The sequence below is a fragment of the Prinia subflava genome, chromosome 10, assembly GCF_021018805.1.
Source record: "Prinia subflava isolate CZ2003 ecotype Zambia chromosome 10, Cam_Psub_1.2, whole genome shotgun sequence".
In the NCBI taxonomy this organism is placed as follows: Eukaryota; Metazoa; Chordata; class Aves; order Passeriformes; family Cisticolidae; genus Prinia; species Prinia subflava.
Window position 1 is genome coordinate 25529376 of NC_086256.1, and position 144179 is coordinate 25673554.

Genomic DNA, 144179 nt, shown 5'->3' on the forward strand with positions numbered 1-144179 from the left:
GAAAGTAGCCCGAAGTAACAGAATCCCCCAGAACTCCTGAGACCATCATAAAGAGAAGAACCTCTGTGTTCTGGGACACATCAGATCAGGGAAAGTTGTCTGAAATTCATTCGTGTCTCTGCTGTGCTCCCACATTCTGTGTTTCATCTGCTAGGGAATCATGGAATCACAGAACCATCAAACATGGGAAACTCCTCTGAGACCATCCAGTCCAGCCATCAACCAGCACCAGCACTAACCCATGACCTCAAGGGCCACATTCACACATTTATCCTCAAGGGCCACATTCACACATTTTTTGAACACTTCCAGGGGTGCCATGGGTTGGATCAAAATGTTTTTTGGTCTTTCCCTGCTCAAACAACCAGTGCAAAAGACCTCAGGGTTGGAAGGGCCATTGGAGTCACTGACCTCATGGTGAGAAGGGAAGATTTATCTCCCTCCTATGGATCAAGGTTCTATATACATGTAACTGCACTCATCTCTTCTGTGATTTGTCTGGAATTCCTTCATCCCACTCCATCTTTCCACACTTCATCCTCTGGGTGTAGTGGAGGCAGTAATTTGGGTGTGGGTACAGTAACAATGTCTGTGTTTAGAGGCAGATGATGCATTAAAGTTTGGTCATAATGGCTTGTCTGCAGCAGTTCTGATAATCACAGTAATTGTGAAACACAAAGAATCACAGAATGCCAGAATGAGTTGGGATGGAAGGAACATTAAGGATCATCCTGATGCCTCAAGTTTTATTTTTCATGTTTTTCAGACTCTGTGCTGCCCAGGGTGCAGTTCTGAGCCTCACATTCAGCGCTGCTGAGCTCTCTGCACACAGCAGGGACACAAAACAAATCCTTCTCCTGCTCAACACCAAGGACAACTTTCAGGCCAAAAGCACAAACAAGGGTGGCTGAAGGGAGGAACAAGAAGGATGGGACCTCACAGCCTGGAGCTGGAATTGGACAATTAAACCCCAAAATGCAAATGGACCAAAACTTATCAAAGTGTGAGACCTCGTGACTGTTTGTCCATTCTGTGACCATTCTTAGCCCACCTTGGGTGTAGCCCTGGTCAGGCCCTGTCCTGCCCAAGGTGGGTCCTGGAGGCCTTTCAATAAATCCCTGCTTTATTCTCCAGCTCTGTGCAGTCTCTGTTCCAGGCCAGCCTTCCCACAGCATCAATCCTTTTCCACCCTCCCACCATGGGCAGGGACACCTTCCCCTAGCCCAGGTTGCTCAGAAACCATGTAAGTACAATGTACATCAGTGAGTAATTTATGCAGTTTAGGTTCATATTTTGCCATTTTTTTCCATCACCACTTCTCATGGCTGCTGGTGTCGTTGTTATTTTTTTGTTACATTTCAAAATTTTACTGATTATTATATCTTCCTCTTAATTATGAACATTAGTTAGTGTCATTAGTGCAGCAGCACTAACAGTCGCACAAGGTCAGTGCCAAGCTGTTATGTTGTTCTCTAAAAATAGTAATAACCAATTCACTGAAAACTCCAAGCAGAAAAGTCAGTGATATTATAGAGTAAAGGAATAAAATGACATTTATTTGAAGTTTTAACTGAATTTCTCCTTTCAGCTGCATCTCTCTCACACGTTGGGCTGGCATTTATTTGGTTGTTTGGCTATTTAATTTGCAGTGATATGAGAAACAAAACACACCTCAGACAGTGAGACAATGAAACTAAATTGGTGAGTGCTTGTACCTCACTGAATTGCCAAAGGATTAAGTTTTCATAACCTGACAGGCAGAAATACATTAATGTTATCAAAGCCTGTTTCTCAAATCTGAATGAGTGTAAAATTTTGGTATTTTTTTCTTCCAAAGCACCAAGGACTTCCAGTGAAATTAAGCACTTGAATTGGTCATAAACCTGTCCTGTTCTCTCACTGGGGAAGAGATGGTTTGGATTTGTACTGATGAGGAGAGACAGTACAGAACAATTCCCTCAGGGCTTTGGGATCCATCTCGTCAGGTTCCACAGATTTAAGGATGCTTGGGTTCCTCAGGTGCTCATGAACCTGATCTTTATTTACAGTGGGAGTGACCTTGATCCCCAAGCCCCCTTCCTGCTGTCCAGCCACTCCAGAGGCATGGAAACAGAGGTTGCCATTGAAGACTGGAACACAAAGGTTGTTGATCTCCTCAGCTCCTCTCCTCATCCATTTTTACCAGTTTCCCAGCCTTGTTTATCAAGGGGGGACACCTTCTTTGACCTTCCTTTCTGGGTACCAGGCCTGAATAAGACCTTCCTGTCACTCACTGTGTCCCTTGCCGGGTTCAGTTCCAGCTTTGCCTTCCTCAGCCCTTCCCTACACAACCAAATTTCATCCCTAGACTCTTCCCAGGTCATCTGCCCGTGTTCTCACTGCCTGTGCATCTGCTCCTGTCCCTTTGGTCTCACCAGCAGGTCCATCCTGGGCTCCTGCCCCATTTCTTGTTCCCACTGATCACTGACTCTGGCATTCCATGGAAGATTTCCCTAAAGACCTGCCAGCCCTGTCCCTGAGGACAGCTTCCCAGGGGATTACATTTACCATCTCACTGAAGAGCTGAACTTTGTTTTCCTAAAGTTCAGGGGCCTGACTTTAGTCCTCACCCGACCCCAGGAGTGTGAACTCCCCTGGTGCAGGGTGGCTGCAGCCCAGGCTGCCTGCAGGCTCCCTGGATTGATAATATTGAATTATTGACAATTCCAGTGCCCAGAGAGCTGTGCCACCCCGTGTGCAGAGCTCTGCAAGCAGGCAGGGAGCGAGTTAATTTAAAATACAGAGAGGAGTGTAAACACACCTGAGGTAGCACTGTGGTTTTAAACCAAGAAATAATTCTAATGCTTTAGAAACTTCCAGGGAGCTCTTAAATTGCACTGAGATAACTATATCTTTCTAAATTTTTGTAATTAGCTTTTTGATGGACCTTTTGTTGAAAAAAAAAATACAGCTAATTTAATTTTTTAGGTATGCACTCCAAATATTCTGAGACAAAACTGAAGTTAGAATCCTCCCACCATCAAGGCTGGAAGAGACTCTTCACTTCATCCAGCCCAGCCATCAATCCAGCACTGCCACTGTGGCCCCTAAATCACTGAACACATCATCCAGGTGCCTCTGAGTGAACCCTGTGGGCCCCCAGCTTTCCCAGGGGTGCATGCAAACTTACAGAAAATGTTTTTTTATTTAGAGCAAACACAGATGTTAAGCACCTTTTAAGAAAAGCTCTCTGTGTTTTCTAACAATACTGTTTAGAGCATTATCTCAGTCTAAGTTGCATGAGTAAAGGAAACCCTGAAAGGAGAAGAGGGTCAGCCTGGACACCTCTGATATTAATTTGCTGTTTAGTGATTACAGGCCTGTGCTAATCACTTTCATCCATTCTCACTACGTAAAGGAAAATGAAAAATAAAAGCACATATTACAAGTCATAAATTTCTGGATTTACACTTCAAAATGTGTCCAGTCTCATAATCCACTTCTAAAAACACATCAGGATCTGTGATCAGAGCTTTCAGAGCAGCCCTGCGTGGACTGAAAGTTCTGGGTTTGTTGAGCTGGGCGAATGGAGGCTGGGAGTGCATCATCTTTCACTGACTGAAGGGCTGAATTCCTTGGAGCACAACAAGTTAAGGGCTAAGTAAATAATCGATTAGCTGTCAGCCTTCCTGGCCATCCTCATGAAAGGGATTAGTGACAGCCAGGGGCCCAAGAAGTGAGTCATGCTTCTACAAATACCTTTTGAACCGGGACAAAAACCTCCCAGGGAACGCTTCTTCCATTTCAAAGCGGGGTTTAAGGCAGTGGTGGTGCAGGAAAGGCTGGCTCCCTTCTCTCCTGTGCCTCTCCTAATTAATCTTTCATCAATAAAGAAAGCAGACTCAAAAAAATTAGAGAGAGTATCAATATGTTTCTGTTACACTGATTAACAGAGACAAGGAAAGCAATTCCACAGATTTGGAAAGCAGGGTTCCATCTGGCTATGGAACCAATTATATTTGTGTTTAAACAAATGTGCCAGACAGAAGGAATGGAAACTCTCCACATCTTCCTGGCAGCAAGTAGAACTTGCTGAGAAGATTCTTATTGTTTGGTTTGTCTGATGATTTCTTTTATTAAATATTAGCTGTATCCAGAAAAAAACCAAAAAAACAACTTTGCACTTCAGGGCTGCACACATCAATCACCTAATCCAAGTTCACTTTTACACATTGTGCTTTTTGCCATGTCCAAAATCAGACATAATTTCTGTGTCTGCTGACAGCCTGCACCTTGTTCTTCCTTCACAACTCATTCCAGCTCCAGAACTCCTCCAGATCCCTCATCTGTTATTAGACTGTAAGTGAAATATCTGTGTTTCATAGGAAAAGACTTTGGTGTGGGTCATTTCCTAAAGTTTCACTTTCTGGGGACAGCCCTTTCAGTTTGAGTCCTCACAAAGAAAACAGTTCTTGTGGCCATTTGGAGGGAAATCTTATTCCACAAGCTGTCTGCAATTCCAATTATTGTGATTTAATTATGAACTCCCAAAGAGCTTTCTGGTAAGTATAAATTCAAGAGGCTCTTCTCATGAAGAAGTGTTTCTTCCAGCATCTTCAGGCACTGTTTGCTTGATAAACTATAAAATATTTTATAAAGTTAAAATATAAAATATTTTCTAAAATAACCATGTTTGTGTATTTCTTAAATCACTGCAATTTAAAAAGTTCACCCTGTGAACTTTTTTTCACACACCTGCTCTGGAAAGCACTATTTTCTGTGTCTCTAAGTAAAATTGCAAAATTTCTAACTTGTGGTGTCCATATGTTTTCCATGGAGTATATTTAAAGAATTTCTCACACAAAACAAACAGGAGTTGCATTAAATGAATGGTGAGAAAAAGCACTTAAATTCTTGGAATCTCTAAATTTTCTCAAACTTACAGCTATAAAACTGATTTTCACTCATGTTGTGAGCTGCAAACAGGGAACCCATAGGAACTTTTAAGATTATTATGAGACAGAGCCTTAACATGACCAGTAGAGCTTCTGGAATATTTATTGTACAACCCGGTTGATGCTCATTGCCAAAACTATTCCTGTCCTTCTGTCAGTGTTCTTCAGGAATAACAGACCCAGGTTGAGGCTTATTTTTCAAATCAGTACCTGTGTCATACAAATCAGTGGCATAAAAAATGAGGCCCTGTTTAAAACCAGTTTTGTTCAGTCCTTGTTGCACAAGCTGCTCACATTTGTAGTCAAGGAGGTGCTCAGTCCTTCATAATGACTGCTCACCTAAGTTCCTGTGCAACACCACAAATCATTACCTTCTGCATTTACATTATTGGAAAAGACAGAATGCAGCAATTTCCTTCCCTTTTTCTTTATTTCTATTTTTTTTTCCTTTGGGTAAAGTCTGTTCTCTAAGATTTGTAAAAAGCAGATGTGATCCTGCTTTAATGCATTCAGACTTCATTGCTTATTGAAATATTTGCATTACTTTGAATTTAGAAAATAAGCTTAAGCTGTTAATGGACTTTGAACAGAAAGATATAAAGAATCTCAGTCTTCACTGTTTCCTACTAATTACTAATTCTGCTTCCATAAGAAGTTTTAATGTTTCTGCCTAAAATTAACCGTGCATGCCTTTTAGAATGTGTATTTAAAAGACCTCCTGCTGCTGCGGGAGAATTTTATTTTGTAGAATTCTTGTAAACATAGAACATTTAACTTGTGCATCTGCTTTGGATAATGGAAAATCCCTGGTATATACAGACACAAGCGTGTACACACAGGCATAAATAAATATATATATATGTAAAATGTGTTGTCCACCTGCACAGAAAAGGGGTCCAACCCCTGCAAAATTGAAATACTAAAATAATTTCAAAGCATTTCGGATCACTTTACGAACAGCATTTTGCTTCTCCTTTTCTTAGCTTGCATATGAAGAAATTCTTTAGGTTACAGCCGAATGTCATTTAGGAAATGGGTTTGATGACTCATTTTCCAAGAAATACCAGACATCCACACTTCTGTCAGTAAACCTTTTCTCTTTGGACCAAACTGATTCTTCTTATCTAACCAATGGAATGTGGATTGATTTATGTATCCTGTTTGTACAATGAAAGGACTCCAGGCTGCACAGTAGATGGATGCAATGTGTATTTACTCATCCAGGGCAGATTTGGATGTAGCTTTTAGCTCAAGTATTTTAAAGAAATGTTCCTAAATATCTCAAACACCTATGAATATGCTGCCAGAAAGACCCCCCAAAATGCTGTTGGCTGCTCTTTTTGTCATCTGCCTTTACCACTTGCCTTGAGGCTTTGGATCTCACTGGTCATTGGCATTTGGGAAATCTTTAAATGGTGTTTATCAAAAAGAAAGTGCTCCAAAATCCCTGGGAATTATGGAGCAGCTTATGCCCAGTTAGCTTGGATGGAGCTCAAGCTATTTACTGAGGAATTGTGTATGATCCATGTGGATCCTCATGTTTCTGTGTGTTCTGGCACATAAGATCCTGTTGGGAAGTTTAGAGGGAGTTACAAGTTTCATCTCATCCAAAACCCCCTGTGCTCAATCTTATTCTGGGAGGTAGATTTCTTTCTTGTGTTTAGGTCAGGTATTACACAGGAAATTCCTCCCTGTGAGGGTGGGCAGGCCCTGGCACAGGGTGCCCAGAGAAGCTGTGGCTGCCCCTGGATCCCTGGAAGTGTCCAAGGCCAGGCTGGACAGGGCTTGGAGCAACCTGGGATAGTGGAAATGTCCCTGCCCATGGCAGGGGTGGCACTGGATGAGCCCTAAAATCCCTTTCAACCCAAATTGTCCCATGATTCTGTGACTGTGAGTGTAACCCCTAAACAACACAGGCTGCAGGGAGGCTTTCTGTGCAATTTTTTTAGCTGCATCATAATTAGCTTTTTCTGCAGAGTTGGAACAACTGCTTGGATACTCATTAATTTGTTAAATAACTTAATTGGGCCAGCAGCAAATTCGCAGCTTCACACACGGTGAGTTCCCTTTAGCTCTTAACATGATCCCTGCATGTGACACATTCCAGCAGTGCCATTGTGCCATCCATCTCTAGCACCCACTTCAGTTCTTGGTGAACTAATTTCAGTCACTGATCCAGAAGGCATCTACTCCAGGAAAACAAAGCAAAACAGGAACTTCATGCTGGTTTTTTTTTGATCTGTGTGAATGACTTTTAATTTGGATATAACAGAGCAGCAAGAGAATTTTATTTAATTAAAAAATAAGACTGATTTATGATCTTTCATTGCTACTTTCCTGATTTTTTTTTCCTTTTCTATTGTCACAATACAGAATTGCCTGATTTTAACTACATAAATACTGATAAACAATTTTGTCTATGAATATGTAGGAAAACCCATGAGATTCTTCTCAATGCATTATATTCAATGGGGTTCTGATATTTTCTTTTCTTTTACTAAAGCTGACAGTGTCTGTCAAATCAGAAGAGACAATAATTTCTCCTCTAACAGAAAAGTTGGTTAACAAAGACAAAATCCTACCAGGAAAAACCTCTCAGTGAAGCACATTTGTATAATGACCTAGCTGCTCATTTCTCATTATTTATGCAGCCTCCTTGTTTTCTAAAAGCCACATATGGATCATTTTCTTCTTTTTAATATCATATCTTTCTCCATTGTTCCTAGGAGGCATTTTAATGCAGATAATTGAATTTCAATTAATTCTACATATGCTGTTCCAGATTATAGTTGCTTACTACTGCTGACATGGACCTGTCATTACTCACACCCTGCCTCATATTCAGCTCTGTGTCACCATAAGCCTTGTGTGAACACATTCTGTTCATTACTCATAGGAACATATCCAGGACAGTGCTATAGAAAGTTCTGGATAAATAATAAATATATTTAATTATAATAAATAATAAAATATTTGGGAATATTGTGCTCTTTTATGAGCTTGTGCTGTTGTTTGACCAACAATAAAAATGATTTCAAAGAAAATGAAACCAGTGGTGGTACAGAGTTATTATATTAAATTTTGGGGTGCTTGTTTTTATTCTCAAACAATGAGGAATGGCTAAATAAAATGGAGATTCTGAGTGCTAGAGTTTCTGCTGCCAGCTTTGCTTTGGTTTAGTAATTGCCATGGACAAAGTCATGTTAAACTGAATTTTAAAACCAAGAAACTGTTGAATGCTCAGAGGATAAAACTGATAGAAACTTTGTGGACTGCTCACTGATGCTGTAAAATATCCTGGAAGGGAAGCTGAGGCAAGAAGTTGAATATTAATGGTAGAATCTACATCACACTAAACTGCATCTGGATCCTGTTGCCCTGGGGTTGAGAACTCCTTTTCCCACCACCATGCAGGGGAAAACCTTTCAGTAATTAAATGTTTACCTCACGTTGGCAGAGAGACCTTAAAGCACAAAGAAGTGGCAGTGAAGAAGAATCCACTTTCTCTGTCAGCTTAGATCTTGAAAATACTTTCCTTCCACACCTGCTTGAAAGGGAATTGTGTCTGTAAAAAGGAGCAGAGGTGGAATCTATTGAAATTCTATACAGTCAGAATTGAAATTCCAAAAGTAGGCTTGTAACAAAGGGCACTTCTTGTGAGAGGATTAAAAACTGAGAAAGCACTTTTGATATGATATTTCTGTTCAAAAATACCTATAGGTATTCTAAAGAAGACAAAATACATTAAGTTATTATTAGGATTACAATGACCAACTCGAAAATATGTCACTCATTTATCTTATGGAAAGAGAGATGGGAATGGACTGAGGTTCTCACATTTTCCTCAGGGATGCTGTGACTCTGTGCTTGCCTCTGTTCATTATGGCAGCTAATTAGCACAACCTACCTTGATTGGAAGGAATGAAAGCTTTTGTTGAAATACATTTATTCCACTCAGAACTAAAATTACACTGCATCAGAAAAAGGTGATTGCAACACTGAAATTCAAACACTTGCTGTCCATAAAATCCTCAGGGAGTGGTTTGGGATGGAAGAGACCTTAAAGCCCATCCAGTGCCACCCCCTGCCATGGGCAGGGACACCTTCCACTGTCCCAGGGTGCTCCACACCTCAACCAATTGCCTGGATCTTAAATGAGTTTATACTTCACTCCTGCCTTGCACTTAATGGAACAAAATAATTCTCAAACCATCCCAGGAAGCTCCAATATTCCAGTAGGGGTGTGCTAGAATGGATTACCCCATTTAGTCTGTTCAACTGGCAAAAGTGAGACACAGAACTTGCTCAATCATAAATTGGTAGCAATCATTAAAAAAAAATTTCTCACTTGTTTTTCTCTAAATCACAAACTAATACATTTCACTAAGATGTTCCCAGGAATATAGTAGTCCTCATACTAGAGGTAGAATATAATTTATCCTTTGTTCTTTCTTTGTAAAACCTCATTTTTTTTCCCTTTAAGGAGAGAAACAGTGTTTATTTAGGGAAATTCCTATGTAGGTACAAAATTCTATTTTCTCACTTTTAAACTGACTCAACCTCTGACTTTTTCATCTGAATTCCTGCATAATAAGTAGCTCTAAGAACTCTACCCAGTGGTTTTTAAAGTAAAGGGATTTGCATTTTTTCAGCTATATGAGGGAGAAATACTAAGAATGATAAACTGTGGTGAGGCAAGAGCAAGTCTGTAAGGAAAAAAAATTCCTCCTTCATTTAAAAGCTCCACTACACTGAAATTTCATTAGGTGAGCTATTCCAGGGGTAAAAAAACACTTGCCACAAAAAAATAAAATCCAACCAAAAAAACCCCATGCCCTCCATCCAACCAAAATCCTGTTTAGTCTTAATTTTAATTATTAAAATTCTTTTTTTCCCCATTTCATATCATTACCAGCAGCCTGCATTATCATACAGCTGTTCTAAGGAGAGAAAGGGAGCAACCTGCACAGCTCCTGCATCAGATGAGAAAGGAGTTAAGCTTGATGAATGCTGTTTATGTCTCACTAACAGCCCTAAAGGCATCTCATAATTTTGTGATAAGAAAATATTTCCCTGTCAAGAGCCATTAACATCTGTTTTTTTGAAAAGTTTAGTCATTACATGCTTTGCCTGACAGCTCAATGTAGTACAGCTTGATGGATAACTGAGTGAAAGGCTTGAAAGGTCTCCAAATGAAGTCAGTGTTCCAAATTTAATGAAAAATGCTGAAGTGCAATGCTGTTATAAACATAAACCATTTAATTGTAAACCAAAACAAGGCACTTTCCTGGTTGGGGTCATTTTAGTGATGTTTGAGAAACAAGGGGCTTGCAAGACCTCAACTCCTTTTCTGCATCTCTTTGTTAGGGTTGCTCCTTCCACCTCGTGAATTGCCAAGGTTTCAGCTGTTAGCTACAACCTTTGGAAATATCTATTGCAAAATTAATAGGATTCAAAAGCATTCATTGGAATAGAAAATTCCACTGTGGACTGAAATTTTACTTGTGGGGTTTGGTCCTTAATGAAGTTTGGAAGTGAATTATTTTTGCATGGCAAGAAAGAGGTTGAAGAACATATTCCTCCAAGGAATAATAGCTTGCAATTTTAGACACTGTAGAAAACTCTTTAGCAAATGGACTCAAGCCCCAGGATTTTTGCTGCATCCCAATCAAGTGTCTGTGCCCCAGGTCTGGCTTGGGGGAGCAGGGAGTGCAGGCTGAGCTCTGATGGAAGGCAGATGTGCAAGAGATGGATGTGAGGACAGATGACAGAGGAGAGCGAGAAATCCGTGGATATAAAGGGATAACATCAGAAAAGCCAGAGATCAGTTGCAGCTGAATTGTAAGGGCTCCAAGGGCAAGAAGAGCTGTTACTGCTCCACCATCAGCAGAAGAATGAACAAGGGAGATATTGGCTTGCTGGGAACAGGGAGGGTGATTCAGTGCCAGAAGGCAGGGATAATAAAGGCCTTCTAAGCTCTGGGGCTGGCTTCCAAGATCTCCCAGCCTTTTGTGCCTGGAGACAGAGTTTGGGAGGAGAGGAGCTTCCAGCAGTGGGACAGGAGGTGCTCAAGCAGGCATCTTTTCAGAAGCTCGAGGTGGGTTGCACTGAAGCACCAAGAGAAGGATGGCTGCTGTCATGGCAACTGCCATCACTCCTTGTCATCTCTCACAGGCTTTGCTTTGTTAACTGTCTTTATCTTAACTCAAGAGGGTTTTTCCCAAGTCTTATCCTACTCCCCCCATTCTGGTGTCTGATAAGGCATCAGTTGGTGTCCAGCAAGGGTCAAACCCAGCAGAGCCACGGAGCTGCTCCTGGGGTGGGCTGTGTGTCCCAGGAGAGCCTGAGGCAGCAGGGTTATTGTACCAGGAACAGGCAAAGCTCTGGAGATGGAGGAAAAAGAAACTGTACCTGTGGGAGGCTAATGAGAAAATAATTTTACTGAATGATTGATAATCAATCATGAATCAGTAGAAATTATTTTAAAAACCCCTCACTTTCTGTTAGCCCAGGTTGTTTCAACCCTGCCTCTTCGTGTGCTTATTTGTTTTCCTTTACTTAATCGCTTCATACATTCACTGCCTTCTGTTTGCTCATTTATTCAGCAAAGCTCATCTTTGAGCTTTGTTTCAGTGAAAATCACTCTGTTTCAGTGATTTTCAAGAGTCCTTTCACAGGACTTTTCTTCACAGGTACCCCAAGAGCAGAAAATTTTTGCTGAGTCAGAGTTGGGGGGGCACATTTCTAGAAATGGCTCTCTGTTACTTTATCTTTGTCAGAATTGGATTCAAGCAATTGCTAATGAACAGAATAGCAAATTCATCACACAGCAGAGTTTGTGGTGCAGGATTAAATTCCAAGAGGGACACCCAGGTGACAAGTGTACACAGTCATGGGGGATTTCTGCCCTTTCTTACACTTCCAGGGGGTTCAGGGCAACACCTTGGATTGCTTCTCGTTTGCTCAGCACTTTTGGTGGAGCCCAGCACAATAAGATTTCCCAGAGTGAGACTGTGGAGCACAATTGTTTTTACTTGCAGTGATTTGTAAGCCCAAAGACTCTATTTTATCAATGGCACAGGGTATTAATGGGATTTTAAGGTGCACCTCCTTCATATATCAAGGGGATAATAGAGTCACAAGCAGACTTACATGATAAATCATTACAGCTTTAGAGGAAAAGTTAATGCTTTTGTTCACAGAAATGTTAAAAGCTTTAGGAGGCAATATTTTAAACTGCTTAAAATGATAAATCAAAGCAGATTAGCTTTCCAGATAAATATGTATGTAGGTAAAACCCTCTGACACTGACTAGAGCCACATATATTGGCTATAACAGGCTGAAAAACATCCCTGTGAATCCATTAATTTTAATATTTTTGACAGAAATTCTACAAAAAGTCTTCCATATGTTCTGGATATCACGTGTTCCATACATAGAGCCACACAATATTTGAGACACTGCTTTTGGTTTGGTTTAGCTTATTAATAAAGCCCTAATTTATGTATTTTTGTTAACAATTTATTCCTTTACTCCTCAAAGTAAATTCCTTCTGGACAATGAGCATTCCTGTGGGTCTGCATGACTGGAAGATATCACGAATGTAGGGAATTTATTAATTTTCACAAACTACCTATTTGGCATTTTGAAGAATCTCTCTGCCATGCTCTTTTTGCAAGGTGTTTAGCAATTAAGAAGACCAGGGCAAACAAATAATAACTGACTGTAAGTCTGTCACAGGAGATTTTCAATGAGATAAGGAGAAAGAAAAATAATTTATTTTTTAAAGCACAAATTGTGAAGTGTAGCAAAAAGAGATAATGGTCTTCATCACAAGATCTCACAGAATATAAGAATTCAGCAACCTGACTATACAAATATATATGTAAAATGAAAATGTGCAATGGTTAATATAATAAAAAGACCCTTCTACAAAGCCACTAGTTAAATAACAAGTTGAGAAAGAGGAATGTTTTCTCCAGAGCAGACTGAAGTCCTAATTGCCTACCAGAATGGGTTTCCTCTCTCTTTCTAAAGAGGAATTGCTAATTGGAAAAATAAATCACCAAATCATCATCATAATAATCATTGAATAAGTAGCTAAATAAACAGAAAGTAGATTTCTTTGAGAAGATTCTTTTTGCAGAAGTTGCAGCTCATTTGTCTCAGTGTGAGAAGGGCATTATTATTGTATTAATATTGAAAGCTGTGGATGTGCAGACCAGTGGGGCATTTTCCTTGAGTATCACATGGATTGAAGCCTCAGCCCCAAATTTTTGCTTCCCTATTTTTGTTGTATGAAAATTTTCACTGCAATAATTTTCCCATTTTTCCATGTTAAATTTTCAATTGATCTTAGCCTGAGAGATCACATAGTAATTGAGGAACAGGAAATATTTATATTAAAGGAATGCAGGTTTTTTGAGTGAAAAAATAGGACAGCAGTCTTCACAAGGAAAAAGCAGACGACTTGGGAGATGTCTAGGTGCTGAGAAGAGTTTGACTTTCACTGGCATTGAGAATCTCCCCCAAAGACATCTTGTTCAGAAGTTTTAACAAATTGATTAGGTGGTTTAGGACTTGTAAAGCCTTACAATATCAAATATCAAAAATATTCTCTGTTCCATGCCATACATGTTCTGTTTCTGAAGTTCCAGATGCTCAGCTCCACAGGCTCAGCTGGAGTTTGTTGGGGATTAAGTTTCTTTTCTTTTGTTCCTTCTTACCTATAGAGTTTTGCCCATAAATTGCTAAGAAACACTGACTGCTGGACACTTATAGGTACTTAAGAAAACAAAGAAGTGGCCAAGCTCAGGGGGAAGGAGGGCATCTGATTGCATTTCTCTCAGGAGTTTCTCTCCGAAGGACAGAGATGCAGCACGACTTGGGCAGGTAAAGGAGGGCTGGGATTTGGGCAGGTAAAGGAAGACTGGGGCAGCTCTCTCACTCTAGGGCTTCAGAGGAGGATGGTCAGAGCTGCTGATGCTTGGGGAAAGGAGCTCACTGCCACTGCTCACCCAGCCCAGAGTTGCTGCTGCTGCTGCTGCTTCTTCTTCCTCGTCTTCTTCTTCTTCTTCTTCTTCTTCTTCTTCTTCTTCTTCTTCTTCTTCTTCGTCTTCTTCCTCGTCTTCTTCTTCTTCTTCTTCTTCTTCTTCTTCTTCTTCTTCTTCTTCTTCTTCATCTTCTTCTTCGTCTTCATCTTGTTCTTGTTCTTGTACTTCTTCTTCTTCTTTTCTTCTTCATCTTCTTTTGCTGTGGGGTGAGCCTCTGCTCATGAGATCAGCCACTGAACTGGGACCCTATTTACACCACCTCGCTAAAATAAAGGGATCTATCCCCATCTGCTCGGGTACCCGGGGTCCTGAGCTCGCCTCCCAGCCCTGCTCAGAGCCGGGCCGCCGATGTCCTGCCCCCGCTGCTTCTTCAGCACTGCTCTGAGCTTTCCCTGCACCATAGCCCCGCATTCCCTGCCTGCTGAGACGCCCTGCTGTCCCAGCTTGCTGTTTCGAGAGTCCTGCAGGGGAGGGGATCAGGGGATGGGCTGCCCCAGGTTTGTAACCAAAGCCTCTCCTCCCTCCCTCCCTCTCTTGGCCAAGAAGGCTGTGACCAAGGGGTTCCTGGTTCTGTTTGTTGTTAATTCCACAGTTATCATTGTTTGTTTACCTTGTCACACGTCCTGGTAAAGAGCTGTTATTCCTATCCTCATATCCTTGCCTGAGAGCCCCTTAATTTCAAAATTATAATAATTCAGAGGGAGGGGGCTTACACTTTCCATTCCTGCCCTCCCTAGCAGACACCTGTCTTTCAAACTGAGACAGGGTTCCTGTAGTTTAATGAGTCTCACTATTTTTGTGTTAAAATAATCAAAATGAAACACTTCAATCATGCACGGCACTACAGGAGGGTAATTGGACAAATCTGAAGCACTGAAAAGAAGCCTGACTCAACACCTATTTATTTACTTCAGTTCTTTATCACTGTTATAAATTACAATATATTCTTGGATTTCGCTTTCATGCATTAGCTTTGGCATTATTATTATTATTATTAATCACAAAGATTTTGATATGGTAGGATTTATATTTTCTTTTAACTGCTTTTTTGGTAGAGTACAAGCTGTCTGTTTATGTATGCACCATGTAGCTTCTATAAATAGTAGTGTGATAAATATATACGGTCTCTGAGGCTGTAGCATAATATCAAAATAGAGACTATGTGATGTTAAAATGCTTTTATGTAGCTAACTCAGAGAATGGCGAAGGTAATTAGGTGATTCCTCACATTTGTGGGTTATCCTGTCTGGATGATGAGACAACAGTGACAGAAACCAGAACTGCAAAAAGAAGAATTTATTGACTCTCCTTATCAGGGAGTGTAGAGGATGGAACCAGAAGAAATAAAATATATTGGTTTAATCTACAGGATGGCATGAAGAAAAGTCAAAGGTTAGAACCAAGCAAAAGAACATCTGAACTCAAAGGAATGTTTGATTAATATATAACTCTCATGAATATGCATGTAACCCATGGAGTGTAACAATATATAAGAACATGGTTTTAAGGTAAAGGTGTGGGTTTGCCATATTGCCAAACACCCCAGTGCTGGATATTGTCCCTTTTTATCCCTTATTAAATTTTTAATAATTCTAAAGAGTAAACTTTGGTTTTCATATCACCCAAGGCTAAATCAGACACCTTTATTTATATATTTATATATTTATTTATTGTGTGGAAAATAAGTGTAACCCACCTAATTTTTTAAGTGGAACAATCTGACAGTGATATTTGCTGACTTTCATGAATATACATGCATCAACAGGATATGTTTGGAGTAACTTGTCTATAATGGTAATGTATATTCTGATAACCAAAGCATATCTGAAAAAGACCCAAACCATTTACTTTGAAAATGGAATTTCATGAAAACCAAAAGTTTCTAGGACTAGGACTAAAAGGAACTAGGACTGCTTTAACAAATACAAAAGGAATATTTTAAAATGTGGTTTCCTTTGTTTCTTTGCATGACTTTGGCAATAAAAAATGTCTGATTTATCTTTCCTTTAGACTGTTAATCAGTATAAAAAGCTAGATTTTATTAGACTGATGGCAGATGATATATGGCACTATTAAATTTTGACATTTTTATATGCATAAAAATAATTTCTAAAAAAACTTTATATGTCTAAAAAACTTTATATGTACAAAAAATGATGTTTTAATGTGTACATGAAAACACTGAAATATTTGTAAAGCTCTATTTGTTATGTAATGAGGTTTTCACTGCTACTGCATCAATTCATACTACCCACTGAATTTTGAAAAAATTCAGATTTTGTTTTTCAGAAATCTTTAATTGCAGTGTTTCACATGGAATGAAATTTGTTTTCTAAATAGCTTTTTATACCTAATTTTTCGAGTCCCAAACATCTCTTCAACTTTCATCTTATTTTGTTGCCATACAAGTTTTGTTAGTTCGATTTTTCAGGATTGATTAAATCTCTGTCTTTGATTTCCTTTGTTTCAGCAGTGTAAGATCGTGATCATCCTCTCAGTTTGCTGTCATCTCTCCCTGAACACACACTCATTTCTCCAAGACAAAATACTACTATATTAAAAAAAATGAAAGGCTTATTCCACGTTTTCTCTCTTCTAAAGCTACAATTATTTCAATCATGGAAGAAAGTCAAAGCTGAGTATATTGACTCTGACACATTTCCATTGGTCTCCAACAACATTGGGATGGGTTTTTAATGTTTTTAATGTGCATTTTGGGTACCTTCTAAACCCCCACATTGCACCAGATTTGCAGCTCCTGTCTCTGCCTTGAATTCTGGGTTCAGGTCAGGGGAGCATCTCTTTTAAGCAAAAGGGAAAAGAAATATCCTTCTCTGGAATGTCTGGGATCTAATCCCCACTACCCTTTCTCCAGTTGGGATTGCCAGGATGTGAGGAACTTCCTGTGAATTCCCTTTAAAGGCAGGACGGGCACATTGGGCAGAATCAGACAATGTGAAGCTGCTTTGTTTTCACTTGGCTGAAACTGTCACCTGGCATAAAAGCAGGGAGAATTTCCAACCTTGCAGGAGCTCCATCTGCCTGGGTATTACATTCCTGACAATTACACATCAGGAAAAGATGACAGGTCGTGGGGAGAGGGTGAAAAGAAAATAACTCCTTTACAATTTTCAGGACTATCAGCAGAGGGCAAAGAATTCACCCTCCTCTTATTTTAAATTATAGTTTATTTTATGAATTCATTGTAGTGGGAGAAATCAAGAGGTTTATAGATATTGTTGATCACGACAATCAAAGCTTTGTTTCTTCCCACAAAGTGAAATGATTTAGATATGGAGGAAGAGTCTGTGCAATTCCAGTTTCCTGGGGAGAGAGTGGAAGAAGTTTTGCCTGTATTTTAGACACACTGAGACTTTGGGGTATTTGTCAGGACATCTCTCTGTAACTGCAGTTATTTTGGAAATCAAATCAATTCTACACACACACATCCATAAATTGAGTTATCTCTATTTTTAAAATTGGCTTTATGTCCAATAGCTTCACACAGAAATCAGAGCAGCAATGCAGAAAAAGATAATTAAAATGATTGTTTCATCAGAAGTTTTAGTGTGGAGAACACAGAACATCCTGAACCTACTGCAATCAACTATGACATCTAATTAAGAAATTGAAACAGCTGAATAAACTCATAATGTTCCTCATTATTGTTATAACTATTCCTCTCTACCCTTTCGAAAGATAGTTCCATGGATTCAGATCTAAGTCTAGTTGTGTTTAATCTTTTCTGATAATAAAACATCATCAGGTATTTTTGTGAGAAGTTTGACTTGTTTTTATAAAGAGGTTCCTAATTCTGAGTCCAAACCAATTTCTTTTCATGAAGTTGAAATTGTCCAGTGGCAGGACAAGGGACAACAGGCACAAGCAGCAACCCAGGAGTTTTTCATTCTGATTACAGGAGGTAGAGTTTAATTTATTTTGTGCCTCTTGGGAAAAAAGCAACCTGCCACTGTCCTCAGTCTGCCAAAACAGTGTTAAAACCAGGCCATAGGCTTGAAGTTAAGCTTGAACTAAATCCATGTGGGTCTGGGACGCTGTGCTGGTACAGCCTAAGTTGTGCTGTATTGTTTGGAAAAGGAAGGAAAGAAAATAAATAATCTGAGAATCCCAGGATGGTTTGGGTTGGGAGAGACCTCAAAGCCCATCTAATGTCAACCCCTGCCATGGGCAGGGACACCTTCCACTGCCCCAGGGTGCTCCAAGCCCCATCCAGCCTGGCCTTGGGCACTGCCAGGGATCCAGGGGCAGCCACAGCTTCTCTGGGCACCCTGTGCCAGGGCCTGCTCACCTTGCCAGGGAACAATTCCTTCCCAGTATCCCATCTAACCCTGCCCTGTGCAGCAGGAAGCCATTCCCTGTGTCCCATCACTCATTGTAATCAGTCTCTCTCCATGTTCCCTGTCGGCTCCTTCACATCCAGCACGGTCACAGTGAGGTCACCCTGAACCTTCTCCTCTCCAGGCTGAACAATCCAAGTTTTCTCAGCCTGTCCTCACAGCAGAGGTGCTTCATCTATCTAATGAACTATTTGATTTTGATAAAGTTTTATGTTATTTACAGGTTCTTAAAATCTTCCATTCCACTGGGGCTGCAAGACTTTTATTTAGGACATCGAAGCTTTTTCTAACATGAAGCAATATTTGTCTTAATTAAGGACCACATCAATCACAGTCAATTTTTCAACTTCTTGATCCTGTAAGTCATAATGCTTAATTTGCGGACTTCATTTTCTTAATGAGCTGCAGAGTGTGACTGCTATTTCATACTTTCATTCTTTCTTTTCCATCTTTACATGGTTTTGAGCCTTGTTTTAATTTATTTAAGCATTGGATAACATTGTCACCTCCATCTTCCTTCCTTTATAATGAATATAAAGATTTTCATATGCATTCTCTTTTAATTATTGCTTTCATCTGAACAAATCTCTACAAAATACCCAGCACTGATTAATTATTTTGTACTTATATTTCTGCTTTTTCTTTTTGGTTTTCAATGATTCATCACACTTCAAGGCAAATCACTGAAAAATTTCACTGTTTTTTGCAAGACCTTTTTTCAGATAAATTTATCATTAAAAATGTTTAATCAAAGGCTTAGGGTTTGCATTTTAGCTACTCATTTCCTTTTTCTCTCCTACAGCAGCATCTTTTGGAAACTTAAATGAGCCCTTACTCTGAGAGATTCTATAACTTTTTGTCTTGTGTAATAGCGTTAGATTTTGGAGAAAAGTTTCTATTACAGACAAACCATTTTGTTTATTTTACAGCACTTTGTTTGTTAAAATATGCACTTGATTCCTTCTTTCTAATATGAAAATAAATATAGGAGAGAAATTTAATCTCAGGAATTTTTAGAAGGGGTCTTTTGAGGCTCATGGCAAGAGGACCTAAATTGATAAAACCTCTCCCTGTATAACATTTTCATTGAGTGAATGGTCAGATCCAAAGCCCATTGAAATTAATCAGTTTCTAAATCCTGGCTTTTTCATTGATATAAATTCAGATTAGGGATTCCAAGCCTTTTTTTTTCTACAAATACAAACTTTTAGGTTTGAAAGGAGGAGTGCGTGGTGTCAGGTAAAAGTTATCACAGGTTTTGCCAGGGACACTGCAGAGCCAGGAGTGTGAGGGGATGGGCAGCTAAAGGCTGTCCTCAGTGAGCAGGGAAGGAAGGCTGGCAAATCTTCATGGGACAGACAAAGTTTTCTCCTCTCAGGATTTCTGGGAAGGGGCAAGAAGGAACAAAGCCCCTCAAAGAATTCCCAGAGCACTGCTGCCTTCTCAATGGCTTTGGGTGCTGGGGTCAGACATCTCAGGCTCAAGGGCTCACTGAGGAAGGGGCTGAAGGGAATATCTTCCCTCTTTCTTTCTTCCCAATTTGAGATTATCTCCTTTAAAAGATGATTCACTTTTAGATGGTTCTCAAGGCTTGGCTGCTCTTTCCCAGATCTGTAGTGCCCAATCCTGATGGGAATGAGTTTCCCAGCCCAGGGCAGCTGCACTAAGGAGCTCTTTGGCTCTTGGTCTGCTTTCTCTTAGCTGCTTCTATCTCCTTGGCATGCTTAAAAAGGAGCCTTTTCAAGGTTTTCAAGCAGTTCTCAAGGTTGCTTTTACAGTCTTAGGGTGGAACCACAGAATCATTGAGGTTGGAAAGGAACTTTGATCATCAAGTCCAGCCATCAAACAGCACCCTCACCATGTTCACCACTAACCCATGGTCCCAGGTGTCACATCCATGTGTTTTTTAACACTTCCAGGGATGGTGACTCTACCACCACCCTGGACAGCCTGTGTCAATGCTTTACAACCCCTCCTGTGAGGGATTTTTTTTTTCCTGATATCAAATCTAAACTTTCCCTGGTGCAGCTTGAGGCCACTTCCTCTTCTGTGTCATTTTTCTGAATGCAATCCCATAACTGCCCTGATTGTCATCCTGGGCTTCTGTTTTGACTCCATGCCTGTATTGTTGAGGTGTTTGCTGTTGTCCCCAGCGAAGTGCAGGTTGTTCCAAGAGATGTGACCAGAAGATCTCACACAACAAGTCAATAACAAACCCAAGAGGCCAGGACTGCATGGTGCACAGAGATAGTTGAGACAAGACCCAAGGCCATTTCCTGGAGGTGGCAATAATATATTTACTGAGACATTTAGTTAAAAAAAAAAAAAAAAACAACGTAGATTTTATCCCCTATTTATGTTGTATTTGTGTCCTGATGTTACTTCAGTAATTATTATTATGAGTTCATGTTTTAATCCCAATTTATCTGCTTTTATGCTTATGGTTGCAACCATTCTCTGCCTTGGAGGATCACAGACAGTTCCAGGCACCAGCTCCTCTTTTAGCTCTGAGGGGTGCCCTTATCTGCCCAGCCACTGTGGCTTGCCCCTGCTGTGATTCTCAGTTGTTTTCTTTAAAGCTGCAATGGAAAAGGGCAACATCCACTAATTCACTTAACTGTGTACGTCCTGGAGTTAGCCAGGAGCAGCAGCCTCGTACTCAAAAACCCACACAAAACAGCCCTCCTTCTGTTATTCATTCTTTTTTACCACATAGAGATGTGTAGAGCTCCGAATAAAAGGCACAATAATTATGTAAATAATGGAGATTTCCAACAGCAAAAGCTTTCGGTGTACTGCAATTTTTTTTTTTTTTTATTTTCCTTTTTCTATTGGGTTCCAGCAGTAGCGATTATGACAAAATACGCACTAAACAGAAAAAACAACCAACCCAAATTCCAAACTACCTATTTAACCATCTAGAGCTGAACAAAAGTATGTGTGAAATGCACTGATTAAAGAACTTCACACATACTTATCAAGAGTGCAGAAATGTGCTGCTGAGCACAGATGATGTGTTATTCCCCAAACAAGTAATTTCAAATGTGTGGTTGTTTTGTAATCTGCTTTGCTTTTTCCTCTGGAAGCAAATTGCCACCTATATTAAAGCACGGGAACAGTTTTCTGATTGAAAAAAAATAAAAATAACCACGGTGAATTTGAGATCCATTTATTTCTAAAAAACCTACACTGAGGCTCTTCTTTAAATAAAAGGTCAAAGATTAGGCTACTGAACTTCTGAGGCCCTGGGAGGAGCTTTCTTTCAATTTGCTTCAAGAAAACCTTTCAACATAGTTCCTTACTGAGTTTAAGGAAAATAATAACAGAGTTTCTGACTTTAAAGGAACTTTTATCTTTCTTGCCTTTAGGAGGTTGAGATATTATCTACTGTGAGTCTGAGGAGAGGCTTGGATAACTCCCCAATTACAGGTATTCACAGAGAGAATAACCAGCCTGGACCTGGCAAGAGAGGCTTCAGCTCCCAAATACCCTTGTAAAGATCAGCTTAGAAATTTTAAAAATAATTTTTTTTGACTTGCTGAACTGAACTGGGGTCTACCCTGACCTCCTGTTCTCCCATCAATCTCTCCTGGCAGTGTGCAGTGTGGGGGTGTCCCACTGGACCCCCAAAAGCTCTTTCTGCTGGGGTTCAGCCCTACAGCCCCGACCAAGGACCACCCAAAGCCCCCTTCACCCCTCAGTCCTTGGGGCTTTACATTTCCTAACCAGTGATCACACCAACCCAGAGCCTCACAGGGCTCTTCACTGGAGATTCCAGGAGCGCTGAATTTCCTGCTGCACCCACACCTGCAGAGAGCTCTGCAAGCAAAGGGCCACGGGGAGTTGAACAGATGCAGTGACAAAGAATTATGTGCTTAATCCTGCCTGTTCTGGAACCAAAACACAACTTTTTCTGGGAATGCTTCAAGATTTCGGACAATACATCCTCTCCGCAAGGAAATGTAATTTTAAAAAGTTACTTCTCAACTCTAGCAGTACAACAGCTCCTAATTTTGTAATAATTCCTCTAATTTCCGCTAGCAGTCAGACAAATATTTTAACTTGCTGCTATTTCAGACTTTTAAGTTCCATATTAATTTACAAGAAAGATTGTGTTGGGGAAAAAATGGGTTATGGTGATGTAGAAGCCCTAGCATTGGCAATGGTATTATCAAAGGAAAGTAATGAATGTAAGACATGTTGAACTGCCCCATTTCTCCCTGTAACTTTACACAAATAATGTTCAGTTTGGAATAAAAAATCCAAGCAATATTCAAAGGTGTCTTTACATTGAGCTGACATCAGCTATACCAGGAACTTTTCCTTTTCTTTATTCCATACTGAATATAGTAATATTAAATATAATGAAATGGAATAAAATAATACTGAATAAAATGATACTGAATAATTCCACACTGAAAATAGTAATATCTTGAATATAAAAACATATTGAATACAATAAACATAGATTTTGAAAGCTATAGTCTTAAGTGTTAAAATCCTATGATGCAGGATTTTAATAAACACTGTTTTTAAAGAAAAAAAAAAACAACTATGAAACAACAGGTTTTTCCTGTGCTTTAGGGATATCATTATGATCCAGCATCATGCTCCCAAGAACTCTAAAAGGCCCCTTTCAACTCAAACTAATTTATGATTCTATGGCGATCAAGGGAAAAACCTTTTGCACAAGCTGTGACTGCTTCACAAAACTCTTGTCCCACTTGAGTAGGATGACAGTGGTGAGAGGACCCTGCTACATGGCAAAACCAGATGAAAAGAGAAGGAATTGGCACATCTCCATTTGTCAATTATTTGATGTGTTATTTTTTGAAAGCATGTGGGAGAAGATGGGGACATTCAGTTTTGTTACTTAAGACTTGAGCGATGTACAAGTCATTAATCTCCTGAGCTTTGAGAGTTATGCATGGTCAGAGTAATAAAAGACAGGGATATTGGGCAGAGTTTCCAGGCTAGAAAAATCTCTTCTGGATGATTTTTAAGTTAATTTTGCTTTGAATACTGAAATAAAATGCAGCACTGCCATACTTCATAGAAGATGGATTGGTAGGACATGGCTGTTGGAGGAGGATTAGGAGGATTACTCGTTCCTTGGCAAGGGGTTAGAGAGCAAATAAAAAACTAATTAATGGGTATTAATTATCATGCTACATTCCAGTCAGTGGCTGCATTTACGGAAAATAATTTGTGCAGGTTTTTCAGGTATTTTGTACCAAACACATAGGGAAAAATGTGAAAAGTGTAAGATTCCAAGTGCATTAAAAATACATTCTCATCAGTGCAGGAGACTTACCGGAGGAGTTTTAAAGGCAATTAATTATGTTATACTTCAGCCGATACAAAACCAAAACTGTCTCACACACCCATGTTATTCATCTCAATTTCTAGACATACACAAACCCCACATTTTTAAAGTTCTTTTGTGAGTCCACAAAACTCATCTGACATCTCAAATGATTTCATTCTAAACCTTTCTTCAAGTTCTTTTTAAATATAAATACATGGATTCATTTTCACTCTCAGTTTGGTGGAAACTCACCTTCCTCAGGGTAAGCCTGTATTAATTGAATAGCTCTTGACATTTAGATATTTAAAGAAGGTTCTCTTTACCCTGTAGTAAAAAAGATAAATTTATGGAGTTGGAAAATATCTAAATTTTACTTCCTATTTTCTTTGCAGGCAGAAACTCAAGGAGCATGCACAAAAGACACACGTAATTCCTTAGCTTGTGGAAATAAAAGTAATCTCATTATGTGCTTATTGAGGTAAAGGAAATTAATACTAATCTCTCACTTTTGATTTAATCCTTCTAAAATAGAAATGTTTTCATTCAGGCAAAAAACCCCAAAACCACAGCAATCAAACTTTTTCAGTATTTCCTTTCAAAAATAATGTTTAGCTTCTCAGTCATCAGTGTGAGTCACCACAGCTTTTGAATCTTGTGAGTAGGTCTGTAATCGGAAAAGAACAGAGGCAAAGAGGTTTTTGGCCAAACTGAGGAACACTATGTGGCAAAATGTAGGGCTTAAATCTCTTTTCCTAGGCCAGATGAACATCCCAGGACAGGATAAACCATGGTCTTGCTTGTGGTGCAGGTGCAACACATTCCCAAAGCAGTCAGCAATCATTCCCCGGGGCTTGGAAACCAAACTGGATCAAACCCAGGGGGTTTGAAGAATGGAGAACCTTTGTGATGAGGGAACAAAGGAAGGGTTTGAGGGCAAGATTGGATGGGACTTGGAGGAACATGGAATAGTGGGAGAAGTCCATGTAAAAGGGATGGTTTAAGGTCCCTTCCAAGCCAAACCATTCTGGGATTCTGTGGTTAGTTCATTGGTCTTGACACCAGGTGAGTGGTTAAACTCTATTCTAACACCCCTAAAAAAACAGGTTCTTCCTATATTGAAAATAAAATAAAAAACTCTAATGGAATTTATGGCGCTATGCTGCAAGCTGGAAAACACCAAAAAATGTTCAGATGATTGAATAGATCAATCTTTTTCATTTAAATATTGGAAGTTGGGAAAGAAAGTTGTTAGTACTCTAACTGAAAGGGTCAGCCCTTCCAATGAATAAAATACTGAGAGTAATCCCATGTCTGATGACAGCCCAACACAAAATAATCACGTATTGAAAGTTTAGATCTAGATATTAAAATGAGTCATACATGAAAAAATCATCAGATTTTACACCTCAAGAGTTCCCTTACATTATTTTGTTTTTGTTCCTTTGAAGCTGAGGAAAACAGCTCCAAATACAAAGTGTTCCAGTGACCTTTTCCCATCTTTCCCCAAGTCAGGCTGTTTTGTTTTTCTAGGTTTGGGTGATTCTGGATGAACTCAGACTTCCCCACTCTTTCACCTGTATTTGGGAAAAAATACTAAAAGATTTTCATTGCGTCAGTTTGATAAAGGGCTACAAATACTATGGAAAAGGATGTTGCAGCAGTAGAACATTTATCTGAGGAAAAAAAAAAAAAAAGAAAGAAAAAGAAATGAAGAAAAAACCTCAGAAGAAATAGGAATATTTTTTGCTTCAGAAGATTATTCGTGCTGTGCTACACTAGAAAATCCTCCAGCCTTGTAAACATCGATTCAGGTCCCTCTCCTCCCTCCCTTTTCCTGAGCATCCTCAAGATTATGAGGAATCCTAAAGCTTTTGTAGCCACCTGAACAAGACAGCCAGGTAAATCCTATTGTCATGTACAGCTACAGGATCATTAGGGCTTATTTGTTCAGGTCCCAGTATCATCCTTGAAAACGAGTGTCATAATTGATAAAATTTCTCTCTAGGTCTTGTTCATCATAATTCCTCCTTTCAAACAAGAAGCAATATTGATTCCGAAGTAAAGAAATATATTAATAACTCTGAAAGGCTCAGATGGTGTATTATAGTATATATTACAGTATTTTTAGATTCATCGAAAAGGCTTTTTCTCCTTGCTGCTTTAGTGGTTGGCAGAGAGGATGCACAGCCAAGGAGCATTTCTGGCCAGCTGTGCCAGCTGTCACACAGCTTAATAAAAAGCACTCAGGAAGGAGCAGAAATGATATTAAATTGTTGCTCCGATGTAATGTGACTGCTAACTTGGATTGTGTGTCCAATTCACTCAATTTAATTTGCATTCTAATCTATTTTTGCTCTGAAAAACATTTAAGTACACTGATTGATGCTCTAAAGGAGAAAGTGCTCGAGCTTTCTGTGGATGTGCTGAGTTCCCGCTGTGAAAATTGGGCTGTGTTTTTACTGGAAAAGGTAAAAGTGGCAGAACCATGGTGATATATTTCCTTTTCCATAAACTCTTAATATTTGCTAGCATTTTTTTGTCATACATTGTTGACATGTGTCTCTGCTCCTGCAGAACACGGCAGAACAAATTATACACATACAAAACAGAGACTATATTTAGGGGAAAAACAGCTTTGTTTAGGTAATTGAAAATGAAATACATTTTAGCCCAGTGTTGTTGTTTAAATTTATGGGGGGTCCCCGGGGAGTGCCCCCCGGAGACCCCCGGGGTCTTTTGGGGTCGTGGTGTTCCCGGGCTTGCAGGCAAGGAGACTCAGATGCCGGTGGGATGCTGATGAGGTGAGGGTTTATTCACTGAGGGAGAGGGGAAGGGGAGGGGGGAGGGGGAAGGGGGGGAGAGGAGAGAGGAGCGTCCGGACGCCTCCAGGGGTAGAGGGGCAAGAGAGGGCAGAGCCTTCTGCCTTGGCATTCTTATCACAGAGGTTCAAAGGGGCGCGGTAACATTCTCCAGCCAATGAGGTTACAGATACAGGATACTGCAGGGAGGATACAGACTGGGGATAAACCATACATTTTCCAGGGGTGAGCCAGAGCAAACCATTTCCATAAAATGCAATCCCACAAGTCACCCTTTTTTTCTTTAAAATGTGAGAAGAGAAATCTGACATATGACAATTAACAATTTAAAAAATGAAACAGTAATTACAGTTTTGCAGCATGAAACCAAATACAATTGCAGTAAGGATTATGTTATACTGTGAACAGTTGATCTGACCTTGTAATTGCAGTAGACGGGTTATGTGAGTTTATATTGCAAGATTTGAAACAAGTTAACAAATCTGTTTGAGCCTTTACAGTGTGACTGGCCTAATAGTGTCTAGTCTTTTCCAACTGGCTTTTCAGACCACCACAGCCCCCAGCTTAGGCTGAGGCGCTGACTATGCTCCCACTCTAGGGACAGGAAAACACGTGGAGTTCCCTGGGCTCCACACATGGCCTCAGATTCTCACCCAACGATCTGAGCCAAATCACTCCTTTCACTTTCCAACTGGTTCAACCGCCTAACAAAAGACCCCCAGTTTTAGGTCATCAAAAGAAAAACAAAAGAAAAAAACTACAAAAACCGTCAAATACTTTCTCAGACACTCTATCAGGTTATCAATCACCCTCAGAACTAACTGAGGACAGTATAAACCCAAAAAGCATTATCGATTCAGTAGTCTACTACTGATTCGCGCTTTACAAGAAGACAATCTAAAAACTGCTTCCCTTGGATCCACACTTGTGACCTGAAAAGGCCTCTGCTTTCTAAATTAGAAAACAGGGGAATCTGCAATATGAACACACACAAAAGCTAGAAAGGCATGATTGTAAAAACTACTTCATGGGGATGGGAAGGAAATGGAGGGGTTTGGGACACCCTGCTGTTTGGCCAGAACAGCAAGGGACAGGGGCAGAAAAACAGGGAAAGGGAATCGAAGTAGCATTAACAATTATACAAGGCTGCAAAACTGGTATTACAAATTCACTTTAGCTTTGGGGTTTGGTTTCTTAGCGTTTACCTTGTGGGACTTGGAAAGCGGAAGATGGGACTGAGAGCACGTGGCCATGGTGGCCATGCGGTCACAGCGCAGCACGTGGTGTCAGCAAACCATTTCCATAAAATGCAATCCCACAGCCCAGTGCATGATATAGTTAAATAGCTTTTCTATTCCTTTTTAAAAGTTGTACTAAATCATTCTTGCTTGTCACCAAACCTTTACCTTTTTTTACCTTTGGTGGCAGAAGTACAACAAAGAAAATTAACTAACATTTCAGTATTTCTGCTTTGCTTTAAGTTTGGTTTGGTTCTCCAATCATTTAGTCCTTGTCTCAAATGTTTATTCTTTTTAAGGAGTTTTCATAGGCCTGACTTAGGGAGAGAAGTGTTGTAAGGGGAGAGTTTGAGGAGCTTGGGCTGTCATAAGTTAGAAGTGAGCACAGAGGAGCTGCTGTGTTACTTGACATAACAAGTACAGCGTGTTACAAATAAAGAATTAAATTATGTGGCCTGCATGGGCTCTTCTCTGTATTAAATTTGTGCCTAGCTAATGGTGAAAGGAGGGTGCAGCCAGGTGGGGTTTGGGCTCTATTTCCAAAAGCAAGGAATGGGACAGGAGGGAATGGCCTCAAGCTGTGCCAGGGAGGTTCAGGTTGGTCACCAGGAGGAATTTCCTCACAGAAAGGATGGTCAGGGATTGGAAGGGTTGCCCAGGGAGGTGGTGGTGTTCCCATCCCTGAAGGTCTCCTTCTTTATTTTTTTTGTGTAAGAACAGATACTAAAAAAAAAGGAGTGATAGTATAAAAATTTCCTAAATGAAACAGCTTTTTCCTCTGCACGGAGAAGACATTTTTTATTTTAAATTTTAATACAGCAACTTCATTTCTCACAGCATGTAGGGACCAATTATATTAATGGTATTTTCAGCTCAGACTGAGATGGTTTGGTCTATTAATGTTCATTGTCAGTGTCTTATCCAGAAGCAGTAGGATGAACTCTGCCTGCCACTAATGCTCCATTTCTGTCTCTTTGTGTGGTTATCTCTGCAGGAGAATGTGCTGGATGAGCCACTGAAAACAGATGTACAACACCAGATGAGAAAGTACTGCCTCGTGTTGGATTTCTGTGGGCAGCTGGTGTTATACCTTTTAACTGTCTCTTTATGTTTGCCAGAATAGCATAATAGTCAATTCTCTCCTCAATCACAAGCTGCTTGCTGTGGGTAAATAGGAAGGTGTTACATCTATTTGTCTCTCTGTAACAGAGCCTTTGAGGTTCATCCATTAGTTTCGCACTAATACAGATTAAAATCTACAGAAGTGAAGGAGAAAAACATCCAAACTAAGTTGTGTACAAATACCCAAAATAGCAAAATCTGAAGCAACAATTCCTGATGTACATGAAGCAGATTGCAGTTGTTGGTTGACTGTTCCTTTGTAGTTTGTTGTTTGTTTGTTTGTTTTAATTTAATTATTTTGTGTCTTTATCCTAGAGCACTCTTTCAGGGTCACTTTTCTTTGAAGACACCTTAATATTATGCACATAGATATAATCATGGAATCACAGAATGGTTTATTGCAAGGCACCCTAAAGATCAGCTGGTTCCAACCCCCTGGTTGATTCCTGAACCTTTCTTCATATCAAGTAGTATTTCATTCTTTATGTTACTCCATCAGCTAAGAGATCACAGGGGAAGACGTAATTCACCATTCCTGGGGAAATTGGAATTTGACCCTGAATAAAGGGTTACTCGCTGGGATTGAACTGAACAAAACTTGAACCATTGAACAGCCCCAAGCACAGAGAAATTCATGTTTTACCCTTGCCCTGAAACTGGCTCTCTGAAAATGTTGAGAGCTTACATTGCTGGGTGTTCCTTGGTGGAATAATGGCCTTAAGTGTCCTGTGCAGAAATACAGTCACAGGATCAGTAAGGCTGGAAAAGACCTTCAGGATCATCAGGTCCAATCCTTGCCTGAATCCCAGCATGTCCAGAAGAATGTCTTTTCCTCTCTGCTATTTTCTGCAGATTTTCTTTTGCTTCTTCTTCTCCTTGGGAGAGCCTCAGACACACCTTCCCCTTCCTACTCCTCACAAGAAAGTCAATAGGAGCTCTTGAAAAAGAAAGGAAGCTTGGGTGATGTCTTTGTCAATGCTGGGTAGGAAGAGGGTTGCATTGGTGATAAGAAGGTGCATCCCAAAAAAGGGAAATCCACTCTGGAAAGGACTCCAGGAGACAGGAGGGAGTTAGGATATGATTCAGAGGGAAATTTTGCTCCTGCCAAAGTCCTGATGACAACTCCTCTCCAACATCCCCTCCGAACTCCCCTCTTACCCAACTGGTGGCTGTGGGGTGATGGTTCCAGTGCCAGCCCATGGGACACAGAAAGGAAAACACACAATGACAGGAAAGTGCTGGAATTCATGCTAAGGGATGTCACAGGTGACCCAGTTGTACAAGAAGCAGCTAAGCCAAGTACCAGATGAAAAGTCACAGAATCACAGAAGGGTTTGGGTTGGAAGGGACCTTAAAAGTCATCTGGTTCTGACCCCTTGGGAAATATCCACTTTGGATAAAACACATCAAGCTCAGGAGATTTTGGAGCCCTAAATTAATGCTGGGTGTGCGATTGGTCAGGGTGTCTGATTTAAACTGATACTTGGACCCTTCCTGAGAGTTTTATCTGAGTTCCTGGTGATCATTTTTGTGCCTTTAAGGTGCCAGCAGGTGGCTTTAGTGGCAAGTGTGAGAAATGAGGAAAGCAGCAGCCACAAGGTCACTTCATTGTGGTTTCCTGTTTTGTGAGTTAGGAAACAAAGTGAAAAGTAATTTTTTAAAGCTTTTCAGGAACTTACAGGATTAATAGACTCCCTGAACAAGAATAATGCATTTTTAAACAGCATTCAATTGAATTGGCTTTGGGTTAGAAATACAAATATGTTTTGTGTAATTAAAATTTTCCCAAATATCTTTAATTGCTTTCTTTGATCTAAATAAATCAGTGTTTGTTTAAGTCATTCTACAGCTGGGGGAAACTATTAATTTTGCATTTCAGGTAATTAAAACTTGCTTATTTAAAACTATACTGATCTGACACAAATTAGTCTAAGGTAAAAACCTGTCAATAAACCAAAACACAGAAGAGTGTTTTATTCTTTGCTTAACTTAGATTTTAATGGGGTGCTTATTGCCAATACAAATTAAATAGAAAATGTACCTATTTCAGCAGAGAGGAAAATGGTGAAAACTATAGATGTGGATATATTTTCAATATTTTCAAGTGTTTCAGTAAAACTTTTGAGATGCATTATCTTTCTAACTAGTAGTATTAAAATAATTAAAAGTATAAGAAGAAGTGTAGTGCCATCTTTAATTTTCCTGAACTTGAAAAGTACAGATTTGCTTAATATCCTCATTATTTTTTTTAAATAGAAATTTTATGTACAAACAAGGACAAAAACCCCATGAACAATAATCTGTCTTTCAGGCAAAGCTTAATGGTCATTGAAGCCTTCTAGGAAATGTTCTCTGCAAATATGGGCAAATATTTCTGTGGCTGAAAGCAGAGGACATCTGGGCATCCCAGAGCCAGTCAAGGTCACCCCACCACCACAACCACTGCAAAGCAGAAATCAATATTCCAAAGGAGGGAAACTGTAGAAGCTATTTGGGCTTGTTAGCTGTTAAAAAAAAAAAAAAAAAAAAAAAAAAGTGAGAAATGTATAAAATACCTTTCTCTGTACCTTTCTCTGACATTGCATCATTTTCACATCGAATGAAGAACATTGTATTTGAGGATAAAATGTAAAAGTGGCAAAGACAATCAAAGTGAAATAGCACTTAGAGCTCTTACATAAATTTTATTGCTAGAAGGAGAAAGGCACCCGGGTTTTTAAATAATTGCAACTCCTTTGACAGTCCCTGATTGTTTCTGGAGAGTTTATAGGGGTTAAGAAGTGATCTGTCTTGCTTCCACAGCAAGTGCTTTGCAGCCATGAATGGGTTAGGTACTTTTTGTGATGGGTTTAGGCAGTTCCATGCATTTACTCTTTTTCTTTTGCTTTACTCACTGTTTTTAACTCTACTGACTTGAAAAGAAAAGGAATTGGATAAATAATAGGATTGCAAAATCCTGGAATGGTTTGGTTTGGAAGAAGCCTTAAGCCCATTCAATTCCACCCCCCTGCCATGGTCAGGGACACCTTCCACTATCCCAGGGTGCTCCCAGCCCTGTCCAACCTGGCCTCAGACACTGCCAGGGATGGGGAGTCCACAGCCTGGACAGATAAATTCCATAGTTTCCTGGTTTCCATAGTTTTGAAACATCATTTAAACAGTGGATTCTCACAGGTGACCATTGTTTACAGTGCTATTTACCCAGGTGTGCATAGATCATGTAATAGTCTGGTTTCTAAAATTCCACAGCGCAAGGACTGCACTCCAAATGCTTCACCCACCTTTGCTCGTTCAGGTAGACATTGTCTCTGCCCTGTACGAGAGATCCTGCTGGAAAGGGTGGTGTAACAACAACTCAGAAAACTTTTATATTACTGTAAATGAAAATTAATCTGTGTTGGAACCAGTTGTTTTTATGACTCCTTATACATTTTTTCACTTTCTTTTTTTTTTTTTTTATTGACACTGTAACCTTTGGACGAGAAGACTTTACTCTTCTTTATGATTTACTGGTTCCTTATAGCTTGGAGCAGGACTTGTTAACAGTGATGACTAAAAGCTTATTTTTCAAAAAACACTGGAATTTCCAACAGCTCCAGAGATGACCAAGTGCAAGGCTTTTAAAGTCTTTGGCATGAGAATAGAAACTTTGCACCACCATAAATTCAGATCCAGCCCCAGTCTCGCTGCCTCCAGAAAGAAGTGCAGGACTTGTCTGCACATTGTTGTTTTTGTAGTAGCAAAATGTGTGAATAATGGCTTGGCAGCACATCCTTGAGAGAAGCAACATAAATTATCTCCAAGAGAAATGAGATATTGGTACAATAATACAGGCTGGAGAATATAGAGAACTTTATGCAATTTGTTGGTGAGAAGACTCAGAAATGATGGATGTCCTGTAATTACTGAGCTGAATGCAAAATATATTTTGCAGGTGCACCCACTACTTAACTGATATCATTCCAAAATTTTGCTTAAAAGTTTGATCTAATGGTTTGATGACTCTCACCCTTGAAAGAACATTTGTTGTCAAAAATGCTCCTATTTTAACACTCACTTTGATGCTTATTTCATTGTAATTCTTCCCACTTATTATATTTGAGAGAATTGCTATAATGGAAGCATTGGAATTCCACAGATGATTTAATCAAAATATGTAAAATATTCACATGCTTTTATCCTGCAAGTGTTGTTACCAGGCATTTTATAGCTTTTTATCAGAAAATGCCTGGTGGTTTACCTACAAAATTTTGCATATTCAGGTTTTTTTTTCCACATCAGATGCTACTTTGAAAGCTACTTTGATCTCAGAATCCCAGGGTGGTTAAGGAAGTGGAACCTTAACAACCATTTATTTCCAATGCCCCTGCATGGGCAGGGCCAGCTTCCACCAAACTGAAAGGAAAGTAACACAGCAGAATGTCATGGATCATAGGAGAATTGAGGTTGGAAAAGATATCTGGAGATTTTCCTGTGCTGTTTCCTCCAAGTCATTTGCTGGACTAACCCTGTCTGTCTTATCCATCATCGGACGTGTCCTGGAGCTGTGTATCCCAGTGGTGTGTGATGTGGAAAGAGCACTTCCCTTCACTTTGGCACACAGACCTTTGCTCAGCTTTGGTGCTCACCAGGACCTCCAGGTCCCTCTCTGTGGCAAAGCTGCCTTCCAGCCATGCAGTGCCCAGAGGAGCATGGATTTGTTCCTCCCCACTGGAGGGACTTAGTGCTTCTCACTGTTGAATTTCATGAGATTTCTGTTGGAAATCCTGTAAAAATGAGGGGCTCATTTACTTTTTCCCAATAAAGAGGTCTGTAGCACAGTCACCACAACTGTGGAATCATGGATTCACAGGACAGCTTGGGTTGGAAAGGACCTTTAAAGCTCATCCTGTTCCACCCTTGCCACGGGCAGGGACACCTTCCAGTAGACCAGGCTTCTCCAAACCCCATCCAACCTGGCCTAGAACACTTAATATTGCCCATGTTGGTCTGTCCTCTGCTGGCTCTGAGCTGGTTCATTTCCCAGTTCCTAGTTTAAAGATCTCCTTTCCAGATGGGCTAACCTGGCAGAGGTATCTTTGTCCCACTTTGTCAGATGGTTCTTGTCTCTCATGCACTTGCCAGTCTTCAAAGATTCCTGTGTGACCACAGAAACCAAAACACTGCTTTCACCATCAATGATTTGACCTCCAGAGTTGTGCAGTCATCCTCAACACAACCCTTTTGGGATCAGGAGACCATCTGCTCCTGACCATCAGCAGATATCCAAATCAAGACAATTTCAGTGCAGTTGCAAATAAAACCTTTGGTTTAACATTTCTGAGACCTCTTTACCCACTTCTTTTTGGTTTTCCCAGACTACGCTGTGATTTAGACTTGTGTGTAGCAGACGGTGGAGGTTATGAAGTTCCATTATGTTAAAGGTCACAGAACTCCTCTGGGCATGGCTCAACTGGCATCACCCAGCTGAGGGATAGAGCTGTGCCAGCCAAAACCTTGAAAGTACTAAACTTTTAACCAAGAAATATTCTCTTATTTCACTGGATGAGCAGATGGATGTGAATCAGGAGGAAATATATGTGTGCAGAAAGATTAAGTATATTTCCTTAAGGAATGTCAGGGCTGTGTTAACAAACTTTAGAATGCATTGGAAGGATCTGCCAAGCTAAATCAATTTGAGGGGTTTTTTTTGAAAACAAAGGGTGAATATTTATGGGTATGTGTGGCTTCAGGAAAAAAGAAAAAAGAGGGGTAGATATATTAGGAACATGATAAATTTCAACCACTGTAACTTTAATTTTCACAACATAATTTTCTAAAACTATTAGGAGCATTATTTCCCGCTGGAGTTCAGCACAGTAACACCATGGCAGACTTAACACGTATGTATGGGCCACATTCCCACGAACTTCCAGCTGTGTTTCTGCTCATATAAAGTTTGCCCACATCTGCTATCAATTTTAATAGGTGATTTAATGCTTAGTTCTAGACTTAGGGTTTACAGTGGCACACAGCAGTAACATGTCTATCAAAGGAAATCTGAAATAAATAGTTCCATGCAATTATATTGTATTAAATATGACAATATTTATTCTGAAGAAGAAAGGTGATAACACATTGGAAAACTGCAATTTCCATGGACAGTTTCATTTTCTGGGTTTGTGTTTTATGGGGTCAATAACATAACATAAAATAGGTAATAACCTCCCAGTCTTAGAGGTGCCAATTTCTTCTGATCATTACCAAATTAATTAGATATCCCTCAGTTCTTGGCCTGGCCCATCAAGCTGTGTGTCCATGGAATAACTACCATGTGATGCAATTCAAAAATGGGTAAGATTAGGCTCAAGTATGATCCCTGACTCTGCAAAGTGTTTGGGAAGTCACCCTAACATGGAAATGGCCTTGAGAGGTGGAAACAAGTCTGCCTGTCTAATATCTGTGACTGCAGAGGTCAGGAACGGAGAGGGAGGATGTTCCTCATGTTTGCAAAGGACAATACCAACATATGTGATATTTCTCCTATTATTATGCTGACCTTGAGGAGTTTTCAACAGCAGAGCATTTCCACAAGGTTCGTGAGCCAGGCACGCGGACTAGATCTCTTCCAGGGGCGCCTTCCCGTGTCAGCAGTGCTGGGATTTTGTGGGAATGTGTAAGATATAAGCACACTTGGATTTGAGCAGTCGCATTAACATAGGCTATTTTGTACTTTTGCCTTTCCTTACTAATTTCTACCATTTTGTCTGACTTCTCACTCCACTGAGATAACCTCTCATGGGCTGCCTATCCCAAGAGTGATGTCATGCTCTCAAGTGATTTTGTCATGATCTCAAGAGTTTTGTCTTTGTTTTTCCGTGTATTATCCTCTAAAAGTACCCATAATGAATTTATAAAGTACTATCTTTGGGAGTGCTCAAGTGTGCTCTATTTTCAAAAGTGTTTCAGAAGCATTATTTTTAAGAAGTATTAGTCTTGAGACTGTAACAATAAGACCTTTTTCAGGCAAACGTATGAAAATTAAGGTCCTTCTAACATCTGTCTGTTTGAATACACAGGAGTAGATACAGCTGCTCTTCTCCAAGCAAGGAAAGCACTTGTAGTGCGAGCACTTCATGGAGTGAATGGAGAGGGAGTAAGTGTGATTAATAACCAACCACCGTTAATTAGCAGCCTTTCTCCTACTCTATGCCAGAGGGCCTGGGAGTATAAATGACTGACTCCCTACAGTGCCAGATAAACATAAGTTCATTATCCTTAATTTCAATTTCTTTTTACAATTTCCCTTTTGACGAGAAATGGGTATTTGAAATCTAAGACTTTTCAGGTTCATAGGTGTTTCCCCACTTGAGAATGTGGGCCAGCACAAGAGTGGGATTCTTGATGATTTAGCAAGATTCATGATCCTTTTAATTATTTTAACATTAATTCAACAATTTAATATTGACTTATTTAATAGGAGAATTCCCGACCATTTTCACACCCAGAGAAGTCTACTTAATGATGCCACAAAGAAACAAAAACTCCTAGAGCAAGCCAGAGACTGTTATATCATTAATGGATTGGTATGAGCTGGTATAACCTTCACGGAAGGCTTGGAAAAAGCAATCCCAGAGCCCCAGAGGGTCCAGGCCGGCCGTGGGGCCCTCAGGGCTCAGCCGGTGCCACCTCCCTGCTCCAGCAGGGCCATCCCGAGCACAGGGCACAGCAGAGTGTCCAGAGGGCTCTGCACCATCCCAGGCAGGAGCTGCACAGCCCCTGGGGCTCTGCCCAGCGCTGGCACTGCCCAGGGCACAGCCCTGCCCCTGCGCAGGGGAATTGCTGGGCTCAGGCCCTGCCCGGGGCTCTGGGGCCATTGCTGGGCCTGGAGCAGAGCCTGGGGCTGCTCTGCCCTCCCTGCGCACAGGGACACACAGGGACACACAGACAGACAGGGACACACACAGGGACAGACAGACAGACAGGGACAGACACAGGGACACACACAGGGACACACACAGGGACACACAGACAGACAGACAGACAGGGACAGACAGACAGACAGGGACAGACAGATAGACAGGGACACACACAGGGACACACACAGGGACACACAGACAGACAGACAGACAGGGACACACACAGGGACAGACAGACAGACAGGGACAGACAGACAGGGACAGACAGACAGGGACACACACAGGGACAGACAGACAGACAGGGACAGACAGACAGACACAGGGACAGACAGACAGACAGACAGACAGGGACACACACAGGGACAGACAGACAGACAGGGACAGACAGACAGGGACAGACAGACAGGGACACACACAGGGACAGACAGACAGACAGACAGGGACAGACAGACAGACAGACAGGGACACACACAGGGACAGACAGACAGACAGACAGGGACACACACAGGGACAGACAGACAGGGACAGGGACAGACAGACAGGGACACACACAGGGACAGACAGACAGACAGACAGACAGGGACAGACAGGGACAGACAGACAGACACAGGGACAGACAGACAGACAGAAAGACAGGGACACACACAGGGGCAGACAGACAGGGACACACACAGGGACAGACACAGGGACAGACAGGGACAGACAGACAGACAGGGACAGACAGGACAGACACAGGGACATCCAGGGACACCCAGGGCTGAGGGCTCCTCTCAGCTGGGGCTCCTCTCCAGGCTGAGCAGCCCCAGCTCCCTCAGCCTCTCCTGGGCACGGAGATGCTCCAGGCCCTTCCTCAGCTCCGGGAGCTCCTGTCCCTGCTGTGCTGAGGATCCAGGGCTGGACACAGCACCCCAGAGGTGCCCCCAGGGCTGGGCAGAGGGGCAGGAGCACCCCTGACCTGATGGGAATGCTGTCCCTAGGATCCCCTTGGACCAGTGTCCCCAGGATATTCTGCTGGTCAGGGCAGTTCATTGTCCAGCAGAACCCCCAGGTCCTTCTCCACAGAGCTGCTCCAGCACCAAATCTCTTCTCCATTGATTTTAAAGCAGTCGCTGAATGCTTGATCCATCTGCTTTGTGAATTCATGTAGTCTGGATTTTTCATTGGGTTTTTTGGAGGAGAGGGGGCACAGGGGACATGGAAATATGTCTGGATCTTTTGCAAACAGCATTTCAAAACCCACATAGTTTTTCTGGATATCATGTTTTAGCACTTTGCTGTAAATATTTAGTAAGAACTCAAACAAATCTTCATTAGGTTATAATGCTGCAGTTTCCAGGTGCAGACAGAACTTGCCATCAGCTTTCAGTGTGCTGAAAACTGCTCTGATCCTTGGTTACAATGATAAGCTGCTAATGCACTTCTGCACTTACAGGTCCCTGACTCCAGCCTGCATAATCTGAAATTTACATTAAACTTTCTCTAGGATACACATAAAAGGAAAATAATAAAATAATAATAATAATAATAATAATAAAAGTGTTTCTATTGGTTTGGGTTTATTTTCCAAATATTATGTCACATCTGGAAAACGTTTAGAGCTCTATTTTTTTATATGCGGTCCCAGGTAATGTGACATAACTTGGGCAATTTGGGCAAAGACAATACCAACTTCTTGAGAAGATTTAGAGTGACTTTCAACTTTTTGAAGATTATTAAGTTCATTGAAATGTATATTTTGATAGCTGAACAAAGCTATCAATAAGCACAGATAAAACAGAGCCATTAATTTCACATGGGAAAAGAGGGAGTTTATGTGAAATGTTTCAGCATTTCTAAATGAAACATCCTCTTTCATTTTAAAGTAGTGTTTTCATTTTTAATTGATTTTTAAGAAGTTAATTAGGTCTAAAATGAAATAAAGCATTTAATTACATGTCAAATTGAAAATATTTAGTTGATTAAAAATTTTCTTGGTCCAGAACTCTTCCAAGGATCTAATTTCTGAAACTAATTTTCTTCTTGTCATCTAATGTTGATCTGAATGTTCTTGTTCTACTTTTGAAAAACTCTGTAGGCATTTTGGAGGACAAACTTCCATGGTGAGGAGTGTGAGGTCTGGACACACTCTCAGGATTTTAATGCGCACAGGTTTTAATTTACTTTCCCAGTGGAGGGCACGACAGAACTTCAAAACACCTTAGGTGTAACCATCCATGTGAACTCAATATCTGAAGTGTTAAACATAAATATGCAGGTACACATCTCTCACAGGGGAGGAATTTTTCCTCTCCCTTTTTCTGCAGTCTTCTCCATTCCAAGCTATTCACAGGTCTGTGGATACACATTCTCTCTGGGCTTTCACGTCATGGGATGCCCCATAGGCTTCCCTTCAGGATTGGTTTAAACATGGTTTTTATGCAGATGTCTGTCTACCTCTTGGCAGACTCTGGTGGTCTCTCCCCATTTTACTCCAAACAACCAGGACATTATTTACCTTTACAGACGCACTGGGTTTTTCCCCATGCAGTTGCTCTGACACAGGCTGTGTGTCCCATCTTTATCCCAGGGAACAGGGACAGGAGGGGAGGGAATGACTCCTGAGGGGAGGCTCAGGTTGTACACCAGGAGGAATTTCTTCATGGAGAGGGTGGTCAGGCCTTGGCAGGGCTTCCCAGGGTGCAGAAAATAGATTTGTAGAGAATTCTCAAAGCCTGACAGAAGGCTCACATAATATGACTCAGTATGCAAACTGAGATAAGAAATGCTGACTTAGAAATGCCATGGAATAGGACAGACATTGAGAGAGAAATGGAACTGGAAACAAGTTTCAAAGGATGGCCTTGCAAATAAGTCTAGATATTTCAGAGAAATAAAACTATGAAAAGTGCATTGTAGTAAGACCCATGAGGAGTAATTTGAGATGATTTGCTTTAAAGCACTAACAGCATTTTGTGGTAAAAGCTAGGCCAAGAAACGCTTATAATGTATTGTAATTAAGAAACAGTTGGCTTCTGATTGTGATGGTGTGAATTGTAACATCTGTATTGTCTCACCCTTCACATGAGACTGAAAATGAAATAAAAGCTTTTAAAATGTCTCTCAGTTGCCCCATCTCTGGGTCAGAAAAAAAAATAATTCGACACTAGGGAGGTGTTGGGAGTCCCCACCCTGGAGATGCCCAAGGAAGGGCTGGAGGTGGCACTCAGAGCTCTGGGGTGGTGACACGGTGGGCATTGGGCACAGGGTGGAGCCGATGGCCTTGGAGGGCTACTCCAACGTCAGTGACTGTGGAATTGTCTGTAAAATGCACATTACATTATATGACCTCAGCTCATCTAGGGCTGTATCAAGGATGAGCCCCAAAACAAACAGCAAATCTTCATGTTCATTGAGATCAATTTACCCTAGAAATTTATTGGAAATGAACAGAGAATTTCATCACTTTATTTTACAAAATGGGTCTCCATAGCAAAATAGCAGGAGAAAAATCTTTGAAAAAAATCATTGCAACAGGACTTTAAAAAATACTTAGTGAATTCAATTGGATAGTTATGGTGCTGTTCCTAATGTTTGGTATTTGAGGGTTTATTTTCCTTCTATATTTTACAAGTTCTTCTGGGTAATAATCTCTAGCACTGCTGGACACATTAGTGCATTTAAAAGGCTCTAAGGAAAATACTGTTTAGGAAATATCTAGATATTTAAATATGATTATTAGGCATGAAACAGATAAGCATTGCATCAGTGATGACACATTTTGCAGCTCTTTTTAAATACTCATGGAAAAGAATTCATCTTGCCACGAGCTCTGAGCAGTTAAAACTGTTTCTAAGTAATGAATATATAAACATATGTCTGTATATATCTGTATATCTTCACTTTTCAGGGTGCAAATAGGGCTGTTTGGATTTGCTGTTAGAAATCTTGGGACTATTAGGGATGCAAATGTCAGAATCCTTGAAGGCAGAAGCTGTTTGGTTCTAAGTTAAAGTTTATTTCCATACTTCCAAGTTGGGAGTATAAATGTTGCAGTTATTTTTTAGTCACTTTTATATGTTCAGGATGCTAAATTCCCACAGATTTGGCATTTTTCCCTGGATTTTACTGCATAATGTATCTTTCCAATCTAACATTTGTCAGGAAGAGAAAATACTTTCATGCTAAGTTGGGTAATGTGCAAATCTCAAAATGAAGCCTCTTCATAAACTGAACCCTGCACTCCATATGGACATGTAAACTGACAAATGTGCTTTATGCAAAATTATGGAATGAATGGGAAAAACATGTAGAAAAATAATGAGATTAAGGCACAGAGTGAGTGGAGATTGGCCACAGTAGAAAGTCATCTTTGGATAGCTCCCCCCAAGCCATAGCTTAGAGGAAAATCATGGAAATAATCCATTATAACAGGCCTCTTCACATTATTTCAATCTAGCAAGTGGAAAACCTTGAAGCAGAGTTCTCATGTTCTCAGTCAACACCTCTCTGCTCAATTCAGTGGCCCTGCATCCTTTTTTATTACCCAATAATGTGGCTTTTTATTCGTAGAGAATACAAATTATATGTATATTCTTTCCTGCAAAGAACCTCAGCTGCACACACAATGCATACGCCGGTGACCTGGATGGAAAGGTTTAGAAATAATTGCAAATATTAACCTCCTTATTAGCTCCAGGATGGAGTGAAGGGCACAGCAGTAAGGCAAAGCTGGTGGTTGTTGCAGTTGGAGGTTAGGAGAGGTTTCCTCTGGGCTTTCTTCCTCCCAGTGTTTACTACAGAGTAAAATATTCATGAGTAGCAGGTGTAATGCATTAAATATGATGAGCCTGCAGTGCGAGAGTGCTCCTGTGGAAGGAGTTGGAAGTTGTCAGCACAGAGATGTGCTTGTCTAAGGAGATCTGGATGCAAGGATATGTGGATTGTAGGGACATCTGGTTTGGGCGAATTTCTGCTTAATGACATGGAATCACAGAATCTCCTGAGTGGGAAGGGGCTCCCGGGGATCCTCCAGTCCAACTCCTGGCCCAGCACAGACACCCCAAAAATCCCACCCTGTGCATCCCTGGGAGCATTGTCCAAACAATCCTGGAGCTCTGGCAGCCTTGGGGCTGTGCCCATTCCCTGGGGAGCCTGGGCAGTGCCCACCACCCTCTGGGGAAGAACCTTTTCCCAATATCCAGGAAAGCCTCCACCAACACATGAAAAACTACTCCAAGTTTTAAATATTTCTTGAGAGTTCACTCTCTGTTCATCTCTGTGTGATTCATCAGCAAACTCCCAATTGTACCAGCTGGCTGGACTAGTGGAGGAGAACCAGAATGTGGAAATACTCAAGTGTGGAGTTGAAGACTGGATGAAAAAGAGCCCAGTTTATAGATAATTAATGTTGGACAGGATCAAAGTCAATTCTAGAGGCTGAGGAACCTGTGGGCATGATCAGGGAAATGAATTCAGGCAGTGAGGGAGCACCAGGAGCAAAGCACAGCCCTGTCAGAGCCAGCCAGCTGTGCTTCTGTGTGTGCTGGGAAGGGCAGCTGGACTTCCAGGATCCTTGTGGGACTTTTCCAGTTCAGGATATTATACAAAGAGAAGGTGCTTGCCCAGAAAACTCTCCTCTGGGCACAGCACTGCTCACAGTAACCCTGCCCACACCCCAGCACTGGTCATGGTGCTGACTAATCTGGGAAGTGTCATCCAGCACATCTCTTTTTTCCAAGGGCTCCATTCCTTGTCATTTATGAGAAGTTTTAGAAATGCAACCACAGAAAACAAGCTGCTCAGTAACCAGATCTGGGAAGTGCAAGACAATGGATGTTTTGCAGCTGACTCTAAGTGTTATATTTAATGTTTAAACCCTTTTTCCTTTAGCTGTTCCTCCCCTCAGCCTACCAGACTCCTAATAATTGAAGCTTGGAGAAACCTGCAAAACAGCCCCAAGCTCCATTTAACACTTCTGTACTTTTTTCCTTATATCACAATAACATAGGGTTCATTAAACACCCCATGAATATCATTATTGAATTGCATCGGACACCTTGCCCTTGCCAAGGGCTATTCTTTTTATTAATGTGCCATTCCTTTTAGTTTGGGTGTTTTTTTCAAAATATGCTTTTATTTTTATTAAGCTTGCTGATAATGGCATATGTCTCAAGAATATTTTTGGACTGCTTCAGTATTTACCCCTGTCAATTCCTATTTGAATACATAGACAGTCCCAGTTTTCTAAGCCACTGGGTGCTGTGGAGAACTTGCTGAGAAAAATTATTTAAAAAGATAGAAAAAAGACAGAAAAAAGACACCTATATGTGGAACTTCTTGCATCTGGCTCCACATTCCTTGCTGGTGTTTGTGACACTATGAAATTTAGTGTAAGTGAGGGAAGAAAGAACTCTGGGGTTCTAGAAGAGAAAATGGTGCTCAGTAAGAGAGGCATTGCAGCAGTGTGGTATAAAAGTGATGGCACAAAGTACCACTGTTGTTCTTGTATTTGGGATGGCAGAAATAATGATATGACTCCAAATCTTCTTGGAGGGCATATAGCAACATTTCTTAAAAGGCACACCCTTTTTATACACTGTTCTGACACAACTAGCCATGATTGGTCATTCAAACCAACACATCTTTGTAAACACCTTTGCAAGTAAATTTGGAAAAACAGCAGGTGCAAAGATTAGAAATTGTATGGAATGTCTTCTCACAGAGCAAATGCCTGGGAAAGTCTATCTGACTTTCTCTTTTAACCAGGCTTTCAGCATCCACATATCACAAGTAATAAAGGAGTTTAGAATCAAAAAATCCTAGAATGGTTTGGGTTGGAAGGGAGCTTCAAAGTTCATCTAATCCATCCCTCTTGTCATGGGCAGGGCCGTCTATCACAGGATGAGGATGCTCAAAGCCTTTGGAGAGCTATTCCAGCTCTCTGATCATTTTTGTGGGCCTGCTCTGGACATGCTTTCGTAGCTCCACGTCCTTCCTGTGCCGGGGCACAGGGCTGGAGCAGCTCTGCAGGTCTCAGGGGTCTCACCTGAGTGGGGCAGAGGGTGAATCCCCTCTTTCCTGCTGCCCACACTGGGGGCTCAGCCCAGGGCAGGGGGGTTCTGAGCACTTTGCTGGGCCATGGCCACTTTTTCACCCCCCAACAGCCCCAGTCCTTCTCAGTACAGCTGCTCCCAATCCTGTCACCCCTCAGTCTTCACTGCCACTGCCCAGATGCAGGACCTTGCTCCTGACCTTCTGAACTCCATGAAGTTTGCATGGAGCCACTTCCCCGGATCCTGTCAGGGTCCCTCTGGATGTTATCCCTTCCATCTACTGTACACACTGCACCTCTCAGCTTGGTATGTTCTGCATTTGCTCAGTGTGTTATGAATAATCACATTTTTTAGTATTCTGACAGCATTGAAAACAAAAAAAAAAAAAAAAATGCACCAATAATGATTTAGTTCAGCCAAAATTTATTTCTATATCTCAGGAAATAAATGTTGAATATTTTTCATATAAATTCACTCTAACACGTACATCTGATGATTGTTTGCTTACTTTGGTTTTAAAGCAACCTGAATATTTTTCGGCCAATTTCAGGTGCAGTGTCCTAGTGTGACCAATCCTGTACACAGAGACCTTCATACAGAGAATGAAAAGAGCTGCTCAGGAGGTTTAATTCTTGGCATTGGTCAAAAATGTCCTGTTTCCACTGGAGTTCATTTGTTCTGTGTTTCCCAGTGCTCAGCTGTTGGTCAGAGTTCCCAACACCACCCACAGTGTTTCCTATTTGAAATATCTATATGCAGGTTTAGGGCATTTCTGATGTATTTAGAAGCACTTCCTTGATGCTTTGAAATATCACAGAACCCCAGAATGGTTTGGGTTGGGAGGGACCTTAAAGCCCATCCTTAAAGCCCATCCCACCCCATGCCACAGGCAGGGACACCTTTCACCAGCCCAGGTTCCTCCAAGTCCCGTCCAGCCTGGCCTGGAACAATCCCAGGGAAACCCAACCCATCCTGTGATTCCCTGACCCTGTAATTTGGTACATCATCCCTTCCAGATTATGCTGAAATTTATCCGTTTTTTCCTCTTCTGCAAACCATAGAAAACTTGAGAACAAACCAAAATGAATTAATTTAAAAATATACTCACAAAAAGCCTAGTTATTACAGTTTTGAACTTTGCCACTGATTACAGAATCATTTTGTGGTTAATTAAGGATAAATTGTAAACATTCTGGCAGCAACAGAAAATTATACAAAGGAGATTCAGTCACCCTCTCCCAATTTAGAAGGAAGAATAAAAGAACAAGGAAGCCTCTGGCATCTTCAGCAGATAATGGCAGACTTGATTAGCTCCAATTTCTTATTGAAAAGAACTCAGCTGGTAGAATTAAGTACATTTCATGTGTCTTAGGCAGATGTTCGTGGAAGTTTTTTAAAACAGATCCATAAGAGCACAAAAAATTATTCCAAACTGCAAAGCTCTTTTTTGTTTCTGTCCCTGATCCGTGCACGCACCTAAATCAGGGTTCAGATCTCAGCTTTGAGGGGAGAGTCAAAGAGATTGTACAACTCATTTTTCTTCACCCTGAGCCCTTGCAGCTTATGCTGGGCTATGGACATGCAAAGTAATAATTGATAAAATGAAAAAAAATCAGAATACTTATTTATTTAATTTAATTTTAATTTTAATTTTAATTTTAATTTTAATTTTAATTTTAATTTTAATTTTAATTTAAATTTTAATTTTAACTTTAATTTTAATTTTAACTTTGATTTTATCCTAAGTTTAATTTGAAAATTATTTTATTTTATTTTATTTTATTTATGCATTCAGTCTTATTAGGAGGAACTTTGGGTTCTCCCAGTTGCTGTTCCATGCATTTGTTACTGTGAGGCTGGGATTTTGTTCCAGCCTCCTGCTTCAGTGGGCCACGCTGCCTGTGTCAAGCAGCACAGCTAAAAGTCTATTACTAATGCTTCACTGGGGCTCTGTCATCTGTTAATGTTTAAAGGGTCCTGTAATTGTGAAACACTGTATAAAAAAATGACAAACCTGGTCTAGAATTAATTCTAAGCCTAGGCTTAATGTAGTCTAAGAAAAGCTCAGTGTAAATGTTATTTTGTTTTCATCTCCAGCACCTGCTTTGTGACCAATACTGTCCCATTCAATTTTTTTTTTCCATTTATCCCTCTTTCCTAAACTTCACCCAGGGATTAAGGGCAGTCTGGTGGACAGAGGTATTGCAGCAGCTTTTACAGTTTCTGTGGTGGATATCAATGATTTTGTGACCATTTTACTAGGTAGAATAATTTGAGGACATTTTTATAATTATCTTTTGTTTTTTCTTTAGAAGAAGGTAATATTTATTAAGAAAGTATTAGTCAAGACACTTATATATGTATACACATATATATACACATATATACATACATATATATACAAAAAATATAAGTTTATATTTTACATTGATATACACATTGACAGATGTAAAGTATAGGTGTAAATTTTATAGGTGGTTTGCTGCTCAGGGATAAGCTACTAAAGGCTTGCTCATCCTGATTTGGGAGGGGAAATTAGAGCAACAACAAAAAAGTAGATTCCATGAAAGTCAAGCAAAAGATGTGCAGAGAAAAATATGAGTTTTAAACATAAGATCACAAGCATGAGTGCCCCACTCCTCAAAGGACTGTCACGGCTGAGCAGTCTCCCACAATTTCAGTGACAGGAAAACTTATGTATTTATTAATTTATTTCTAAATATAATGCATAAATAAACAAGAAATAGCTATTTACAGGAAATTTTGATTAGGCAAAGGCTCTTCAGATCCAGGCAAACTCTTGTTGTGGGTGTACGTCCTTCATGTTGAACCACAGTCCAGCAAAGGAACAAGAACTTATTTGTATTGTGCCATGCAGTCTAATTCCAAGTGGAAGCCCAAACCTAAACGGAACCACTACACAAAAATTTCCATTGTGGGTTTCAGGAGCCTCCCTGGGTCACACAAGAGAACCAGGGTGGCTGTTGGACAGAACAAGTGGAATGTGCTCATCGTTTTTTGCTGTTAAAGAAGAGAAACAGGGCTTTGCTTCCTGACAGCTCCTGCTCCCTCTTCAATCCAAGGACTTTGATCAGCTCCAGGAACAAAGAACCTCACTGGACACTTGGAGATTTCTTTGTGAATTGACTTCTCTGATATTGACTCTGCTTTTTCTAAGTTTCAACATGAGAGGACAGAGAATTAGTTGCTGCAGGGATTCTTTTTTTTGTTGTTTGTTTTTGTTCTGCCTGTGTGAACATGAAAGAGCTTTGTTTGTGTCCACATTTGGAATTCTTATGTACTCCTTCATTCTTTGTTTAAAAAAAGAAACCAAAATAAAATATCTGAGGAGTTCACGCTCTTCTTTCTTTTCAGCTGAATATGCAAAACTTCCAGTGCCCATCTGAAAGGGTTGTGAAAGATGAAGCAGGGATGTATTGGGAAATTTTTGTTATTTTTAGTAAATAATCGTAGATCATAATAAGGGACGATCCATAGTTGTCTATGTTTATTAGGAAAATGCCAATTATTTAATTGGTTGTAGCTCTCCAAGCATTTTCTCTTCGTTCTTCTACACGCCCCTTGTACCTGTGTGAGTTTGTAAGTAAAGGTTGCCCTGATAAGTTATGTGATGCCAATTTAGACCATGGCCACTGAAACACATAATTATCCTCATTATCTTCTTTTAGTACCTGTGTTTTATCATGTGCCATACACTTTATTACCCAGCCTTTGGGGCTTAAGAGTCAGCTACATACTTCAGTGACCTGGAAGGACCCAAAAGAGAATAAATCAAAATAACCTCACCTCAAATAATATATCTTTTTATGAACATTCAAAAAAAAAAAAAAAAAAAAAGAATGCTGTATTTTTATTGACAGCCACACCCATACCACTATAAAGCATCTTTCTCTGCATTTATGTCAGTTTTAAATTCCATTTCATATTGTTAAATATTTGTCAGTGGTGGATCCTTGCAGTCATTTTAAAGCCAAGTGCTTTGCTTTGTTTGCCTTTGCAAAAGTCATCAGCTCTGTTTTGCTGTAGGTTTAACTATGCAACAAAATATATTTTAAAAAGGATTTTTACAATAGCAGTATCACTGTGTGTTGGGTCTATATGATGTTGCAGTTGACTTGTTTTTAACTTGAACCCTTTGAAATACAGAGCAATGTGTGTCAAAGAAAACTGAATGAGCAAGAGTGTTTGGGTAATCCACAGAATTTATTTATCCACGTTCAGCCAAGGAGACAGAATTTACTTAAATCAAAATGCATTTCCTGAGACTATTCATAAACTGGTTTTCCCTTTTGTTTTTCTTCTGTTCAAGCCCTCCCATTACACTTTTCAGGACTGGACAAGCTATCCACAATGGGATTAGGCCCCTACAGCCCCAGCTGAACAAAGCTGGCCACCTGGAGAACCTTGCCAATCATAAACAACATGGCAGATACAGGTTTTGGAATCAAATCAAATTGAATAGAACTGAATAATTCCAGATGGGAGGGACCAACAAAGATCATCTGTCCAAGTGCCTGAGCACTTCAGGACTGATCAAAAATAAGGATCACTAAGGCACTGTGTTAATGCCTCAATCACTGCCAGGCTTGGGGTATCCCCCACCTCCTGAGGAAATCTGTTTATGGCTTGACCACTCTCTTGGTACTTCCTAACATCCAGTCTGAATCTCCCCTGACACAGCTTCAGTCCTTCCCACTGCTCCTGGCACTGGGTCCCAGGAGAACAGAGACGTGTCCCTCTCCATGTCCCCTGAGGAAGATACAGACATCCATGATGTGACCCCTCACCCTCATTTTCTCCAAAGCAGACAAGAGTCCTCAACCACCTCTCACAGGCTGCACCTTCCACCCCTTCCTCCAGGCTTCTTGAGCCAGATGTGTCCCACATCTCCTCAACTCTTTGACATCTGTCCTTCAACCAGTTCCTCACTCTGTGCACAACGAACGTGCCCATCCCACAGCTGGACAACTTGGCCAGAGGGATGCTGTGAAGGACAGTATCAAAATCCTTACTAAGAACCAGGAAAACTACATCCAGAGTCGTTCCTTCAGGCATGGAGCTGTGACCTTATCACAGGAGGAGACCAGATCAATTGGGCAGGACCTGCCCTTTGGGAGCCCACGCTGATTGTACAATGGCCTTTCACTAGCAGCCAGTGTCATTCCCAGTATTTTTTCCAGGAGCTGAGTTAGACTCCTGCTGGATTCTACCCTTTTCTGACCCAGAGATGGGGCAACTGAGAGGTGTTTTAAAAACTTTTGTTCCATTTTCAGTCTCGTGAAGGGTGAGACAATACAGATGTTACAATTCACACCATCACAATCAGAAGCCAACTATTTCTTAATTACAATGCATTATAAGCATTTCTTGACCTATCAGCTTTTGCCACAAATGCTGCTAATGCTTCCAAGCCAATCATCTAAAATTACCCCTTGTGGGTTTTACTGCAATGTATCTTTCATAGTTCCATTTCTCCGAAGTATCTAGTCTTATTTGCAAGGCCATCCTTTGAAACTTGTTTCCAGTTCCATTTCTCTCTCAACAATGTCTGTCCTATTCCATGGCATTTCTAAGTCAGCACACTTTGTCTCAGAGTTTGCACAGATGCACTGTGTGAACCTTCTGTCAGGCTTTGAGAAGTCTCTACAAATCCATCTCCCAGAGACTCCCAGGTCTCCGTAGCACCCTGGGGTCTTCCTTCGTGTCCTTCTTGTAAATTGGAGGATTGGGATTGCTCAGCTCGGTCTCCTGGAGAAGAGAGTCTTTGGGGTGACCTCACTGTGGCCTTCCAGTGTCTGAAGGAGCCGACAAGAAAGAAGAAGAGACTCTTTACAAGGGCCCAGAGTGACAAGAAAAGGAGGAACAGCTTCCCTCTGCCAGAGGGCAGGGTTAGATGGGATAGTGGGAAGGAATTGTTCCCTGTGAGGGTGGGCAGGCCCTGGCACAGGGTGCCCAGAGAAGCTGTGGCTGCCCCTGGATCCCTGAAGTGTCCAAGGCCAGGCTGGACAGGGCTTGGAGCAACATGGGCTGGCTGGAAGGTGTCCACTTCCACTCTTCGCTATCCCTAATATCCCCACCTTGCTATACCAAGTGTTCCTTCCCTTTTTGTTTATTCTTTGCATCGGTTTATATATTATGGAATCCATACAATTCCACAAGATTTTATTGCCTATTATAGCTAGTTTTTAGGAGGGTGGAGGGGCAAAGAAAGATCAAAATACTCAACAGTAATAGAGGACTAAAAAAAACCCGCAAAAAACTAAACAAAATGTGCAGTTTTTAAATAAAAAATCTTCCAAAATACTGTCTGAAGTCATAAGACCTCTTAAAAACCCACAAAGACAAATCTATCTCACTTACTGACAACTCAGCTAAAATCCAATTTTCATTTATCTAGAGCTCTCCATGTAGTAGAGGGGACTAAGGGTTTATTTGCCAAGTGAATTCAATGGGTGAAGTAGAATATATGAGAAGCTTTGTTAAACGAGAACAAATATCTCTGTAATGCACTGCTGTGTTTTGGACAGGAGCACAGAGGAAGGGAAGGTCCCAGTCTGCCCTTTGAGCTCTCCAGGCTGAGAGGAATCACCTGACTGAACAGGAAGGGCACTCCTACCAGCTCTGAGCTTTTCCAAACTCTCTACAGCATTAGATTCCATAGAATGTTTCCACAGATATTTCTCCAGTTTCATTACGCAGCCTGAGAAAAAAGTTTTTTTCCCCTTACTGTATCTAAATGTGCTGCAATGATATTGCTAAATTACTACTCTTAGGTTTTATATTTTGACCTTTTTTCTTCTCCTACCACTGAATGTTTCACCCCAAGCACTTCTTTTCTAGATGAGGACCCTTCCATTGCTATGTTAAAGAATTAATTTGATCTCCATCACCCTCACAGCCCATCCTCATATCTCTTCTACTTATTTTATTTTATTTTCTGAGGTTGTAAAGCAGAGCTACATGTAACAGGCAAGAATTCTGATACTTGCTTGGTTTTTCACATACAGTTTGTTTTTGAGGGCTACAAACTGACTTACTCACTGAACAATATAAAGACAAAAACTTTGGACAATGAAAATCTCTGTTGTTACCTTAAACTAAAGAGCAGGCTCTGATTTCTGGCAGCAGCACCAGCTCTGGGCATCCTGCAGCACAGATTTATTTACGAGTGCAGATGGAAAGATGTATTTATGTAGTTAAGTGCTCATTACATACCAAGCAGCTGCTTAGGAGTGCCTGGGGTGAAAATGCTGATTGGGGGGCTAATAAATTATTCCAACTGAACTCTGAGCAGAGAGGTCTTTTCACCGGTGCAGATGACGTTGAGCATCTGTGTATCCTCCAGGAAGTGTTCCCGGCCCCCACTGGCCTCTGGGCAATGTTACACAAGAAAAACCCTGTGGGCAACATCCAGTTTTGCTCTCCTTGTTACCTTCAGTTTTAATTTTTCATTTTCTGTGGCTCCCAGCAATTCTGTTGTCTCTTGCATGTTCCTAGAGAGCAGAACAGGGAGGAGGAGCACACAGAGACAGACAGGGATTTTCTCACTCCGATTGCACATGCCATTTGCATGATTGTGCCTGGAAGGGATCAGATCACTTCTGCATTGATAAATCTGAAGTGGAGATCAGAACGGCTCCATCCGGGGACAGGCTGGCACTAAATGCTGATGCTTGTCAACACCACACAGTGCTGTGAGCCTGTCACATACCTGTTAATCTGTTTTACCTGCTGTGGCTGCACCAAATGACACAGGAAAGCTGCTGCTCCTCCTCAATGATAAAACTCAGGAAAAGCTGAGGGGAAAGCTCTTTTGCACAAGAGGTACTTAAATACCGTCTTAAGTTACAACTTGTGGTTTGTTTTTGTAGACAAGTATCTTGGTTTAAAAGAGAAGTGTCTTCCAAGGAAGGCAGGAACTTCCTTTGGAATGGAAAAAGTTTGAGCCCCTTCCCTCTGAATTATTATAACTTTGAAATTATGGGGGGTATAAGGAAAAGATATAGAAAAAGGAAGGCAGGAAGGCAGGAAGGCAGGCAGGCAGGAAGGAAGGAAGGAAGGAAGGAAGGAAGGAAGGAAGGAAGGAAGGAAGGAAGGAAGGCAGGAAGGAAGGAAGGCAGGAAGGAAGGCAGGAAGGCAGGAAGGCAGGAAGGAAGGAAGAAAGGAAGGCAGGAAGGCAGGAAGGAAGGAAGGAAGGCAGGAAGGAAGGAAGGAAGGAAGGAAGGCAGGAAGGAAGGCAGGAAGGCAGGAAGGAAGGAAGGAAGGAAGGAAGGAAGGAAGGAAGGAAGGAAGGAAGGAAGGAAGGAAGGAAGGAAGGAAGGAAGGAAGGAAGGAAGGAAGGAAGGCAGGAAGGAAGGAAGGCAGGAAGGAAGGAAGGAAGGAAGGAAGGAAGGAAGGAAGGAAGGAAGGAGCTGCCCCTCACCCCATGCAGAAACCCCAGCCTGGCTCTCATTAATCCCACTACTCACAGGGCTGGGGGGGCGAAGGAGGCAGTGACCAGCCCAGACACAAAAAAAAACCAAAAAACACCGCAACCAAAAATGGTATGGGATAAAAAAACCATCCCCAAGACAATCAGCTACTCCAAAGGGATGCTCCCCCTTCCTGGTGTACCTTGCAGCTCACACCTCCCCTACACAAAATGTGAAGGAAAAGTGTTTGATATCCTCTTGATTTCTCTCAGACATGTTGCTGACTTAGAATTTTTCTTCTATGACTCTTCAAGATCTAATAAATCTTTGAATTTTTTCCTCTTAGTATTTCCCTTTTTTTTTTAATTCCCTTTTCTCTCCTTTTATTTGTTTTTTCTGGTTTTGCTCATGTCTTTCCCAGCTAAGAAAACAAATTCTCCTTAAGCTTTCTACCTCAAGAAGCATTCACTAGATGCCTTTTCTCTATAGTAAGACTATATAGATGGAAAATGTATTTTTTTTATTCACCAGCCAGAAAAAAATAAGCAAGAGAGGCTGAAATGTATTTTTTCCTGATCAAATCCACCACATGAGCCTCACATCCTGGAAATGTCAATTAACAAACTTTATCTTGGCAGTATGAAGTCCCTAAATAGTGAGAGCAGTGTTGGGATGTTTTTTAGATGTTGCCAACATGCATATTCACACTTCAGCTCTGTTTCTGCTCCTATTACTATTGGGTTCTTGTTTTCTTTAAGTAAAATTAAAAATCTAGTTGAAAATCAATTTTTCTGTTTATTCACTCAATAGACAAGCTACAAAAGCAGATATTATAAAAAAAAACTTTGGAAAAAAAAGAAAACTTTGGAAAAAAAAACCCTCTCCAAATCAAATGCAAGAAAAACTATAAGTAGAAGTAATTATTCACATGTATGTTCAACCTGGAAGGCACTTTTGACTAAAAATTGGTCTGACACAAATTTGTTTTAAGGCTGTGATTGTAGGATTTGCCTCTTCCTGCTGAAAGAAACCTGGAGCATTTGGTAGAAAGGTTTGAATTAGCATCAATGCCATTTTCAGTTAACAAGACGTTCTCTCAGTTTCCAATAATTGGAAGCTCTCAGATTCCTTCAGTCCTGCCACTCTCTGTGACAGATTTAATCAGCCACTCAGAAAAAACCTCCCATTTTTTGTATAATAAGACATAAAGAAACTCTTTCAGTTGGTAAGTTAGGACTTCTGTGCTACATTTTCTATTTTTCACTCCATTTGTTTCACCTGGAATGCGGAACTGGCTGAGGTGGCTGGCCTCACCTGCAGGGATAGAGTTGCACTCTTAAATTGTACATACTCATTGCTTTGGTTGGTTGGGTTGGGGTTTATGTGCGTGACAGTAACTCTGCATGTTTCATTTATAATTTTATCACCTTTTCCTGTTTGAAATTGCCAGTGTTATGCTGAGAATGCAGAGAAACTGAGATGCCCAAATGCAGTTTTCCAAAGGCATCAACAGAAATGTTTCCACAGGGCCTTGCAACTATTAACAGAAATGAGTTGTGGTTTTTACAGAGTTATCAGCTTTCGTGATACTCACCAGGGGAGGTCTAGGTGGGACATCAGGGGGAATTTCTTCCTGGAAAGGGTGGTCAGGAAGTAGAAGGGGCTGCCCAGGGAGGTGGTGAAGTCCCCATCCCTGGAGGTGTCCAAGGAATAACTGGATGTGGCACTCAGTGCTCTGGGCTGGGGACAAGGTGGGGATTGGGCACAAGTTGGGCTCGATGCCCTTGGAGGCCTTTTCCACTCTCAATGATTCTCTGATTCTGCTTGCCTGCTCACCTGGTATTTTTGATAAAGCATAAAGATGAATTACAAAATTGAAGAGCTAAATGGAGAAGATAGGGATTGGCTGATGTCAGCTTCCAATCCAAGGAGAGGAAAGGACTACCTGGGTTTCCTCATAATTCTGTGATTGCAATTGGCAGCCAGAGCTAAGGAGAGATTATACACATGAGACAAGAGCATGTTTACACCATAAAATTATATAATACTCACAAAAAGGAGCAGCTAATAAAGAAAAAATCATGGAAGCAAAGAGAAGAAAATGCTATCACAAAATTTCAGTTTGAGTCACATCCAATGTTTTCTCACATCTGTCCATGACTCTGAAGATGTAATGGCACCGGGGTAGAGCCCAGATAGGGCTGAGAGCTGCTCAAAGTACTTGTGATCCACAAAGTTTAATCACATTGATATTTTTCTCACAGAATAGATTGTGCTGGTTTCAATGACCCCCTCCAGTTGTACTGGGAAAAGGTCAAAGCCCTCCTTTTGAAGAACATTCCAGGTTCTCTTTCTGTGTTATTTGGATCCCTTTTATTAGATTGTGTATGTTTATAATAACTCTACTTCTTGCTTTTAGAATCTGATAAAGCCTAGCAAAAATAGGTGCATCCAGTGAAACATTTCATGATCCCTCCAATGTCCTTCCGAAAGGATATCCATGTTTTATTGGTTCTTCTATTAGCTACCACTAGTGTTTGCAATAATATTATTGAGATTAAGATCTCTGCCTGCTAGAATACAGCTTGGAGGTAAATAGTTTATAATCCAAGTAAAATTTCTGTCCTTCTTGGGACAAAAAGGGGAAAATTTCATTAGCAAAGACTGAGGAACAGGTGGTTTGTGAGCAAGGCTGAAGTGCACACCCAGAGCCATGTGGATTTGCAAATCTTACCAGGAGAACACAAGGTATTTGTGTTCTCTCCTTTGGGAGATGGAGCTCTGATTTCCATCCCCATTCCTGCACACAGGCTGCAGGGATGCTGTGCCCCACACAGAGCTCTGCTGCTGCCACTGCTTTTGCAGAAAATCTTGGGGAATGGCAATCTGTTATTCTCAGGAATTTTTAGCAATTGTGTTGCGAATAGCAGGGCATAATTTCTTTTGTCATAAAACTTTCAAAAATGAATTTAATTTCAGGTCATGCAATAAACACCGAGTTTGCTCTATACTGATTTCAAAGCTTCAAGATTATCTATCAATTTTTCAGCAGGCACGAAATGAGTTTCAAAGTTTATGGGCTTTTGCTCACTTCCCTCCAACTTTACTAGGGACAAATATGTGATTTGGAGTGAAAATTACAATGGGATGTTTTTTCATCATCTCAGTCTTCAAATGAAAAGCAAATGTGGTTATTGCAGGTAATGTTACTGACTCAGGGAATAGTCACTGTGGGAACTGAAGCCAAAAAGGAGTCATAGTACCTCCCTATAAACCTTCCTGGCTAATTTGCGCATTGCTCCGGTCGCAGCACAGCTGTGTGGGAATTCTTGGCACCCAGGAGCACTCCATTTTCATTCCATCTCAACGTTCAAGAGCAGAAATCTTTTTAAGGCAGTCCTGCAGTGCTCATTTAGAGTTAATAACCAATCCTCCTGGGGCCTGGCGTTGCGGGGAGAGGGAGAGCGCAGCGTTTTTAGTGGTGCAGCTGTAATGCTGTAAAGAGCACATAAAAGGAATAAATCTATAACATCACTTTTCCTTCTGCTGGAAATAAATAGCAAAACATGCTACTTCTTTGGGCTGAGTAGAGAACAGCATTAAAGAATAGCACCACACTTTTTATATGCTGCTGGAGAGGGTGATGGGGCTGAGCAGTCAGGATCCAGGAGAAGTGCTGAGTGCTGAAGGCAACAGGATAAATGGAAACCTTCACCCTTTTTTTTAAATTATTTTTTTGTAACCATAACTAAAGCTTGAAAGTCCTCCTCTTGGAAGTGACTTGTGATTTCTTAAATTAAAAAAAATTATCTTTCTTAGACCTCTACAATGAAAGAGAGCTAGACTAAGAAACTTGTACATCGAATAAGAAGAGGAAACTTGACTTTTGCTGGAAACTTTGGAGCTGACTACTTTAAATCATAAAATAATGTCTGCTTATTTAGTTATTACTTACATTTTTTTCCTTGTCTAAACACTAGAATTTTTTAGAAAATTATGCAAAATATATTTTCTAGAACAAAAGGTGTAAAAAAAATTTTTCCTCCTGCATCTCCTTTTCTGTTAATGGTTGTATAGATAATTATATCATATGCTTGCATATAGCACAAGATGTGTGAACTTGGACCTGTTTGCAAACAGGTCTGACTTCCAACATGTGTACAGAACTTCAGTTCATGTCTTCAAGTTTATTCTTCTTTTGTGAAAGTCTAAAGATCCTATTTCCTTGATTGTCTTACAGTTTTCTCTTATATTTAATAATTGCTCTCTTTAGAAAGGAGAAAAAGGACCACTCAGATTATCAGCTATACTTTTTTCATCAGTGCAAGAACAGCTTGGCAATATCCTTAATTTTCTAATAAGGAGAGCAAAGTGGTTACATAGCAACAAAATTTAAATTCTTGTAATTTGAGTTGGTTTATTTTTTTTTCAAATCTGCCTTGACAGAACTGCATTGACAATGCTAATTTAGGGGGTTGGTGTGTCTATAAAAATAGTTTCTAAGATTTTCAGAAGTCAAGGTTTTGGCTCTATATTGAATAAAAGTTGACAGGTCCATTACAGTTCTGGACACAGAATAATTAAAAATAAGATTGGATAAATGTTACGTCTTGTGTGTTTCGCAAAATCAGATTATCCTGAGCTGGAAGGGACCCACAGGAGCATCCAGTCCAGCCCCTGGCCCTGCACAGACACCCCAACAATCCCACCCTGTGCATCCCTGGGAGCATTGTCCAAATTCTCCTGGAGCTCTGGCAGCCTTGGGGCTGTGCCCATTCCCTGGGCAGTGCCCACCACCCTCTGGGAAGAACCTTTCCCTGATCTCCAGCCTGAGCCTGCTCTGGCACAGCTCCAGCTATTCCCACTGACATGTTAATTAAATCAAAATCCATTGCTGAATGAGGGATCCTTTATAAGAGTTGTCATTATTTTTTAATTAATTTAATGTTCAGTAACAGTCAAACTTTCCAACCTCGGAGAGCATTTTAAAATAGAATTCACATTAAGTGCTCTCCAAGTTTCTTTAAAATATAAACCATCCTCAGGAGAGTCAACCTCCTTATGTGTTTTTTTAAAAATATATATTTTACAGAAGAGCTTCAATCTCTTTCCCTTAACCTCTTTGTGATATGCAGTAACCCAATTAATGTCTATTGCCATGGTTTTAGAGATAATAGGTTTCACTTAAGAGAGATCATGCTCTCTGCCAAAGGGCTAAAAACAGGGCTCTGAAGTACATAAGCATTTAAGTCTTAGATGGAAAAATTCTGTATGCTATTCCCTAAAACAAATCTTTGTCCATGAATCTGGCAGATCTGTTTTAAATATCTAAAAATGATAGAGCTTTATGTTCGTCAACCACATGCAGCCTCAGGGCATCCATTTCAATCAAACCTTGAGTGATGAGGACTAACAAACCTTTAAACTTGAAAGAAACTGACTGAATGGTTCCCAGCTGGCAGGGTGAGCTTTGTCCTCTCGTGTTGGGTTCTGTGGAGTTCAGCTGGGCCCTGCTCTGTGCACGTGTTATGGACAAGTTTATCAGTTAATTGATCGTTACCATGTTCTGTTAATTGTTAAATGTTACCATGTCAAATGTTGATCACCAAGATGAATGCATAGACTGTTAATCTCCCGTATTGATAATTACCCTAACCAACAGTCCCTTACCTGTATCCTTTCCTGTCGGGTATAGCCTCTGCTGCTCCCCAAAATGGCGCACAATGTGCAAATGGAAGAACACTGGGACACTGGGTACTACTCAGAGATAAGGAACCCTTAAGACAATGAACCAGTGCAAAATCCAAGCCTAGAAACAGTACCCCTAGACTGTGGAGAAGATAGGACCACCAATCAAAGCAACTGCACCGTGTTGCCATGACCTTAAACAGTTCTCTATCTGCAGGATACCCTCAGACAACAACATCAAGGGGTCTCCCTTGGGACGCCTGTGAGGACGGAAGCCCCAGCTCTGCTGTTTAGCAAAGCTGCCACCTCCTCCTCGCCGTCGCTGAGGGGAGCAGGGCGGTGTGCACAACCCTGCGGGCCCCCAACCAGAGTTGATTTCTTAACAGAGGCATTAAAAAGGAGCACACCTCCTTGCCCGTTTATTTCACTTGGATGGAGCTTCCAGTGCTCTTCCCGTGCCTCGCATGTGAAGGGCCTGGGGAGCCTCTCTTCCTCAGTGCTCCATCTTTGGTGCCCAGGCTGTTCCTCGGTCAATGTGTGGAGTAGCCAGTCCTCCTCCAGCTTGGGGAAGGGCTGCTCCTCAATCTCTGCTGCTGGCAGGACAGCCCCCTGCCCCCTGAGAGCTTCCTGCGGGCTGGGCGAGGGGCTGGGGCTGCAGCAGGGGCTGTGCGGGGCAGCTGCCGGGCTCTGTGCCCCTGCTGCGGGGGCTGCTGCTGCCGTGGCTGAGGCCGTGCCCTGGGGCAGGTGCTGCTGTGTCCCCGGCTGCTGGCCGCGTGGCCGGATCACAGCCCTCAGGCTGCCCAGGATGGCGCGGGAGCGGCGCCGCAGTGAGTGTGGGACCGGCTGGGACAGGCTGGGACCGGCTGGGACCGGCTGGGACAGGCTGGGACCAGCTGGGACCGGCTGAGACCGGCTGGGACCGGCTGGGACAGGAGCGTGTGCAGAGCGCGGTGACAGAGCTGTCCCACAGCTTCTGCCAGGGACAAATCAACGACCGCAAATGAAAGCAGTGCTTGTGCCACAGCTTTCAAAGTGTGTGTCTTCACGTCCTGCACAGCTGAAAAGTTGTAGAAGGCATCACTATATTTACACACTTTTAACCTGTAGAAGTCAGGTTAAAAGTTATTTATAAATGTTATAAAGAATTGTGGAAAATTTTCTAAAAAAATCCAAGAGCATCTTTTTATTGCTGTCTATTAAGTGTGATAATTGCAATAGTGTCATGGATGTTCCTAAATTAGAAGTGTATTACCACAGGCTGAGGGATAAGATTGCTCCATCGTCTTCCTGCTCTGATTCCCTCTGACCAAGGAGCAGCTTTGTGGTAGAGCAGCAGAGCTGGCCCAGTTCTGAAAGCAAACACTTTCACAGAGAATAGGGAAAAAGAAGGACAGAGGGCTGGACTGGGGAGCCAAGTAGGTTTGGGATACAGATAAATAAGAGAAAATTGGGTTGCAGGTTAGAAGTGAATAAAAGAATATCAAGAAGCCCACCTGCTGGTCATGGATCGTAGTTGGTTCCAGGTGGGAAGATAAGCCCAGGCATGTCTGGGAAAAAATAAAAGCCTTCCCAAGAGTGAGAGAGCTCAGGATTGGGAACAATATATAAATGGGAGACAAGTGATAAAAGAGCAGAGGTGAGGATAAGGGAACAGAAATGAAGTGACTGGAGAGAGGGGAAAAACACAGTCCTGTGTTGTTTAGGCACTCAAGCCAACAGAGAAAATAAACATGAACTATGAACTATGAACTTTTAAACCTGTCCAGAGGTGATGCTGCTCCTTTTTTTGTCCTCCCAGATGCCGTTCCATGGTACATATGTAGTGCAGTTTGTCTCTGTTCCAGTCCCTCTTTCCCACAAGGATTCAGCCCCAGACACTCTACTCCACCCTCAATTCAGTCCACTCCAGGAGTTTCCACCTCTGTCTGGAATTCAGCATTGCTTGTCCAATAGCAGTTTAATTTATCCTGCTTCACTTAGAAATGAGCTCAGGATAAAATATTGATCATTCTGTAAACTTGATCCCATCATCCTCCATTGGGTTTGGAAGTTTCCATAGAGATGGTATTTTCTGCTGTGGCTTGTACCATTTTCCAGCTCCAGCTGGGCTGCAGGGCAGCAAAAGCAGCATCAGAAAGGAAGCACCTTCTGCAAATTCCCAGAAAAAAAAAATAGGTTTAATTTCTTTAATATTTGATTGGGTTACAAATCACTCCCAAATGCCTTCATGATCACAGAACTCCATCTGGATGCATCAGATAAATAAAACATGATAAAGGATCTGTTCCCACAGCTGCTGGGAAACAAAGAACCCAAGTGTAAAGACCTTTTCCTGAGCCAGTGAAGGCAGAGAGGATTCATTTACAGTTATACACACACTCACCAGAGAATTCCCCTGGAAAATCAGGATAGAGGGCCCACTGAAAAATGCAGGGGCTCTTGCATTTGTGACATACACAACACTTAGGATCTTAGGATCAAGAACTGTGAAGTGAAAATACTGGGGTCATTGGGAAAAAGTTTTCCTTCCACCAAATTTAAAAATTCCATAATTTCCCCCTTTTAGATTCAGAGTAAACCACAGGAGAACTCATGGGGTTCAGGAGGCAAAGGAAAAATCTCCAGAGATGAGCTATTGGAATAGAATTTCAAAAATTCCAGAAATGTTGACATAGCTCCAATTGAAACTGGAAAATTATGAGAGGAAATAATAATGAATATTCCAGTGGAGGAGGGAAGGGTTAGATGGGATATTGGGAGGAAATTCTTCCCTGTGAGGGTGGGCAGGCCCTGGCACAGGGTTCCCAGAGAAGCTGTGGCTGTCCCTGGATCCCTGGCAGTGTCCAAGGCCAGGCTGGACAGGGCTTGGAGCAACCTGGAACAGTGGAAGGTGTCCCTGCCCATGGCAGAGGTGGGACTGGATGTGCTTTAGGTGCCTCCAACTCAGAGCAGTCTGGGATTTTTGTGATTCTGCGATCTGGAAAATGAAGCAAATCTTTTGCTAATGGTGTAGAATCAATGTGGAACACTATAATATCCTGTTTCATCCCAGTGAGCCGGGTTTGCAGTTGTCCTTTGCAGGGCTGTCCAGGACAAGCATGAACAAGTTGGGTTGGAAGGGGCCTCAAAGCCCATCCAGTGCCACCCCTGCCATGGGCAGGGACACCTTCCACTGTCCCAGGTTGCTCCAAGTCCCATCCAGCCTGGCCTTGGTCATTTCCAGGGATCCAGGGGCAGCCACAGCTTCTCTGGGCACCCTGTGCCAGGGCCTCCCCACCCTCACAGGGAGGAATTTCTTCTGTGTCTATAGAATCATAAAATGGTTTGGATTGGAAGGCACCTGAAAGATCATCTCATTCCAACCCCTCTTTCCACATTATTCCAATATATTGATTGATATCCATAGAGAGGAATCAATGATAATTGCTTCTTTAGCTAGGAAACGGGAAACAAAAGGTGGAATATTAGAATATTACAGGATAAAAATAAAAAAGCCACACATAAAAACACCCTAAACCAACCAAAAAAAGAAACAGATTAAAAAATAGAGAAATTTATTTCTTTTGATAGAGGAATGGAGAGCAGTAAGCAAATTATTAGGGAGCAGATGGGAAGAAGGCATAAAAATCTAACTTGTAATACAAAAAAAACCTGTTAGTGCTATTTTGGGAACTAGGACTGTGTGAGGATTTGTACTGCAGAGGCTGCCTGGGATCTGGCCCACAAGAAGGAGTGAACATCTGTGTTCTGTGGGTGGGCTGGAGTCCATGGATTTTTACAGATCTCCTGCTATGATGCGAGAAGGAAGATATTGTCATGCTGGGTGGCTTTTGAGATCCATTGGAATAAAAGAAGGATAAATTGGTATTTGTTAGCTGTGAGATCAAGCACATACACACAAACTCCAAGTGCCACGTGCTGTATTTGACCTGAGGGCCTGAGGTGTTGACTCCCAGGACTCCTCCACGGGCTCCCTCCCATCCCAAAATCCACAGCCAGAATCTGCAAGATGGGTAATAATTTATCTTTTCTTTTCTGTGGGTTTTTTTTTTGTGGGTTTTTTTGGGTTTTTGTTTTTTGTTTTTTGTTTTTGTTTTTTTTTTTGTTCCCAATGACAATGGACTGAAATGTTGTGCTTTAGTCAGGAAAGGCTTTTCTGACTGCAGCTGGGAGGGTTATAGCTGTCTGCAGTTTCATTCATCATTGTTAATCCAATATAAATCCAAGCTTGACCAGTCTCTTTATGGATGTCTTTAAGGTGACAGGAAGAGCTAATTGTCTGTGTTTGAAATTTCTTATTCTTCAGTACAACATTGGGACTAAAGATAGCACCAAAAGAATACATCCAACCCTTTTTATCTGGCCTTTTGCTCAGGAATCTTACAAGGGAAAAAACATTCGTCAACAAGAATGAACCCTGATGATAAAATACAGAAATTAGTCTGAGCGTGCTGTGAGAGGTAAGTTATCAAGAGCAGGGAAAAAAGGGAAAAATGAAAGACACTTCTGTTGTAATCAGTAAAACTAGGAATCATTCCTGATTTTCAGTAATTTGAATGTTCCCACAACAATCTCTGTCATCCCAAATAATTCTTAGGGAAGGATTCTGCTCATGGGACAAAAACATTGATGAAAAATTATAATACTTGCTTCAGATTCCAGTATAAACTTGCATGAAATTCCTGAAGAAATTTAACCAGGCCTTATTTTTAAAGATGCAAAAATTATAGTAATGATGGCTCTGTTTCAGTTCAGTGTGAACGTCCCATAGAAATTCTCTGGAAAGGGAATCTGGGGTTTTGTAGCTGCCAGGACACGTCTGTTCAGAAAATGAAACCCCAGACTTGCTCGGAGTTTTCCAGTGTTTTCTTCAATAAAATCTGGTTTGAACATGAGATCTTAAGACTCTCACCCAGTCCTAGGAAATTATAGGAGGCATTTCCCAGGTCCACAGTGGAGGTGGGAATTGCTGTGTCTTCAGCTGGCTTTGGCTCAAGGTTTTAGTGCCTGAGTTTGACTTTCACGAATTCACATTAAGCGAACTTGAATGGGACCACTGGGTCATAAAATCCTTTTGGGTTGGTAGTCAGCTCCATAGAAGTAAATGATGGAATAACAAGGACTTTGACAAGGTCTCTGCATTTCCACAGAAGAGCTATCCAGTATTATTTTATTCTTCTGGTAAGGTAAATAGAAAATTTCTGCATTATTTTTAATTGAATGGACCCATGCCAAAAAACCTGATTGTCAGAAATCCCTTTTTCTAATGAAAAGAAGTAAGCCCCAAATGCTGCTGGCAGCACCAGCTAAAAAAAGAAAACCAATTAAGCTCAGATTAAAATAATTTTCCATTCCAGGAAAATCTGAGAATTCAGAGGTTTGTTTGTTGGGGTTTTGTCTCATAGAAAGGCTCCATAATTTAAATATATATACGTCATTATCCAACAGTGGGGAAAAGGCAAACTCTGATGAATCAGATGTTCTCTCAATAATTTTGAAATATAAGGTTTTTATATAGATTTTAATGGATTGATTTTACTGCAATAATTTATTATTATTTCATTATGATATTCTAGTAATATCCAGGTCAATATTTGGAACATTTTAAAGGCCTAGCTTCTTTTGCAATTTTTAGTCTGTACAATTTACAGTGTTGGATTTTTTACTTTCTTTCACCTTAGAGAAGCATCAGTGTCTCCAAAGAGGATTTTTGAAATATTTTTAATGAGATGTAGGTCTTACAGCCATATCTGTTTGTGTGAAGTCAGGGGAAAACCCTTGGCTGATATAATTTTTTTTTGAGTTTTAGTTTCTTGTTTATCACATAACTTTGGGAACCTTTTCTGCTACCAGTAACTTGTGGATTTTTTTATTTTTTTTTTAATGCTAAGTACATTGTTCTCTTTAACCCTGGTCATTAATAACCTATGATTTTATTCACAGAATAAAATAGACAGACAACTCAAACTTGGGAAAATTCAACCACATGACATGAAATGAATTTTTCTTTCTTTTTTTTCCTTTTTATACCTGTGGCAGGTTTGGCATAGAACTGTGTAGGTTTTGTATTTATGTCTATATTATATACATTATATAATGCTAGAAAGTGCAAGGTCAGAAAGACTCAGAAACCTTTGGTTCTGGGTAATCAATTGAGTTTTGTTCAGTGCAGCTCAGAATCTGCCTTAACTGCAGTGGGGGAAAAAAACATTATCAAATTCTCCTTTATCTGCAGAGTTTAATTCCACATCTTTTGATTATTGACTGTGCTTTCCATTTGTGTATTTCTACGAGAATAAATGCAGCACAAAGTCTCAACCTTGACTTTCACTGGAATTAGGCAGTTGCATTAAACAGGTGATAAAGCAGTTTAATCATTAGAGGATGTGGGGTTTCCTACCTAAATTTTCCCATTCCTGTGCTAAATGTAAAGACTATGGATGTTTCTGAGATATCTAACTTCGGTTAATTACCTTAGGTTTGTTCATCGACAACTGAGGCAAACAAAATGAAGCCTTCCAAAACTCCTGGGCTTATCAGAATGTTAAAATAGCTTTTAAATTAAGATAGCAGATGAGAATTTATCTTCTGATCTTCGAAACCACTCATCATTTAGGAAGAAAAGAAAGCTCTAAGTGAGGGAAAACAGTTTATTTCTTCACCAAGGAGTTTAGATCCTCCAAAGGGCACTGCTCACATCAAGTAGAGCTTTTTAATTAAGCTCGCTAAACAAATGCTAAATCTTTCATTGCAAGTATTTATATTCAGCGAGCAGCACTCCTGCCATTGTTAAACATTGATTAATGTCACAGGCATCTCACATGCAATATTTTAGGAAGATCATTAAGTCTGATTATTAAGTCTGGGAGCAGCACACAGAGCAGAAGGGTTTGGTGCAGTTTCCAGGCTTCTTCTGCAGGGACTTCTCTGGTAAGTGGTGATTGTGGGGAGAGGAATGAGACCAGTGAGGTCCTTGCAGAATCACAGCAGGGCCAAGGACCTGAGCAGGTGTTCCTGTGGAGGAGCAGAGAAAGGAAAGCAGTGGAAAAATGGGAACTCTTGAGTATTGGTGACTGATTGAGAGATGGGAAGACTGATCTGGTGATCAGAATTCGATTTTACTCAGGTTTCTCAAAAGGTTATATACGATTTCAGACAGGTTAATTTCTACAATAACCAGGTTAAATATCACACAGACAACTCATGCATTTACAACAACTCTTTGCTTGCAGAAGCTGATTGAATCTTCTCTCTTCCCGTAAGCAGGTTTAATCCCATCTTCTGTAATCCTCAAAATTCTGTTTGTTCCTGCCGTGGCATTTTGATTATCAAACCAGCTATGCTAATTAAGTCTGTTTGACTCTCTGCCTTGTGTATTCCCACCCCTGAGGGGTGGGAGGCTGGAGGGTGCCCACTTTTGGTGCCACCTCCTTCCCCACCCGGGGTTCTGCAGAGGGTGCTGCCAGTGAGGGAGCACAGAGCTCCAGGGCCGAGGGTCCAGGCTCTGGTGAGAGCTCCTGGATCCTGCTGGGGGAGGACCAGGCTGGTGCTGGTGGTTTCTGCTCTCTTACGGTATTTTTTGAGGAAATACTGCCCCTGATAGGTGAGTGGGATTACACCTATGGTTTCACCTCTCTCTCCTTGACAGCCATTGCACAGGAATCTTGCTCTGGATACACAATTATATTATTGATCTTTCAACTCTTGCCAGCACGCTCCCAACAGTTGTTAGGGAAAAGATGACACATTTTCTTGGGATTTTTCTTTCCCCCCACCCCAGATATAATACGTGAAAATCTTCACCAGTTTTTCACAGTTGTATTCGTATATTTCCTATTAACATTAACTCACATTTCTTGATTTTTTAATTGCCTTTTCTTAATCACATCTCTTAGATGTGATTAACATTTGGCAGCAAAGTGACTTGACAATAATTCTTTAGGAATTGTTTGCCCACACTCCCATAACATTCAAAAAGATCTATTTGTTCATGTTTGCCTGGCAAAGTATTGAGTTCAGACAAAGGAATTCTCTTATGTGAAAAGTAGTGCAGACTAGAATATAATCTTTCATGGGCAGTGCTAAAAAATCATAAAAAAGAAAGAGAAGGAGAAGGAGAAGGAGAAGGAGAAGGAGAAGGAGAAGGAGAAGGAGAAGGAGAAGGAGAAGGAGAAGGAGAAGGAGAAGGAGAAGGAGAAGGAGAAGGAGAAGGAGAAGGAGAAGGAGAAGGAGAAGGAGAAGGAGAAGGAGAAGGAGAAGGAGAAGGAGAAGGAGAAGGAGAAGGAGAAGGAGAAGGAGAAGGAGAAGGAGAAGGAGAAGGAGAAGGAGAAGGAGAAGGAGAAGGAGAAGGAGAAGGAGGGGAAAAAGAGAAAAAGAATGAATGTCTTCATTTAGATTAAAGTGTTGCCTGCTATTTTCTCTTTTCCTGATGTTCTATTAATGGAGTCTGTTCTTGCATGCTCTACACATTTAAAATCTTTTGTGCATTCCAGATATGTCAAAACAAAATTAAATACAATCAAAACTTGTCAATCCTCATTGTTTACTACCTCCCATTCCTTTTCTCTCACAAATAAATTTAAGGTCATCAATATGCAGATGTGAATTTCAAAAGCTACAATCCTAAATTAGGAAAACCTTTCTTTTTTGGGCATTTCGTTGGATTTTTTAACATTTTAAGGTTTGTTTGATTAGAAATGTCAGGATATCTTTTCATGAAAAAAAAGTCCATACACAAACCTTTAGGAAATAATACACAACCATTTGATTGCAGTAGTTTTTCATGATTTAATTTTAATTCAGCCCCCACATGGCATACAAAACAAGAGGATATGAAATAATGGAAAGTGTTAGGATTTGGGTTTTTTTTAATATGTTCTTGCTGGAAAACAACAACAACGAATCAATCACAGCTCCTATCTGATATCTGATCTTTGCCCTCCTTGAAAGCAGTCAGGGCTTTACCCCAAACAAGGAAAGGTGGCTGTGGTGTCTCACAGATGTGATGTTGATGTTGTCCAAGGGTTTGGAGTAAAGAGCTGTCCAAATGTGGTGTGGTAAGTGCAGTTCTTTAGGGGTTAGCACTGCTCTGAAATCTGTCTTTCCATTGGTTAGGAACTCCCTTAGTTGTGTGTTGCTATGGTTTTCGGACGGCACAGAAATAACAACATGACTCTCCATGATGGTAAAGATGAGAGCAAACTTTATTCTTCTAAATTCTACTTTTATAGAGTAGTTCGGTACAAAGAACATGATTGGTTATTCAGCGTCTACACCCTTTAGTAAACATTTCTTTCCAGTAAACACGTTGGAAAAACACCACCTGCAGATGGTTTCTCACTTCCCAAGGTTTGTTTGAATTCCTCCTTTAGATTTCTCAGGCTAACATGAGAAAGTTGCTCGTCTGCCTTTCACACAGACACTAGCAGAGCCTGAAGCCTAAATTCAGACCAATGTCAGGCCCACATCTCCCCCTTTTAGTTTTTGCTGAGGGCGGCGTCTGTGTCTGTGTCCTCTCCTGCAGGGCCCTTGCAAGAGAAAAAAAGACAAACATGACACCAGAAGTCCCATTAGTAATCAACCAATTACTAAACAGAACTTTCATTGGGCACCAACTTAAATGGTCAGGGAAGTTCTGTGGCATTTGGTGTTGACCCTTCATAACCATGTCCATGCACCAGCGTCAAGCTTAGCTATTTACTAATTCTAATACAGAAAAAAACAAAACATCATTAGCCTGCTCAAAAATGGCAGTCTAATTTGTCAAGATCTATCACTCTAGGAATCATCCTTTCAGATAACAAGGGCTTTTTCTGCCTTTTAGCAAAGGACAGTGGTCCTTGCATTACACCTGCAACCGCAAACTGATTTAATTTTCCAATTATTTGGACAACCTGAGTTGACCCTTTTTTTTTTTTTTTTTTTTTTTTTTTAAATGCAAAAATGCATGCGATGTTTGAAAGGGCAGAGACCCATTGCAGGATGTGCAGTATTGGACCATCGTTCACTCAATTGGCCCATGATATCTGTAGGATGTCACCTAGAAAGAAAAAAAATGAATAATAAAATTAATAAAAATATCAATAAAAAGATATCTGACTCCAAAAAAAATCTACATGATCCCAAAGACCAGAAAGGCAAAAACCACAAAGTGAAATAACAGCCCTTAATAACTACAAAACATACACCGAAGGCACGTGAAATATTACCTAAAATACAACTACATCTATGTAGGAAACTTAAATGAAACAACATCTACTATAAAATTAAAACACATGAAAAGAAAATGTCCATTGAGACAAGATGTTGATCCTTAGCATCACTGGATGTCTTCTTGAAGTCTGGAGCAGGGAGTGACTCGAGGATGATCGATGAAAACAGGACCATGCTGCTGACACAGGACTTCAGTTGTCTCCATAACTTCCAACCACATGGTCATCTTTGCAGTCTATGTGACAGCCACTAAGGCTATGCAATGTCCCTTTTCACTCCTCAAAGGTGATGGGTAACACGACTGCTGAACCTGCTAATGATAAAACACAGGCACATCTTCTCCTTAAGTTAACAAACTTGTCAGGCTCCATTGTCTAAATTCAACATCCAGGTTTCAGAATTACTTTTTCTTCAGGTTCATAACATAAATGTTACATTGTTGCAAGTTATCTTTTTAATAATAATTTTGATCAGCCCAGAAACTGCAAAAGCTGAAGTGCTTCTTTACCAGTGAGATCCTGTTCATCCTTTCCGGGCAGGAATTCCAGGTTCACCTCAAAGATCAATTCAGCTATTATATTTAAAGGTCAAATTGTTGAGTCAAATAACTCATATGTAATTTTTTGTTAAAAATCTGGGCAAACAGGCAATTCCCATCCAGAGAGAGCCAAGGCATGGCCAGTGCCCAGCTCTAACTGCAGAGGAATCCCTTACACCAATTTTAAAAACAAACTTTCTAAAAATCTTATAATAAGAAACTAATATGGTAATTGACACCTCCTAAATTTGTCAGGGTAGAGATGCTCTGAGCTCAGCAGGCTCTTGAGATGGTCTGTGACCAGGATTGGAACTGCATCCCAAACCGTCAGGACAGAGGAGGCATTCTTACAAACTCAGATAACCTTGTCTGGAAATCTGAAAATATTTAGAAAATCATGAATGCAAAACTAGCATAGACAGCTAGGAAACAAGGAAAAATTCTTGGGTGACACGTGTCTTACAGGCAATTATAGACAAATAGCAAAGTACATGAGAAGAAGAAGCAGAAGCAGCAGCAGTAGCAGCAGCAGCAGCCGGCTGTAGAACTGTGATAACTTTATCATATCTGTGAATTCACATCAAATATCTTAAAAACTGAGATAACACTTAAAACTCATAACTGATGGTTATACTGTAGAATTATTAATAATACTTGTGTTATCTGCGAAAGGCAACAAAGGTTGCTTATTTGTTTTTTGTATTTCTTGTCATATTTCTTCTATTATGAACAGGCATTTAAGGCTCCAATTCTGTTCACAGAGACGCCTTGAGAAGAAATGTTTTGAGGGAGGGGGGGAGGGAAAAAACCCAAACAAAATTCAACTGTCCCTCTAAAGGGAAAAGCTTCTGCTCACCTCAAAGGCGACGAAGCTATTTGGCCCTCCCTCAGTGGGGCTTTGGGGGCTCAAGGGCCCCAGGGCCGCCCCGCGGAGCTGGGGGAAATCCAAACAAACGTGGCCCCCATTTTTCTGTAAAGGAAAAAGCTTCTGCTCACCTCAAAGGCGACGAAGCTATTTGGCCCTGCCCTGAGTGGGGCTTTGGGGGCTCAATGGCCCCAGGGCCGCTCCGCAGAGCTGGGGGAAATCCAGACAAACGTGGCCCCCATTTCTATGTAAAAAAAATTCAAGCGAAGCAACTCCCACAGCATTATCCGCTGTCTAGAGGAACGGCAAGTTCCTCGTGCCCTATTCGCAGCCAGCCGCTTGGCCCGCAGGGAAGGAGTGGGGGAGCGAACCCCGCCGCTCATGGCGGGGGGAAGGGGGAAAAGGAGCGAGGAGACCGCTCCTCCGTTCCTATGACGACTTGCTGTGCAAATTCACGCGGGAAGGAAATGGAGGGGATACGGAGAGGGGACAACGGAGCGGGGCTTGGCGGGGCTCAGCCCGCCGCCACCCTGCCGCCGCCTGTCTCAAGCGGAGAGCCGGTGGCCCCCCTCACCGCCCTGGGGGGAAGGGGGGGGAACGAAGAGGCAAAGCTGCTCCAAGCCGCCCGTCTCAGCGGCACCGCGCGGGGAAGGGACCTGCGCGCCCGCGGGGAGGGGGGGAAACCGAGTACGGAAAAACGAGAGAGAGAGATTTTGCAGCCGCTGCAGCGCCCTGGAGCAGGACGGGAGGAAAACCGAGCGAGAGAGAGAGAAGGCAGGGAGATCGCATCCGTGCTGCCATGCCTCTGTCTCACCGCACCCCCCACCCCCGTACAAGGGAAAGAACAAAGTTAAAACACAGAGACACAAAGAAAGACAAGCCCTAAACTCACACAGGCAATCATAAAAACAAGCACAGGTAACGTTAAAAGCATAAAACACTCATAAAGTGAACTTTTCGCCCTGAACACACAGAAGGATACAGAGGGATCAAAGGTTTTCGATCCCGGTCCCGTCCGCAGGCCAGATGCTGGGCCACGCCGAGGAGGAAAGGATCGTTGTGTCACACTCCGGGTCGGAATCTGACCAGCTGTATCTTGGACGGGCTAGCATCTTTTAAAGTCACGGTACAGACTAGTCGCAGTGGATGATAGCGCAGGAACCACTGCCAGCCATCCGTGGTATGAAGAAAGGAGAAGGAAAAGCCAAGGAAGCGCCGTCTCTGCCGGCCGGGAGAGGCTTACAGACGCTCGCTTTGATCTCGGCCAGACAGAACCGAAAGAGGTCGGGGGAGTGCTGGGCAAGCTGTCGGCAGCGAAGAATTCCAGCAGCTCTTGTCAGGAAAGGCACAAGCTGTCCTTTCTCAGGCTGGTTCCCCAGGTTTTTCTGGAACCTTTGCCCAGCTGTCTGTTCTAGAAATTAAAGTCCAGCTGTGCTGGGTGCCGTCCGACCTGCTGTTTTTTGGCAGGAGTGATCTTTTTCCATGGTCAGCAGGACCAGCATTCTTTAGAAAAACGTGGAGATATTTTGCTTACCTCTCTAAGGAGGCAGGTAGAATTTTCAAGCTTTGCTGCATGAATCAGTCCCGGCTGCGCTGAACTTCTTCGAAACGTCAGGTCACCAGATGTTGCTATGGTTTTCGGACGGCACAGAAATAACAACATGACTCTCCATGATGGTAAAGATGAGAGCAAACTTTATTCTTCTAAATTCTACTTTTATAGAGTAGTTCGGTACAAAGAACATGATTGGTTATTCAGCGTCTACACCCTTTAGTAAACATTTCTTTCCAGTAAACACGTTGGAAAAACACCACCTGCAGATGGTTTCTCACTTCCCAAGGTTTGTTTGAATTCCTCCTTTAGATTTCTCAGGCTAACATGAGAAAGTTGCTCGTCTGCCTTTCACACAGACACTAGCAGAGCCTGAAGCCTAAATTCAGACCAATGTCAGGCCCACAGTTGTGCTCAGGGGAGGTATTCCCAACAGAACAGGGCTTGGAAAAGGATGAAGCTGTAATGTTTTAAATTGCTGCTCCTGTGGAGCAATGCAGCCTCCGGCTGTTGTGGTCATCCCACCTTTTCTCTCAAATAATTCCAGAGAAAGAAAGAGAGAAAGGAAGAGAGAAAGAAAGAGAAAAAGAGAGAGAGAAAGGAAGAGGAAAGGAAGAGAGAGAGAAAGAGAGAGAGAAAGAGAGAGAGAAAGGGAAAGAGAAAGAGAGAAAAAGAGAGAGAGAAAGGGAAAGAGAGAGAGAAAGAGAGAAAGAGAGAGAGACAAAAAGAGAAAGAGAGAGAGACAGAAAAAGAGAAAGAGTGAAGGCAGGCAGGCAGGCAAGAAAGAAAGAAAGAAAGAAAGAAAGAAAGAAAGAAAGAAAGAAAGAAAGAAAGAAAGAAAGAAAGAAAGAAAGAAAGAAAGAAAGAAAGAAAGAAAGAAAGAAAGAAAGAAAGAAAGAAAGAAAGAAAGAAAGAAAGAAAGAAAGAAAGAAAGAAAGAAAGAAAGAAAGAAAGAAAAAGAAAGAAAGAAAGAAAGAAAGAAAGAAAGAAAGAAATTAGGCAGTGGTACCATGTGAAAACTATTATTATTATTAGTCCAGAGCAAATAGCACCAATTTGGTCCCAGAACTCCACGACCCTCAGTTTGCTCTAGATTAATTAAAAGCCTGCTAATCCAAGAGAAATGTAGCCAGAGCAAACAGAGATGACAAAGTCTCAGAGTGGACTTTGAGTCCATCTGGCTTCAAAAAGAGTGGGCTGAAAGTCTTTGCAAGCAGCGAGGAGCCCATGAAGCAGTAAAAAGCACAAACAGCACTTCCTCAGCAACTGCACTGTGCTTTTCTTCCTGGTGCTCAGCTCTGTCCCTCTCCCACTCCCAAATGATTCCAGCACTGCCCTTGGAGCACCATTCCAGCAGGATGCTGTCCTTAGAACTTTTTCTGACCCCTTCGTGGGGTTTCTGGTTCTGTTTGATCTGGGATGGACAAAAATTGCCGCCAGGCTGAACTCAGGGCTCGACAAGGTGGTTTCCTGAGCTCTTATATTTTCTGCAGTGAGACATCAAAAGCAGGGAACTCTAATAAATATTGATTTTTTTAGTCTTAAAAGGCTTAAGGTTTTATGACACATAAATGTTATAAATGCCCTCTGTGAATGTTTATATTTTTCTTTTGTATTAAAAGTGTGGTTTTATTAAACAGAATCATTGTTTGATTGATTCATTGATTGATTAATGAAAAGCAAAGTTGTATCACAGTAGAATTTAATACCTAGGAGACTTTTCCTACTTAATCTGCATTAGTTTCTACTGCCATCAGAACTTTAAAAAGTGCTGTTTAATGCTCAGCTATTATCTCCCACAGAATGAGAAATGTACAATAATGGTTTTAAAGCTCAGAGCTATTGTCAATATTGAATATTATGGTGTTAAAAGCAAATTAAATTTGAAATGACAATTTTTTTTCCATTCCCGAAAAGACCAAAAACAAAGCTAAGTTTTAAATAAAAACATAAGGGCCATCAAACATGATTATCTCAATTAAATACTGGGCACCATTTATTTTATCAGAATGCTTTAATAATTGAGATAGGGAAACATTAGTATAGCAGCCATTCTTTTGTATTGATCTAAGGTGATTTCAGAGCATGTGTGATTCTCTGAGATACTTCAGCTAACATAATACAAAATTCAAATCACATCACAGTAATGATGTGACAATACACTGAATTGTTTGCAAAAATTACTGTTAGCTGTGCTTCCTCCATATTCTGTATTAATAAGATGCTGAAATATGAAATGGTTGTTGTTTCACACTTAAACACAAAATTAGCGTAGTCGCTTCGACTGATTTTGCCAATTCATTCCACTTGTTTTGGCTTTTGATGTAATTCTGTCATTCTCTGTTTCTGGCATGTTTCCATCTGCCCAGGAGTAACCTCTCTCCTTGACTTTGTGTGGGATTTACTTAAGAGAATAGAATATCGCTGGAATTATACGATCAATTATTGGTAAAACACTATCCTTGAGAATTTAAATGGACTGCAGGAATAGAGAAAGTTTCTGAGGTCAACATGCAGGAAAATCCAATAAAATTGGATTTGTTCTTCTCTGCTATGAAAATTTACTTTAAGGTCTTGTTACAATTTAGATCTCTTTGGTAACACTGGTACAACAGCAGCTTTTTCTCTCACTTCAGACTTCAAAAAGGAAAGTAAACACTATGAAAAATGGCATTACCAGTCTGGATATAAAAGAAGAATGTGCAAGTATAGTCTCCAGCATGAAATTCAAGATGACATCAGCACGCTGGTGTGTCCTGCTCAGGCTCCTGAGGAAGTCCCAGACCTATTGCAGACTGCTGTGTAGCTGAAAGGAATTAAATAATAAGTAATTTTGTTATGTCACAAGGAATAAAACCCAAGTCTGGATCTCACAAGACTTTCTTCAAGACCTTCAAATCTGATAATTGTGAACTCATGTCTCCTCTCTGATTCCTTTCATGAAACTTGTACTGTCTTGTTATGTCTTTAATCCCAAAGCTTCAGTATTCCTGTCTCTTAAGCTTAAATTTATTCCTTGACTTGAATTCAAGACCTAGTTCAGTGAACCTAAAGTTGTGGTTACACAACTTGCCAAAAGGTTAAAGTTATTTAGAGTATACTAAAAGGAAATTATGATAACAAACCTAAACAAATGTGTTTAAAAGTATCTGAGTATTTATTTTAAGAAGGACCCATGGAGGTACAAATGCCTGCCTTAAACATGGTGCTTGTAACTCAGGGCTAAAGCAACACTACCAGCCTTTCCTTCTTGGCAGAGTATTTAATATTTCTGCAATTAAATATATTAGATGTGTGCAGTGAAAATAACTGGGGTTATATCAAGACAAACAAAAAGACTCTTTCATTCCCAGAACCACAGAATATTCTGAGTTGGGAGAGATCAGGAAGAACCATCAGGTCCAACCCTGCAGTGAATGGCCCACGTGTGCATCAAGCTCCCAACCTGCCCTGACCCATGGTTATTGTTGCAGAAATTCAGAGACTCATCCAGAGACTAGAATACATTCCCTGAATTTAGTTCCAGCCCTCGTCAGCCAAAAATAAAAGAGCACTAAATGCACCTCAAGCACCACTGCAGTTTGCATGGGCAGACCTTGGCGTAGCTCCAGTCACTTGCTGCAGGTATTTGTAATAAAGATGGATTATCAGCTCCTCATATTCCTTATGTCTTCCAAGGCACAGCTAATCCAAACAGATGCACCTGGACATTGCAATGAATTAAGTAGTAGTTTTTATTGCGAAACCCTTAAATTAGATCCTGTAGAACAGGCCTTTGAAAAAAATAAAAACCTAGTCAAAAAAATAAATTGAAACTATATGACACAGACACCAGAGACACTGGATTTAAGATGTTAATTTTATCAAGAAAAGAATTAGATCTGGTCCAAGCCTACTACTGTTCGTGAGTCAGGTGGAATTTTATGTGTTTCTTACTTTAATTCACCTTTAGTGAGTTTCTTGCTTTAATTCACCTATTATACTTTTAGTATAATAACTAATCTATTTTTAAAGGGGCAAACTCAGTCATCATATGCTTAAAACTGGTAGAGAGTATTCCAACTCACTTTTCCTGGATTTTTTTAAAATTCTGGATGAAATCTTTGAATCAACAACAGTCTGACATGTCATAGGATGTGAGTCCCCCAGGGAGTCCTTTAACCCCCTGTCCATGGTTTTGCCTCAGCTGGGGAGTTTTATTCATGTCCTTTCATCTTCAAGGGCCAAGGCCTTTGACTTCAACTTTTTAAACTTTATATTTGCTCTGCTGTCATTCAACAGCTCATCTCCTCGGTTTCCTGATTGTTCTGGTTGCCTGTACTTTTATTTTATTTTATTTTATTTTTTAATTTCTGGAGTGTTTTGCAGCAGCTTTCTGGCTCCTTATGTCACATTTCCTTCTCTGAAGATGATGGTGAGTGTAGGGATGGTGCCTTCTGCCATCCAAATGAAATGTGATATGAAAAGGAGGATTCTACATTTTCCATATCCTTTCTCTCCTAATAAAGGACCAAAATGCTGTGTGACCCAAAGCCCACATTAAATCTAAAAAAGACCATAGATCCCCCCAAATATATGTGCCAGAGCCCTGCCCCCCACCTTGCTATAATAATATTGCACACACATGGTTGTGATCTATCAAAAACTTCCCTTTAAGTGGTGCTATTACTTCCTAAATAAATAGAACCTAGATAAATAAATAAACTCCCCATTGTTTGTATGCATTCCTTGAATGGCCTTCACCCATTTCATGGGTATTTGCACTACAGAAAGAAAAAGCATCATATAAGTTCAATAATAGAGGCATAAAGCTCAGAAATTACTAAATTCCATTTTTTTATATCTTCTGAATACTTAGATTGTGATTCCATTTTAGCAAAAAAGCAGTACTGAGCTGGCTGAAATTAGAGAAACTGTTGCCTCTCCAAACAGTGGGTACTTCTGTAAAGGTTTTTTGGTTGAGTTGGCAATTTCAGATAACAGTCTTGGTAATGAAAATGTTGAAATAACTTTAACAGCCCAAATGGCACCACTGCAATAAACTGCAGCATAAAAATTCAAACTCTGTTAGAGCATATAAGCTTGGCTTAAACAGAGCAAAGCCTTACTTAAGTATCATCTTTTTTATTTGCTTGGATTCAGCATATTTTGCAAACAGAAATGTGAGCTGATATAAAAAGCAGTAATGATTGTTGGGAGCTGAGTCCTTCCCTTTCTTTACATTAAAAATAGACTGTGAAATGGAGCGTTGCCTCAAAAACACCTCCAAGCAATAGAGGAATAATACAGCCACCCATAAAGCAACACATTATCAGAATCAGCTCCTATAATGGCTTCATTTTCCTCTTCCCAAAGTCTCCCCCATAATGAGATCTAACAGAGTCAATTCATTCGCCAAGAACCAAAATACTGGTATCTGCTTTAATTTTGTGGTGTGGTGGGTTTTTTTTTGGTTTTTTTGGGTTTGTTTTGTTTTGTTTTGTTTTGTTTTGTTTTGTTTTGTTTTGTTTTGTTTGTTTTGGGGTTTTTTTGTGTTTTTGTTTTTTTTTTTTTTTTTTTTTTTTGGTACTTTTGCCTACTTTATTTTCTTAAAGTAAAATAGAAAAAAAAAGAAAAAAAACCTCAAGCAAAGAAACAAGCAAAAAACCCCATTCCAAACCCTAACAATAACAGACATAAAGTATTTCTTTTTCTCCGAGGCACAGCTCTACTTTACATCCTGGCTGTGACCAACAAAGCCATCAGCTCAGGAAAATGGTCTCATTCAGATGGCAAAGGGGACTTCAGGGACTTCTGCATCCAAGATGAGTCTGTAATAACAGAGTCCCTAAAAAATTTCAGCTGGCAAACCCTTACTCTGAGCTATGATCTTTCAGACTCATCTGCATCATAATCCAGCTTTCCTCCTGGTCAATGTTGTGATGCTTCATATTGTCACAAAACCTTTTTGTGGTAATCAAGAAATTACTCTTCAGTAAATCCCTCTCCCTGTGTGTTAGCGAGCCAGAAACCAGCCATGGTCAGCACATCCCACTGGCTGTGGGATCCACATCACAGGTTTAATATCATGGCTGTGAATCACCAACAGACAGAGCGGGATAAAGAAAGAGATGGAAAGGAAACAAGAGAGGGAAAGGCTGCCAGTGGGTTTTTATGTCAGATGAGGAGCCACTCGTGGTGTGACATGGCAGCTCTACTGCACAGACAAAATCTGCAGCCACGTGGGCCTTGTGGAACAGGAAAGAAAGGGGAGGCTGAAGGATCATTTTTAAACTTTCTGTTGTTTTCCCTGATGTGATGAAATGCTGGGGGGTGTGTGTGCACTGCAGTGTCCTGTTTGAGCTTAACCAATATTGCTGCCCCTCGGTGGCAACGTCTCCCTCTCTTCCTCAGTCCCTGGATGCAGCACAGGCTCTTCCCAACACAGGAGGTGCTGGCCAACCTCACAAGAACATTTATACAGCCACACACATCACCAGGGCAGCACTGAATGCTGGACTTGATGGTCTTGGAGATTTTCATCCCAACCTCTGTGATTCCATGATTCTGTGTTTACTGAAGAGGGGACGCAGCTTTAAATGGTGCCCTTCTTTAGGGATAAACTCATCCAGCAGCCAAATTGTTCATGGAACTGAAAAAGTAACAGCTCTACTTACAGACCTTTAAGTATCTGTGCCCTGAGAAGCTGAGGATGCCCCTGGATCCCTGGAAGTGTCCCAGGCCAGGTTGGATGGGGCTTGGAGCAGCCTGGGACTGTGGAAGGTGTCCCTGCCCATGGCAGGGCGTGGAATGGGATGATCCCTAAAATCCCTTCCAACCCAAACCACTCTGAGTTTGTACAATTCTAAGCAGAAAGAGACAAAAGGCTGAAAGGAGACAGCTCACCATGGAGACAGGAATAGCTGACATGTGCGTGCAGATCTCTGTGTGGAGAATGCTCCTGCCTTCTCAAGGACTCTGAAGGTAAAGCTGAGAGACGAGGAACTCACACAGAGGAAAAAGGAGCAGTGAATAAAAGCAATGTAAAAAAACCCCAAAACAACCTAAACCAAACAATCAAAAAACCAACAACAACAAAAACAAAAGCAAAACACCAAACCAAAAACCTTTTAATGGAAAAGGCAGAAAACTTGAAGTTTCTGAGTAGTTTTAAGGGTACTTAAGGCTACGAGAAAATGTATTCTGTCCTGCTTTTTAATCTGTCTTTGATAAAACAATGCATTACTCTCCCTGGGCATATAATTTACCCCAGTATATCCTGATAGCCATTAGCAGGTCATGTATCTTGTTTGGCTGTCAACATTCTGGAAGAAACATTTGTGAAGGCTTTGCAGGCATTAATGTAATACCAGAATATATCTGCACAGAGCCTGGTAAATAGACAGAGGAAGTTTCTCTCCAATGCAAACTGAGAAGCAGAACTTAAAACAAAATATCCAGTATTTCCAATCTCATTATATCTACAGCCTGCTCTGGTCCATCAGGGTAACATCAGGCTGAGAAAATGCAGCACAGAATTCCACTGGGTTTGGGTTGGGAGGGACCTTAAAACCCACAGAGTGCCGTGGCAGAGACACCTTCCACTAGCCCAGGGTGCTCCAGGCTCCATCCAGCCTGGCCTGGGACACCATTTGTGCTCTGCTCCTCTTCCCTGTGTGTCATGGGACTGCATCCCCCTCTGGGAGCACTGTGCCTCTGCTTCCCTCAGCTCCCAGATGTATAGAAATATATACATATATATATATATATACATACACTTATATATGTATCAACATATACTGTATAGAACTTGAAAAATGGTATTGAGAAAAAAAAATTCCCACACCAAAACAAGGGCTAAATTGGCAGAACAGCTCCTTCAGCTACTGTGTGAAAGGCAGGAATGCAGGTTATTTGTTTGCTTCCATTCCCATCATTAATAGTAAGCTGGGAATTCCTGTGTTTGACTTTATGAGCACACTCAGCTGGAATTTTTGCAGCTGAGATGTAGGAATGAATATTTGCTCATAGTTCTGTCAATTTTGGCTTTATGGACCTCATTTTTTTTTTCTTTTCCAAAGTCATAATGAAACAAATCATAATATTGTGAACTAGTTATGTGCAGGGGAAAAAGCAATAATGGGATTAACTCAATCAAAACATTAGATTTATAGGAGTATAGAGACTTCTAACTTTTCTCTGTAAGAAGCAGTGAATTTCATGGAATCACAGACTGGTTTGGATTGGAAGGGAACCCTAAAGCTATCAGTTTCCCATGGGCAGGGAAAATATCTGCTTCTGTGAATTAAACATTTTTCCAAATCTAATAAATGATCTCAGCTCGGTGATACCTGGACACTTTTAGCCACAGCTTTGCATTTTCCAGGTGGTGCAAGAGCATTAACAACATGCTGTTAATACAGCCAGGGTGGTAAAGCTGCCCTCAGCTGCTTATCCAGATTGTAGCTCTCACTCCAGTTTTTAGCAGTGCCTTAACTGATGTCATTTTGCCAGATTTTACCCTAAAATACAGAAAAGGATGCATGTACAGAGTGCTTCCGAAGGGGAGCTCTGAAACACACAGGGCAAAATAGACAAGGGAGCAGATAAAGCTTCAGCTCATCCCTGCAAGCTCGAAATCTCTGCTCTCTCTTGCCAGGTTTATGTTTATTGCTATTATTTTAAAGGTATTGAGGGAGTACAGGAGCAAAGGAGAAATGTCATATTATACACATAGACCGAGGGTAATTTTTTTGCCAATGGCTCTTAAATAACACAGTATAAACCCATTAATCCCATTCTCATTTTATCTTAAGTGCTAACTGCTTAACTGAGATTGATCCCTCTCAGGTAAAGATAATGGCCAGGGGATTTCAAGTAGCAAAACCCCCTATTACAGTAAATTAGATTTGTATAGCTGGACATTAATGGATTATTTTATTAGACTAAGCACAGCAGATATTTAGTCCACTTTCTGAAATATATTATTAGGTAGCCACTGGTTATATCCATGGCAGGAATATTCCCACAGGAGGTACATCACCAGTGGAATTCAGACCAGGATCTCTCCTCCTTCTAGGGCAGTGGCTGAGGAAAGCAGAAGCTGCCACCTGAACACTCCTTCAGATGAAGAGAGCCCTGAATTATTACCCAAATATTAATGACTTTTTATTAATTAAGTTCTGATCCTACATGCAGGCAAGCACAGTTCCTCTCTGAAAGCTTCACTTTGTTATTTCGTGTATGAAATGTTTATTTTCCTTGTTTTACTGATTAATTCCAGTCCATCTCTTCTCTCCTGTGGAGGGACAACAAAAAGTGTGTGTCTGGCTGTGTTGTCCCTTTGTCTGTCCCTTGTCCCTGTCTGTGTTCAGGGTGTAAGGACAACATGTGCAATTCCAGTACACTCTGGGCTGGACCTGGGGACACAGACAGGCAGCACCTCTGTCAGGCTGCCAGGTCTGGCAGCTCCAGCATTTCCTCACTCACCTTCCAGACATTCTGGAGAGGAAGAAAAAGGAAAGGATACAATGGCAGCATTGGTTTCCTTTAGCAGGTGGCATCCCCTTAATTTCCCAACTTACTTTCTGGGTTTTAAACTACACAGGTGATTTTAAGCTACAACAGAAACCAGATGTGTAACATGCCTAGAAATTCACCTCTCTGTGCTCTGAGTGTTTATCTTGCTAGCATGGCTTACACTTGAGTCTGGTTTTGCAAACCAAAAAATCTCCTGTAAAATGTTGACTCACAGTGTGTTTCCATGCTCACCCACCTCCCTGTTTTTCATCCAGGCTGACCAGCGTTTCAGCGAGGATTTAAGGATTTGAGGATGTTTTACATAAAACTATGATTATAAATCCACCAGAAAGTCGGGATTTTCAGACAAAGGAGATCCATGAGCTCGAGTGCAATGCAGGCAAAAGCAGAGATAAGCCTAACAAAAGGCAGGCCAGGACGGAGCTTGTGGCAGTTCCCTCTGTCAAGGGAAGTGTGACCCTAACAAACACCAGGTGTGCAATTCCTGACAGAAACACACACAATGATCTTCTGTACAAGGCAGAAATTCATCATCTTCAGCATGAATTCTAATCTGGTTACTAATTTTCAGGGATCAGCTGAACATGAACACAAATTACTGATGCAGATGGCTTCATTTGTAGGCTTTTCCTGGCAGAAATGTGTGGCTGGGAGCAAAAATTACCCTATAAACCCCTCAAAGGAGAAATATCATAGATGAAGAACACATAGAAGCAAAATGCTGCCACAATTAAACAGGTACCTTAATAAGTTTTAAATATGTTTGGACTGGAGCTTAATAAAGGATTTTTACCACCTTGACAAAGCTTTTAAAGAACCTTCCAGCATATAATACATTTTGGAAGTATATACAGTGTTCTGTTGGTTTGGGGGAGTGTTTAGGATCTGGTGTAATTCCATCCAAGAGGAGGAATCTTCTATTCCTATTCTTTTAAAGAATGAGAAAAAAAGCTTGATTATGTTCAATGTTATATTTGGTTTTAGCAGCTTTCTTTGTGTAAAAGGTGTTAACCAGATGCAGCAAGGTCCTAAGATTACTTTTTCAGTACCAATTTTTCAAGTTCTATACAGTACATGTCGAATTTTTTCTGACTGTTTTTCTAATCTTTAGTTTTACTTAGGCCATGCCTTCAAGACTTCTTGTTCATTGATTTCTCTCACATCTCAGAGGACCGAAAATCCTGTGATGAGCGTTACTGACATGAAGAACAAAGAGAGGCTTTCACAAAATCTTGTGATAAGTCACATTGACAAGACCACGTAACTCCAGGGACGATTTTCATCATGAGCAATGATATTTTGTAAATGTGTGAGCAGGATTATCATTGGTGATATTAAAAACAGCATATGTGACTCAATGTTCCTTCACATTATTTCTAAGTGACAGTTTTTGAAATATTTATTTTTAATATCAGTATACAGAGGCTTTAAAAAAAATCCATTATTGAAAGTTTCATTTCCATAAGCTAGTTTTTTCCTCACTTCCTCAAGCATTCCTATATTAGTCATTCATTACATGTACTTTGCTTGCATATGTTCATTAAAAATACAGATAAAAAACGAGTGGTCACACTCCTCTATAATTGCATTTCTCCAGAACTGCAAAATAATTGTAACTGCTTCCTGACTAGCAGACTTTTCTCATTCTACTGATCCTTTCTGTCCTCCCTCCTTTCTAGTTTCTGACATTCTTCTGCACATCTGATCTTTTCTTTTGCTGCCTTTTGCCAAACATAATATAAATATATATATAAATATAACTAAGTATCTCATATACTCTTCATTCCCATCATCCCTTAATGCAAACCATAGATTTTTTTTACCCAACGCCATGCAACATCCCATGGCAAGGTCACTCTTTTCTGTGATACTTTTGGTTTTTTCCTTCTTACCAGCTAACCACCTCCAAGATGGGGGTTTGGAGCAATCTGGGCTGGAGGAAGGTGTCCCTGCCCATGGCAGAGGATGGGACTGGATGGGCTTTAAGGTCCTTCCAGCCCAAATAATTCTGCGATTCTGGGATTTTATGAAGATGCTGAGAGGTCCCTTCCAGTACCCATCTATCAGGGATCTGAGGGAGAGCTCAGCTATCCAACATTTTCTCAATCATTCTCGTGTTACAGTTTGTAAATGTCATTTATTCCCTGCTTTGTCTCTTGTCCCTGTTTTCACACTGGAAAGCTGCTCACCAGATATCTTCGTAAGCCAAATATCTCTACATTCTAAATATCCACATGTCCTTTTGCCTCTCACATTTCTTTTACCTTCTTTGTGTCTCCCACAACCTTATAAACATGAGAGATTTTAAAAATGGGAAAGGTTGTGGACTCCCCATCCCTGGCAGTGTCCCAGGCCAGGCTGGACAGGGCTTGGAGCACCCTGGGACAGTGGAAGGTGTCCCTGCCATGGCAGGGGGTGGCACTGGATGGGCTTTGAGGTCCTTTCCAACCCAAACCATCCTAGGACTGTGTGACCCTATGAAAGCAAAGTCCTGGATACTTTCATGGAATACAAGTTTATCAGCTGCAAACCTGACCTCCTGAGGAATTCTGCACTTTGTCACCAACAAACCCTCCTCATCCCTGGCCACGAGGCCGCCCAGTGACGCTTTTAGCACGCACTTGTTTTCTAAAGTGTCACTTGTGTGAGACAGGAAATGAATCCCGAATCAGGCTGGCCTAATTCCACAAATCTCTTTTTGCCAACAAACCACTCATTTAAGAAGAGTTGCAATTAGGAGCACTTAAGAGCTTTCATGATTAGGGATTCTGTTTGAAAATTCAGCGTAAGCTCATTATGCTGCTGCATATCATTACATTTCTAGCAGAAGAGGGGACATTGTGTGCGAGTTGTTGTACAATTGGCTAATCCAGCCTCATTCACCACGAGAACCATCATTTGCTCAAGAGAATAATCACTTTTACAGCTGGCATGTCCACGAGTCAGAAGCGCCCTTTGGTTCCATCCAGTGAATCCGTAGGAGCAGCGGAAGGCGATCTTTCTTCTGGAGAGGGCTGACTATGGGAGTGACCAGCCCTGCTGGTGAATCAGTGGACTAAAAAAAAAATAAAGTGAATAAAAAAAGGTTAAAAAGTGGATAAAAGTGATGCATCGTGTACAGCACCTTTCAAAATGCAGCAGCAGTGAAAAAAGCGTTGAAGTTCCCAATTTAAGGATGAGTTAAGCAGTTCTTAACGTGTGTTGTAAGGTCACCATGAGGCCAAGCCAGAACTGAGGTTAATAACAGAGTTACACAGCAGCACCAAGGCTGCTGACTGCAGATTTAGCTCTGAGGTAAAAGGATTGTTACTCATATTCTTCTGAATATTCATTTGATTCTTGGCATCCTGGGCTCTCTTTCCCCCGTTTTCTGCTCCACAGCCTCCATTTTCCACTCCACAGCCTCCATCTTCCTGTTGCTCCTGAAGATTCTGCTTTTTTTTTTTTCTGTATTTTTAAGCAAGCTATTTTTCCTAAATGTGTTCCACCTTTTGTCCACACAAACAATTGCCTCCATGTGTTTGGAGTCTTCTCTGCACTCAGCTAAAAATAATCCCAAGATATGAATGTAATTCTCAGATGAACTTGCACGAATAACAGCATAATACTTTAAAAAGTTTTAACTTGATGCCATCGTTACTGACCACTTTTGTGAGATACTTTAAGACTCTTCATTTAAGTAAACAGCTCTGTTCTTTTTTTTTCCTTGTTTTAAAGCAAGTGAAAGATGAAGTAGGACATGGGGAGGGTTGTTTGATATTTGCCTTTTCACAAGCTGACACAGAAGTACAAAATATTGACAGATAATATCAGGAGAGTCTGGTGTTTGACTAAACTGAGTCTCTGGGTACACATTTTGCTAAGGGAAGAGCAGCTAATGGTTGAATGCAGCCTTTCATCTACTTTAAGAGCACTGGGATGTCTACAGATATTCTGTAAAATGTTGAGTTTTCTCCCCAGCAGCAACCCATGATTGCTGCAGTGGAGCAGTAGGAACACGTATGAAGCTGAATGTAAATTGCTCAGTAGCATTTACAAATTATCTTTGCTTGTCATCCTTCATCTTTTGCATATTGAACACTTTCTCAGTAGGAAAAACAATTTTTCTTTCTCTTCTCTGATCTCTATTCATAAATAAAGGGTTAATGGTTGGAGTCAATGATCTTAAAGGTCTTTTCCAAGCTAAAAATTTCTGTGAGCCTTTCAGAAGGAGCAGCAGAGTTTTGCAATACATGAAAAGAGCTATATTCTACTCAGTACTACTCCCTCATCATTTTTACATATTTCTCTCTTTTCAAACCATAATAAACTTGAGCAGCTACCCTGACGAATCTGATCTGAAGGCATCACCAACCTTTGGGACTCATTCTTTGGTACCCAGCTTGCAGCTAAAAGAGCACAATGCCAAAGCACTTTAAGTAGATTATTTCCAGTGAACCCTCCTTGTGAAACCTCTTTTTGCTCTTTTTTTTCCTCCTAAAGAAGGGTGAAACATTTAATTTCAACATAAAGGATCTTTTTTTCTTTTAGATAATAATAGTGATTGAGGAGTTGAGAGAGGGATACAGGTTGGGTATTATATATGCAAAATGCCATCAGTTCTTGTTGTTCTGCTGGGTGAATACTTGTTCAGGATTTCTGAGATCTGAGTCCTTCAAAATGAAATGAAAAAAGAACATGGCTTCAAGTTCAAGGCTGTTTATCACCAATTCAAATCCTGATGTTATTGTTCTCTCTCAGTTTTATAATTATGCCTTGAAAAATAAATATTTTTTCTATATGAAAATCCAGCCCAGAAGAATAAAACTGATGACGAGAGAATTAATTCAGGGGAGCACAGAGAGAAACTCATTAAAAGGCAACAGATTGATGACATCTGTTAAAGCATTAAACATATATCTCCAAAGCAGTAATGTTAGACTTTGATCCCTTTCTTTCCAGCCAAATGCAACACATTTTTCTAGATCCTGAAAAAAACCACCTTTTTTCCATTCAGATTGGTAGGAAGTAGGCTCAAAATCTCAGTATTTGTTCCTACAAGGGATATACTTGTCTTCCTCATCAACATGAGGAAGACAAAGTAAGAAGGTAACAAAAACTGAGGTTTAAAGTAGTTGTTCAGTGTCACAACTAAGTTTGCATGGAAAGCAGGCCCTCGAATGACGTGGGCTAAAATTAATGAATTTGGTATTAATTATGGCCTTTTTCTCACAGACATTTAAGGATGACCTGTAAGTACAAGCCCTACCAACCTCACTCTGAATCATTAAAAAAAGAATCTCTGTATTTCCCTACTCCAGTCCTTGAAGAATTTATTGCTTTTAACTAATTTTTCTCTCTTTACATATTGTTTGTTCAATGCAATATAGCATATTAAAGTTACTTTAAGAATAAAAAACTAAAGAAAATTGATATTTTGGGGGACTTATACTCACTAAGGTTTGGGAGACTGTAAGAGAGAAATTTTGTTGGAGGGGTAAAGAACTGGGTTATGGGAATGGCCATAAAAGCCTATGGAAAATGGTAGGGAACAATGGGAAGAGTCCATTTCCCATGGCCAGAGTATGACGTGTTCAAACCAGAAAAAAACAGATATTCACATCCCAGGGAACACTTCCTATCAGGATGCATTTGGAAAACCAGAACAGAGAGTAAGTTGAGTAAAATTCATGAAAACCTCACAATGATTTGCACATTGTAGCAAGAGCACAGAAAATCCAGACTGTCCCTGGGTTGTTTTTTAATGGATGGGAAAAATTAGAATCCTAAAAAATTTTTGGTGGAAGTCAGAAATATTCAGAAATATATTTACAGGAGAATTTTTAAAGATCTCTCTCCATTTGTATTACGAAAACCTAGACTGAGAAATTTCCATGTAGAAAACAAATAAAAGCTGGTAGTTAAAGCCAACAAATATAGTTACAAATTAAATATTTATAAAATTGAGCAACATTTCAACCCATTTCAGCATAGACACTTCAAAAGCTGGTGGAATGTGTGTGTGCATAGATACATAAAAAGAAATCTGTAATGACAGCAGATATACAGTCCTTTCTGCTACATCTAGTTAGTATTAAAATTAGATTTTTTTTTCCCAGTGGAAAAACTCTTATTCCTAACAATCTTTATAAGTATTATTTGTATTTATATCTTCCACAAACACAGCTTTCTTGGAAAGAGAGTGGAAATACATTAGGAGCTATTCCTAAAGAGAGAGAAAGAAAAGGAGACAGGAAAAAAAAAAAAAAAAAGAAGATATTGAGACACTGGTACAGGGGGACCAGAAGGCAGCATTGAATCCTGACTCATGGAATTGCAGAAACCTCAACGTGTTTAACAACCAACAACAAGGAAAAGTGAGACAGCAAATGTCTGGAGTCACATATTGGCATTAGTGTGAAGTTTATAAATGTTAATTGACACCCAAATCCTTGATTTCAAATTATGCTGAACTACACTTGGCACCCACACAGCTCCGCTGCCAGAAAGAGGGAAATGAAACCACCACCATGTGTGCATAAAAGACAAGATTTAACTCAACAGTGGCCAGATGATGCTTTAAATAATCCTAATAAAAATATATTTTCTACTGACATTTAGGGAGTAGTTCAATTTGTCTGGTTTTAATCATGCAAATATTCAATGTTAATTTTTTTGTGCAGAACCCTTTCTAACAGTTCAATGGTGAAGGTCAAACCAGGATTATATCCACCCTGTAGCTCAGTAAATTCAGCATGGCCATTGTTGTAACAGGCTGTGCACGGACTTTGCAAGGACTCAAGACCCCTCTTTTGTCTCAACTTATTCTCTGCCTTAGGTTCATGTAGTTGTAAAAGCAGCGTTTCCAAAGGCCAGGTGATGATGCCAATTTTGGGGGCATTTTGGATGTCATAACCACAATTTGTAAGCAGACAGGAGTGACCAGGAGTCACTGGAAGCTGAGCACCCTGTTTGTTGTCTCAGCCAACATGAGATCGGGAAAGGGAATGAAGATAAAACAGACCAGGATGGAGGAATTTTGATTCTTAGCAGTAAGAGTTTGAGAAACACCAGTTGCAACAGTTTTATAATCAGTTTTAACATGGATCTCTGATAAAGAACATCTTCAAGTCTGTAATGCAAAGTATTACAGAAAATTAGGAATGGAAATTGGCTTTGTATTTATTTGTTTTCTACAGCAGCCTGACCTCTATCCCAGTGTACAAGGGTTTAGTCACCCTGTAATGAGATTGATTCTATTGACTTTGGAGAAAACTTCCTCACTCACAGCAGTATTAAAAGACTTCTCTGTTTGCTGTTGCCTTTACCCATCATTCAGTGTTATCCTATTTTTAAAATTTTAAGATACAGCAAAAAATTGGCGTTCCTTTAGAATTAGATATTTCAAATTTCTCATCATAACTCGTTTCTTTCTTAACCTCTCTGAAACCTAAATAAGCTCATTGTTTTTTCCTGCCATGTATGCAAAGTTTTCCATGCTTTTCAGGATAACTTTCCACTTCCTTAAAACCATAGGCCCCAGGGTGATGTGATCCTCTTTGTTTCCTACACTAATTACAGCATTGCTGGATAATTGGAGTTTGTAAACAATTCACTGGGTTTGTTTTTCTGCATTTTAAACCTAAAGAACATTCCCATTGAAGGTTTATATTCAGGCTCTGACCTATGGGCATTTTATGAGCAAAATTACATTTCTTAAGAGAAGGGAAGGTGTTGGTTTAAACCAAGATACACAGGAATATTGCAGTGGCATAGCCTATTATGGGATGCCAGTCATACATTTGGCATACTGTTCTGTAAATATTTCCATGCTAAACAGGTAGCTTGGGGTGACAGGATGAAGTGGAACAGTTTCAGATTGACAGAGAGGAGGTTTGGATGGGATATTGGTGAGGAATTGTCCCCTGTGAGGGTGGGGAGGCCCTGGCACAGAGCACACAGAGAAGCTGTGGCTGCCCCTGGATCCCTGGTAGCATATTAAATTTACTTTAACAATAAAAACATAAGGAAAAATGATATCTGGGGGACTTATATTCACTAAATTTGGGAGACTGTAAGAGAGAAATTTTGTTGGAGGGTCAAGAACTGGGTTATGGGAATGGCTGTAAAAGCCTCTGGGAAATGGTAGGGAACCATTTCCCAAGGCCAGGCTGGACAGGGCTTGGAGCAGCCTGGGACAGTGGAAGGTGTCCCTGCCCATGGCAGGGGTGGCGCTGGATGGACTTTGAGGTCTCCCAGATCAAACCAGTCTGTCATTTTATCTTAAATAAACTAAGGAGAGTTTTTATCCCCCATCTTACAACTGCAGTCTGAATTCTGGCATAGATCTTAACGTTACTTGAAAAATTCACACAGAGAGAAAGGAAAATCTCAGCAGACACTGCCTCATCTGGTGTCAAAATTGGCAATATCTGTGGCAGAGCAGGGAGAAATAATCCATAAGGCCCCACCACTGTTGGGTATGATGTGTTGTCAGGCCCTGTCATGTTGTGATTTCCACAGTGTTGAGGTAATGCCATCACTGGTACCAAAGGATCCAAAAGCTGTACAGCACAGTGCTATGAGGAAATTGCAAAATCTTGCCATTAAACTTCAAAATGACATTTTTAATTTTAACATCAGAATTTTAATGCCTCAAAATTAGTCTTCTTTCCAGGAGTTTTCAGCATGCTGTCTTATCACAGAAATCACACCACAATTAGCTTTCCCTACGCCCTGCACAATGTCAGGGAACAAATATTTCTTCCCCTTGCAACATGCAATGCATTGATCCTTCCTTTGAGCCTTAATTCACTCTTTTTTTTTTCGCTTCCCATCAATGAAGGCACTGCTCCACTCACTGAGGAAGCAAATTACTTTTCCATTATAATGTAATGATGCAGGAAAGTGCTATTTTCTAACAATAGAAAATAAAATCTTGCTGTCTTCCTGAGCAAGAAAAACACTTCACAACTATTAAAAATGCTATAAAGCAAAATAAAATTAGCTTCCAGTGGATATTGTGATAAATACCAAATTAATGACGGAAATAAATTTGTTGCTAGGGGTCCTGCTTCCGCTGCCTTTCTCAAATCAGGTTCACTGGGTGTAGTTATGCCCAGCTTTGGGAAGCAGCAGGGAAAAGGAGAGATACATTACTGCAGGGTACAAGTTTGATGTCTATAATTCATGCATGAGAGCCACCAACTGTCCTTTCTAAACTTTTGATTAAAGGGATGATTTCAGAATGATCTGAACATGTACCTTGAGCTAAACACTGCTAAGAATCATGTCTAATGACAGACAGGATTATAAGTCAAAGTGTCAGGAAATAAATTTTCCTCAAGCAAATCTACTTCTTATTGTCAAGATTAAAAACATCACTTGGCCATAAATATCCACAGGAAATGCTTCTTTGTCCTCCTAAAAAGGTACAAGTTGTAAGAAAGTTCTTACTTATTAGATAAAAATCTTTGCCAAAAGAGACGAGAATTCCTTTCTGTATTTCTAGGAGCCTGACACTTCCACCTTCACAGTAAGGCACAAGTCTCTCTGTTATTTCTTCTGCCTGTAATTAATTATTTACAGTTTGGAACAAAGACTGAAGGCAGCTCAGCTGAGAACACTAATGTGGCACTAGGGCAAAATCAGGGTTCAAAACTGGATGTCCCACAGCACAGCTAAATGTTCTTTATTGCCACTGACTGGGTTCTGTTCTGAAACTGAACCTAGGAATCTGAATGCCTAAACCTTGAAAACACACTTAATTATGGACACAATATAATTTCTGTTTAAAAAATGAGCAATTTCCCGTTTGAGACAAATGTCTTCATAATTTTCTTTTCTCCCCACATGTATTTATTGCTCAGTCTGAATGTCCCACCTTGACAGCCTCCCCCTTGATGTGCTCTGCATGACTGAGGGGTAGGAAAAAGATCTAATGATTAAAACTGATTTTACAGATATGCTGGTTTTAACACCTTTTTGTCTTGTGGCATCGACCTTAAGGTGAAGGAATGTCAGTCACATGCTGCAAGTGGCAAAGGCCTCTTGTCCTTCTGAGAGTTTTAAATCAGCAAGATCCATTTCAGAAATGCTGAGCTGGGATCTCCTATACTGGGCAGGGCCTTTTCAGCCACAGCTGAAAATCCAACACAAAACTTCTGTCTTGGCAAGGGTTGGTCTTACCAGGTGGCATAGCAGGAAATTAATTTGGTTTAATCTCCCATTTTGGTGACTGCTGAGGAAATTATATGGGAACTTGGAAAAAAAAATTCCAAACCCCAAACAACACCCCTAAATCTAAAATACATCTCTCATCATGAATAGGTTTTGTCCTACAATGAGAGGACTTTCTGAACATCCCTGAGGAGGTTAACTTTTAGAGGTATTTTCCCACCTGTATTTGACTAGTGGGCATTTTATGGAGTTCACACAGAGCCTGCGTGCACAGAGATCATTGTGTATTTCTACATCAGATGTCAGAAAAATATCTACTTGTTCTCTGTCTTCATCTGTTTACAGTTTTCAAACCACTTTCCTTTTGCAGTGAATTATTAGTAACAACATTAAACTCTTCATAACAGCAGGGGCAATAAAATACACTCTTTTCTCCTTAGAAAAAGTGTGAAAACTTCTGTACAACTTCAGCATGATAAACACAGGAAGCACATTTCATTGCCAAAGAAATCTAAATATTAATAGAATAATGGAACTGGAAATGCAATGCTAATGGAAAGCCATTGTTAGTGCTAGTTTGAGGTAATTTAACTCTGTTGTGGCACCGTTTAACAACCTTGTGACTGAATAATGCAAAATAATGACATGGATCTAAACCTGGATTGACTGACAACACTCATTTGCACAAGAGAATTAAATAAAAACTATTACCTTGTGCATAATGCTGAACCTGCAATTTAGAAACACACACACGGTTGGAAAATTACAGCACATCTACATATAAAAGCCTGATTTAGTGAATCTGTAGCATTCAGTTTATCTGCAATAAAGCACTATTACACAAAAATTTAAGACATTTAGTTCAGTACAGTCAAGGGCATAAATATAAAATTGGAAACACAAGGATAGGATGAAGTTTTACAGAAAAATAAGGACACAAGGAATCCCAAAAGATCTTAAAAGGCATATAAGATATATTGGTTTGCCGTCTGCTTCTAATAGGTTTTTGACAGGAAAAATAAATTTACTAAAGTCGAAACAGTTCTTATCTACCTGTTCTTCCTCTCCGTACTACACACTACTGAATGCATGAGAGTACACACACCAAAAAAAAAAAAAAAAGAGCATAGGGGGGTTTTTGGGAGGGAGAAGAATAAGAAAAGCACTCAAACACTCAAACACTCATAATTGCTGGCCAATGGAATAAAAGTTGCTATTCCATCTGCATGAACCTAGCCATGTGCCATTTGGAGATCATGTAGGACATGTGTGATACTTTAACATCTTCTTTTTCTGGCACCTCTCACCCACATGACCTATAAAAAAATGAAAATATTGCAAATTAAAGAATTTCAAAATTTCGTTGGACTGTAATTTCACTAAATGTTCATTACTTCTCCTCCTGTCCCTGAAGAGACAGAATTAAGCTAAATTGGTGGGAACAAGTTCTCACCTTGTAAAAACTGTTATTAGAGTTCAAGAAGAAACAATGCCTAATCCACATAAAGCAATCTGAGGAGTGTGCATTATACACTTGCTGTCACTTCTGGTCCATAAAATGAGAATCCACTTTGTGCTCCTGAGCTAATGAAAGTGGGGAGGACTTTGGAGCCACTACATTTCCACCCTTATTACTTAATAGACTTCCCACATATCCCTTGCAGGTAAGAACATTCCAGGCCTAAACTCCTCTCTGGGATTATGTATCTCTTCATTACCTCTCTAAAGCCCTTCTGTGCTATTATTCTGCTGATGTTAATGCACAACGAACATTCATCTCCATGTCTTTTTGCCAAATGCCCTCTCCCTCCTCTTTCCAATAATTCATTAAACCCACCTCTTCCAGGAATCATTCCTACTTTGCTTTTTTCTAATCATTATTCTCTTCATGCTTTTCACTACTTTAAATCTTGTTCAAATCCCCATTCCCTCCCTATCATTAGGTGAAGCTGACTGCTTCTTGCAGCTTTGATTAAGCATAAAATGCAAATCCTTCATCGTGTGGAGGAACCCTTGTTTAAACAACCGAGAGGGGGGAAGTGTTACATTCCCCTGGGGAAATGGTTTCTTCCCCCTCAGGGACCCCTGGAACTCCTGTCATGTAGTCTGACCCTTCCTTCCCCTTCTGACCCCATTGGCTGTGTGCCAGCTTGCCCCTCCCTCCGAGACCTTGAGAAAAAGACCCCCGTCCCCCGTCCTCTCTCTCTCTCTCCTGGAACATCAACCTGGAATAAAGCAGCAGAAAGGGTGAGAGCCTCTTTTGAATCCTTATCCTGTCTTTCTTGATATAATCCTCCAAGGCCTGAGAAGGGCTGAGCTAGCTGAGACCCTTTGAGGGGAATAGAGGTTTTATATCAATTGACGCCCAAGTGGGTATTAATATAGAAACCCATGCGGAGCTGGAGACCTTTCATGGTCTTAAAAGCTTTTTGGGAAGTTCAATTACCCTAGGCACTTTGGCCACATGTTGTAGCTATAGGTGAGTAGGGATAAGCTCGTAGCTTGTGGTTGCCCACCCACGAGTGAGCTAGAGACAGGACCTTCAGTTGCTTCTGACTCAGCAGATGATACCACGGACCAGGTAAAGTCCTCCGTTTGATCGGTACCGCAAACTGGGAGGGCGTCATTTTACCTTGCTAGTAGCAGCGGGTGGTTTTTAGGACCCTGCGGCGGGGATTTTTTTTTCTTTTTTTTTTTCTTTCGTTTCTGATTGCCGCAGCCCGCGGGCCCGTGGGGCGGCTCCGCACAAGGAGCCCTGCTTTTCGGGGAAACCCCGGCCCGGGCACGTATCCCATCGGCCAAGCAAGGCTGCGGGGACCCCCCCGGTGCCACCGGGGCTGGAGAAACGGCGCGAATAAGCGACCGCAGCCCCCGAGTTTCCCCCGCCTGTTCTCTCTGGTTATAGGAGACACAGGAGTCACATACAGCTGACTGTAGCAGCTGAAGGCTGGATTTTGAGCTAATAGCTTTCAATAATATCGAATCATGGGCTTACAGCTATCAGCTCCTCAAAAGAGTATATTAAAACAACTCCAGGACCTTTTAATTAATGTTAAAATTTCCAAAAGGCTGCAAAAACGTTTTGTTCGCTGGTTAGAACATGAATTTACTGAAGCTGAATTGCTACAGATAGATACTGTTTCTTTTTGGGATTACGTGGGTACGGTGATCACGGATAAAGTCCAAAATAATGATCACGCCGCTTCTGTATTTATCCCAATATTTTTGCAAGCTCGTAGACATCTTTTAGAGTTGAACAAACCCAGCCAGGAGCAAAAACTTACCCCATGTAATCCTCCCTCTAATCCACCTTTATACCCGGGTTTACCTTTGTCCCGGGATCCTTTTAACAATGCCAGTTTCTCTCCCCATGATCACAACGGGGGGGCAGGGGCGGCCCGGGACTTCTGCGACGCGGCAGAGTCCCTACGAGACCCCCTCCTCGTGGCAGAGAACAATGGCGGCTGCCATGTGCCCCGACCCTCCCCCCACGACCCCTTCCCTCCCCAACCCCCTCCCTCTGCCCCCGCCCCCACCCCATACCCCTGTGCCAACCCCTGCTGGCCTCCGGCAGCCCCACCCCACCCCTCCTCCCACGGCCTCCTTCCCGGCTGCTGCGGCGGCTCAGAGGGGGCTGGCCCCTCCTCCCCCTGCCTCCTTCCCGGCTGCTGCGGCGGCTCAGAGGGGGCTGGCCCCTCCTCCTCCTGCCTCCCCGGCAGCAGGGAGAGGGCCGCCCCCCCCACCCTGCACGGCCACGGCGGGGGGTATGATTGCCACACGGCGGGGGGAGGGGGACAGCCTGGGCTGCCCAGCCAGCACGGACAGAGCACGCCTTTCCTTCCCCTCCCCCAAGGGACTGCTAACGCTGTAACCCCGATATCCCCAGACACGGGGGGACCGGCAGCAGCTTCCAGACCCTTGGCAAATGCAGATGAACCCATTTTCTCTGTAGCTCCAGTAGCATATGTAGGCAGGAGGCAGGGTACTCGGCAATACCAGCCCCTCTCCTACCAAGACAAGAAAGAACTATGCAAAGTACAACGTGAGTTTGGCAGGGACACCCCCATCTTTAAAGGGATGTTTAGAGCCACATTTGATTCTAATGAAATGGTTCCTAATGATATTAAGGACTTATTCAGATGTCTGTTATCTCCCTCAGAGTATGATCTGTGGGACAATATGTGGAAAAGAGCTTTAAGAACACTTTTACAGGAGATTCAGCAAAACCCTAATATGGCTAAGGACACTGAGAATAATGATATTACATTTGAACATCTTTGTGGTGAAGGTGTCTGGGCTTGCCCCGAAAAACAAACCCGAGTATTATCCAAACAAATTTTACTTAGGATTAGCAATGTTGCAGAGAAAATGTTTTATCAGCTACCATCAAGGGAAGGGAAAGGAAGTTATGTCAATGTTAAACAATTTCCTACGGAGAATTTCTTACAGTTTGTTGATCGTCTGAGGACACAGGTGGAACACCAAATACCAGATCCCGTGGTGCAGGCAGAGCTGATCAAAGAGATGGCTCAAAGAAATGCTAATGAGACCTGTCGTAGAATTATCCTCACTCTACCCTTGGACCCACCACCTACTCTGTCCCAGATGATAGAAGCTTGTTCCAGACGGGCAGAATTGTTCTGCACATCTGACAGACATCCTGGAACAACACACCCACAGCAGACAGCCCCTGCTGGACCACACCCCAGCAGGCAACAGATGCCACCAGACCAGCTGCAGCGCATCATCTGCCTCCGCTGCAAGAAACCAGGACACTTCGCCAGATCCTGCCCCCAGACGCAGAAGCAGAAGAAAATCAACAAACAAAAAAACTGAATTTACAGCGCGTGCCCGCGGTTGATACTACAACGCGCAAAGATATAAATGTAGCGGGACTCGCATTAGCAAAAGCTTCTCTCTTAAAGAAAAAGGGGGGGGAGGGCAGGTCACAGGGTGTGGGGGTGCAGAAAAATGTAAATGTTAAATGCTCAACTAACAAGGTTTGGCAGCCACTTGGCCGTTTTAGACTTGTAACTACCAAAGGTTTCCATTTCAGATCTACTGAGTGGATGGTTATAACAGTTGACCTGTCCAACATCTCACAGGACCTGACGGTTTACCACATGGGATTGGACAGTGAGTATTTTGTTATTGGGGACACAGCACACACACCCTTGGAAATTGAGATAGCTCCCATGACCATAAAGGGAAAAATAATAGGCCTCATGTTGTTGGCTCGTTGTTTGCACCCACCCTTTTATCTGATAGCGGGGCAGATTCTTGCCCAAGCCATACCGGTTCCAGCAGAGATCACAGCAGACGGTAAATCACCAGAGGTCTACTGGACAGAGGTGGTGGGGGAACCTAAACCCTCTATGATGTGCAACATTACTTGTGGATCAGAGCGCCTCCAAGTGGCGGGAGTCCTCGACACGGGAGCTCAGGTCACCGTATTGCCACAAAGCATGTGGCCTTCAAACTGGGAATTAGAGCCGGTAGCAGGCAAACTTCAGGGCATAGGAGGAATCTCAATGGCAAGGATTTCGAAAAACGTGGTGCAAATTGAGGGACCTGATGGAAAGGTGGCGAATGTCCGTCCTTTCGTAGCAGATTATAACGCCCCACTGTGGGGGAGGGACACCATGTCTCAGTGGGGAGTCCAATTGGTCATTCCTAAAACACCCCAGGATTTTTGCAAGTAGCCACTGTGGAGCGCCCTACCCACAAGTTAAAGTGGTTGGAAAACACCCCCAGATGGGTAGCACAGTGGCCTTTGAGTAAAGAAAAGCTCAAGGCGCTGGAAAAACTCGTGGAAGAGCAATTGGCTCAGGGACATATTGTGGAGACAACAAGCCCCTGGAATTTCCCGATCTTTGTGATAAAGAAACCGGGAAAGGACAAGTGGAGGTTGCTCCATGATCTAAGAGAAATTAACAAAATAGTAGAAGACATGGGACCCCTCCAACCAGGGATGCCCACTCCAACAATGCTCCCCCGAGAGTGGAAATTGGCTGTCTTAGACATCAAGGACTGTTTTTTCCAAATTCCCTTGCACCCTGAAGATGCCCCTAGGTTTGCCTTCTCAGTTCCCACTGTCAATAGACAGGCCCCAATGAAGCGTTACCACTGGAGGGTCCTTCCCCAGGGTCTCAAATCGAGTCCTTTCATATGCCAACAATATGTAGCCTCATTACTGTCTCCAATACGCGCACAGAGAAAAGAAGCCATCATCCTTCACTACATGGATGATGTGCTAGTGTGTGGCCCCAATGACTCTATACTCCAACACACGCTTGACCTAGTGGTTAAAGTTTTAACCTCTGCTGGATTTCAATTACAGGAGGACAAGGTTCAAAGGATGCCACCTTGGAAATACCTGGGCTTGCAAATCAGTGCAAGGACTGTTGTTCCACAGAGCTTAGAAATTGGTTGCAATCCAAAAACTCTAGCAGATCTCCACTCCCTGTGTGGGTCCTTGAATTGGGTAAGACCCTGGTTAGGCCTCACAAATCAAGATCTAGAACCCCTCTTCAATTTATTGAAGGGGGAGAAGGAGCTGACGTCTCCCAGGGAGCTGACCCCAGAGGCGAAGACAGCAATCGAAAAGGTACAAAAAGCCTTGTCAGAGAGACAGGCTCACCGGTGTGAGCCAAAGGTGCCTTTCCAGTTCATTGTTCTAGGAAAACTGCCACACCTGCATGGCTTGATCTTTCAATGGATCGAGGAAGAGAAAGATTCACTGTTGATAATAGAGTGGGTTTTCCTCTCCCACCAAAGATCCAAGACCATCACAGAGCCACAGGAGCTGATAGCACAGCTGATTCGGAAGGCCAGGGTAAGACTGTGTGAATTGGCAGGTTGTGACTTTGCATGCATTCACCTCCCGGTCAGACTTTCAGAGGAGGGAAAGAACTCTCCTGAGAGAATGACCAAAGAGATGTTTGAGCATTTGCTGCAGAGCAATGCCAGTCTCCAGTTATCTCTGGACAGCTACAGGGGACAAATATCAGTCCATGCCCCGTCCCACAAGTTGTTCAATGAGGAATTCCACCTCATTCCTCATGAGAAAAGGAGTCGGAGACCACTCAAAGCTCTCACAGTCTTCACAGACGCATCGGGGGCTTCGAACAAGTCCGTCGTGACTTGGAGGAACCCACGGACTCAGCATTGGGAAGCTGATGTTGAGTTTGTGGAGGGATCCCCCCAAGTGGCTGAACTGGCCGCAGTGGTAAGAGCTTTTGAGAAGTTCTCAGAACCAATCAATTTGGTAACCGACTCTGCCTATGTGGCGGGGGTAGTGTCCAGAGCGGAGCAGGCTGTGCTCAAGGAAATAGAGAATGAACATCTCTTCAGGTTGCTTTCAAAGCTAATCTATTTGGTTTCTCATCGACAGCACCCGTTTTACGTGATGCATGTGAGGTCACACACTGATTTGCCAGGTGAGATCGCAGAGGGGAATCGCCAGGCAGACTCCCTTGCTGCCCCAGTTGAAAAGGCACATCTCCCTGATGTCTTCCAGCAGGCAAAACTGAGTCACCAACATTACCACCAAAATGTGCCAGCCCTGATCCGACAATTCCAACTAACACGGAGCCAGGCTCGAGCCATTGTAGGTACCTGTCCGAACTGCCAGCTCCAGGTCATGCCATCGATGGGCATGGGGGTTAACCCCAGGGGCCTGGGCAGCTGTGAGGTATGGCAAACAGACATCACACACATTCCTAGTTTTGGTCGCCTCAAATATGTTCATGTGAGCATTGACACATATTCAGGTGCAGTGTATGCCTCTGCCCACGCAGGAGAAAAATCCATACATGCCAAGCAGCACCTAGTGCAAGCCTTTGCAGTATTGGGAATTCCAAAAACAATCAAAACTGATAATGGCCCAGGGTATGTGTCCAAGGAGTTCCTAGAATTTGTCCAGCAGTGGGGAGTGGAGCATAAAACTGGCATCCCTCACTCCCCCACAGGTCAAGCTGTGATCGAGCGTGCACACCAGACGCTCAAACAGGTTCTGGCTAGGCAGAACTGCTCGGCTTCGTGGATGACACCACAGCAGAAGCTCTGCAAAGCCATGTTCACCATCAATTTTCTGAACTGTTCATTTGAAAACATGAGTCCACCTGTGGTACGTCATTTTAACAGTGGTGATCAGTTTAAATTGTCTCAGCGTCCACCGGTTTTGATTAGGGATCCTGAAACTTGGGAAACCAGAGGTCCCTATGAGCTGGTGACCTGGGGTCGTGGCTATGCATGTGTGGCTACTCCCTCAGGCCCTCGGTGGATTCCCCAGAAGTGGGTGAAACCTTTTGTCCCCAAAAATCCAGCTCCAGCAGAAGGGGACGAGAAGCAAGTGACCGATGCTTCGAAGAGAAGACGCCGCCGGATGGAAGAGAAAGATCCTCCTTAGAGGTGGATTCCTTCTGGCAGAAACAGGAACTTTTTAACATGTTTTAAAAATGTTTATTTTTCCCTTCCAGAGAAAACCTACCTCCCACTCAACCCTATGATGAACCCCATCCAAGTTGTCATCCTGCTAATGCTGAACAGTCTGGCAGCTGCATGGATCGTCCCTCAGCCACGTCAGAACGTCTGGGTGACCCTGGCACAGACACTTCAGCAAGAAAACATATGTTTGTCCACTGCAGCAGCTAAGAATCCTATGTCTACCTGTCTGGTAGGAATTCCTTTGCAGGCTGGAGAATTTCCAGCAGGCTTGGACAAATACAAGTCCAACGAAATTCCAGAGGCACACACCCCACAACCACACAAAGATCATCAAAAGCAAGATGTGTTCGCCATGAACCCCTTAGCGGAATGGGTGCAGGGTTTGCCCAGGGTAGCTCATGAACCCCAGGAGTTAGAACTATTGGGTTCCTCCCCTGCCACATACTGCATCCATTTCTCTGTCATCCCAAAACCCTCTAGCACTGACGAGTACCACCTTATAAAGCAGTTCCGGGGAGAATTTACTGCAAAGAGGTGGTGTCATAATATAAGCCACATTGCATCAGACAACCCATCCCACTCCAAACCCAGAAGCCTCCCTAGAGGATTGTTCTTGGTTTGTGGGGATCGGGCATGGGCAGGAATTCCATCCCGGCTTTTCGGAGGGCCATGTACCATAGGGCGATTGTCCGTGTTGACACCCAACCAAACTTTAATTCGTGAATGGACACACAAAAACAAATCGGCTGACAAAATTCAAAAAAGAAGTGCTGACATTTTGGACCCAAATTGTAATTCAGACATTTTTCATTGGGCAAAGTCAAAAAGAGTTGCTGTATCCCTGTTTCTTCCGTGGGTAGCAGCAGCCAAAGCTCTAGGTGAATTGGGCCAACTAGAGTGCTGGGTGGTCAAGCAGGCTAATTTAACATCTATCGCCATCAGCTCCCTCCTAGAAGACGAGGAGATTACCAGACAGGCCACCATCCAGAACCGTGCCGCTATTGATTATCTCTTGCTATTACATGGACATGAATGCCAGGAATTTGAAGGACTCTGTTGCATGAATTTGTCCTCAAAGGCTCCAAACATCCATGCTGCCCTCCGAAGCATGAACAACATGATCGGACAAGTGAAGCAAGAATCAGAAGATTGGATCAAGGAACTGTTCAAGGGCTGGGGATTCACTGGGTGGTGGACTTCTGTAGTCAAAACAATTTTGTTACTTTTTGTTATCCTTTTCCTTGTAACCATAGCATTCGGGATCCTACGCTGTTTGATTTTCAAGGCTATTAATGGCCTCATATCTTCTACCTCAGAAGTCAACCATATAGAGTTGGCAAAGCTAAAGCGGTCCGGTCTCCCTACCAACCATAAGTGGTGGGAAACCCACACTCCGTGTTAAACAGAATTTGAGAATTTCTCTCTGTATCTTTTTAAACAAAAAAGGAGGAGATGTTACATTCCCCTGGGGAAATGGTTTCTTCCCCCTCAGGGACCCCTGGAACTCCTGTCATGTAGTCTGACCCTTCCTTCCCCTTCTGACCCCATTGGCTGTGTGCCAGCTTGCCCCTCCCTCCGAGACCTTGAGAAAAAGACCCCCGTCCCCCGTCCTCTCTCTCTCTCTCCTGGAACATCAACCTGGAATAAAGCAGCAGAAAGGGTGAGAGCCTCTTTTGAATCCTTATCCTGTCTTTCTTGATATAATCCTCCAAGGCCTGAGAAGGGCTGAGCTAGCTGAGACCCTTTGAGGGGAATAGAGGTTTTATATCAGGGAAGAAATAGGTATTTTTTTCTCATAACCTACAAAGTGAAAATATTTGGTTAGAGGAGCCAGAATGACCCAAACATGGCTTCACAGGTGAAATATTTCTGCCATAAGATTTATTATCTACCAAACTATGAATGACAGGGCATTGCAAACTCTTCATGAATCCCGTAGAAGAGCCTTGACTGGAGCAATAATTTTTTTTATTTCCTTGTTACATGCCCAGGGTTTTGCATGTGTGCCCCTGTAATTGCAATCAAAATCTTGTTACAACTCAAAATCCTGGTACAAGCCAAATGGTACCATTTTTATGTATAGAGCTGAAAAGTTAATTTTAGCTCCATTAGTATTCAGACTTCCTAAACAAAATTCAGCACCTTTTATTTGTGGTTCAACTGTGACCTTCTAAATTAGTTTTTGGTGGAGTAAAATCTGAAAGAACCCCACTGGACCATGGAAATTTGGATCTATTTTGCACAAATACATGAACCTCTGATATCTAGGACACACATTCCCAACTCTCTATGAGAGCTACAGAAACCAGAGTGAACTGGAAGAAAAAAGTAATCAAATAAAAGGTTGAATAATCTGGGCATGTCTGAGCCTCGTTTATGGAAAAGAGGCAAGAAAAATGGGAAGGGTAACACTAATATATCTCAAATTCCATGAAAGTAAAATCACAAATACCATTGATTTTTAACCTAGACTAGGAATTCATGTCACCCCTTCCCACTGAAAATCAGAGTTATTTCTTCCACAGTGATGCTTCTTCCTTCCTGCTGCTTTCATTTGAATAATCTTGTTCACCTGCAGCCCTCTCCTCTTCCTGTTTTAATCTCCTCCAACCAGGGAATTATCCCTCTCTCCACCTCTGGTGATTTAATCACCCTGAAGTTCAACAACAAGATTAGTGTTTGCGTATTTGATGGGGTTTATCCTGTACTAGTGAGAAATTTTGGTCAAAATGCTGGGGCTTTTTAATCACACTTCAGTCTATTTTATAAGAAAACCTTCAATTTTAATGGCAATGCATTGTAAACTCTTCTCATATCTCAAGTACATCCAGCAATAATTACTAAATTGCTGTCAGTGGCAAGTTATGATGATAGTGCATCCTTGAAAACAGCTTCATAATTTACAAGTTTTCATTTTAGAAACTCCTTAAGCTTCTCTTAACATTTTATACTATATAGAAAACATTTACCCTAACCCATTTACTGGGTTTTTCCTTTTAAAATTTCCTAATTTATATTTTCCCACAGGCAATCAGGAACCTGTGGATTTAGTGATGTCTCCAAGCTGTCAGAACCAAACTGAAATTACAGCTGTGTTTCTTACAGTGCTTTGGGTTCCCTTCTCTCCTTTGTCTGGTTTTGTGCCACTTAAATTTTATGACTATTAAGGTTTTTTTACCAGCCTGTTAAGAAAGAGCAAACTGCTATGTTTACAACCCCAGAACTCTGTGGTATTCCATTGGTGACTCCATCTTTATCAAATTCTTCAAATGCTGAATAATGCAAAGCTTAAGTATTAACATGGTGAAGTCTGGAAGCCTCTTTTGCCACTGGAGGTCCTTTAGTGGCTCTGATGTCTTAAGTTTTATCTTTCATGTATTTCAGACTCTGTACTGCCCAGGGGTGCAGTTCTGAGCCTCACATTCGGTGCTGCTGAGCTCTCTGCACAGAGCAGGGACACAAAACAAATCCTTTTCCTGCTCAACACCAAGGACAACTTTCAGGCCCAACAGCACCAACAAGGGTGGCTGAAGGGAGGAACAAGGATGGGACCTCACAGCCTGGAGCTGTAATTGGACAATTAAACCCCAAAATGCAAATGGACCCAAACTTATAAAAATGTGAGACCTCGTGACCGTTTGTCCATTCTGTGACCATTCTTAGTCCACCTTGGGTGTAGCCCTGGTCAGGCCCTGTCCTGCCCAGGGTGTACCCTAAAGGCCTTTCAATAAATCCCTGCTTTATTCTCCAGCTCTGTGCAGTCTCTGTGCCAGGTCAGCCTTCCCAAGGCATCAACCCTGTAGAGGAATCACGTTGGGATTCCTTGGAGCACCAGCTGTGCCCTGACCGAGCCCTCAGGCTGCTCCACAGCAGGGCTGGGAGCTACTCCTGAGGGGTTCAGGAACCTCCCAAGTGTGGTTTAGTTTGTGTCAAATAGCTCCAAACGAGGAAATTTGGTGTGAAACTCTAAACCTCCAGACGGGAAATGTTGAATGAACCCTTCAGAGGATGTTGGACTCTGATGTCCAGAGAAGCTGTGGCTGCCCCAGCCCTGGAAGTTTTCAGACAGGTTGGACAGGGCTTGGAGCAACCTGGGGTAATGGAAGGTGTCCCTGCCCATGGCAGGGTGTGGAGTAATGTCTTTCAAGGTTTAAGGGCGTGCTGCAGAGAAGCAGATACACAGAGCTGTTAATAATTTTAAGCCCTTGCAACACATTTTGGGAAGGGCACTGGACAGTGATAGTGATCCAGGTAGAAAACTGGTGAAATAGTGCAAACAGCACTCCACTCCCATTCCCATTGTCTTGGGGAATATCCATACAGGGTTTTCTGGGACCTTTTCAGTGTCTGGGCCTACAGTGGGTTCACCACATTCAGGGGCCAGGACACCTGCAAGGGTTGCACAACTGAATCACAGAATCTCTAGGGGTGGAAAAGACCTCTAAGGTCACCAGGACCAACCATCCACCCAGAACCAGCACCGTGTTTGTGGCTGCTGGCAGCCTGGTCAGAGAGAAATTTTCAAGCATCAGACAGCAGTAAGGCCTGTGAGAAAGTCAAATAAACTTTCCCAGACATTGGTCTGGGGAGCTCAGTGAAAGAATTCAAAACAATCCTTGCACCTGGTGTTTGCACTTGTTGATCTGCAAGATGTTTACAAAGGGGCGTCATTTCTAATTAGCCAGTGATGGTGAGGGGTGTTAGTTAAAGGACCAATCCTGTCCAGCTGTATCTAAACAGTCTATAAAAAGGTGTGCTTTCTAATAAACTGGGATGTATGCCTTCTGAGTAGACTGAAGTCTGTGTCGCTCATTCAGCCGCCCCTAACACAACAGCGACACACGTTCACCACTAATCCCTGTCCTCAAGTGCCATATACACCTGGTTGTGAACACTCCCAGGGATGGTAACCCTACTACTTCCCTAGGCAGGCAGTTCCAGTGCTTTACAACCCTTTGCATAAAGATATTTTCCCTGATATCCAGTCTAAACCTGCCCTGGTGCACCTTGAGGCCATTTCTTGTCCTGTTATTTAACACAAAGCATCTGGATGTGAATGCCCAGGGTCCATTGATGCTGGACCTAGCTGGGCTGGAGGAGCAGGGCCTGTGCTGATATGTGAACAGTGGTGAATAGAACCTCTTGAACTGCAATTGTTCTGCACCTGCAGTAACCCATCCTGCCTCACAAACTTTAAATGAGCTGTCCTTGCAGCTGCTTGCAACATGACAAAAAATGCAAGCCTTTGTTTAAACAGTGGTGAGTCTGACATTTAAGGAGAAGGGAAATTGAAACTGTGTGTGAAAGTTAAAAGGACCAAATAGGTGTGTACAGAAGCTAAAAGTTCTAATCAGTGTGTAAATCTCTTCAGGAGGCACTGCTGGGAAGCAGAATCGGAGTCAATGTGTTTACAGTAAACTTTATCTTGACCATCTGCCACCACTAATCAGATGCAATTGGCACTTTTAGTTTGAAGGGAAACATTCTCAAGACCTGCCATCCCTCCTGGATAGCAAGGATCTAAAAGTTTATCTGCACACAACACTTCATTTGAATTTGTTTACCTTGGAGGAAAACAAGATTAAGGATGAAGCATATGCTCCAACAAACCAGTGAATTGGTTTGAGGTGATAACTGTAGAAACAAACTCCAGGGGTAAAAATAAACCAGTGAAATAAATTCAGAGTACGTTGAGTAAGCAGGCTCTTTCCTAATTGAAATATGGTGACAACTGTTGGAGCGAGTCCAGAGGAGGCACCAGGATGAGCAGAGGGATGGAGCAGCTCTGCTGGGAGAAAAGGCTGGGAGAGCTGGGATTGTTCACTGGAGAAGCTTTGGGGTGACCTCACTGTGGCCTTGCAGTGCCTGAAGGAGCCAACAGGAAACATGGAGAGAGATTGTTTACAAGGGATGGAGTGACAGGACAAGGGGGATGGCTCCCTACTGCTAGAGAGCAGGGTCAGATGGGATATTGGGATTGGAATTTTTCCCTGTGAGGGTGGGGAGGCCCTGGCACAGGGTGCCCAGAGAAGCTGTGGCTGTCCCTGGATCCCTGAAGTGTCCAAGGCCAGGTTGGACAGGGCTTGGAGCAGCCTGGGACAGTGGAAGCCCATGGCAGGAGGTGAAATTCAAAGAACTTTGAGGTCACTTCAAACCAAACCAGTCCATGACTGCATGAGAGCTCAGAGAACAGGTAAACCAGACTTTGTCTCTCTCTCTCCTGACACTGGTTCAGGGTCTCACCTCCAGGAGTGTCAGCCTTTACTGCAGCTCAATATCCAACTGCCTGGTAGTGCCCCACCATTATCCTGCTTCTGTCTGGGGGGATTAGGCTCCAAAATATAAAAATGGCAAATGAAGAGCTTGTATGATTTCATAATTAACACACTTGGTCCAGCTCATATAACATTTCCTACTCGCATTTTAAAAGACTGCATTAAACTTTTAGCATAAGAAGTATTTCTGTCCTTGCATTTTATTTTTTACCTATAATGCAGCTTTATCTATTCACAAAGGTGTGATATTTTAATCATACAGGTGACAGATCTGGCATTTAGATTCCTTAGTTACTTTTATTGCCTTGTCCCTGTCAGTTGGAGGTCTTAAACTGATATCAATGGTTATATGATTGATAATTTTTGATGGGAGGTTTGTCTGCTTGTTGGAGGGTGGAGGGGGGGTGTTTTGGGTGGGGGTTTTTTTGGGTTTTTTTGGTTTTTTCTGTTTGTTTAATTTGGTTGCTTTGGCTTTTGTTCTTCTTGTTGGGTTTTTGTCTTTAAAAAAGGAAATGTTTTAAAGAGCAAATATCCACATACCTTTTGGGAAAAATGGTCTGACTGGAACTGCAACCTCCTTGAGGGAAAATTCCTGTCCTGTGTTATTCTCCTGGTGAGATTATGTGTGATATAACCTCTGTGTTTAAAAAAAAAAGAAAATGTGAATTGTTTTTATGAACAGGTGGGCTTAATCCATACAGAAAAGAGGATCTTGTACCAGATTTATTCCTTCTCCACAAGGAGTAGGAATTTTGCAAATTCAGCTAGAAGTTGATTAACAAGCCATCCAATTATTGTCAGGACATATTTGCCTTTCTGTCAATATTTTTATAACCTATTGTTTGCAGAGTTTCAAATCCTTTCTTTCTCTCTCTCTTTCTCTCTTTCTCTCTCTCTTTCTTTCTCCCTCTTTCTTTCTCGCTTTTTTTTTCTCTTTCTTTCTTCCTTCCTCCCTTCCTTCCTTCCTTCCTTCCTCCCTTCCTTTTTCTAGGATGGAACTCAGTGGCAGGTTAGAGACCCTATTTCTGTTTTATTTTCTTTTGTTAGCTGTCATCCCTACAGATCCCTGGCACCTTTGTTTGCACAGGAGATCTGAAAGGAATTACATGTAAAACTCCCAGGTGAGAGTTTGTTTTAGCATTCTTCCCACTCCCATACTCTGTGCAATAAGGAGCAATTTCTGTGCCAGGGTATGAATTTCTGATAGGATCAAACAAGGGAAGTTGTGCCTAAACCCAGAGATTTTTGCTGTATTTCTAACTCGACAAACAGTGACTAAGAAAAATAAAGCAGTAAACTTAGAACATTCTATGGGAAATACATTCCTTCTGTGGAAAATATTTGTTTGTTTTGTTTCTTCAGGTTATTTTTTAGAAAGAAAAACCTGCCCAGATTTTGAGGTCCTCTTTAGGAACCCTTTTGGTTTCAATTCTTTTTAGACCAAACTGTTGCTTTCCCAATTCCTATTTTACCTTCAATATCAACAGTTTTCTTTCAGCATATCAGTACTGGCATGTCTTTGATTGGATTTTCTGTGTGTGAGATTGCTGTAAAATGTGGATTACTATAAAGTTTTTATATAGAAAAAACCAGGAAATTGAGTCTGAATTTATTTTAAATATCATTAAATCATTGAGGATTTGCCTTAATATGAATAAGTGCCTGTAGAAACATTTGATGAGATTTAAGCAATATACTCTGATACAACATTTGTTTTTTATTATTATTATTTAATTTGTTTAAAATAAATGTGCAATATCTCCATACCTTTTGAAATGTGCTATCACACTATTGCTGTGTTTGAAAAGCTGTCTGGTAACCAAGTCTGCCTTCCACAGAATCCACCCCAACCATGGTTATTTGTTTCCTTTTAATCTACTCTTTCAAAGGAAGAATGAAAAGGAAAATAAACAGTAAAAGATTTATTAATCCATAGGCACAAAAATACTGTCTGAACTCCAATTCAAAGCTTTTTCAACTATAATTGAAGAAGCCTATAATGGAATAAGACTGAAAGTAGAAGAAAGAAATTTTATGAGTTACACACTTGCTACTGATGTTATTCAGGTGCTAAATCCAGACACTTTTCTTGCTTGTTCATTAATCATGATTAATTATTAAAAAAGTAAAATGGGGAGTATGAGTGTCCAGATGTTTTTGAGCTCTCCAAGGGATTTTAAATTCCATCTTATCCATGTGTTGAATCAAGTCTAGATGGAAAGCACCTTATTTTGTCCTGGTGCCCTCACAGTTCATGAAATTCTTGTGGGTCACCTGGCTGAGGCTTTGTCTGTGGGGAGCTCAGGAGATCACTGGAGAGTTTCTTGCTTGATCCTTTCAGGGAAGCAGAGATAATTCATTATTGTCACCTGAGCTGTGATTAATTACTGCTGCCTTTCAGAGATGCTAAATTCTTGCCCTAGCTGATGGATCACGATATAACAATGAAATGGGTTCAGCTGTAGGAATGCTTCTGCAAAGCCCTGGAGTAAAATCTGTGTGTCTGTGGAAGAAAATCCAGTTCAGAGCATTTCTGAGCTCCCCAACCTCCTGGATCCACAGAGGGACACAGATGGAGCTGTGTTCCCTTGGGTGCTGTGTCCCTGCCTCAGAACTGCCACGTGTGTGCTGACCCTATTGACTTCAGGATGAACAAATGACAAACCCATGGACTGGCATGGCACTGCTAGTTTCCATCCTAAATTAAGATGGATGGAGTTTCCTGTCTCTGTTCCCTGTTCCAACCATTTATGTGGCCACTGATCAGCACCTTGGAGAGGCTCAGAAAGTTGAGCAGGGCACTCATCAATGGGAAGGAAAAGCTCCCAGGGAGTACAAGAGGAGTCAAACACAAAATGACAGAAGGGCAGTCAGACTCATCCCAGAATCCCTGCATTTGGAGGGTCTGTGTTGGTTTATCTTGGGTTAAAGGCAGGATGTCTTCACAATGCACCAAGTCCTGGTGTGTTTAAAGGCCTGTGTGAGCTGATGTGGGCTTGGCTCTGCTTGCAGCACAACGTCAGTAATTCAACAACACTGTTCATTTTTGGGGGCTGATTTTAACCTCAGGCCTTCCGACCTTTCATGGTTCAGTGTTGTGTTAATGTTTGGACTCAATGATCTGTTTCCAGCCTTGATGATTCTCTGACAACCTGAGGAATAAAAATGATTTTACGTTCTGTTTTTCTTTCCTTCCAGACAGGGTAGAAAATCCACCCACCGTTATTTCCCCCTAACACAAATTGTCTTTTAAATATCTGAAATTTTCCATTCCCACTGTCTACGTTCCATTTGTGTCACCCAGCATGGATGGACTTGAGCTCCTGCAAGGGAGATTCCAGGGAGAAGTTATCAGTGCACTTTTAATTAGGCAGATTGCTAATTAGAAGCAGTCATGGATAGAAGTTGCACCCTGGTAATGGATTACATCAATTAGAATGAAAGTGAAGCTATTTGTTTTCAACCACCATGTCCAAAATTATTTTGAACAATCCTGAATCTTCTACTCATGTCGTGTACTGCATGGGTGCATCATCCAACATTTATTAATAAAATTAACAATTCAAACAATGGGGAAAGGATCTGTGAGAATCAGGTAGAAGGAAATTTAGGAATTTAAAATAATAAAAATAACTAATTAAAATAATAAAAATAATAAAAAATAATAAAAATTAGGAATACTTTAAAACCAGGAATGCAATGAAGGTTCAACCCACCAGTCTGAAGGCATCCAACACCCAGAGGCTTCAGTGAAGGTTTCCAGAGAGGCAGGAATGTCATACCAGGCTAACAAGGATGTGGAAGAAAGCAGCAGTGTTTTATCCCTGAGCCATTTCACAGAATCACAGAATGGTGTGAGTTGGAAGAGTCCTTAAAGATTATCCAGGTCCAACCTCACTGTGTTATTGTTCCACTATTTATTGGTTGGTTTTCTGCAAAGTTTTCTGTGAGTAGGGATTATAAAAATGTGTCTCAGGATTCTCCATCCTTGCAAAAAAAGCTTCTGCCAACACATACAGCCTGAAAAATATGTAAGTGTTTCAGTTGGATTTGAATTGGGAATAATGCAAAATCACAGGTGCCTGAACTATGGATCACAAATTAGAAAGATCGTGGGTAGCAGAAAAAGAAACTTTCAGCCTGTCATTGTCACTTACAAAGTGACACATATCTTGCACAAAGAACACAAAATCTGTAAATATTCTGTGAAACTCATTGTTCTATTTTTTTTTTCTTTGGGAACACAGAGGGAGAGTATGATTATATCATATGCTTTTGTTGTAACACTACAAGTTGCTCCTTGTATTGCAGTTTTTTCTTAATTCTTACTGGAGACCAGCTTCCAGTGATGATGATCAGCTTCATTAAAAATGTCTTTTAGAGCAGATTTTTATTAGGTATTCTGTTCTGCTGCTGCAAGTTATAAATGTGTCTACATTCCTAGTTCTGCCAGGAAATTATTATATGTATTTAGTTCATATACCTTTCAGGTCTAAGGAAAGATTTCTGGCAACTTCCCTGAGCTTTTTCAAGTTTTACAAGGACAGGAGATGTGGATGCTAACAGACAGTTTGTGGTTTTTTTCAGCTATTGATACTCTCCATTGAATTACTATAATTTCTTCAGTGGAAGTGATGGATTTGTTCCTCTGAAGAAAAAATGTTGGAATGCTTGAATAGTGGAGTGAGGAACCAGATTTTATCTCTCTATATATAGATAGAAAGCAAAGGTAAAGCAACCTGAATATTACCATTCTAATATTCACAATTCAAATTTACTGCCATTATTCAAAATCAAGGGTGTAAATCTCCATTCCAACTGAAGCAATCTTGTCATTCCATTCTCGATTTAGGAAAGCCAGTGTCCAGAAGTGTCACTCTTTTGTGACAATACATAAAGACCCTACTTGCAGTAGACAAGTGCTAAATGAGTCTTGAAATACTTTGACAGCATATTACCAGGATTTTTCCTGTCATTCAACAGACAGGAAAAAGTATTGAAGCAAATTTCATCCTTTTGGCCAAAAAGAAATTACAAAACACATTCTTCACCCTGCAATTTATCAGCCTGTAGAATAAACGCACCCAGCAGGATCACAGGAGCTTTTTACACAGTTAGGTTTGCATTTATTTAGTGACTGCTTCCTTCAATAAGGAATTCATTATGCTGCAGAAGGACACAACAGACAGGTGTTCTGCTCTCTGAAGAATCACATTATATTGACCACATTCGAGGTGGAGTTTCCCTCCCTCACTCCTCTTTGCTCCCTGATTTTTGCAGTTTCTGCCCGTTCCCTGCAGTTTCTTTCCATCCCTGGTTAAAGATGAAGGAAGAATTTGTGCTTATGAAATCACAGAGTTTACTTCTGCCCAGCTGGCCTCAGCAATTTTCACTACATTTAGGGTGGTCAAGACTAAATAAGTGTAATTTATCAGACCAGGGAAAATAGAGTCCACAATCACCAGTTAACTCATTCCTTGCTAGTGACCCTCTCTGATACAGACCTGTGGGCTTCTTTTTGTTTGTTTTCTTAATGCCTTATTTGTACCTCTCTCATTCCAGATTTCCTTTTGTTCTGGTTATGCACCTAGAGAAAAATGAATTCTTCTTCCCCCAGCAAATGTAGCTGAGGAGCCTTTAAAATCACTTCAGCCATTTCCCTAAATTTCACATTTTCTGCAGTCATTTCTGTCGAGTCGTGGTTTCCAGACCTGTGACCATTATTGTTGTAATTTCTGTATTTTCTCCAGATATTCCACAGCAGTTCAGCTGTGGATTTCTGCTGCTGAGTGGAGAAGAGCTGCTTCATGGGCACTCAGGATTCATCTTTATATCTCCAGTGTGGTGTCTGCGTGTCTGTCTTTCCATGACCACACCTTATCGCCTCCTGTTCGGATTGGGAATGATTCATTTCAGCTTGCACTGACAATAAACCCACAGAGCCATCAAGAACAGCAAGAAAAAGAAGCCCAAGGAAAATTGTATAAATCTGTTCCATGTCCTAACTTTTCTTTTTATCCAAATTTTGAGCAAAGGCACATTGGAATGGATTCATATAAATACTCCCATTACCCAAAGATCCCTTCCTTAAAAACTGGCTTCAGTCAGCTGCTCCCATTCTGCACTCATGATGTCAATTTTTCTAAGTATCTTCAAACACAAATCAAGGATTGTTTTCTGGTTTTCTCATGCTTGTTATCTTTCTTCACTGACTGGTGGCACTTGGATGTGCTCATGCTCCATAATTGGCTCCCATTTATTTTTGCAAAGGGAATGAACAGGAGTGCTTGGAATCCAACTGTGCTGGGGTGATTTTGTGATATTCTTGATATTGTGCCGAGGCCAAGAAACACCTTCAAGACAGTTGGTGGCTTTAATCTTCCAAAGCAGCATTTGGGGACTGTTAGAATTTCTGTGGAGAAGAGAGGAAATGTCTCAATTTTTATCCACCTAATTGGTTGATGGGCAACATGGGGGACTGGCACTGAGATCTGGTGTCCTTTCATTCCCACACAATCACAGGATCATTAAAGTTGGAAAAAAACTCCAAGATTGCCAAGTCCAAGCTTATTAAAAGCTGCTGATACTGAAGAAAGCCTCTAAGAACTTTGGATGCCTTGTTGTAGTCTCTAATAGTAAATGTTTTATTCACAGTTATATGAATTTCCCACCACTCCTGGATTATGTGAGAGTCTCTGTAGCTTCAAAAAGGAACTGTACTCCTCCCAGAAGATATTGTTTCCATTTCTTCAAAAGCATTGTTTCCATTCATTCCAGAAGTAAAAGAACCCAGCTGTTTCACTCCCAACCTTCACAGCCAATTGCCCCGTGTGTGTAAATTCTGAGTCCTGAATCTCTCTCTCCAGTGTTGATTTGGAACAGTAAATACCTCAACAGTGTCATTATGCACTGATTTTCTAATAGCTTTCTACTAAACATTGGCCATGTGAAACTAGAAAATTACCATTAATCATTCTTAAAGTGATAAGAATACATTAATAAATTAGTTCTGTTTGATTTTTTAAAAACTGTTTTTACTCCTAGCATATCAAACAGTCAAAGAAGTGTTGAACGGGGCACCAAGAGCCAGTTCTGTCTCATCCTAGGTTGATCACATGATTACTCTAAGTTAGATGGCAATTTCTCATTTTAGAAGCCTGCTTCCATCCCTGTCTGTGTCCTGTGGCTCTTACAGCGTAGGCTTCAGATCTGTGCTTGGATGAGGTTTCTAAATTCTGAAATTAAATGACAGAAAATAGTAGGACCAACAGTAAAACCCACCTGAAAAACTGCACATTTTGCAGATATCTTGAGCTTGGCATTGTCTAAAATTCCAGTGTTTTGCCTTTACTTGAGAAATGTGATGTAATATTCTTTATTCTATTTTTCCTTCTGATTCAGGCCTAAATAGAGATGAGGATCAGGAATTCACATCTGCCCTGCTTCTGCTTTTTTTATAGATGAAGGAATGGTGAAGTCCTAAATTCTGGTTCATCCCACTCAGGTTCTCTCCAGTTCTGCTGTCAGAAGTTGATGTTTTCTGCAGCCCACTTGCCAGGCCACGTGCAGTGGTGTTAAAAGACTGGGAAGAGCTTTACTCCACTTTTATTTTTGCTGATAGGAATTACAGAGTGCTCCTGAGCAGCAACAGTGTGTGAATAACAATGTTTCTGACCCAGACTGTCTTTTTTTTTACCACAGCCTGGGTTAGCTGTGCAGAATTACAGAGCCCTCCTGAGAAAATGTTCATGCCAAAGTTCCTGACAAGGCACTGTGGACACAACTATTTCTAGACATTCAAAGACATGATAAAATGTGCATTGATTTAGCTGGCAATTGTCTAGAATGGAAATGTCACAGTACAGTAGTCCTGATTTAATGCACTTTTACATGTGCAGTACAGAGAGAACACTCCAGCCTGTGACAGAGAGAACATTTTCCTGCCATACCCAGGAGTGCCTGCCTCGTTGGTCTGAGCAGCTCCTTTGCATCACTCCCTGGGCTTGTTTAACGTGAGCAGGGCAGCTGAGAGGGGGCTCTGCTCACTGCAATCCCACTGCTTTTCCTTTAATGCCTCGTCCTTGCCAGGGCAAAAATCTCTCACCTGACAGGGAGGGGAAAGTGCAGTTCAGGTGCTCAGGGTGGGCACAGAGATGGGGTTGTGCCCTGGTCCCCACACTGACACACACTGGGAGGGGAAATGCCTGATCTGAACAGCTGCTCTGGATGTTTTTATGCTCCCTAAACTGACATTCACAATGGATATGGGTCCTGCCATACCCTCTTCTTCTGGAAAACCAGGAGTGGGGCCAGTCCCTTCCTGTTTTACATCCAGGTGTTGATGCCTCCCCCGTGGAAATCCACGGGTGCTGTGATCTGGACAGAAGGCTCAGAATACATCTCTGAAGGATTTCCTACAGAGACAGCAAAAGCTGAAAGTGCAGCTACCTCATCTCTCATTTCCAGGATCCAAAGAATGCATAAAATAATAGCTTGTGTGCCTGTTTAATAATTTCATAATAATTAATTAAAAATGATTTTAAATGAGCCAAGAGCAAACCAGGATATGTCTGTCACCACTCCCAGTTTCTTGCTTTCTTTGTTCCTGCTCTCACTCTCCTCATTTGCTACCAGATCCTACTGGAAGAGGAGGCACATTTCTCCTTCTTTACAGTAAATGTCAGAAGGATGCTATGTGGAAGAGCAAATAGGTCAGATCCCTGATAGTTTGACTGCTAATCAATACAGTAAGAGTTTGGAGGGACGTAATGAGTATTTTGTGTTATTTTGTATGCACATGTTCAGTATGACTTTCAATATCCTTCTTTCTTCCACCTGGAAGCTGTTAAAGTACAGGTCACCAGTGCTTTAACACTGATTTTATCACAATTTGAAAAGTGATTCTGATGAATGATTTCATCATTGCTGTCATCATTGAACATAAGAAGTTTGATGTGGATAAATTTTATTGAAGGAGTTGGTATTTGAAAGAAGATCAGAGCTGGCTGGACACATAGCCCATAATTTGAGATAAATTCCAATACAGTTTATGGGAAGGGGCAAGGCTTTAACAGCTCAAGGAAATTAATTTATCAAAAAATGCTCCTAGTCAGAGTAGGTGAGGTAGGATTAATCTTTCACATCCTGGAGTCATTTTCCTGCATCATTTCTATTTATAACAGAGACAGAAATCTTAAGAAAATAAAAAACAGTATTCAACATAACATTCCAAATTTATCAAAGCCAAAACATCAAGCTAGGGGTGGAGTTTAATTTGATGACTGAATTTACAAATTTGTTTTACAACAGCAAAACTTGGTGTTTTGGGCTTTCTGGTGATTGATCCTCCACACCTGTAATTTCTTGTTTCCATTCAGAAGGAATAATTTTTTGTGTATATCCTGATCCTTCCTCATCTCTTTCCAGCTGAAAAAGGAGACCTCTGCTCGAAATTAACTCTGTTAATACTTTTTGAATTCCCCCTTTCTTTCCTCTTCCTTGTGCATAGGGATGTGGTCTAACATTTGTCCAACAGCTGCACTGTGCTGTAAAATGGGAGATGCCACGGACTCCTGGAAAATTCAGGATGCAAAGAGAGGTCCTGTCCAACCTTGTGCTCCCAGCACTGGGGTCAGACCAGGCTGCTCAGGGCTGGGAAACCCATGAGGATGGAGATGGCTCCAGGGCCCTGGGCAGCCCCTTGCACTGGGACATTCTGCTCACGGGGAAAAAGCACATCCCTTGTCACTGGCACACACCCCAGCCATGCCCAGAGCTCAGAGATCAGGTCATCATCACAATTATTAATGACTTTCACCTTGGTGAATGGCAAGCAACAGTATGAACGCTGCCAGCAATGGATATCTGAAATACCTGAGAAATTACAGAGTGATATCAAGGTAAACCCAAGGGAAAACATAATAAAAGTGACAGCTAATGCTGTTTCTGGAAGGTGGATTGAATCACTGTCATGGGTTATGTAACCAAAAAATGTTTAGTCTATTTGCCATCTGTTGAAACCAGTTGGGGAGGTGGGGTTTTTTTATCACTTCTACAACCCATTCCTCATAATTCCAGAGGGGAGGGGGCAGGTGTCTTCTGCTAATGGGCAGCTGTTAAACCCAATGTTCTTTATCCCTTCCAGGACCCATCCTCCCTCCAGGGGATCTCTGCTGTCCAGGGGCCATCCAGGCTCACTGCAGGGCTGATACAATTCCATCATCCATGGGAGATGCTGCACCCAGGGGAGGAGCCCAGCATTCCCACCTGGATAAACCCTGGGATTCAGAGCCCAGCACAGCCTGTGTGCACTGCATTCCCACCTGGATAAACCCTGGCATTCAGAGCCCAGCACAGCCTGTGTGCTCTGCATTCCCACCTGGATAAACCCTGGCATTCAGAGCCCAGCACAGCCTGTGTGCTCTGCATTCCCACCTGGATAAACCCTGGGATTCAGAACCCAGCACAGCCTGTGTGCACTGCATTCCCACCTGGATAAACCCTGGCATTCAGAGCCCAGCACAGCCTGTGTGCACTGCATTCCCACCTGGATAAACCCTGGCATTCAGAGCCCAGCACAGCCTGTGTGCACTGCATTCCCACCTGGATAAACCCTGGCATTCAGAGCCCAGCACAGCCTGTGTGCACTGCATTCCCAGAGGAACACCAGACCCTTCTCACCACCCCTGGACCCTTCCACAGGATCATCTCTGCTCCAGCAGAACCACACCTGTCACTGCAGGAGGACTCATTTTGGACTGTTCCAACACCCTGACCAACAAACAGGGTGTCAGGTTGTGTTCTGACTCTGTCAGTGTTTCTAGGAATTTTTGTTTGCTCACTTGCTTGTTTTTTGTACTATTACATTTGTATTTTTAATATTCCTGGTAAAGAACTGTTATTCCTATTCGCAAATCTTTGTCTGAAAGCCTTTAATTGCAAAATTATAATAATTTGGAGGGAGAGGGGTTTACATTCTCCATTCCAGGGGAAGCTCCAGCTTTCCCTGGCAGACGCCTGTCTTCCCAAACCAAGACAATCACATTCTTGAAATCCTAGGCCAGTGAACTGCTACTAAGGGAAGAAAAAAATCTGTGCTGTTGTAATAGTGTAAGGAGAAAATGAGAAACACAAATACAGAATAAACAGGAGGTGTGAAAAGTGAAATCATGCAAGATGAAGACAGGGAGAGAAGAAAAGAGGAAAATCTCATTAGTAACTAGGTTGGTTTTAAATAATTATTATGAGGTTGAAACAGGCTTGGAGTAATTTGGGCTAGTGGAAGGGTGTGGAGCAAGATGGACTTTACAGTCTCTTCCAATCCAAACCATTCTGGGATTCAACTATTCTGTAAAATAAAAGAAAATTGATTTCTCATTCAAGAAATGCTGTTTCTATGTGCATCTCTGGTTTTGTTTTGACAATATGCAAGTTAGAATTGCCTGGAATGGCTCTCACAGGTCCTGCTGCTCTGATGGTTTGTTAAAGATTACAGGGAAGGAAAAAACTTTTAATTCATCTTCAAGGGGTACCTATGCTGCTCCCGCTGTTATCTAATGCACCATTACATAGCCTCCAGTATCAGATTTTCTTTTCTGCAGAAGGAAAGGAGTGGGAGCATAATTTAGTCCAAAAGCCCCAAGTCTACTTTCAGATTTCAGGGTAAATTTCCTTTCAGTACTTGTGATGATGAAGAAAAATGTGGTAATGCTTCATTTACCAGCAATAAAGCATAGAATTGTAATTATATAAAATATAAAGTGCTAAAGTAGAAATGGTACCTGTGAATAAACTTGGTATAGTAAAATAACAGTGTATTAGGAGTGCAAACATGGTTCAAAATGTACAAATTTTGTCTCTTACAGTGCCCCCTTAGCAGGGCACTGGACAGAAGATTTGGTTGAAACTGAACTTTTGTTTTTGCTGGTGTCTCTGAGGAGGTCCCCAGTATTGGAGTGTCCAAAGGGGGTCCTAGAAGGTCTGCAGCAGGAATTCATCCTTACAAACTTGCTGTCTAATTAGTCTCCATGCAAAATAAAAAATACCACAGATGTGGCTAATCCAGAGAGGGAATCCATCAATGAACTGCTTCAGAGAGCATCCACAGGGCTGTGTGGACAAAAATGTGGCAAGAGGGGTTCAGCTGACAGAAACAGCTCTGCCAGCACATGAGGTAGGCTCTAAACCAGTGTTAGTGCTCACAAAAGTGCTCTTGAAATCATATAATGAATAATTATATGGAAATATCAGCTTTAGAGAGAGTTCAGCAAGCAGGTATTATGAGAAAAATTAGGAAAAGAATAAGAGAACAAGAGAGAAGATATCATTGTACCACTGTGTGAAACCACAGGGGAATAAAAGAGGTAAAAATAATGAATGTGGAACAGGAACAAATATAATTTCAAGAATAAAATTTAATCTATTTCATTCTGCAAATGCATACATTAAATAAACTGAGATTCCTCTGCTTGGGAAAGCTATAAAGGAAACTATGCAGAAAACATTAGGAAAATCTCAAACAGAAAGTGAACAGAGACCTATTTCTCAGTGTTTCTTAGAATATAAGAAATAGAAAGCTTGCAGTGAAACCACAGCATACAAGTTTCAGAACCAATAAAAAGAAAACAACCTTTGAATATATTTTGGATTTCCTTTGTAATAAAGCCTTGGATACAATCAGTGTACTGAGAGAAATACAACAATTAGAGAAACTTTTAGGATGAGGGTTTGCTGGAGATTATTTACCACAATAGCTGCTTACTTAGCTATTATTATTATTATTATTATTACTAATATTATTGTTATTTTTAGCTACTTAGTTTGGAATGCTGCCCTGCCCATTATATTCCATCAGTCTTCTGGTGTCTGTTTGCTCTGTAAATGTCCCGATCTGCAATAAATAAACCAACCTTTGTGACCAGACAACCCTCTAGGCTCCAGTGCAGCTGCCTGCAGCAGGGTGCAGGTGGCTGTGCTGTGATCCCAGCATTCCCAAACATTCCTGGAAGCTGCAGTCTCACTGTCGCCCTTGTGCCTGTGCCAGTTAGACTGACTAGATTCCATTTTAATGGGCCTATTTAAACATTTTTTATAGTGGTGTGGAAAGATGGGATTTAAATAACGTTCCAGGACACTCTAAATACTCTCTTTTTTTAAATGAAAAACTCTCCAAGCCCAATAAAAACTCATATTATTTGCGATGTTCTTACATATTTTTTGAGAGCCTTTTTGTTCTCCAAATAACACATTCACTTAGTCATCTCCAATCATACATTTCTGACAAATCTTTGCACTCCCTCTTCCTCAAAAGGACAGGGTAGAAAAGAAGATGGAAAAACTCATGGATTGACATGAAAACAGGGAGACTGGGATCAAGGGGACTGGGATCAAGACTTGCACCAGAATAAATTTAAACCTGCTCCAGACTGAAAAGGACAGGAACCCAATCATGTCCACACAGCTCAGGAATACCTCAGGAATACCTCAGTCAAAATACCTCAGGATGCTGAGGGCTTTTCACAACCTATACCAAATCCTACCATTTCTCTCCAGGATTGTTTTTCCTTTTGGCCAATGTCATTTTGAAGTGCAGCATTTTCTGACTCTAAATTACTTTTTTTTTTAAAGCATGATGGAAGGGCTGTTACAGAAGTTCTGTACCATGTAGGTCCTTAATATCAGGCAAAGATACCAAAATGTCAATTATAAAGTTAATTAAATGTTAATTAGAATTGGCAGTGACATAAACTGCCTCACTAGTAGAAAAAAAACCCCAAAGGTTTTACATTTTAATGATGAGCAAAATAAGCAGAATTTTATTTCACCCCCTTCATTCCAGTGCAGACTAAGCAGCACGTCATGGCCATTTATGGATGGCATTGGATAATCAGATAGGGAAATTATTACTTACTCTGGAAGCGTCTCTCTCAAAATGTGACATCTGCACTGTTAAATCATATATTTAATTATGTATTTTTATACTGTATATTTGTTTGTTTATTGTTTCCTGTATATTCCACTGGATTTTAATGCCCAGAGGAAAGAATTTCAGTTGTCAGCTCTGTTCATACTGGATTTTGAATTGCTTGCATACCTAGGCCAGATTTAAACGAATGCATATCCTTTTGTTTTTGATTATTTGATAGATTGAGGATTGCTGCCTGATTGCTGGATCAAGAGTGGTACAGAAATTAGAAATCCAAAGCTAACCTTGGTCTGTGCCCCTAACCTTGCAGCCATCCAGATTTCAGACCCAGGCCCTGTGAAATCTTTTTACCCACACAGGTAAATGGACAGGGAACAAAAACAGGTCAAGGACTGGCAAATTAATTTTCTCTTCTTGAATAAGAAACACACTGAAGAGATAATTGATATTATAAATAAATATAGTTTATGGCTTCAAGGACTTCTGCCTTTTCTTCCCCAATTATTTAACAGTCTTTAACAGATCATCACTATTTTTTTTTTTTGGTTTAACAATATCTCCCTATGCACTGATTTGTAATGCATTGATCAATTGCAATTAATTGGATCTTCTAGGAAAAATATCAATAATCAAGTTAGTACTAAATGTTTTATTTTTAATTACATTGACCACATTTGATGACAAAAAATAGGTAGATTGAGTTCTACACTGAATCACAAACCATCAAATTCAAGATATTCAAGAAGTGTCAAGGGCCAGGTTGGACGGAGTAGCTTTCAGTAGTTAATTCCAGTTTTGAGGTTAATTCCAATTTTAAGTACTTAATTCCAATTTTTAAGTAGTTAGGTCCAGTTTTTGCAACTTGAGTTGCAAGTCTGTGAGAGTGGGACATGTGAGGACTCTACACACCAACACAGTGATAAAAAGGGTTGTTTTTGCTAAAAAGAATTCAGATTTTGTATATTTTTCTGGTGCTGTGGAGTCTATAGCTGATTTAATACAGTGGCTGAAGTTCACCAAGTTAATGTCTCACTGAACGTATATTGAAAATTAGAGGATTTTCTGGGCTCTAGACACTTCTAGCCATTATGTTAAATTCTACATAACTGTGGTAGCATTTTTAATGAGATTATCAGCTTTGTGATTTCCTCCAGCAGCCTGTTTGATATGCAAGAGGTCATTTATCCAGGTATGTAAATTTACATTGTGTAACTTGCCTTTTCTACTGTTAAACTCCTTTCTTTCTGAGACAAGACGTTTAGCAAGATAGATTTTTGAGAAGATTTAAATGTGGGGGCTTTTTTGGTTTTTTTTTTTTGGCTTTCAAGCAATTTGAAAATATTTTCATCTGGAGTTGGCCATGAGTAAATATTCACTTCTAGCTCATGTGAAGGAGGTTTTCCAAAGAGTGTGCCTAGAGCAGACTGACATTTCATGAGTGATGATTGTCTGGTTTACTTGGGCATTTTTATGCTACTGACACATGTCAAATAAAATCAGAGGTTCTCCTATCTTTATAGCTATTCTTGGGAAAAAAAAATAGTACCCAAAAACCCACCTCCCAGATTTCCTAGCTGCAGTTTTCCATCTACATATTTTGTAGATGCATACTGATTTTTTTTTTGACAGTATAAGATTTCATGTTTTTAAATTTTAGTATTTTCTGGAGTCCAGTGCTATAATCTCAGTGTCATCTAAAACTGTGTGACCCCTTGAAGGTTAAACCTTAACTCTAGGTTATGAATTCTTTCTGATTTCCTTAAGTAATTCTCAATAAATTTAACATGACTTCTTGCCAAGATAAGACCAGCAGCATTTGCTCCTTGCTTATTTGGCTTATTATTGGATATTAATGAATATCTCTATTGTTGTCTTCCCCAGACAATTCTATGGTATTATTAAAATACAATATCACCTGTTTCACTGAAGTGTTTTCTTGTAATTCTACTGAAGAAGAAATATATTAGCTTCCCTGTTTTTCTTTATTTAGTTACTTTTTTTTTTTTTTTTTTTTTTTTTTTTTTTTTTTTTTTGTAATTTACTCGGTTGTCCTTCTAAGAAAACTTTTAATCCAGAAACAGGTTCAATAACAAATCTTACCTTTGTCTTCTGAAGCACTGCTGAATTTGCAACACTGTAAAAGTATAAAGGTTATTATTATTTAGTGGAGATGGAGATGTTGCCCTGTGTCCCTTTCCTTTTATTTTACTGGAAATGAAAATTCAGGTGAGTGCGGACTTTACCAAATTTCTGAGCTCACTGAGTTGTGAATCTAAGGGACAGCTTAATTTTACATTATTGCACTGAATCAGCCCTGTAAACACAGAAAACCACACGGGCACCCAGGAAAAGCAGGTCCCAACCCTCCAAAGGAACATTTGGAATCTTGCACCTCAACTTCCATGGAGCTCCTGAGTGGCTGCCCAGGAAGGAGCAGGAGAAAATGCAGGCAGGGCTTTGAGATGCAAATACCCCAAAGGAGCCCCAAAATTCCCTGGAAATGAGAATAATATGGAGATGTTTATGCTCCTTTGGCAAGCAATCTGTAAGTTACGAGGATCAAGCTGAGTCTCCTCCAAAATGAGGTCTGTGTGACAATTGGGTCAAGCACAAAGGTGCTCAGCCAAGGAGGGTGAAGAGGGAAGAGGTGAGGAAGGGCAGAAAGTTGAACATGAATCAACAGTGTCAATTCCAATAGAGATAAAAATTTTGTCTCTTTTTATATCTTTAAAGCTGTAGCTGGAGAGCCATAGCTCTGGTACTGGTGCTTGTCCATGTCCCCCAGCTGTGGGACACCACAGTCACACCACAGCCACCCTCTTCCCCTAAACCAGTGGCATTTTGATTTATCAGGTCTGCGTTTGGCCCTTTGCAAAAGCACCCTGCTCACGTGATGCGTGCAAAAAAATGAAAAATGGTAATTTGAACCTGATATTTTCAATTCCTAATGCACCACTCATTCCCTTGGGCTTAATTTTGGTAGGGAAATCTTGCCCAAACCCTCAGGGAGAACACCCAGGCCTAATTATTTTTGCCAGCCTAAGCAACAGTTTTTCATCTCTGCCTTAATAAGGAAATTATAAAGTAGTTAACAGCTTTAAAAATCTGCAGAAAAGAATCTCTCGAATGCACTGAGAGAGTTTGTGCAAATTTTTTCCTCTTTTTAACATGTACTATACAGAAAATGAAGGTGATAAGATTGTAGCTGTTATTTTTTTAAAGGAGGTGTTATTTATGGTGGTCTGTGCAGATTACTATGGATGGCATGGATGAGGATCCCAATTTTTCACTTCTCTTTGCAGATGTGTAGTCTACCAAATCTGTTCTATTTTGTGGTGTAACGGCTCTGAAATAGGTTGTCTTGAGAGGTGCCCCTTTTAGGATACATTGCATCAACATGGAATTAATTTGGTGGTAAAACAGAAGAAACAGCAGGATTATTAAACTGGATTATTATGAAACACACGGAGTCCTAATTACCAGATAGAACTTCCTTGTACTGCCTTCATTTTCAGGTGCACTACTTCTATATAGCAGCAGAAGAAAAACACTGATGTGAAGTAATCATTTATTATATTCATGTCATCTTTCTTCGGCGTGCGTTGAAATTTTCAGACATCATTCTCCTTTCAGAGTAAGAGCACATCTGCTGGGATAACTTCAGAACAACACAGAGCAGAACATGACTAATGTTGGGGCTCTCTGGAAATTATATGCTTCAGAGTGACATTAATTAGGATTGTCTCCTTTGGTCCCTGGCTCTTCACACAGTTAGGTACAACAGTGTGTAAAGTGATACTCCCACTCATCAGCTATTTCTACGTAGTGCCTTTCTCCCTCTTCTTTCGGGGAGGATCCAGAGGGGAGGGGTGGATAATTGTTATTTTTATAGCCAGGGATTCTTTTCTTCCTCTCCTCCTCCTCATCCAACTGCTGCAGGGCTGCTGGAAGGGACTTTCAAGCACCACCTCCTTAGCTGCCTCCCATCCTTTCTTCTTTCCTTCCTTCCTTCTTTTCTCAACAAAAACTTTGCTACAATTGCAGTGTTTATCCCAGATTTTTTTTTTAATATCTCTGCTTTTTAAGCCACTTCTGGTCAAAGCTTGTGAAAGAATTATTACATTTCTCACTTGCATTAACACAATGTTGATTATGTGCTGCTCCTTTTCAAGCCAAATAGTTTTCTTCAGCAGGTTGAGCGCAAACTTTGCAGAGCTGTTTTCCAGGCAAAAGAGAAGAACTTTTTTTATTAATTTTTGGTATTAATTTATTTTTCTTAGGGCGGGGGGGGGGGGGGGGAGAGAGTTTTAAATTAACCACCAAACAGTAAAGCCCACAGGAGCTAAGCATAAATTACTAATCTACTGGTTTCTAAGAATTGCATTTTGTAGGCAATTTGTTGAGAGGCCTTTGAGAATTTTGTTATTTATAAGAATGTTACAGTTCATTTATATTTTATGCAGACATTAAAAAAAAAATCTTATTCCCAATTGTCAAAAAGAAAAAAAAACCCTATAAACCAAACAACTCACCCACTCCCACTCCTCCAGGCAACTTATGGTAATAGCATCTTGTGTATTCCTTAATTTTAATAAGTCTATTGAAAACTGCTTCTATTGCCACCTCAGAGCTGGCATTCTAACCTTACTGAATTCACAAAGATTATGGGAGTTTGTTAATTTTTCTGGAAGAGGGAGTTTGTTTCATTACTGTATGTTGGGTTTGGATTCATCGTTTTGGGGTTTGTATGTTTTGGTCTATAACACAGGCTGCCACCAGAATTCTGCACTTTTAGCTCTGCACTCAACATCTAATATTTCTCATGTTTATATAGAGATATACTAATAACAGCTTTTTAAAATAGACTAATAGGAAATAATCACAAGAAAACCAGTCTTTACAACCTCTGCTGATGGTTTTAAGGTCTTTGATGCCTGTAGATCTTAATGCACATTTGAGGCAGTGCCCTGAGCCCACTGGGATGGATTAAATCCCTTCCCAGCTGTCCCTGTGCTGCTGTGCATTTGTGCCAGAGCTCACCACCCTCCCAGGGAAGGATTTCTCCCCTGTGTCCCATCTGAGCCTTCCCTCTGCCACTCCAGGGCCGGTGTCCCTTGTACTGTCACTGCAGCTGAAAGGCACCAACCCCTTCCACCCCTCCCAGGGCTGAGTCTGAGACTGGCAGGGGAAAGATCTGCATGTTCACCTTCATTAATATCTGCCCTGCTCCCTTCCCAAATGACAGCAACCAGGACACAGAAAAGGCTCTTCCAGACCTCTTTGAATCGTTGTTTGGGGGTTCTTCCCTCAATTTCTCTAAGTTCTTTAACTGTTGGGCATCTTCCTGGTTTCTTTGGAAAACACCAAATGCTAATTTCCTAAACTTCTCTATCAAAATGAGCAATTCTACCCCTCACATGACCTTCCAGAGGAAGATTCTTTCCTCCATTAAGCATTTATCACTTCAGAAAGCGTTCCAATATTACCTATTTAAGTGGCAGAACAAAGACTGCAGATCATCAGAGAAGGAGCCATCAAGTAGCCCCAAGCATAAAATATTGTTCTCCCTCTAAATGCCAAAGGATTGCCTTCCATGAAAGGTAAACAGTGACAAAATCAAGGGAAACAGTATTTTTCTAGAAGCTGTGAAGACACACAAGTTATTGGAACCTTTAGGAATTACCAGCACACTGAGGTAGGAATTGTATGATCCCACAATTCCAGCTGGAGGCCACCAGAAACTCCTCAAGGGTGAGCAGAGCTAATGTGGGTCTTGGCATTCAGTCCCAACAAAGCCTTGATTGGAGTTTGCTTTGCTTCTTTGCCCTGTGGGTCAGATGTTGCACCAGCTGATTTCTCCTTTTCCCTCTTTTGTTATCTAAGAGATGAAATTTATCTCAGGGGCACAAAAATAAATCCCAGCGTGGCTGATCTGCAGTGACACGGTGGCACACTTGCCAATGGGAGTTGAAAAATTAATCTCCTTCTGTGTCAGTCTGAACACAGCAATAGATATCACAGCTCCAAATAATCCCATTTTTTTCAGCTGATGAGCCTTTCCTGAACGAGACCAATCAGATATGAGCTGTGTTCACATAAAACACCACACTGACTTGGATGCTGGCTTTGATGATGAACTTCTTTTATGTATTTTTTTAAAGACCTTTAGAACATTCCAGAAGATTAGTAAAAATCTTTCAGGCCTAATAATTTTGTACTTAAGTGTTCAACGTAACCATATCAGGTTGGATAATTTACAAAGGGAAATTTCAAGATTGTCCTTGACTTCACAAGGAAACTTTGAAACCAGCCTTTTGAGGCAGGAAAGATGGTGAAAGACCATGAAAATACTTTAAAGGTACATTATTGAAGTCATTGAGTGAAGGGATGTGTTAAACTTGATAGCTGGTCTTTCTAAATCCACTTAAGCCAAATGGGGGTTTTTCTTATTTTTATTGAGACAAAAATAAAACCAAAATCAAAAACAACAACAAACCCACCCAAAAAACAAAAAACAAACCAAAACCAAACAAATACCAGAAAACAAAACCAAACCAAAAAAAACCCAAAAAAGACCCAAACCAAAAAACAAAACAAACAAAGAAAAAACAAGAAAAAAAACCCCAAATAAATATACAAACCACTCTTTTTGGTCAGGACAAAGGGGATTCAATTTTCCTGCAGGTCTGCTTTAGCTCAGGCAGAGAATTGCCTCCTGCTTGATGCCCTGTGTGCCTCAGTGTCACATTTGTACTCCAGGTCGTGCTGGCACAGTAGCAAAACATCCATCATGGATTTCCACCCTGGGGTCTCAGACACACTTGATATTCACCCCCAGAAGTGTCACACGCAGACCCTGTCCTTCCAATGAATGTACAAATCAGGACTTTCTAAAATGACCTGACACAAGGAAAAGGAACAAAATCAGATCTGCATTTCTGAGCCCTTTACTGGGCGTTTGTGGAATTCCTGCTGCTCCAAAAGTGTGCACGTGCTTAATGGGAACAGGAAAGCAAGGCACTTCCTTAAATTAGCTGCTGGGAAACAAGAGTTCAGCAGGAAATAAAAGGCAAGTTAATTTGGTCTCAGGAATAATAGAAATCATGGCATTCAGAGGTGTCTGGGTGAGGGTTCAGAGCAGACCAAACTCACACTGGCTGTCTGTAAGCACTGACAGCATCAACAACCATTTCTCATTTTATACCCATCACCCCACACATCATTTCTTTTCAAATCAAACCGTATTTATTTTGGAAATATCTTTCTTCCAGAGACTGCCTAATGGCTACTGTGTCGCGTAAATATCTAAGGAAAATACCTTTGGGTCTGTTAGGAGAAATACTTCAGGCAAAGAGCTCACTGTTTTGCTGTCCTGAGGCAGGGGGCAGCAGGTTTGGTTCATTATCTCTGTGCTTAGTTTTCTTTCATTTATTTACTGTAAATTTCACAGACTCATGGGTCATTTAGGTTGGAAAAGCCCTCTGAGATCATCGACTCCAATCTTCCTCCCAGCACTGCCAAGGCCACCCCTGTCCCCAAGTGCCACATCCACAGGTCTCCTAAGTCCCCCCAAGGATGGGACTCCACTATTTGTTCAAACAAGTCTCTGGTTTAAAAGTGTTAAAAGTGTTTTCTGTCCATTCCAAAGTGGATTTTCTTTCCAAGTTCTTGGAGCTTGAATTTCCTTGAGAATTTTTCACCCAATGTTATCTGAACAATCTAAATTGGAGCTCTGATGCTTTCCTTCTCTTGTAGGTTCAACAAATATTTGTGTTTTAAAAAATAACTTTGAATTACAGTGTACACCATATTAAAACAAACTATAATCTTTAAAAAAATTGGCTACTACAGGGTAAAAAAGAAATCATTCAATTTGAGATTGCAAAGGGTAGAAGCTGACATTTTGAAGGAATTTTTTCTCTGGACAAAAATGACTTGTGACATTGATTCAACATAGGAAACTGAGATGCATTTGAACAACTCATTTAAACTGAAATTATGAAGACCAGACTTTCAGAGATAAATCCACATTCTGTAGCAAATGGGCTTAAATACAATATTTTCTCCACAAATCTCTTTTTACAAGTGTGATAATAAACTCTGAGTGTGTAGCCTGGTCTATTAACTTGCAATGGTTATGTGAACTTCGTCTTTGCGTCCTGCTGACCATAACATGATTGTTCCATGAACACTTTCTAAATATTTGCAATGTTTACAGCTGTCACTTTGGTTTTCTTTTATTTTTTTTTTTCAGGGAATAAAAAACAAAAAAGAAAAAAAAAAAGAAAGGAGGGAAAGAGAAGGACAGCTCTGATATTAATACATGAGCATTCAGAAGAGACAGGGCCTACTGAGGGTGGCTGTCGTGGCTCTGCCCATTGTCCCCAACACTAAGAATGGAAGGATACATCACAAATCCCAAAGAGGAGGGTCTGGAGAGGAAGAGAATCTGTCCTGCCCAGACTGAGGGTTATTTGGAGACCAGGTAAGAATGGACAAAATTTACTGATGTATTAACATCAGGAAAAATTGATTCTTCTAAGTGTAATTTGGTTTGTAAAGCGATTTTTAGCTGGAGTCACACTCAAAATAGAAGTGAAGGGATTTTTAAAGCACTGAATGAATAGCTCAGCACTCGTGCAGGTGACTCCAGGCTGAGGCTGACACACCTGAAAGGTGGGAGGCAACCCAGTGGGATGTTGCAACAGGAAAAGGGGTAATGGCCTGAAACTAAAAGAGAGTCAATCCAGATTTGGTGTACGGAAAAGGTTCTTTATAACGAGGTTGTTAAAACTTTGGAAGGGGTTTTTCCAGAGAAGCCGTGGCTGCCCCATCCCTGGAACCATTCAGGGTCAGGCTGGACAGGGCTCTGAGCACCCTGGCCCAGTGGAAGATTTTCCTGTTCACTGCACGCTGCAGGAGGGTTGGAATGAGACCTTTAGAGGTCCCTTCCAACCCAAACTGTTTTGTGATTCTATTATGTTTTTAACAGGGTTATATTGGCACTGTTGTAAAAACTCTATTTAAGAGAACAGAATAAAACAACATTTTCCATTTTATTTGACACTGTAGTGACTTTTTTGTAGCCTTACACTCCCCTCATCTAAAACAGACCCCTTACTTTCCTTCTAATTTCCCACCTTTACCTGTACAAGGTCTCAAGCTTTAAAAGAGACAGAAAAACTCAGCTTCAAACACAATTGGATGGCAAACTCTTGCCAAAGGAAAAATTGCAGAAAAAAATCACTTTTTAAAGATTTAATTATTATATGTCAATGGAAATCTATAGCAGCCATACCAAGATTTCCCTGAATCAAACAGGAATTCCATAAATCCAGGACTAAACTGAAGTACACTGCTGTAGGACTGATATCTTCTGGTCTGGGCCTCGGGAGCAGTCATGGACAAAGCCCTGAAGTTTGGAAGTCCTTGGTCAGATTCCTGAGCTTGGCTTGGACTTAGATCTGGGAGAATCTAGATCCATGAGATAAAGTGACCAACATCAGAACATGGGTCCCAGTGTTTTGGGAATCTTATGGAAAACCTGGTGTCTCAAAACTCCAGAAATATCAAGATTTTGCAGTGCTCACTGGAGAGCTGGTCTGAAATTATGGGTGATCCCCATGAGTAGGAATGACTTGAGAAGAAAGGATTTAAGATTAAACCAGTCAAAATGTCCAGGATTTTCTTCTGCCTGGAACTAATTGTATTTGATAAATTGAGTCCTAAATAAAATTTCAAAACCTGGAATGCTGTGTTTCAATCAAGCCTGTCCTCACGTATCTTCTGAAAACAGCTACAGAAAAAAAACCCCTCAAGCTTGTGGGACCTGACCTGATTACACAGCTTTGAACAGCACTTTTTAGGTGTCTTAAAGGGCAACAGATTTTAGCCTTGAGTGGGGCAGATCTGCAAAGCAGCAAATGTCACAAATTCCTTGAGGTCCCTTATTGGAACAGATCATAAGGATGATACTTTGAGAGAGGCACTGTAGTGCAATTTTTAAAAAGGCTGAACAGGTTTTCTAACAAAGTAATTAATGTCCTTGAAAAGAAGAGGCCCTAAACCCCCATTTACATGCAGTCAATTACCTCAGGCAATATATTGTGTAAACACTGGAGGTAAACATTGCTCCTCACTCACAGGAACGAGTTCTTTCTCTTTTAAAACCTTTTTACAGCTTGCTGTTTGCACGATCTCAGAATCTTTAGGTGCACTTTTGAGGCCCAAAAAGGATTAAGTTTATATCTTTGGATTTGCAAAATAAAACCCTCTAGGAAAAGCTCCATACTTAACCTCTCTCTTCCTGCAGTGCTGTTAACTAAAGAGGAAACCCAGGTACGAAGAGAGGAATTTTCTGTCCTTCAGACAGAGAAAAAAGGAAATCTGCATAAGCTGTATCACCACTTGGACTTGTTGTGACAGTTCCTGATAATTAATGTCTCTGCAGAACAGGGATCAACAGGCTGTAAACTTCAGAGATAATCACATCTGTGTGAATTTCAATTTCTAGGGGAGCAGTTGATAATTAATGCTCCTAATAAGCATGAGCAGCTTAGTGAAAGAACAGAGTTTATATTTATAAACAAGTTTTTTGTCAGAAAGGCTCTCAGCCCTGCTCGTGGACCATATCTGCACCTACTGTAGCAAACACTGATGGAGGGAGACTCTTTTCTAGTTCAAACTCTATTCTCTAAAGAGTGCTTTTATTGTTTATTTCTCTAACTGCTTTTTCCAACTGCATTTAATTAGCATTGGAAATTAATCACTTTGGAGCTTAAATACTTAAAAGCCAGTATGGTTCAGTGGGAACCATTTGTTTGTCACAGGAGATAATTGAACACAACCTTGAAAAATAAACTGGTGTGTTCTTTCAGTATGTCTTGCACTGATTTGATGATTGAAAGGGCAGATAGGCACAGACCCCAGTTTTGGACAGTGAAACTGTCCAAAAGCTCAGAGGGCTTCTGGGACAGTTGTGGCAATGTTTTCCAGCCCTCAAAGTAACAACAAACCATAGTTTATCTGCCTTTATTAACACTGCGTCTTACCCCATTCCTTCAGGTTATCTGCTTTATAACTTACTGATTTCATTTATGTCTTTATTATTATTATTATTTGTCCCAGACCAGGTTGGATGGGGCTTGGAGCAGCCTGGGCTGGTGGAAGTGGCCCTGCCCATGGCAGGGGGTGGAATGAGATGGGCTTTAAGGTCCCTTCCAGCTCAGACCATTCTACAATTCTATAGTTTTTAATAATGCTTCTGAGTATAATCTTTAAGTTTCTCAGCTCCTATCCTAAAGCTGGGTGAAAGGCGTCAGCCACGTTTGAGGAAATTTTGTTTTCAACACTTACAAAGGAAAATGATCCACTGTGTCCTCCCTAAAATGCAACAGAGTTGCATAATACCTCCTTTTCCTTTCTTTCCTGACAGTTTCTTAAAGTTGCTATTCCAAGAGGTGGTATTTTTGATTTTTCTCTTCACTGCTCATGCCACTCTGCCTTGTGCCATTCGAAGAGCTTGAATCCTGTGCTTTCTTAATGCTGCAACCATTGTTTTAACCACAATTCAAGGGTTTAGATCTTTTTCTTAAGGAAGCGGAATTTTCCTCCAGGAGCAGTCGAACAAAAGCTGGGTATTTTGTATCGAATTCAGGAAATATTTGGCACATTCCATTTACTTTAGAGAGATTATTTCCATGGAGACTGAAAATGTACTGGTTCCTTGAGGAGGAAGACACAAAACATCATTTGTAAATCAAAATCTTCTGCAAATGTAAACAGAAATCATCTGTTATGTTTATTGAGCAAAACCAATTAGAGAGTTTCAACTAATCTCCTCAGGAGCTCAGGCCTTTGGAAAAAATGCTTTTCTTTTAAGTGCCTAAAGTGGTCAATAACAGCTGGATACACTTTTTGAAGGCTCACTTGATGCACAACCCTTGCTCCCAATCCCGTGCTAAGCTGAATGCATTGCTCTGTGATCTCCTTTGTACAATTGCTCATCACTCTGTGAAAGAGTATTAAATAAAAAGAAGATTTTTAATGCGTCAGAGCCCGCTAATCAGAGCTGCTTTATTGCATTTTGGTGGAGTAAGTGTGCTAATGACTGCATAATGTGTTTGCACTGCAATGTGATTTCTCTGCAGTTTGTTTGAAAGCCTAATTGTGCCCAGCTGCCTGGGTTTGTGTGATGGACAGCTGACACTCCCTGCTAATGCAGGGTCCAGGAGGGACTGGGGCTGGGATTGTTCACCCCAATTTAGCTCCCACAAAAGGGACTGTGCCATCAGCAGTGCTGTTACACCTCATGAATTGCTGCTGGGATTTTCCTTTGTGCGCCAATTAAACACCGATTAAAAATTAAACGTTTCAGGTTCGTGAAACATTTGTTATGCACAGTAAAGAAGAGTGCATTATTAATTGTATTTCACGTTTGTGGGGCTTCTGCTGTGTAGGGATCTCAAACATGCCTGGAGATTTTGAGGCATTCGTGGTCATCAGGACACTGAAGGCAGACTGAGAGGCACTGGAAATGACTATTTAAATGTATGCAACAGAATCTAAAAGTGGATGTAGGTATCCTAAGATCCTGCTTCCAACACCAGACATATTTCCAAAGCCTGGAAAATTCCAGACTTCATGCCAAGGATTAAGCTTCTTGTTAAACTGTTATCAGTCTGATAACACTAAAATGTGAAGATGCCCAGTGTCATGTGGAGCTACTGTGAAAATAAAACCATAATTCATTTTTCTATACTATTGTGTGATTTGCAAAGGATAAGGAATTCTTGCCTAGCCCAATGCCCAGGGACAGACTCCTGCAGGTCAGCCATGGACACACATTGGGATACAGACATGCAGGGAGGTTCAAGCTCTTGGGTTTGAGCTTTGCTTCAAGCTCTGTTCTCAAGGAACCAGATCCACCTGCCTGCTGAAGCACAGCTTCTCCCAGAGGTGTAACTCCATCATCACACAAGGATGAGCAACAATTCAGAGCCTGAAAATGAGTGTGAAGAAATGCAACTGTGAAACGAGCCAGACAAGCATGGATACACCAGCCTGTGCTCCTAAAACTTCCACTAGAGAAATAATTGGGGTTTGGAGCTAAGTGATCTTTAACGACCCTTTCCAGCCCAAACCATTCTGGGATTCCACGGCTGATTTTAATTGCTCAGAAATACTGGATTGGCACAGAGCTGCCTGAAAATGCAGCCCATAAAAGTTAAAAAAATTATAATCACTGTATATTCAGTGGCTCATTTGACCTAGTAAAACTTTGAGGCAACAGATGGAAAAGTTTCAGTGCTGATGAAGTATTAGGCAGAACTGCTGCTGTCAAGATATCGTTAGGCAAGAACTTGATAACCACTGCCCATCTCCAGCTGGCTGAATTATTCTGTTTCAGAGCTCGTCCCAGGAGCGGACAAATTTTGCACTTTCTGCAATACCTTTGGGAGGAGACCACAGTGTGGGAGAAACCTCTGAAGCAGCTAATAATTGGATTTAAATACGGGACAATCAAAAAGATTTGGTCAGCTACGCGAAGAGCAAAGCAATCCTTGCTTATTTTGGCAAATTAATATAGAAAGTCAGAATTATAGAATAAAATGCCTCCTTGGAGGGGTGGAATCAGCCCAGCTGGGGGCCAGTGGAGCTGTTTAGATGCTTGTGCTCAGGCTGTAAGCACTGGGAGAAGTGATGGAGCCACCAGCCAGGGCCTGACACATTCACAGGTGGGATGTGAGCAGCCCAGACCAGAGTTCTGTGGCTCTTTGTGCTGCTCTAAACTGGGCCAGATATGCAGGGCCTTGCTGGGTGTGTCGTGCATGTGTTTGTGTGCATCAGGGAATATAACCTGCTGTATCATTTTTGGACTGTTTATTGTCACAGACTGACACAGTCTGTTCTTGCTGCCACCCACCCCAATGACTTCCTGATGGAAGCACTGAAAGGATTGTGACAATAGAAAAGATTCCTGCTGCTTGGAGGTGTGGTAGCTGTGCTGACATGTCCACTGGATAACAGGGATTGAGGGATTTCTGCTCCAACCTGAGTATTTAATATCAGTTTGATTGTCAGGGGGCTGGGCACACATTGAAAGTGATGTGTTAATCAACAGCATGAGAAGGAACGGCCTCAGGCTGGGCCAGGGGAGGCTCAGGTCGGACATCAGCAGGAATTTCTACCTGGAAAAGGTAGTCAGGCATTTGAAAGGGCTGCCCAGGGAGGTTTGGAGTGCCCATCCCTGGAGGTGTTCAAGGAAGGGCTGAACTCAAAGCCTGAGACAAGGTGGGGATCAGGCACAGCTTGGACTCAATGGCCCTGGAGGGCTTTTCCAACCTCAGTGATCCTGGGATTCAAGGAAATAATGCAGTTTTTGTGTTATCCATTCCAACTCTACACATGGTATTCATTCACTTCTCAGGCCTGCACAGGGCTGGAAGTTTTCCCTCAGATTTTGGTCTCAGTGAAAGTTTGTTGCTCTGTGGGGCCAGCTCTGAAGCTCATTCCAAATCCAAGGGATATCCACCCATTAAAGATCCCTTTCTCACCCCCGTGGCTCCACAAGAACTCCTGTTTAAGGTTCTGCTTTCAAACCACCAGTTCATGGTTGTTATTCTTGCAACGTCACTCTCGGGATGTAAATGAGAGCTGTCTCTACCTACCTGTGTATCTGAGTTTCCTTTTTACATATTTTAATCGATTAGGTGGAAAATAAATGGCAGTGTTCTATTTGCTTGGGCAGAACCGGGCATATGAACTCACTTATTCTGTAACGCTGGTAAATAATGATGATTTACTCCTCATTTGCATAGGAAAATATTCAAGCAGCTTTTGGCTTCCAATGAACACTCTGGGAAGCAGTCGAAAATGGTCAGTAAAGCTTTTTTTTTTTTTCTCACTGACAGTTCAAGTGTCACGAGCCAGCACTGATATTTATTGAAGCTCAGCTTTGGTGCTGAAGAAGGACGTGCAGGACCTGCTCCATTCCTGCACCTTTTAGAACACTGGCTCTTTGTTCCTTTGTCCTGGCTACGTGTGACATTTTCTTTTAAAGCTGAAACATGGGAAGGCAAATGTCCCCTGCAGACCCTGGGCTAGTCAAAGAGCTGTCTTCTTTTTGTTGTTCCTTCCGGAAACACTGCTTTGAAAGAAATCACTGTTGTAGAACCAATTAGGTTCTTTAGGTGGATCATTTCTCAGTCACTGGAATAATGAATTCCCATTTGCTCAAAGGGTTGCATTCACCCTTCAGTGGCTAAACAAACAGGAATTCATTGCCACAGCTAGGCAACCAAAATTACTTATGCATTCTTTTCAGAATCTTTCTTTTTTCATCTTTATTCAATTCACCATAAAGATTATTGTTTAATGAGGGGGAAGTTCAATTGGAGCCAAACGAAAAGGCACAAGCCTTCCAAGCCAGAGTATATTTTTCAGAAGTGGCTTATTTGTCAGGCTCTTGCAAATTTGCATTTGGGGTGGATTTCTTGTTAGTCAAGCCACAAATGGAACATTCGTTTTCTGGCTTTTTTACAGGATTTCAGTTTACTGGACACAGAAAGATGAAACGGTGTTCCTCAAAACTAATAATTGAAATTATATATTAAATATGCAATATATTATAACATATTGCACCACCTATTCTGTATAAATTATATAGAATAGTATAAAGTAAAATAGAATATTATACTTTATAGTATAATAGAATAGACAAGTAGAAAGTGTAGCTTAAAGTATAGCTTAAAGGTGTTCACAGGATGAATTACCACCCTGTTTGTCAAACCTTTCTGCTTTTTCCCATTGTATCTTGATAACAACATAATTATCTACTATATCTGCTTTGATTTATGGGGGGGAAAAACCCTTATGGCTATGTCAGGGTTAATTGAATCATAATCAGTCTTCTTCTGTAAATCAGATTTGTGCCTGAAGTGGAGTCATCTGACCATCTGTAATAGCTGGCTAAATGCTCAAATGAAAATGTAATTGTGGTGTTTGCTTCTTTTCAGCTTGTTATTTCTCCATATCATTTAGGAGTCAAAGTTCAGGGGAGATGCAGTTACCAGAAAGATCACTTTATAACATTTGTGTCTTTTGCATCTACCTCACAGCTGAACTTCACAGTAAATTCAGTTAGGGAGAGGAGCTACAGAAAATACAGCAAATTGTATTTGTTTTCTAATAAAGGTCAGCCGAATCTTGAAAATTATGAAAAATAACTCCCTGTGTATGATTTTTTGTATGGTTTTATATTGTTTATATTATATGGTTTCACTCATTGTAATCTAAAAGTGGGTTTAGATCATTGCAGTGAATCAAGCTCTTTGAAATAGGACTTTAGTCCCATTTTCCAGTCAGCCTCTTGGGATATGGCTGTGACTGCAATGCTCAGCTTAGAGGAGGCAGCTGAGCTCCAAAATCTTAAGCACAGCGTATGTTTCATAAAGGAAAAGTTTTAGACACTGAATATCATCATATGGTTTAAGTTTTAAACTCATTCACCTGCAAATTATCTGTCAGTATTTTTGAGAAATTAGAGAAATAAACTAAGAAGTTTTGGAGAGAGTGAGTGATGTTTTAACTCTGCTGCTGCTCCTCTTTAAGAATTTTTTTCCTCTTTAGAAAATGATTTTAGAGACCAGACACTATTGGAAGGAATCTTGTAGAGATGTACTGTGTACTTTCTCATGGGAAAAAAAACATTTTTAAACTTATTTTTCTTTTTAAGCCAATGCTTTAAAAGTTTAAAAGCAAGTCCCACATGGCAGGAAAGAGTGAATAGATGTTTTGCTCACTGACTAGAAGACAATGACCTCATCTGAGCTCTGATAGTCCAACTCCCACCTCGTGGCCCGGAGCACAGAGGGAACTCCACTCCTGTATTTTATAACACGGGATTTTCTCCCCCAGATTCTGCCTGTGAGCTTTTGCCACTGCATCCTCCTCATTCACAAGTGTGGCAGGGACTTGACAAAGGAGTGTGAGATGCTGTCACCCTTTATCATTGTCATTCTCTGGTTCCACCTCAGTGAATTATTTTACCAAAGTCATTTACGGCGCTAAACAATCTCACAGAGTGGAGCCATTTGCCAATTACATCTTTTACTTCCCCTGCATTTGTTTCCCATCACTTCTTTATGTGAAACGACCCCTTGCTTGGGAGAGGAGTAATTGTTTTCTCAGTAGAGCACTGATCAATGAAGGGCTTCTGCCCTGCACTCTTGATTAGGAATTAGTTTCCTACTGGAAAAAAAAAAAAAAAAAAAAAAAAAAAGTTGGTTTCCTTTAAGGTTTTCATGGTTTGTTAGTGTGATTGAACTAAGTTAGTAAGAGTGAGTTATGAATCTGGACAGCCCTGCTCCAACATGCAGATTATGCTTCCCATCATTTTAATGATGGGCTGATTTTACTGATTGTGTCCAATATCTGGACACAGGCAGCGGCTGGACAGAAATCTGTGAGATCGAAAGGTTAAAAACAAAATTAATGCCCACAGTGTTTGGTGGAGAGACCATTCCTGTGTACTCTGGCATTGTTTTCCAACTTCCTTTGTCTTTCATCCTCTGTTCTTCCATCCTTTTATTTCTGACAAAAAAAAAAAAAACAACCCTAATCCCGAGGGCAGACTTGTAAATAACACAAATGATAAATTTAAAGAGTCCAAGTCAAGAAACAGGTTCTGCTCACTAACCTCCACAGACAGCAAGTAGGCTGTGTTCATCCAAAGAACATGAGACACATGAGATACCTTTCTCTCAGGAGAATTATTCATTGGTTTTGTACAGGTAATTTTGTCTGAAGCAGCCCCTGTGACTTGAACAGCTCCTTCCAGAAAGGAGAAGCAGAGCAGGAAAATCCCTCTCAGAGCACACTGGGCATCCTTCTCGTGTCATCATCCCTCCACAGCCCTAAGAACAACCCTTTGTACATTTCCTCATTCTCTGGATGTATTTTTGTTGTTGTTTGGTGAGGAAATGCTGAAGCCACATCAGAAAAGCTGCTCACGTGTTCTGGGCATTCTGTAAGAGACACTAACCATATTCCTGCAGGGTTTTAATGGGAATTGAAAAGCCTAAACAGGCTCCTCCAAGCAAGTCCAAAATCAGTTACTATAGGAAAAAAAAAAAATCAATGGGTAAGGAAGAGTCTAATTTACTACTTTTCAGCACTTTTCCTTGCTCTTCTTTCTTAGGCAAACATGAAATCAAGGAAAGAAAATCTATAATCCACCCAGGCTGGGGTATTTTAAATCCTGTTTGAAAGCAAAGTTGCTGGTAAATTCCAAAATGTATGATACAGTATTTTTTTTTAAATACTGTGAAGAGTCTTATCACTATTTAAAAGTGGGGAGATTGATTTGAAAAGCTGATAGACAGCAGGATTTAATATCTGTGATAATTAACAACCAATTTAACAACAGTGGGAGAGCAACTACATCTTTCTATAGAAGTTAATATCCTTCCAGCTCCTTTGTAAGAGCTCCAATTTCCCTTCTGCTATACATAATCAACACATTTTATTGGTTCTTCTGTTATTATAATGTCCCTTCAATATGGAAAAAAAAAGAATCAATATCAGAACAACAATAAACAGGAAAAAAAAAGAGTGGGGAACAATCAAACATGGACAGTTTATGTTTGCTTTACATCTGTGTCTATGTTTGGCTTTTCTTTACCACTGTAAAAACATGACAAAAAGGGTTGGAAATATGAGCAGCAGACTATTCATGGGTACTTTGGTTTCAAAGACCCCACGAGAATGTAATGGTTCACAGTTCTACAGATTTCAGGATAAAACCTCTGCACAAGAGTATGAGGTCCATGATTGGAAAATAACTTCTCTGGGTATGGGTAGCAGCTGCAGTACAGGGATAAGACTGTTTGATAGAACATATTTAATCAATTTATCATTCAAACAAAAGGAAAGGTCTGAAGTGAAAGTGAAGCAGCCAACAAAGGAGGCTTAGATGGGATATTGGGAAGGAATTGTTCCCTGTGAGGGTGGGCAGGCCCTGGCACAGGGTGCCCAGAGGAGCTGTGGCTGCCCCTGGATCCCTGGAAGTGTCCAAGGCCAGGCTGGACAGGGCTTGGAGCAGCCTGGGACAGTGGAAGCTGTCCCTGCCCATGGCAGGGGGGGTTGGATTAGCTGCTCTTTAAGGTCCCTTCCAACCCAAACCATTCCATGATCCAAGATTCATTACATATTCAACCACATTCCATGGTTGGAAATTGGGTACAGCTATTTCTGAAGGATAAGGTTGACTTTTTACATTTATTTCTTGGCAGCAATGCAACAACCAGTGTTACTAATGATGACTTTTTTTTACCAAGAACGGAATTTGCCAGTGCCAAAACTCAAATCCTTTTGTTGGAACAGCACCCATGCCATCTCTTTTCCATCACATCAAATTACAGTGACAAGGAGATGGGTCTGAGATGAGTAAGAATAACTTGCTTCAATAATTTAATGTGGTTATTTGGATATTAGTTTTGGCTAAAGAGAAAGGCTGAATGATTACAAACATTTTTAGAGAGGTTTCTGAAGAACCATTTTTAGAAGTATCTCAATGGTTCCTTAATTTTTTCCTCATATTTGAATTCTTCCCAAATGGAGATTCCATGGTTTTAGGGAACAGTTTTGTCTGTCAGGATGAATTTGTGGAATTTACTTCTTCTCAGTAAACTTGAGAAGAAGTGCAGGGAATGGTTTGTAACTGGGCAATGAGAGCGTGACTTAGGTCTGCAACACAAGGACTATGAATTAGATTATTTATAGGGCAGTTTGCAGTAATTTGTGGCCTTTGAGTGAATTTCAGGAGTCACAAATCAAAAAGTATGAAACATCCTTCTGTGTAGCTGTCAAAGCAAAGTGAATGATATTTCAGTGTTCTTTCGACATTCTATAGAAAATCAGTATTTTAGAAGCTTCAGAACATAAGTTTAAACCTCTGCTTCTTCCTCATGTTACATAAAAATATATAAATAGAATTTTTTTGTTTAAAAAGAATAGAATCAGAATTTTTGCAAAAGGTAAAAATCCTACAGAATATTCAAGCAGTAGGAACAAAGCTGAGGGTTTTTTAAAACTTATTAAAATAAAAGTATTAATTTTGTAATTATAGGAACAATGCATAGCATTGTTGAAGAGCTAAAAAATATAGGATAATATAGGGTCATGTTAAAAGAGTACTTTCATTATCTGAGATTCTCTTAATAAATTAAATTTATCTTTTAGGTAACAGGAGTCTAAATTAATGTCAGAATTATGAAGCTCAGCTAAATATTACCCTTCTGGAATAAGTAACTTCACTGGTGCTTGCTCAAATACAGACCAATCTTACCTTTCTTATTCTTTAAAGAGAATTCATGGAGAAAAAATTGAAGTATTATCTTTCAAAAGTAAAGCCACTAAAAGACCTTCAAACATTTTGGGTTTAAATACTTAGAATTTTTAAGCTTGATGGTCACTGAAGTCCAAATTGAAGTTTTTGAGGAGAGGGAATAAACTGTTTCCTTGGAAGATTGGCAGGAGTTAATGGACAAATGTTGGGTCTGGGAAAAACAGACTGGGAGTTTGGTGACACCTTTTTTTTTCTGGTAGTTTTGGTAGAAGTTAATTCTTTAATTTCAGTGACGATGCAGATGAAAAGATTTATTATAGAGAATGCTTAAGTATTGTTCAAAGTAGAAATAGAAAACTTATAATTTTGTATCCCTTTTTTCCAGGTTGCATTTCAGAAAAAAGGGGAAAGAAAGCAATTTAGGTTCTAATGAAAGGATAACAGATAACTTTAAAGATATTTATTAGATAACTTACAGATAACTTTAAATTAAGTCACTTTAAAGGTGAGCTAAAAATCAAGATCTGGGGGGTTTTTCCACCTCTGTTTTTGTGTGAATCCCTGGATGCTCTTGCATTTGTGCAGGATCACTGGTGAAAAAGCAGGACTAATGAGCACAATAAGGTGGTTACAGACTATGGGGGGATGTTGTTTTTATTTTCCTCTTGAGGGGTTCTCTTTCCTCTTGCTGGGGCAGTGCCTGACCCTTCCCCAGCCCCACCTGGATTTCCTTCACGCTTCTGTGACCTTAATTTTGACGCCCAAAGCCCCATCAGAGTGAATATAAAAACCTAAAACCTGGCAGATCCTCATGACTATTGGTTTTATACCAATGATCTTAGTGGCAGAGTGTTTGAGGATTCTTCTAATCCAATACAAATGCAATTCAACTGCTCAGTGCAGTTGAGAGAGAAGCATTTGATTTCAAGTTTCATGTGTTTAGTACTATAAATTCTTGCTGTGTTCTGTTCTCCCCCTGGTATTTGGCTGTAAGTGTGAAAGGATATCTATGTAAATGTGTGTACCTGAAAAAAAAACCAAACAAATAAAACCCATGCAGACCTTTAGGAGGAGTGAGTGAGAGGAACTCTGCAGCTTCTCTGAGGATAACAAGCAAGAAACTCCAAAGCTCTTTGGCTGTTGTCCTTGTCTCTGCAGAATGTTTTTCCCTCTGGTGAGTACAAAGAGAACTGGAGCTGAACTAGAAGAGGATTTGCTAGAATTTCAGAATTTATTAGCTGAGCTGGCTGGGAAAGCAAAGTGAAGTTTGAGAGTATCCTCAGTCCGCATTAAATTGGTTCTTGGGTCTTTTGGTGAGGAAAAAAAGTCCAAACTTACACAAGCTCCCAGTACAGCCAATAGTGCAATAATGAGAGCACGTGCCTCATTCAGGATTCAGGTCTCTGTCCCATTTGCTTTAAAGCAAATACATCCATTCAGAAAGTCCACATCCACATGAGCTCCCCACACTCCCACCAGGCTTCCACTGAAAACTGCTCTTCCCAGAAATCCCACCCAGACCTTGCAGTGAAAGTCAGGCAATTACACAGATTGGTTTGCCACTTGGGAAAAAACAAATGAATATATACACAAAAATCAGCTCTGTGTATTTATATAGGTATTCTTGTGTTTTAAAATACTTCAATTTTACAATTAATTTCCACAATGGTTTCAGTTACTTTCATTTGTATTGTCTGCTGGATCCCAGCTCCTTTGGGACAGGGATTTGTGGGTTCTCTGCATGTACATTGAGGTTTTTTGTGAATTACACTTTCATTCATTAAAATCCCTTATCTCCATTGCTGAACCACGGATGATACAATCAAACAAGGAGATTATTAGAGATTACTGCGATAATCTCTAATTTAACTGGCCTCACTTGAGCTGGTTAAACCCTCACAGTGGGGAGAGGAAGGGAGAAATGGAGAGAGGAAGAGGAAGGTGAGAAGAGGTGTGTTTTGTCAGGGAAATGGTGTTTGTTATTTCACCTGGTTTCAATAATGATGCTTCACCAGCACAGCTACTAAAATGCAGATATTGCTGAATGTATAATAAAATAGATGTCATATTTCTGCTTTTGGGAATTAGTGTGTCTTTTCAAGTACATGTTAGCTATAATGAGGCTAAAGATTAAAACATTAATACCCTGGTTTTCCTTTCAAATAAATCAAAGATACCCATTGACTTACAAAAATCCGGCTTTTAAAAAATCCTTTCAAGCAGAAGGTTTGTGGGAGCTTTTCCTGTGATGTTGCTTGGTAGAAGATCTGGCCTAATAGAAGGGGAAGCCATTTAATGTAAGTAACCACTTGTCTTTGAAATTCAAATTGGGAATCTCAGTTTCCCCCATTGCTGCACTGTTTGTTTGCAGCTCTCAGGGGAAATAGGTACAAAGTGGAGGGAAGGTGCGTTCTTGGCACATTTCTGGCTTTGACAGGTTAAAAAAATGACCATGCTCTTTTTGAAAGGCTGCAATTTTCAAACCATTATTTCTAATATGCTGTTTTATAAATAATAGAATGGGGTGGTTTTTGTTACCATAGAAAAATGAAGTAGATTTCATTTTTTATTTTATAATATTTTTTCATTTCTTTTTTTTTAGGACTGATTGTTTTAAAGACGTCTGAAGATTGCTATTTAATCTATGTGATGTGAGACTTGTGAGATGGCAATTACAGATTATTGGATGCCAGAAACGCCTTGAAATTACTGTCAAAGCCAACTCAAGGCTTCACATCTCAGGACTGTTTCTTGGAAAAGGTTTCTGGTGTAAAATGTTAAAATGTAAAATCACAAACATCACAGTGACTGAAAGGAGTGGGACACTGCGTTGAATAGAATTGAACAAACAATGTGAGATGAACTTCTGCTAGCACATTTTGAGGCTGAAATTACAGGGATGGTTGTACATGGGGATGGCAATTGTTAGCAAATCTTACCATGGATCCACTTCTCTATACAGAAAATATTAATCAGTTGTCTTACAACAGGTACCTTGTCCAGCTGTGAACAATTCTACAGGGATCAAAAATGGGGGGAATGAGCAGGAGCAAGGCTTAACTCAGTGCACAGATGGGTTTTTTCCTTTCTCCACAGTCAGAAATTTTTAATTTTCAGGGGCGTGATGCATTTTTTTTTGTTTGACTTTTGCACGTGGAAAGCAGGGATGTAAATTCTTACTGACAATTCCAGGTGCTCTGATTCACCACTCTCCCCAGCACGGCAGCTATTTTGAGGGAGGTGAATACAAACCTTCCTTCTGAAAAAGCAATTTGATGAAATCTGCTGCAGTAAAGCAAACTTAAGTCTGATCTTCTCAGGTCACTGTTTGCTGCCTCAGTGTGTTATTGCAATTCTGAGAAACCACTCTAAACCAAGGTGCCAAATTGATTCAGGTTAAAACCCCCTGTTTATCCCAAGTGTTATTTTTCATCTGAGATGACTTCTATTTCTTTGGTTTGTTTTTCTCTTGGTGATGGTGTTGTTTCAGATTTTTCTTTCTTTTTTTTTTTTTCCTTTTATATTTAACTAACTAGTAATGAGGGATGTGTCTTCAGTGCAGGGTAGAAATGAATGTCTCGCAGCAACTCACAGAAGTGATTTTAGAAAATGTCTGAATTGCTGAACCCAGAATCTCTTCAGAGCCCCACCTTGAAAGTCCTTCCTCATAATTTTTGCAGCTGATTGCACCTATCTCTGCATTCACACCTACAAATATAAACAAACCACAGAGTGGTAACAACCAATAATATTGTTCCTAGAATTAGAATGATGAATCTCCACCAAATTTTCTCTAAGCAAACAAGGAAGATTGTTAAGAAGTCATCTATCGGTCAACTTTTTTTTTCATTTTGACCCCCTTTTTTTTTAATAAACTCAGATTTTTCCAGGATGCTCAACTGGGGAATCAGTAAAGTAAAAGAACCCATCTGCTGATTTTAGCTGGGAGAGCTGCATTCAATTCTCCACCTGTAGAGGAAGGTTCTTATTTCAGCCACTTAAAGAGGGACTCAGGATGCAAAATCCTGTTGCCATCTCTGTTGTTTTGCCTTATTTTTTTCCTTGTGTCTTGTGAGTTGTTCCTGGTATTAAATTATTGATCTTATCAGAAAAAAAAAATCATTTCTGTGTGCCACAGAACCAGCAAATCAGCAAGAGAGTGTAAATTCCAGCATTCTTTATTAATTTCAGTGCATTACATTTTTAATTATAATCTGTCTTTTACTGACTTTTTCCTTTTCAGCTTTTTTTGCATGATTCTCTCTCCATTCATGCTATTAATATTTTCTGCTCTCAGTAGTTTGAGGTTCTGCATTCTTTTCTGTCCTATCTTCAATTCATTGTGAATTTTCTTCATTCTCTCCTTGTTGCTCTTTTTCCAACCCTGTAAAAATCCCTGATTACAATGGAAGTGTGCAGCAGTGAATCATTGCTCCTGTCACTGTGGGTGTCTGTTCTC